Source organism: Tachysurus fulvidraco, chromosome 16 (genome assembly GCF_022655615.1).
Source record: "Tachysurus fulvidraco isolate hzauxx_2018 chromosome 16, HZAU_PFXX_2.0, whole genome shotgun sequence".
Lineage (NCBI taxonomy): Eukaryota > Metazoa > Chordata > Actinopteri > Siluriformes > Bagridae > Tachysurus > Tachysurus fulvidraco.
This window is the reverse complement of record NC_062533.1, coordinates 2628147-2772325: the sequence shown is the minus strand read 5'-3', so window position 1 is coordinate 2772325 and position 144179 is coordinate 2628147. Positions and strand designations below refer to the sequence as shown.

General features: G+C 37.9%; 10 protein-coding genes and 3 long non-coding RNA genes across 32 annotated transcripts in view; 5 read left to right on the top strand and 8 right to left on the bottom strand.

The window, feature by feature from the left end:
- Window positions 1–15531: 15531 nt before the first annotated feature.
- On the top strand, window positions 15532–17378 carry LOC113647135. Its single transcript, XM_027153733.2, has 2 exons — window positions 15532–15687; window positions 15885–17378. The coding sequence occupies exon 2, from the start codon at window positions 15894–15896 to the stop codon at window positions 16920–16922; it is 1029 nt and encodes a 342-aa protein (XP_027009534.2). The 5' UTR covers window positions 15532–15687; window positions 15885–15893; the 3' UTR covers window positions 16923–17378.
- Window positions 17379–23445: 6067 nt separating this feature from the next.
- Window positions 23446–25528, bottom strand: LOC125138940. 2 transcript variants are annotated; one of them, XM_047801370.1, is made up of 5 exons: window positions 25396–25528; window positions 24585–25028; window positions 24322–24413; window positions 23676–24170; window positions 23446–23550 (listed from the first exon to the last, which is right to left on the bottom strand). In XM_047801370.1, the coding sequence occupies exons 2-5, from the start codon at window positions 25021–25023 to the stop codon at window positions 23518–23520; spliced, it is 1059 nt and encodes a 352-aa protein (XP_047657326.1). In that variant the 5' UTR covers window positions 25024–25028; window positions 25396–25528; the 3' UTR covers window positions 23446–23517. The 2 variants fall into 2 exon arrangements, with proteins under 2 accessions (XP_047657326.1, XP_047657327.1); XM_047801371.1 differs by having other exon boundaries at window positions 24633–25028; window positions 25396–25527.
- Window positions 25529–26294: 766 nt separating this feature from the next.
- Window positions 26295–27601, bottom strand: LOC125138946. Its single transcript, XR_007138041.1, has 2 exons — window positions 27248–27601; window positions 26295–26785 (listed from the first exon to the last, which is right to left on the bottom strand). It is a non-coding gene; the product is annotated as an uncharacterized LOC125138946 (long non-coding RNA).
- A 6475-nt stretch (window positions 27602–34076) lies between these two features.
- LOC125138941 (heat shock factor protein 5-like) lies at window positions 34077–35942 on the bottom strand. 4 transcript variants are annotated; one of them, XM_047801372.1, is made up of 5 exons: window positions 35778–35942; window positions 34991–35434; window positions 34728–34819; window positions 34346–34576; window positions 34077–34186 (listed from the first exon to the last, which is right to left on the bottom strand). In XM_047801372.1, exons 1-5 carry the CDS (start codon window positions 35818–35820, stop codon window positions 34154–34156), a joined length of 843 nt encoding a protein of 280 aa, XP_047657328.1. In that variant the 5' UTR covers window positions 35821–35942; the 3' UTR covers window positions 34077–34153. The 4 variants fall into 4 exon arrangements, with proteins under 4 accessions (XP_047657328.1, XP_047657329.1, XP_047657330.1 ...); XM_047801373.1 differs by having other exon boundaries at window positions 34346–34543; XM_047801374.1 differs by having other exon boundaries at window positions 35039–35434.
- Window positions 35943–36022: 80 nt separating this feature from the next.
- On the top strand, window positions 36023–38846 carry LOC125138943. Its single transcript, XR_007138038.1, has 2 exons — window positions 36023–36609; window positions 38590–38846. It is a non-coding gene; the product is annotated as an uncharacterized LOC125138943 (long non-coding RNA).
- A 2552-nt stretch (window positions 38847–41398) lies between these two features.
- On the bottom strand, window positions 41399–45121 carry LOC113647095. The gene is made up of 4 exons (XM_027153665.2): window positions 45117–45121; window positions 44776–44845; window positions 43299–43913; window positions 41399–43131 (listed from the first exon to the last, which is right to left on the bottom strand). The coding sequence occupies exons 1-4, from the start codon at window positions 45119–45121 to the stop codon at window positions 43099–43101; spliced, it is 723 nt and encodes a 240-aa protein (XP_027009466.2). The 3' UTR covers window positions 41399–43098.
- An 8976-nt stretch (window positions 45122–54097) lies between these two features.
- LOC113647131 (heat stress transcription factor B-2b-like) lies at window positions 54098–65568 on the top strand. 8 transcript variants are annotated; one of them, XM_047801354.1, is made up of 6 exons: window positions 54098–54272; window positions 54640–55035; window positions 55255–55346; window positions 55498–55794; window positions 64811–65272; window positions 65468–65568. In XM_047801354.1, the coding sequence occupies exons 1-6, from the start codon at window positions 54230–54232 to the stop codon at window positions 65498–65500; spliced, it is 1323 nt and encodes a 440-aa protein (XP_047657310.1). In that variant the 5' UTR covers window positions 54098–54229; the 3' UTR covers window positions 65501–65568. The 8 variants fall into 8 exon arrangements, 7 of the variants coding, with proteins under 7 accessions (XP_047657310.1, XP_047657309.1, XP_047657315.1 ...); XR_007138036.1 differs by having other exon boundaries at window positions 54104–54272; window positions 54640–55083; window positions 55481–55794; XM_047801353.1 differs by having other exon boundaries at window positions 54104–54272; window positions 54640–55083.
- On the top strand, window positions 60816–62312 carry LOC125138945. Its single transcript, XR_007138040.1, has 2 exons — window positions 60816–61321; window positions 61789–62312. It is a non-coding gene; the product is annotated as an uncharacterized LOC125138945 (long non-coding RNA).
- Window positions 65569–71271: 5703 nt separating the features above from the next.
- sf3b6 (splicing factor 3b, subunit 6) lies at window positions 71272–73681 on the top strand. The gene is made up of 4 exons (XM_027153511.2): window positions 71272–71433; window positions 71811–71929; window positions 73073–73211; window positions 73343–73681. Exons 1-4 carry the CDS (start codon window positions 71404–71406, stop codon window positions 73430–73432), a joined length of 378 nt encoding a protein of 125 aa, XP_027009312.1. The 5' UTR covers window positions 71272–71403; the 3' UTR covers window positions 73433–73681.
- A 2643-nt stretch (window positions 73682–76324) lies between these two features.
- On the bottom strand, window positions 76325–93261 carry tdrd6 (tudor domain containing 6). Of its 7 annotated transcripts, XM_047801333.1 has the most exons (21): window positions 92819–93225; window positions 92417–92419; window positions 92250–92294; window positions 84132–89393; window positions 83908–84032; window positions 83692–83772; window positions 83078–83135; window positions 82881–82933; window positions 82754–82808; window positions 82601–82671; window positions 82492–82522; window positions 82061–82134; window positions 81901–81966; window positions 81672–81726; window positions 81513–81568; window positions 79996–80050; window positions 79843–79904; window positions 79708–79747; window positions 78201–78268; window positions 76945–76999; window positions 76325–76820 (listed from the first exon to the last, which is right to left on the bottom strand). In XM_047801333.1, exons 4-21 carry the CDS (start codon window positions 89323–89325, stop codon window positions 76675–76677), a joined length of 6345 nt encoding a protein of 2114 aa, XP_047657289.1. In that variant the 5' UTR covers window positions 89326–89393; window positions 92250–92294; window positions 92417–92419; window positions 92819–93225; the 3' UTR covers window positions 76325–76674. The 7 variants fall into 7 exon arrangements, 6 of the variants coding, with proteins under 6 accessions (XP_047657289.1, XP_047657291.1, XP_047657288.1 ...); XM_047801335.1 differs by lacking the exon at window positions 92417–92419 and having other exon boundaries at window positions 76325–76842; window positions 92819–93261; XM_047801332.1 differs by lacking the exon at window positions 92417–92419 and having other exon boundaries at window positions 92819–93261.
- A 2167-nt stretch (window positions 93262–95428) lies between these two features.
- Window positions 95429–108779, bottom strand: pla2g7 (phospholipase A2, group VII (platelet-activating factor acetylhydrolase, plasma)). Of its 2 annotated transcripts, none has more exons than XM_027153758.2 (11): window positions 108572–108779; window positions 107571–107722; window positions 106480–106630; window positions 105716–105809; window positions 103529–103597; window positions 101830–102001; window positions 100432–100545; window positions 100208–100299; window positions 96883–97053; window positions 96605–96753; window positions 95429–95538 (listed from the first exon to the last, which is right to left on the bottom strand). In XM_027153758.2, the coding sequence occupies exons 2-11, from the start codon at window positions 107667–107669 to the stop codon at window positions 95438–95440; spliced, it is 1212 nt and encodes a 403-aa protein (XP_027009559.1). In that variant the 5' UTR covers window positions 107670–107722; window positions 108572–108779; the 3' UTR covers window positions 95429–95437. The 2 variants fall into 2 exon arrangements, with proteins under 2 accessions (XP_027009559.1, XP_027009560.1); XM_027153759.2 differs by lacking the exon at window positions 108572–108779 and adding an exon at window positions 108256–108394.
- A 3482-nt stretch (window positions 108780–112261) lies between these two features.
- On the bottom strand, window positions 112262–121424 carry adgrf3b (adhesion G protein-coupled receptor F3b). The gene is made up of 18 exons (XM_027153502.2): window positions 121285–121424; window positions 119375–119435; window positions 119237–119249; window positions 118770–118901; window positions 117737–117892; window positions 117585–117637; window positions 117397–117458; window positions 117171–117289; window positions 116867–117082; window positions 116228–116446; window positions 115677–115820; window positions 115389–115576; window positions 115128–115301; window positions 113544–114857; window positions 113375–113416; window positions 113221–113256; window positions 113008–113048; window positions 112262–112910 (listed from the first exon to the last, which is right to left on the bottom strand). The coding sequence occupies exons 1-17, from the start codon at window positions 121296–121298 to the stop codon at window positions 113010–113012; spliced, it is 2982 nt and encodes a 993-aa protein (XP_027009303.2). The 5' UTR covers window positions 121299–121424; the 3' UTR covers window positions 112262–112910; window positions 113008–113009.
- Window positions 121425–130734: 9310 nt separating this feature from the next.
- LOC113647004 (adhesion G protein-coupled receptor F5-like) overlaps window positions 130735–144179 on the bottom strand; it is a 26178-nt gene continuing 12733 nt past the window's right edge. For both annotated transcript variants that reach the window (XM_047801339.1, XM_027153515.2), the window contains 13 exons: window positions 137581–137687; window positions 137311–137375; window positions 137062–137198; window positions 136641–136838; window positions 136189–136392; window positions 135866–136024; window positions 135307–135485; window positions 135028–135204; window positions 132975–134327; window positions 132545–132586; window positions 131950–132009; window positions 131182–131245; window positions 130735–131040 (listed from right to left, as the gene is read on the bottom strand). In XM_047801339.1, coding sequence (XP_047657295.1) covers window positions 130958–131040; window positions 131182–131245; window positions 131950–132009; window positions 132545–132586; window positions 132975–134327; window positions 135028–135204; window positions 135307–135485; window positions 135866–136024; window positions 136189–136392; window positions 136641–136838; window positions 137062–137198; window positions 137311–137375; window positions 137581–137687 — 2828 coding nt within the window. In that variant the 3' untranslated portion in view covers window positions 130735–130957. The remainder of the gene's footprint in view (window positions 131041–131181; window positions 131246–131949; window positions 132010–132544; window positions 132587–132974; window positions 134328–135027; window positions 135205–135306; window positions 135486–135865; window positions 136025–136188; window positions 136393–136640; window positions 136839–137061; window positions 137199–137310; window positions 137376–137580; window positions 137688–144179) is intronic.

Below are 144179 nucleotides of genomic sequence, written 5' to 3'. Positions count from 1 at the left end.
GTCACCTCCAGACCTCTGATTTTACACACACACTGGTTCAGCTGGAGTGTTCACATACGTCCAAACACATCCAAACTAAAGAGAAAGGTTGATTATTTTAACCTTATAAACTATTCTTGATTATGATTTACATTTTTTAGTAAATTTTCAGGTGGAAAAATCTCTCATCATAAAAAATGGAAATAAAGGATATTAGAAAGAACACTACTCTTTACTACAGATGTCACTGTTACTATTTCAACACAACTTAGTGAACCCATCTTTCTCCACAGAGTAAATGGGATCATGTCTTTCATGCCTTCACAACTGAGAAGTGAACGTGGGGTTTTCTTCTCAAATCTGAGCTCCTTCCCAGTTTACAGAGTAACGTCACCTCAGCACGACTGCACACAGGATCAGAAATAAATAAAGTCAAACTTCTTACCTTTAAATGAGTTACAATGTATATACACAAGTAGGGCTGGGCGATAAAAAGTTTAAAATAAAAATGTTTACATCTGATTTTTCTCTCCTGGTCCTTATTTTAAATGGGTCATAAAAAATATCAATAATTATCGATATCGACCGATAAGAAACACTGAAATCGTGAAACAGTTTTCAGCCATATCGCCCAGCCCTATACACAAGTATTAGCTTTTAGATGGATCAACATACAGACATATTTGTTTGTTAAATCTAAAACACTGATTTTACACATAGCAGGAAAATCTAACCCACCTTGTAGGTAAAAATCTAACGCAACACTACTGTGTGTTACACTAAAGGATTTGTTTAGGTGGGTTTCAGGTGGCTGCAAGTGACATGGTACTTCCTGAAGAGTGTAGAGTATATTGTATAATACACAGAGTGGAACTAGCTTTGAACAGCACAACCTCCGCAAACCTAGCAAGGTAAGTGAGACGCCCGACTCCAAGGTAACGGTCATTTTCTTCTCTTAAGGAACACAATTTAGCCCCAGTATTAAAATAAATAATGTCTCAGATACAATCACAATACACCTTCCAAGTCAGTGCTTTAACCCAGGACTAGACAAAAGAAGTTAGCACCTAATTCACCTCTGAAACTCAGTTATAAAACTCACCTTAAGCTGAATACAAGACCATATTCAATACAATAAAGAAAATCCACCTCCACTTTTTCCAGTATGGTACAATTCAGTATTTTGTTCCCAGACCAATAAGGGCTCAAGTGATATTAGACCGTAGTGTCTGTAAACCTTTAGCCCAATGTGTAAGATTCTTTCAGTAATTAATGATGAACAAAGAACAAAACCAGTCTGTTACAACACTGTACAACAAAAATATAAAGATTCACCACAGCTGCTTATAAATAAAAACAGTCCACGGCTTAAAATCTCCAAAATCCACAGAAAAGTTTAAAAGAACGAAACCTGTCATTTCTTCAACAGTAACGCTGATAAATCTGACCGACTGTCACATTGCAACCGTCTCTGTGTTCATCGTCTGTTTTTACCACATCCACCATCTTCTGATGCAGTGAACCAGACAGAATTACTGTGTCTATAATTCAATCACATAAAGTCATTCACAGGTTGGTGTCTTTGTCGAGCTCCAAGTAGAACAAAACAGGACTTTTTAATAACAGCGGTCACGACACTACACTCACCTGTGACAAATAATTCATCCTCTCTCTTTTTACCTGCTTGTATACTTGATAAGCAAAGAACAAAAAGACATCATCAAAATAAAGATCTAGAGATGAGCCGGATACTCGACTGAAATGAGTATCCGGTACGGATAAAGCACTTCTGCCGAGTACGAGTATTATACGAGTAATACGAGTCAATACCTGTGCTCGGATTGAATGAAAATCATCATTGGGTATCTGATTGTGTCAGCATTCTGTGATAGACTAGTCACAGCGCCCTTCCCCTACACACATGTATTGTGTTGTTGTGTCTCGCTCTGCTCACTCACAGTCAAACACAACAGCTCTCTGTCTCTCCCTCAGTCGCTCGGGTTCACGGGGCTTTTCCGTTAACGTTTAGGGTTTCTTCAGCTTTTTACTTCGGTTTGTAACGTTAAAGTGAAGTGACATACGGCTAAGTACGGTGACCCATACTCAGAATTCGTTCTCTGCATTTGACCCATCCAAAGTGCAGACACACACACAGCAGTGAACACACACACACACCGTGAACACACACACCTGGAGCAGTGGGCAGCCATTTATGCTGCGGCACCCGGGGAGCAGTTGGGGGGTTCGGTGCCTTGCTCAAGGGCACCTCAGTCGTGGACGGCCCGAGACTCGAACCCACAACCTTGGGATTACGAGTCAGACTCTCTAACCCCAATAATACGTACTTACTAACCAGTAGTTCTGGTAAACGTGGGTTCGTTCAGACGTGGTGCTTGCTTGGTAGAATGCGACTCGCATTGCGTCTTTACCTGTCGGGAGATTTTTTTCTTTTTTAAACCTTCAGCTGTCTCTAACCAGCAACCAGACACTGAGTGTATGACACGTTTTTGCTGTATTTCATAAAAACATAAAGGTAGTTCGTTTGCTATCGTGATCAAAACCATCGATCTGAAGCTCAATCCTGATGCTGTCCTGTAAATATTTTTCTAATCAGCAATAAATATAATAAACTGAGCGCCCTGTCTGACAGCAAGACGCCAGGCAGGGCGGTCGTCAGCACAGCTCTCCCAATTGTTTACGTTGATGTTGGCCATCTTCATGTCCTTTTTGCAGACATTTTTGTACCGCAGACGTGGCCGCCCGGTCAGTCGTGCACCTTCTGCTAGCTCGCCGTACAGCAGGTCCTTGGGTATGCGACCCGGGTCCATTCTCCTAACATGGCCGAGCCAGCGAAGGCGCCTCTCACTGAGAATGCTATTCATGCCGGTGCGTTCCAGAACCTCTGTGTTGGGTACTTTGTCCTGCCACTGGATACGCAGAATGCGCCGCAAGCATCACAGGTGGAAGCTGTTGAGTTTCACCTTGTGACTTGCGTAGGTGGTCCATGCCTCGCTGCTGTAAAGGAGTGTGCTGAGCACACAGGCCTGGTAGATGCGCAGTTTGGTCTTCTCGGTGAGGTTGTGGTTATTCCAGACCCTCTGGTTCAGTCTGGCCATAACTGCTGATGCTTTGGCAATCCGGCCGTTCACATCAGTATCAACGGAGAGCGAATTGGAGATGGTGGACCCAAGGTATGTATAGTTCTCAACAACTTGCAAGTTGTACCCCTCGATGTCCATGGTGGGAGGGGAGTCTGCGTCCTGCACCATTACGTTAGTCTTCTTCAGACTGATGGTCAGTCCGAACTCCTTGCATGTGTGGGAGAAGCGACATACCAGTTTCTGCAGTCCACCTTCCGTGTGTGATGTCAAGGCTGCATCGTCGGGCGAAGAGCAATTCACGGATGAGAACCTCTGTGACCTTGGTCTTAGCACGAAGACGGGCGATGTTAAACAGCTTGCCATCAGTTCTGGTGTGGATGTACACGCCCTCGCTGCAGTCCTTAAAGGTGTACTGGAGGAGTATGGAGAAGAAGATGGCAAAAAGCGTCGGCGCAAGGACACAGCCTTGCTTCACTCCGCTGCTGACTGGGAAGGCCTCCGATGTTGCGCCATTGAAGCACACTGTGCTGTACATGTTATGATATGATAGCCAGCAGTCGTGTGGGGCAGCCGACCTTCTGTAGGAGCCTGAATAGTCCACTCCGGCTGACCAGGTCAAACGCCTTGGTCAGGTCTATGAAGGCAATGTAGAGGGGCATCTGCTGCTCATGACACTTCTCCTGTAGCTGTCATAGTGAGACGATCATGTCTACAGTTGACTGGCCGGCTCGGAAACCTCACTGGGACTCTGGGTAGATACGGGCGGCTAGGGTCTGCAGGCGCGCCAGGACGACACGGGCGAAAGCCTTTCCAACGATGCTGAGGAGGGATATGCCTCGGTAGTTGTTGCAGTCACTGCCGTCTCCTTTGTTCTTGTACAGAGTGACAATGTTTGCATCTCGCATGTCCTGGGGGATGTATCCTTGTCCCCAGCAGAGGCAGAGCAGTTCGTGCAGGGGTTGGAGTAGTGCTGGTTTCCTGATCTTAAGGACTTCAGGCGGTATGCCGTCACTCCCTGGGGCCTTCCCACAAGCGAGGCAGTCGATAGCTTTTCTGAGCTCTTCCAGGGTGAGTGATGTGTCTAGTTCCTCCATGACTGGCAGGTCTGGGATGGCGTCTAAGGTGGTGTCAGTGACAATATTTTGGTTTGCGTACAGCTCGAGATAGTGCTCAACCCAGTGCTGCAGCTGTTTCCCCTGGTCTTTGATGACTTCGCCAGTCTTGGACTTAAGTGGGACGATCTTAGAGATGGGCCTAAAGAAGGCCTATTGCCTTCTTGATACCCTCATACATGCCCCTTGCATCCCCGGTTTCGGCAGCTGTCTGTATACTGGTGCAGAGGTTCAGCCAGTAGGTGTTAGCACAATGGCGGGCGGTCTGCTGTGCATTTTTCCTGGCAGACCCGAGGGCTTGTACTGTACCAGGGCTAGACACAGCCTTGTAAGCCAGGAGGGCTTGCCTCTTTGCCTCAGTCACGGGCTCCATCACCTCCCAGTTGGCCCCATACCAATCAATGTTTTTGCTCTCCTTCCCATAGGCAGTAATGGCTGAGTTGTACACAGCATTTCGGAGGTGGGACCACTTGGAGTCGATGGTGTCATCAGGTGTCTCTTTGGTGAGAGCCTCATGGAGCTTGCAGATGAACTGCTGTGTCTTGTCTGGGTTGTTTGTACAGCAGGTGTTGATGCATGGACAACCCTTCTTCTTGGCATGGTGCAGTGTCTTGGGTATTATTCGTACCTTGCTGGCCACAAGTGAGTGGTCCGTGTCGCAGTCGGCACTGTGGTAGCTGCGGGTGAGAAGGACGCTGGCTAGTTCCACACGCCTTGTGATGACAAGATCTAGCTGGTGCCAGTGGCGGGAACCAGGATGTGTCCATGACACCTGGTGGATCTCCTTGCATTTGAAGAAGGTGATTGTCACACATAGGCTGTGGGAGCAGCACATCTCCAGCAGTCCCTGGCCATTCTCGTTGACCTTACCCCTCCCGTGCGAGCCGGGACAAGTGGGCCATGCCTCGTTTTTAGCTCCCACTCTCGCATTGAAGTCTCCTAGTAGGTAGAGGCCTTCAGTACTGGGGATATTGGATATTGCTTCATCCAGAGCCTCGTAGAACTGGTCTTTTTCTTCTGGGTTTGAGCAGAGGGTTGGGGCATACACACTGAGGATGTTGGCTGGTCCTGATGATGTTGACAGCCGGAGAGCAAGGATCCTCTCAGTGCCCGATGACGGAAGAAAGTGTAATTGACTTCCCTAATGGTGCCGCTGCCAGCCAGTCGGGTCTCTTGAAGACAGGCAATATCGACATTCAGTCGAAGAGTTCCCTGTCAATGACGGCAGTCTTCCGTGCATCATTTACCTGCTGCAGGTCAGTGATGAATCCAGGACACAAGGTCCTGACGTTCCAGCTGGCAAAACGAAGAGCTGGAGTCTTCTTTTTTCTTCTTTGTAACTTGCCTGGTGCAGAGTTTGTAGCCTGCTTGTTGAGATAATTCTCTAAGCTCCACGCACCCAGTGAAGCAAGCAGGCTATGGCGGGACAGCACCTTATTGACTGGGGGCTGCCCAGCTTGAGGTGGGCGGTAGCTGTCCAATGAGACATGGTGATCTCTCCCACCATCGAAAGCAGCCCCTGGTGCCAAGCTCTACACCAAACGAGCTACGGCTTAGAACCGGTAGACTGCTGCTTCCCAGTGTTGTGCCGACGCCAGAGCCGACGCTGGAGTGTCCTCTCCAGTGGAGCTACAAAGCCTGGGCAAACCAGAATAGGGAATCAGCTGTTGCCCATGCAGCAGATCCCCCCTCTCCACGCAGCTTGTGAGCCCAAGGGAACGACTATGTCGATACAGCTTGGCACCAGCGGCGTCGCAGGAGTTGCCGGAGTGACTTTGAAATCAATGTCGGACTCCGTCTCTGGATTTTCTGTCGGGGTTAACTCCCTTAGCCTTCCCCATGAGTGGGTATAGCCGCAAGGCAGCGGAGGTTTGAGATCAGAGTTTTCCTTCTCCTAGATGAGCTACCACCCAAGGTTTACGAGCCCCATCTCTCGGGTTAGATACAGATAATGCTGTACTCGCTCATCCCTATAAAAATCTTCATATAAAATAAGAAGATAAAAGGTGAACATTTTCTCACTTCATCTGTTGAATGTGTCAAGCTCCAAAATGATGATTGATGTTTTATTTACCACGAGCTCAGTTCTTGGTAAAGTTTAGGAGTAGTGCAGTCTGAAGGAGACTTTTGTTTTTCCTTCATATTGGATTAAATTTTTAAAAAGCATTTCAGTCAGAACCACTTGAATCAAAATAAAGACAATACTTTGACATATTTAAATTTTTTATTTGCAAGCTTATAAAATTTACATTTGGCGGTATTTCTGTGTTCTGAATTCCCCATCCTTTTCATGCGCTCCATGAAAGCTAGTCAGGTAGCAGCAGCAGCTTCTGGGGACAATCTCCAATTTAACTGGGAAAGCAGCCAGACAAAATCCCCCCCAAACCATGGCAATCCTCTGTGGCTCTTCCTGCCAACTGAAGAGATAGCAGAGGATTAAAGTGAGCATTTCACTAGCCAATCTTATTAGTAAAATACCAAGAGCAGAGGACATGTTATTATCAGGCACGGAAAGCAGTTCTTTTGCCATTTACTAGCAACCACTGACCATTAAACCCCATTTTTTAAAGAACAGAAACACAATACAAGCAGAGCCAGTAGCCATCGATTATCAATCCACCAGGTCACTATCTTTCTTTCCCTGGACACTGCTGCAGAGCTTCTACAAGGAGCAGAGAAATTTAATCAAGCTTTTCATTTTGATTGCTGGCTAGCATTTAACCATTGTCAAGTTAAGAAGTTAGACCATGTCGTCAGTAAATATTTCCTGAATAACGTATCATAACAGCCTAGCGAGTCCTAGCATAACGTTACATAACGCCTATCAAGGCATGGCATAACGTATCATAACGCCTTGCAAGTCCTGGCATAACGTATCATAACCACCTAGCAGGGCATAGCATAGCATAGCCTAGCGAGGCATTGCATAACGTAACATAATGCCTAGCAAGGCATAGCATAACGCATCATAACAGCCTAGAGAGTCCTAGCACAACGCAACTTAACGCCCAGCAAGGCATGGAATAACACGGCTTAGCGAGGCATAACCCAGCGTAACTCAACCCAACACAGCCCCGCAAGGCATCGCATAACGTAACGCAAAACAGCCCAGCAGGGCACAGCACAACGCAACACAAACACAGCCCAGCGAGGCATAGCATAATGTAACATAACGCCTAGCAAGGCATGGCATAACGTACCATTACAGCCTAGGGAGGCATAGCATAACGCAACAAACGCCTATCGAGACACGGCATAATGCATCATATCAGCCTAGGGAGGCATAGCACAATGCAACATAACGCCCAGCAAGGCACGGCACAACGTATCATAACAGCCAAGTGAGGCACAGCATAACGTAACATAACGCCTAGCAGGCATGGCCTAACGTATCATAACAGCCTAGCGAGGCACAGCACGACGCATCACAACATCCTAGCGAGGTACAACATAGTGCAACATAACCTAACATGGCCTAGCAAGGCACAGCACAACATACCATAACACAGCCCAGCGAGGCATAGCATAATGTAACATAACGCCTAGCAAGGCATGGCATAACGTACCATTACAGCCTAGGGAGGCATAGCATAACGCAACAAACGCCTATCGAGACACGGCATAATGCATCATATCAGCCTAGGGAGGCATAGCACAATGCAACATAACGCCCAGCAAGGCACGGCACAACGTATCATAACAGCCAAGTGAGGCACAGCATAACGTAACATAACGCCTAGCAAGGCATGGCATAACGTATCATAACAGCCTAGCGAGGCACAGCACGACGCATCACAACATCCTAGCGAGGTACAACATAGTGCAACATAACCTAACATGGCCTAGCAAGGCACAGCACAACATACCATAACACAGCCCAGCGAGGCATTGCACAACGCATCACAACACAGCCTAGCGAGGCACAGCATAACGCATCACAACAGCCTAGCGAGGTATAACAGTGTAATGTAACCTAACATGGCCTAGCAAGGCATAGCATAACGCAACACAACAGCCTATCGAGGCACAGCCCGACGTATCACAACAGCCTAGCGAGGCACAACATAACGTAACCTCACACCGCCTAGCAAGGCGCAGCACAACGAAACACAACATAGGCCAGCAAAGCACAGCACAACGCATCATAACATAGCCTAATGAGGCATAGCATAACGCATCATAACAGCCTAGCGAGTCCTAGCATAACGCAACATAACGCCTAGCGAGGCATAGCATAACATAGCATAACCTAACTTAGCTTAGCAGGGCATAGTATAACGTAACCTAGCATAGCTTAGCGTGGCATAACATAACGTAACGTAACATAGCCTAGCAGGGCTTGGCATAACGTAACCTAACATAGCCTGGCGAGGCATAGCATAACGTAACATAGCTTAGCAAGGCATAGCATAAAGTAACCTAACATAGCCTAGCGAGGCATAGCATAACGTAACGTAACATAACCTAGCAGGGCTTGGCATAACGTAACCTAACATAGCCTAGCGAGGCATAGCATAACCTAACATAACGCCTAGCGAGGCATAACATAGCGCAACGTAACCTAACCTGGCCTAGCAAGGCATAGCATAACGTAACAACATAGCCTAGCAAGGCAAGTCTAACCTAGCATAATGCAACATAGCCTAGCAAGACGTAGCCTACCTAGCATAACATAACCTAGCATAACATAACGAGCTGGAATAGCAAGGCATATCAAGGCATAGCATTACCTAGCATGAGGTAATCTAGCCTAGTATAGCAAGCGTGGCATGACCCGTCGTGACGAGCAATGCAGAAGCATAGCATAACCTTATCTTATAACATAGAGTAACATACAATATAACATACATAGCATAGCATAGCATAACAGACTGTACAACAGCCAGCCCTTCAGGTCGCTTCCGGCTCAACAAACGCACCATTATACACGAACATGCGCGCCGTATCGATTTACCGTAAGTTCAAAGCGTCTTCAAACTTCCTCTTCGGCTCGAGTATACTAATAGTAATCACGACCTCTTATAGTTCCATATCGTGAACACAAAAGAAGATAGCTGCGGTTTAAACTCTAATTAGCCGCCGAGTTCAAATCGCAGAAGAAACAGCCAAGCAGACAGACTGAAAAAAGCATTTAAATAGGGCGCCCTGTTTGAAAGGGTCCAAGAGCGCGCTTAGGAATCAGATCAGCTGATGGGCGGGGTTAGAAAATTTGATATCAGCTGATAGCTGAGCTTGACTATGTGGCCTGCTTGAACTGACGCTGAACGCTATATTTATGTTTTAATTTTATTAGAAAGAACAATTGAGGAAAAAAGACATGACAGAGTGAATATCCACACAACACTGTGTCACAAAGAACAAAAGATAAGGAACTGGAACATAAGATACTTGAAAGACAGTGTTTTAATATTTACTTTTTTTTTCTATCCATATTGATCCCATTTTGTCAATCTTATGTTTTTCTGTGAGAGTTCTGTTAAATGTCACTTTCAAAATAAACAGAAACGAAAAAGTCTTTCACTGGTGTTTAGTTCAGAGATGTCTTTAGTGTATAGATTTATTTTCTTAAATTTTAGAAAAAAAAATTCATGATTCATATATAAAATATATAAAATGACTCATATGATGTTATAAGATTTTGTCCATGTGGCCCAGCCCTTAGTTCAGATATAACATGTTAGTCTAAAAAGTGAAACAAGCTTCTGTAAAAGTACCAGAGGTTTGTGTAAAGATGATTAGAGGAACTATTAACACACATTAATCCAAACAGTGCAGTTCAGAGCTAAACCATGCAGTAATACATTTATAAATAAAAATATTCACTCAGCTTCTCTGGAGGCTTTGACCACTGGCAGCAGCCTCAGAAAACATTCATCTGATGGATCATATTTACTCAAATTAAACACGTCCAGCTCCTGATCTGAGTTCAGTAACACAAACACCAGAGCTGACCACTGAGCAGGAGAGAGTCTGGTTCCTCTGAGACGTCTGTAACCTCCTCTGTTCAGGTAAGATTCTACATCCTGCACTAGAGAATGATCATTCAGTTCATTCAGACAGTGAAACAGATTGATGGATTTCTCTGTAGATTGATTCTCCCTGATCTTCTCCTTGATGTATGTCACTGTTTCCTGTTTGCTGTGAGATCTGCTTCCTGTCTGTGGCATTACGCATCGTAAGAGAGTCTGATTGGACTCCAGTGAGAGACCCAGAAGGAAGCGGAGGAACAGGTCCGGGTGTCCATTCTCACTCTGTAAGGCCTTGTCCACTGCACTCCTGAGGGGATCAGACATGTTTGACTTCCTGAAAAGATCAGACAGATCAGAGTGAAGACCAAACTCCTCTCTGAAGATCTGGGTACACACTCCTGAGGACACGGACACTTCTCTGACGTCAATGCCACACTCTCTAAGGTCTTCCTCATAGAAGATCAGTTTTCCTTTCTCCAGCTGGTGGAAAGCCAATTTACCCAGTGCCATGATACTCTCTCTGGTCTGCTGAGGATCAAGTTCACATTTCTGATTGTACTTTTGGTCCTTGTGTTTGATCAGAAAGGAAAATTTTTGCAGCACAAACGAACAAGACTATTTTGCTGACGTTTTGCATTGGGTGGGGGGCCAACTTCACGCTGGTGATCTCGTCTGACCTCGGAAGCTAAGCAGAGTCGGGCCTGGTTAGTACTTGGATAGGCGACTGCCTGGGAATACCTGTGTGCTTTAACTCTCTACATTTGATTATATTGTCTTCTGGTAAAGTAGGTTCCTGTCTTTTGTATACTATCTGCTTAACTCACTTTGTTCTAGAGTAGTGTGATTTGAATCGTGTTATATTCTATAGCATTGTTGATTTTTATAGTGTTGGTTTTTGTTGTTCTCTCAGCTGATTAATCAGGAGTAGTTTCAGTCTCCCTTAAGGTGTGAATTGGGGGCAGGGCTTACCTATTTAAATTGAAGGTGAACCAGCCTACTCTTCAGTGTGCTTTAACTCTCTACATTTGATTATATTGTCTTCTGGTAAAGTAGGTTCCTGTCTTTTGTATACTATCTGCTTAACTCACTTTGTTCTAGAGTAGTGTGATTTGAATCGTGTTATATTCTATAGCATTGTTGATTTTTATAGTGTTGGTTTTTGTTGTTCTCTCAGCTGATTAATCAGGAGTAGTTTCAGTCTCCCTTAAGGTGTGAATTGGGGGCAGGGCTTACCTATTTAAATTGAAGGTTCTCTCTCTCACATTAGTGTCTAGTACTAGACTACAAATATGTGCCTTAAACCCATCTCTGTACTCAAGGCCTACTCTCGCAGACGCTCTCATCCACAAAGCAGAGGTCACAATCCCAATAACCTCATCTACCCTCCTCTGTTATGTAAGTCTCAAACAGTAGTGGTAGGTGGGCTCTGGAATTGTCAGTCTGCGGTAAAGAAAGCTGATTTTATCTCTGCTTTAACTTCCCATTACTCCTTTGATTTTCTTGCTCTAACAGAAACCTGGATATCCCCACAGAACACGGCTACACCAGCTGCTTTATCCTCTGCCTATGCTTTCTCTCACTCACCACGAGAAACAGGCAGGGGTGGTGGTACAGGTTTATTGTTGTCAAAGAAATGGTGCTTTAAACCTCTACTCTTCTCTAATTTAACCATCTCTTCTTTTGAATTTCATGCCATTTCAGTTACCTCTCCTATCAGCCTTGTTATCATTGTTGTCTACTGCCCTCCTGGTCCCCTAGGAAACTTCCTGGAAGAAATGGACTCACTGCTTAGTGCTTTCCCTTCCGATAGCTCCCCCCTGACAGTGCTTGGTGACTTCAACCTCCCCTCTGACAAGCTACATTCTTCTTCCCTCCTGTCTCTTCTCGACTCTTTCTCCCTCACACTCAACAGCTACATCCCCACACACAAAGGAGGCAATGTCCTGGACCTGGTTTTCACCCGTCCTTCTCCAGCTACAGATATGACTGCTACCCCACTCCACGTCTCTGATCATCACCTGGTATCCTTCACCATCACTCTACCTATCTTACCTAAAACTACCTCTCACCCCCTTGCTCTTACTCGCCGCAACCTTCACTCTGTCTCACCTTCATCTGTAGCTTCCTGCACTCTTTCTTCCCTTCCTGATGCTAAGTCTTTTTCCTCACTACCCTTAGACTCAGCCACAGATACTTTCCTCTCATCTCTTTCCTCAACTATGGACTCCCTCTGCCCTATGTTCACTAAACCCAAGAAAACTTCTTCTTCTGCTCCTTGGCTTTCAGATGTGCTGCGCAACAATCGAAGAGAGCTAAGATCATCAGAGAGAAAGTGGAAGAAATCACAACTTGATGCAGATCTTGATTTTTACAGAACACTTCTTGTCAAGTTCTCCTCAGATGTGACTTCTGCCAAGACTTCCTTCTACAAGGAAAAGCTTGAAGCTTCCTCACATGACCCTCGGAAATTCCACAACATCATCTCTTCTCTGCTCAACCCCCCGGCTCCACCTTCCTCATCCTCCCTGACTGCAGAAGACTTTGCTTCTTTCTACCAGGAGAAGATTGAGGAAATCTGCCGGACCTTCACTTCAGCCCCGACTGCACTTACATCTCAGAGTATGGATTCCCCTACACCTTCGTTGTCACATTTTTCAACTGTGGCAGCAGAAGAGATTTTACAACTCATCCAGTCCTGCAATCCTACCACCTGCCCATTGGATCCACTCCCTACCACTATGCTCCAGACCATCTCACAAGACCTCTTGCCCTTCATTTCCACTATCGTCAATAGATCCATAGCATCTGGTCAGGTGCCAACTACTTTCAAGAGAGCAAGGGTTATTCCCATCCTAAAGAAACCTGCTCTGGATCCATCAGACATCAGTAACTACAGACCGGTATCACTTCTCTCATTTCTTTCAAAAATTCTTGAACGCATTGTCTATAATCAACTGTCTGTCTATCTCTCACAGAACAACCTCCAAGATCCCAAACAGTCTGGCTTTAAAGCAGCTCACTCTACAGAGACAGCCCTTTTGGATGTCTCTGAGAAGCTACATACTGCTAGATCAGCCAAACTATCATCCGTCCTTATCCTCCTTGACCTTTCAGCAGCGTTTGATACGGTCAACCACAAGACTCTCTTATCCTCCCTCAAGAGTCTTGGGATTTGCGGATCAGCTTGGGAATGGTTTGCCTCCTACCTGGAAGGACGCTCATATCAAGTAACATGGAGGGGAGTGACTTCTGCTCCACGCAGACTCTCCACTGGTGTCCCACAGGGCTCAGTACTTGGTCCTCTTCTTTTCTCCTTGTATACTCACTCTCTTGGTGAAGTTATTTCATCACATGGGTTCTCTTACCACTGCTATGCTGATGATACACAACTTATCTTCTCTTTCCCACCCTCAGATGCCACAGCTTCTGACCGGATCTCAGCATGTCTGGCAGAAATTTCATCATGGATGACTGCTCATCAGTTAAAGCTCAATCCTAGCAAAACTGAACTGCTGTTCATCCCAGGTGATTCATCCCCAGGTCACGATCTTGCTATATCCTTGCACAACGATCTGATCTCCCCTTCAGCCACAGCTCGCAACCTTGGGGTAACCATGGACAATCAACTGTCCTTTTCCTCTCATGTTGCAAATGTGACTCGCTCATGTCGGTTTCTTCTCTACAACATTAGAAGGATTCGGCCATTTTTGTCCACACAGACTGCCCAGGTACTTGTTCAGTCTCTTGTCATTTCTAGACTGGATTACTGCAATGCACTGCTGGCAGGTCTACCTATGAACGCAATCCGTCCTCTGCAAATGATCCAAAATGCAGCTGCCCGGCTTGTTTTCAACCTGCCAAAGTTCTCGCATACCACCCCGCTACTGCGATCCCTCCACTGGCTTCCGGTAGCTGCACGCATCCGGTTCAAAACACTGATGCTGGCCTACAAAGCCAAAAATGGACCAGCCCCCTCTTACCTCAAAGCCCTCATCATTCCTCGCACTGCACCCCGTAACCTCCGATCTACCAGCACTGCTCGACTGGTTCCACCATCTCTCAGGGTAAGAGGCAAGTATACTACAAGACTCTTCTCTGTACTGGCACCAAGGTGGTGGAATGAACTTCCCATAGAGGTCCGGACAGCCGAGTCACTGGCTATTTTCAAGCGGCGGTTGAAGACCTACTTATTCAGGAAGCACTTCAACTAGCACTTCTTTCCTTATCTTTTGCATTTAAAAAAAAAAAAAAAAAAAAAAAAAAACCTTTGACACTTTTTCATTCTAACTTTGAACAAATGTTTTAAACTCTTGGTATCTTAAGTATGTAACCTAGTGAACCAGCATTAATGTATTCAGTGTTAGAGATTTAAGCACTTATGTACGTCGCTCTGGATAAGGGCGTCTGCCAAATGCTGTAAATGTAAATGTAAATGTAATACCAGGTGCTGTAAGCTTTTGACATAGGCATTCATTTAAATTACTATTTGAATTCTCTAACAACAACATCTTAATATTCATACCCTGATTGATTGTGAACCTCAGTACTGTACATACTAAAAAGTGAATTGGAAAATCTATTTACTGTGGTTTGTTTTAATTACCACTTAATGTTTTGTTAACTACCAGGTGTTACAGTATATACCAATACAACCCGCATATGTGGACACAATGAGATTTGAGTGCATTTAAGGTGCAGTGGCTAATACAAGTTGTGCATTAAATTTGTGCATTAAATAATACACAATAAGGTTTCAAACAGTCCTCTTGTCCTTTTTACCACACATACTTATACTGTCAGGACTTTGGAATTTGGGCTACTGTCAGCCTGGAATTTGTCCATGTGCTTTTTGTTTATGTTCTGTGTTCACGTGTCTGCCCCGGCCTTGTCTCTTCCTCCTTCCTCTTCCTCCCCAGTATATGTGTGTATATATATGTATTACAGTATATACCAATACAACCCGCATGTTTAAGTTAAAGTCTGAAGCCTCACGCTCTCGTAAGACATTGTAGATTTTTGACGATTTATAACAAACATACTGAATCTTTTGTCGGTTGAAGAAAAATTCCATGGTAACTGTTACAGAAAGAATGATACCGATTCCGTGTTAAAATATCATCAAAAGGTTCGGTGACACAAAGGAATCTTCAAAAAAGAAGATTTTACCACTTAATTTTGGCTTTTTGAATATTCTGACAGTTTAATGGGATTAACCCCTGAAGGGCTTGTGAAATGTGAAATCTAGCTAACAGCGTGGGCAAACACAAACACACACACACACAATTTTAGGGTGTGTTTTTCTTCAGAAGTAGTTGCCGTTTGTTTACTTAGAAGACCTCTTTCTTCTTTAGGGGTTGGTCTTGAAGGGTTTTGTACATATTTCTTGGACTGACTTCTATCAGGAGGAGATAATGTTTCCAGTATAGTATATATAGAGAGACTCTGGATATCTCTCACTACTTATTATTGGAGAAGACAGACCCACTGTATTCCACAGCCACAGCCCATCCATAGCCCAGCTTACCTGTAAGTATCTTTGTGAACATTCTGCCTCCACTCCACTTACTGTTGCATTTCTCTTTATTTCACTTATACTTAACATTGTTTATTATTTGTATTGCTTATATTTGCTTATTGTATTACTTACTGCTTATTTTTTACATAAAATGTGTAACAATTTATTATACTTTTGATGACAGACATTCTGTTTGTTAATTTTTCAGAAAAAAAAGATGTCAGGGATCCTCTCAAAGAGCAAAGCCAAAGGTGTTGATTTCTGTGGTGTAGATGACAATTATTATATCGTTCGCGCTGATCTTGGCTGTTACATGTTCTCAACAAATTTCCATGGAGGCGAGGACCTCACGATTTACAGCCTGCACCCCTCCTGTCAGGGTGGAGATCACTATCTTGCCTTTGACGACAGAACATTTTACATCATTAAAGGTAATACGTGTCGCTGTGTGTCCGATATGACCCATGATTATAAGGCTGAAGTGTTTGACCTCCACCCAAACTGTCAAGGAGGTGACAACTATCTGTCTGCTTATGGAAACTTCTACATAATCTTTAAGAGCAGAGGTGTGTATCACAAAACTACCAATATGAAAACAGATAGTAATTCAATTGATTACGCACTGCATCCAAACTGCAAGGATGGCCTATATTACTGGGGCACAAAATCTTACTCCTACTTTCTCAAACCACAAGGTACATGGGGAGTCGAGTACCACAAAACTAATGACCTTAACAGAGACACCAAATCAGACACATACTCAGTTCACCCAGATGTACTGAGCTTCCTTCCTGGAGGCCTGGCTACAACACTAGGCCCAGCATTTGGAAAATGGGAGCTCATTAAGACGATTTCCAACAATTCACCAATTCCCTTATCCTGGCAAAATAAGATAACTCGGAAAGTGGGCTATAACAAATCCCAGATAAATAGTATAGAGCACAACTGGAAAATTTCAATGAGCAGCACATATCAGTCAGGGGCTCTGACTGAAGCCTTGGCCAAATTTCAGTTCTCTCTGGCAGCAGAATACGGAGGAAAAAGTGTCAACACCAACGAAGAGAGATGGGAAGAAGCAACTGAGACAGAAGAAAGTCTGTCCCTGTCTCTACAGCCCCACACTAACATGTACATTTGGCAGTACAAGCTTGGCTTTGGCAAGAATGATGTCCTCTTATGCCGTGATCTGACATTTCATGATGATCCTACTCCCCCCTCTACAATTCCTCTGCCACCAGCTAACTAATCTGGGTGATAAGAAGTGTGATGTGCTGGGGAAGAATTGCTTATAGTCTGTCTGTGAGTGCCTGAATGCTTAGGGTTATTGGGGTTGATACTTAAGTAACATGTTGCTGATTGAGGGGATTCGATCTTATTAATGGCTCAATACTAACACATTATTTTAGAACAAACTGTGTTTATTAGGTTGTCAAGTTAGATTAGCACAAAGAAAAAAAACAACTCACCTTCTAATATTAAATGTACTAATTTTTAATTTAGATCATATATCAGACTTTATATATTCATACTCTTAGAATCATATATGTATTAACATTATTCTATAATATCAATTTTTGTAAAATTTTCACTTCTCATAAAGAAGTTAATTATTTTCAAACAAATGTGCAATGTCATCTCATCTGCTGTTCTGAATTGGATGTGGTAGTTTGAGGACAGAGTTAAATTAAAAAGAATCCACGAAGATGCCTTTGGCTATTGTTTTCCTTAAATTAAGAAATTCTGATCACACACACACACACACACACACACACACACACACCATCAGAAAAGATTGTGGTAACTGTAGAAATTATGTCAATGGAAAAATCCCTGGAAGATTAATAGACAGACATTATAAAAACCAAAAACTAAGCATTATCAACACACACACACACACACACACACACACACACACACACACACCTGACAGACCTGGGAAGATATTATATGACGTCCTAAATGTAGGTTATGACATGGTCTTATTTGGGGATTTCAATACAAACACAAATGAGAGAGACAGATTTCCAATTACAAGCACTACAATATCCAGAGAGTATTGAAGAAAGTTCTGACCTTCTGTGTACATGAATAAAAGTTGTTTTTGTTACTGTAGCTGATGGAGGGACAGAATGTGCTGGAGACCAGATTGTGAGACTCGAGGCCTGAACCAGCTTAGTCAGGCCGTGGTAAGTTTGTCAGTCTTATAGATACACCTTACCCACTTAGGCGTTGTAGACCATGACTGACAAATGTTACCTTATAAGGAGTTTGGATTCTTTTGAATTTGTCTCCTTGTTAGAACCATGTTTATAAAAACTCAGTGTAACGAATGATTGAAGCTCTTCCTCTTTGAGATTTCTCTGAGGACGTTGGCTCGTGTTGTGCAGCACTACAATGAACTGTAACTTTTTATTCTTGTCTACACAGCAAAAAGTCCAGTGTTAAATTGAATGAACTTTGAATATCAAATGGCTTATAAAATTCAATCTGACATTTTTATAATACACCTTTCATCACTTCATAGTACTCTGAATGCATGAAGATGCTCAAAGTTTTCTGTGAATAGTTTGTTTGCCAACAGATAAATGTGATTGTCAACCAAAAGTACATCTCTTATTTGATAGAAGACTGGCATTTCATCTTCTATTGCACTGCACACCACAAGTCCAGCTCTGTATTCTACACTATCTACTTTAACCCAACTGGTTGAGAAAACATCTTTCGATAGAAAGATCTTTCATCTTAAGAACATTTCAAGAGGTTGAGCATTCTCATCTTCTATGGAAAATGATTTAATTGGCCCAAACTCATTATGTTTGAGGGTAAAGCTTTCCCAATTCTAAGCAATGGCCATCTGATGCTTTTCAGCTAAGGACTTTGTTATGTTTTTGAAATTTTTAAAGAAATCTTTGAACATTTTATGTTTCGATTAAAATCTCATTGACCACATATATAATAAGGGGCCAATTTTCCTTATAGAAGAAGGGAAATGAACCATGTAGTGATGTTTGGGAAGCAAATTTTTTTGTGGATACAAATTCTTAAATAGTTTGTGGTGGTCAGCAATCAAGTGCTTCAAATACACGGTCAGGCCTGAAGTGAGACAAGGTGAAAACACTGTGTTCATTATTTGAAGTAACATAAGCAACAAACTCCAGTTCTTGTGTCCTGGAGGAACAATGTCTCCTAACAAAAGTGGCAGATTTTTCACAAGACATAATGTCTGGATGGAATTGAAACCAATGCTATTACCAGCACTCTGCAAAAGAACCTTTTTTTACGTTCTAAAAATCCATAATCAAAAGAATAAATCCTAGAAATCCTCTTCAGATATAAAGTTTTGTGTGAGATGACCAAAAAGCAATTTCATTTCGTATTGAGCCACGCCTTCAAGGAGGTCATGCATTATATCGAAGGAGTAGATATTGGTAACATGAAAATACTTCAGTGTATTAATTGTGCAATTTTTTTTCAAACCATACAGTGACCTCAATTGTGGGTTTTCCTGGAGAGACTTGCAATGCATTTCAAAGATTTCTTTTCCATGAAGGACCACCTTAGGATCATCCTCACTGTATACTGTTTGAGAATTCAATTAAACTTAGGCCACAGAAATGACTCATTAAAACCATGAATCGAGTACATCCCTAGATTATCACCAGTGATTTGTGTGATGGTGCCATATATATCTGCTCATCTGAGAATGGAAGACATATTCCCTGGCTTTCAAGTACCTTAATATCATTTATCAATGGTTCCAGTATAACATCAAAACTGTACTTGCTTAAATCTTGTGCGTGACAAAGTGCTAACAAATGAATGTTCATAAGAACCGAATTAAATATTGGGGGCAAGTTTCTTACATTAAAATAAAGACAGCCAATTTTGTGGATACAACGTTTGGAGCCAAAAGGGGGTTTGCTGTTTCAAAATCATCATAGTATATCTGGATTTGTAATGCATGTCTCTTTGTTGTAAATAAAGGATGGGATTTAAAATAACTTCCATCTCTAAAATCTGTAAAAATTTCAGACTCTGATCTATAATCTTTCCTTAGGAGATCACAAATTTCTGGATTTCTGCACATGAATTTCAATGTTTCTAAAATTGGCACATATATAAAAGTATCATTCACTGGTACTTGGTCATACTTGGTTTGTGAGTGAAGCTCATCTGTTAGCTCCTCTAGATCTCACACAATTGTTTGGAATCCCACTTGCTTGTATTTTGGCCACTATGGATTCACACAATTCTTTAGTTGAATTTTTAGTAAGCCTTAAAATCATTTTTCTCTGATATAGCACTGTAACAAGGAGACTGACGCTGGGGATCCATTAGGTCCTCCAAAGCATCTACTTGAGATGAGCTTGCAACTGGCTCACTTGAAGAACATCCAACAATTGAACTTTGAGCAATCATCTGAACATTGCAATGAACACTATTAAGGTGCTTACGAAAACCTGCATACACTTGGAAATGATGCCTACAACCTTGATGAGAACAAATTAATTTGAACTTAGATCCAGGGTAGTAACTATGTTCACCTCTTAAATGTGAAATCAACTGTTGAATTTCCGGGCGCTGTTTTTGACAAATAAAACACATCAGCATCCTCTCAATATCATACTGCCCGACTAAGTTAAGGTTACTGTCTGGTTAAGCAGTCTGGCTCTCAAATGTCTAACCCTGGGAGACTCCTTAATTTTCCCTACATCAATGTTGTACACAGTCGTCTGCAGGAATGTGTAAAAGTTTACAAGTGCACAATCTTAGGACAAATTGAACACAAAATGTGCCTTAAAGTTCATCAAATGCTCCAAGGGAGCGGTTTGCCTGGCATGGGATGAGATGCTTATCCAGGGCGATTTAGAAGCTGTCGATCTTGCTTTTCTGGCATCCAACAGCAAGGAGGTATGGATGCTGATGCTGGTTGCTGTTGAGGTGCTCCTCCAAACTGCAGCATGACTAAAGTTAAAATGAACATTTAATATCAGACACAATGTCCAGTTACATAGAGAACAACATTATAAAAGTGATTGCTCAAACAACTCAGTGGCTAGTAAAATGTGAATGCATTTGAAGACTTGATTTTAATCTCCATGTTTGCGCAACCCACAACACAATATTAAAATGTTGATACCTTGTGAAAGATTACAAGTCTTTCAGCAGCATCACATGCACTGATTTTTGGAGACTTCTGTCCTCCTCGTGGTGGTGGGAGGAGGAGATGTATCGATAAAAGAAGAGAAGCCATTTCCTGGTCGTAGACTGTTCACATGAATTAATTAATGCAAAACTTAAAATGAAATACTTTAAAAATATAGAGCATTTTAAACGTTCACCTGATGTGTTTATGTAGTCTTTAAGACTTTATGTAGTTTACTTTTTTCATTTTTAAAAATATACGAGTAGTCCTGGGCAATAAGTGGTAAAATTCAATGTTAGAGCACACATTAAGGTTTAAAGTTTACATTCCTACCAAACCTTATTGTAGTTACACAGGCTAAAATAATTGCACTGACAATTCCTTTTAATTAATATGTAAAATAAAAAAGTTTCTCAGCTCTCACAGGATAATAGCCACAATGAGCATAAGGAGGCAACTTCTTGTTGGGAGCAGGGCATGTTGGGATCCAAAGCTCCTGGGATACAGCAATGATTCTCTGCAACAAAACGAACACAAAACTATGAAGGTTTACAAATGGCTCAGTGTTGTGTAACATGTTAACCACATCTCAAAATATGTCATCTTAATTCATATTTCCTAGAAATATATATTTGGCAAAAAAATATATATAATTGATAGCTAAAGTGATACTCACGGAGTTTGGACAAATACCTGTTACCTATTATCTGTCAACACTTTTATTGTGAATCACTGGACTTGGCTACATCCCAAACTGCATGCAAGCATACATCATACTAATGGCCAAAACTATTGTATTTCCTACGCAGCATGCAACCGGGCTGTATAGTAGGCTTAGAGTAATTAAACTATTATACTTTAACTTTGCAACTATTCTACTATGGATGGATGTAAAGGCAGAAATATCACCTATTGTCAAATTGGCAAAATGTTTTCAATTCAACACTCAAAAGTGTTAAAACACATTTCAAGAAGAAGACAATATATATATTGTAAATTGTTACCTGTAAGTGCTTCTCACATTGTCCAAAATTCTGCACAGCTTGTTTACTTTTTGCTGCTGCACTGAAAGATGGGCATTTATAAACATATAGCATAACATTTACATTATGTTACCTTTACATTTTGTGTCATATTATTTTCAGAGTTCATCTACGTCCTCCCCATATCATTTCAATGCAGAACGGAAATGTAACACAAAACACTAATAACAGAAACATAACAAAAAATCAGTTATATGTGTTCTATAATGCAGTAAACTTTCCCCTTTACTGGAATCTCAACTAAAAATTTATTTAAAAAAAGTTTACATTTGAGCTTTCAGTCATGATTTTACAGCTACAATGCTACAATTTTGGTGACAGAGGAAAAAGTTACAGACAGCAGCTTCAAATGAGCTCAGAATAAAGTTGTTCACAGAGAGATGATGGTTTCTAACGGCAAACTCGATGCTAGTAGCTTACAGGTAAAAATAACATGACACATGTACTAAAAACACTCACATATATATTTAAATATTTGTGCATTAGTGTAAACACAGACTTTACACAATCCTTATGCATATTTGAGGCGAGCAACACAACAACGTAGCATGACTCAGATCCGGGCCAAATCTGGCACAAGCGGACCGGATCTTGCTCGGATCTGGACCAAAGCTAGGCTGTTGGGGAAGCACACGCTTATATAAATAACCACAATGTACATTACTAAATGAACAGATATAATTTATTTAGACACTAAAGTAAAACTTATACTTTACATTTTAATACTTACATTTTTATTTCCCTACTTTTAAGAGTTTTTGTCCACGCACACATTTTAACTTGACTATATGCATAGTCTAAAGTTCACATTATGATGTATATTTTCAAGTTGTATGAGCAAGTGTTTGTGAAGAAAAGCTAAAAAATAATATTTAAGATTCACTACTGTCTCTCTTTTACTGCTCTGTGTGCAGGAAAATAAATTCAATATCATCCAAATGATGTCCGCTCAGAGCACATTGCAATGACTGACCAGTTTCTGTAAGTTAAACCTCTAGGGCACTGTTTAAAGCTTCATGCATTTTCTACACCACCATCAGCCTATATATAGTTCTTAGGCAAAACTGGGCATATTCAATATTCTACTGCATTGATTCTTGTTTCAGATCTTTTGTTAAATATTAGAACATTGTTCATAACTTATTTCCAAATCTTTACCAAACAAGTGTAATGAAGCTACAAAAAATAAATTACTTTGTTGAATAAATCATTTAGTACATTTCGTGCATCAGGCCGCACTTTTCTGTGCATTGTTTCATACATTCACCTTTAAGATGTGGTTAGAATTTATTGCTAAGTCAAATTTGCATTAAAATAATACTTGTCAAAGTGGCACTAAATTTATATTTAAATCTAAGAAGAATTATCAATACATGCAATTTTTTTAAAGTTATTCTTAAGTCAAGTCAAGTCACTTTTATTGTCACAATAGTTATGATTAGACTGATGTACAAATTTTAATTTCATACAAATATCACATTGCATTTGATATAATAAATTCCTCTGCAAGAGCTATTGGTATATTTATGATTTATGTCTTTTTATTAAAGAAATGATTCAGAATAATACAAGAGATGGCATAAAGATTAGAATTATTTAATAAATATAAATAAATAAACATAATATAAATAATTAATGATATTTAACTGGCTTCACAAGTCAAGCAGAGTGAAGAAATCAGCAGCCTGAATAGGGAGAAAACACACACACACACACACACACACACACACTATTAGCACATGGGGTGTTAATGTGGGAGGATCATCTAATCTGAATTAACTGTATTTTAACACTTTCTTTATAACCTGACCTCCATTGCATCTTCTGCATCGAATACAGTGTCCAGATTCATGTGACTCTTCCTGGGATCTGGATCCTGGCCAGTGTACAGAAGGTGGCTAAATGTGTCGTCCTGGACATCAGCTGATTCCCAGTTAGGATCCTGGCCAGTGTACAGAAGGTGGCTAAATGAGTCGTCCTGGACATCAGCTGATTCACAGTTTGGATCCTGGCCAGTGTACTGGAGGTGGCTAAATGAGTCGTCCTGGACATCAGCTGATTCACAGTTTGGATCCTGGCCAGTGTACAGAAGGTGGCTAAATGAGTCGTCCTGGACATCAGCTGATTCACAGTTTGGATCCTGGCCAGTGTACTGGAGGTGGCTAAATGAGTCGTCCTGGACATCAGCTGATTCACAGTTTGGATACTGGCCAGTGTACTGGAGGTGGCTAAATGTGTCGTCCTGGACATCAGCTGATTCACAGTTTGGATCCTGGCCAGTGTACTGGAGGTGGCTAAATGAGTCCTGGACAATAAGTGGTTCTGTGTTAGAGCACACAATAGGGTTTAAAGTTTACATTCCTACCAAACCTTATTGTAGCTACACAGGCTAAAATAATTGCACTGACAATTCCTTTTGATTAATATGTAAAATAAAAAAGTTTCTCAGCTCTCACAGGATAATAGCCACAATGAGCAGAGGAGGCAACTTCTTGTTGGGAGCAGGGCATGTTGGGATCCAAAGCTCCTGGGATACAGCTATGATTCTCTGCAACAAAACGAACACAAAACAATAAAGGCTGACAAATGGCTCAGTTTTGAGTAACATGTTAACCAGATGTCACTAATACATTATTCTGAAACAATATTACAATACAATGCAGCTCCTAAGTATATAAACGAAAGAATAAATTATAGTTTGTTCTGAACATCTACTGACCGACCACAGCAGAGATGTCGGGTGAATTCAGCACTGGATGAAAAGTACCTGGGTGGTTGGAGACATCTTGCCCAGTGGTAAGCTTGGCCCTGCTGGAAGGTGTGAGTCTCTGTAGCTTTGCCAGAAGCTCCGGGTTTGCCCGTTTGAAGTTCGGGTTGTAAAAGTGCTGTATGAAGCCGACTTGCTTCAACGAGATCTTATAATCTGGGCAAACTTTTCTGAAGCCATACAGGTTTAGCTGGCGAACAAAACTGATGAAATTAGTAGTTCTGAAGATCTTCTCCTTGTTGGCTTTAGACAGCACTTCAGCTTTGAAGGACTCTGGACAGATCAGGATTCCTTCCCCACTGTCATCCCAGCAGATTGAACAAATCTGAGGATCATTCACCAAATTCCACAAGTTGATGGGAAAGTTTCTTCGGTTGATCCGGACTTCCATCCCAGCTAAATGATTTGTAAACAACAGATAGGAGCTCAGTGTTATTGAACTATAGATGTTTATACAGCTAGACAATTGCTAACTAGATTGTGGCAGTTGATCTCTAGCGCTAACTAGTTAGCAGGGCGGCGATCTAACATATTCATCCATCTTCATTAACAAATGATTTGTAAAAGAAAGAAAGAAAGAAAGAAAGAAAGAAAGAAAGAAAGAAAGAAAGAAAGAAACAGTAAGAACTCAAAAATTATCATCATCAACAAGCTAGCAGCAGCTCTCCTGAGTTTTCTCGGCTGCTGAGTGGAAAATAAAATAAAAAACAAAAGAAAGACGATCGGATTATTTCTGATATCTGACTACATCATATACAAATACCTGATATCTCGGCTTCTAATGTTGAATCGACGTTCCGCTCATTTTCAGAAGCGTTTGTAAGATCCGTGTAAAGCGTTTATACAGAAACTCGCGGACTCCTGGAGTTTAAACTTAAATGTAAACAGGTGGACGAGCAGAATATTGATGACGTCATTCCGAAATACTGAATAAGTGCGCGCTTGGATCTGTCCAATCAGAGTGAAGCAAGAGACTGCTACAATCATAAAGTGATTTCATGCTGTGTAGTAAATTGTTAGTAAACATAGTGAAGAAGATTTTGTTTTCGAGAATATTTAGTTTTGACATTTCAGACAAACGATTTTGTGATTAGGCCATCCTTAACCGTGTGACGTCACTTTCCACCCCACATCGCCAAATCGCTCAAAATCGGCTTAGTTCCTTTTGTGCCCATTTGTGCCTTTAAAACAAACACTATCTGTTTTCCTTCCTGAGATATGACCAAAATATTTTCGGAATCTATGACGTCACTCTCCACCCCAGTTCGTCTAAATCACACAAAACTGGTCTCATTCGTTTGTGAAGTTGAAATGAACGTCAAGTATATTTCCCCTTAGAAATAACAAAAACAATTTAGAGCTGTGACGTCACTCTCCACCCCGTGCAGTCCAAATCTCTCCAAACCGGTGGCGTTCGTTTGTGCCGCTAAAATAAACATTGTATTGTGCTGCACACATGCTTTGTACATTTAATTTTAAATAAATAAATAAAAATCTAAGAGCACATGCTTACCTTGTTCCTCTGCCAGAAGTTTTTTTCCTGTTCTGTTTTCCCACTATGCAGTGCTTAAGGTAAATAAATGTTTTAAGGGGCCCAGAAACATGTTAAATGTATATTGACTGTTAAAAGCATTCAGAAAACGTAAGACAATACACAATTATATTTTTCCGCATTTTTATTGGACAAAATCCATCAGTCCTTACAATATTAGTACAGAGAAGTTACAGTATATTGCAGGTAAGATGTAAGATCACAGTGCATTGGAGATTATCTAAGAAAGAAAACATTACGAAATAAATTACCTGACAATTTCAAGCACAGATCTAAAATGCTAAACTCCACAGTTAAAATGGGGAAAAACACGCAAACAGTAAAAACAGCACCACACAAGCACAAGCGTGACCGTGTCACGACACACAGTCAAAAAAATAATGTTAAATATCTCAAACACCAAATCAACACAAACGTTCGTTTTTGCGGCACAAATCAGCACAAACGAATGGCACAGTTTTGGTGATTATTTCTTTTTATGGGGTGCGAACTTCACGGAGGTTTCTGTGAGCTGTGTCTCTGCTGTTTTATATCTGCGACACGCCGTATAGCAGGTCAGCCGCTGCCGCTAATTGCTATCAGCTGCGGATGGTTTGAAGCGCTGCTTAGCAGAGAGAAAAAAAGAGAGAGAGAAAACAAGGGAGAAGAAAACACTACAAAGACATCCCAAAACATACACAATTACGTAATGAAACGTAACAGACTTATTTTAAGCACAGAACTGTGCAGTAAAGCTGAAACTGTACATCTTCAAACTGCATCATGTAATTGAAAAAAAGGAAAACAAACCCCTTTACACTTTATAGAGAACTTTACAGAAGTTTCTGATTTACAAAATGCTAGTGATGTACATGCAGCCAGCTTTATACATCATTAGAATGCACAATTACTGTAAGAAATTTATAATCCAAGAAACTCCTGGAACTAACAAGCAAAAACAATTAACAGCTACTTTACAAGTCTTGTTTAGTAAAAGTCCACATTGTTAAAAACTTTTCACATGACATACAGAAGTGTAACAATTGTTTCAACAACAAAAACATCTGTAGAGTCTGTAACACACCTTTATCACACTGTCCACAACAAGAGGGGTAGTACTAGATCCAAAACCTGTTAAATCAGTAATTGTGTGCACATCCCACCTTCTGGCAGGTGCAGGACAAAAACTGTTAAAGTAAAAAATTTGTTTAAATGATTCACCTGAAGAAGACCCAACAGGGTCGAAACGTTGCTTTTTAATTAATTAATAAAGATGGGAGTTTAAAAAGTGTTGCGGACATTACAAATTTTTCACTATTTAGTACTAGATCCACTCATGGTCAGCAATGTCTGAGATGAGAGTGAGGACTCTGGGATTGACTGACAACACTTTTTTCTTCTTGGATTCAACCTTAGTGCCTCTCTCAGGATTTATGGAAAAGAAACACCTTTATGGAAAAAAAAAGAGTGAGAGAAAGATTGAGAAAATGAACAACCTGAGATGGGATATCAAACTGATGTGTTTGATAAATCTACAAAAGGTGTCCATAAAAACAGAAATGTTACCGTTGGAGAAACTCCAGTGTTGATCGTAGTTCCACTGGGTAGTGAATGTTAAAGCAGTAATAACTGGCAAACATCAGGCAGATGGTGGAGGTGAAGGTTGTGATGTGGTCGTTAACGATCTTCTTGTCGATGCCCAACATGAATGTCTCAGCAGTGAAGCAGGAGGAACCTGGGAATAATAATTTTTAAAAAAAATTCAACCGTTTAATAACAGGAGCTTCAATGTCAGTTTTATATATAATGCAGATACTTGAAACAAATAGGAGGATGGACCCTGCCAATATTGGTAGTAAACAAATAAAAAATGGCTTGATAAAGTAATTAATGTGCCAAATAGAAAATATTACATAAAAAGGAAAGTAATTATTAAACAATAAGATTGGAAATAAAAGGGAAAATTAAATAATAGTGCTAATTTTAAATTTAAACTGAAACTGATAAATATTGATCTGTCAATATATAATAAAATAAGTTGGTAAAGTTTCTTTTTTGGCTGCTATATTTGGCACAATAATTAATCAATTAATAATTATTTAGTTCTGTTTTTATTACCAATTACGGCAGGATCCATCTTGAATAGTTACGTAGATCATAGGATGAATCATCTTACTGGCTGAGCTTCTGAGGTTGTGTTAGCTAGTGTTTCAGTACGTAAGCTAGCGAATGTGTGCGAGAATGAATAGATGACTGAATGTATTGAAGTCCTCTGGACTACATAAAATGTTATACAAATTGTGAGAAATGATATAACAAAACTAAACAAGCCAAGAGTATAATAACATTGCAGTTACATCAGAAAAAAACATTTTAGTCTATTTACTTACTACAAACAATAATGAAGGGTGTTGGTGGCACTTTCTCCATCTGAACATCCTCTGCAAGGCTTGTCGTCTCAACACAGTGGAACAGAAGCTCTTCCTTCTCATCAAAATGAGCCAGTAAAAGAAGCAGCATCTCAATGACTTCTTGGGAGCAACCACTGGACTGACCTCTTTCAGTCTGAAGCTTGAGAAGAGCGTTCTGGACTCGTTTGCTTTTTTGTGCATCAACATACAGTATCTCAGGAACTTTAAGAGACGTCTACATTGGCAAGGAAGGTTTCCATCAGATTCACACCAGTCAACTCTTGGAAAAGTGCTGGCATACCAACTTCATTGAAGAGGAAGGGCCATTCCTGGCATAGTTTCTGGATGCTTGCCCCTTTGTTGATGTCTTTACGCTGGGTGTAATAGGTGCACTTGACTAGTTCTTTCACAACATCTGTACTGTAGTTCTTCTTAAACATCTTCATTTCTTCTTCTTTTTCAAGCTGACTCTCCACAATCTCTGAGAGTGGCAAATGCTTTGGCTCCCAGCTAATACATCCATAGGTGTCTTGAACACTTGCTTTTTGTTCGGTAGGTATTTCGTCCGTGTCGTCATCATCTGATGCTGCTTTGCGGTTTATAACCTTTGGTGTGTCAGGTCGCTTGACATTTTCAACTCTTGCCTGAAGTTGCTACACAGCATGAATGTTATCCTGGTCCAATAACGTCGCCATCAATCACATCTTGCAGAGACTTTGGATACCTGGCCACCATCCTTTTTGCTATCTCTATGTTGTGTTTGGTTGGATTCTTGCAAATCTTCCTCATTTCAGAGACCATGATCCTTACCATTTCTCTTCGTTGTCTTGCACTAGGTCTTTTCTGTCTTTCCAAGTTCTGTATTAACTCCTCAGGGAGCCTCTGCCATGGTATTTCAAATCGCTCTAAGCAGTTTGGTATTAATGGTGTACAGATTCCTGAAGATGATGTAGAGGTGGATGATGCTGGTGAAGAAGAAATTCAGGGTGCAGAGGGAAAGACAACCACTGGAGAGGAATGCACAGATTTTGGTGTTGAAGTCCCGGAGACTAAAAAGGAGATATGAAAGTATTAAACATTGAGTAATGCTTTTCCTGTTTTGCTAAATTACAGACTGTATAGATGCATTTGGAGACATTAAGGTTACACAAAATAGTAAAAAGTATTTAACATTTATTCAGGAAATAATGATGATCATCATTAGACTCATAAAAATTCATATTCTAACCTTAACACCACGTTAACAAGTGTGCCATTGGGTGGTGTGGTGACATTGTTCTATACTCACTAATTTGGGTCCAGGCAGCAACCAGTCCTCAGGCTTGTATGGGCTTTAACACTGGCAGCAAATCGTTTTCTGGGATGTACTTTAAATCATCTGTGGTTGCCGCACCAAGTGTTTTCAAAGTATCTTCAACGGGCTTAACAAGTTGATCAGGAAGGTCCAGAATCTCTCCTGCTATCACATCCCCTATGTTCTTTAGCAGCTGTGATTCAGCCATATCTGTTAAGACACACAAACAAAGAGTTTGGTCTCTGGTCCAATGAAATTAAGGCATTCAGTCTGACAAGATGCTGTGCTTCAGTGGAATAATCTGGTAACCATTTTTACATAAGATGACAACGGCCACAAGTCAATCAGTTCACTGCTGAGTCTGCACTCTAATCTGTCGGTGTCTTTTTTTTACTGAGTACACGGAGAAGTAAGAAATAAATTCAGCATCATAAACTCTCATGAGAAAATGAAAAGCTGAATCATCCTTAACAAAAATCAGCAGAAGTTCACCAAACTCCACTGACTCATCATACTTCATGACAAAAAAATGGCCCTTCCTGTAAGCAAGGCCATTGTACTGAACATCAACTGGAATCTTTGTATTCCTTTCAGTTAAACCAAAATGTAGGACTGCGTCTTTAACTTGCTCACTGTGAAGCTCCAAGTAAAATGGTGAGCCATCTTTTATTTGCAATGCTAGAGGACTGACTGCCCCAGCAGAAAGGAAGGCCTGGAACATTTGATGTCTCTCTGAAAAAGTCAAGCACAGGTTTTTGAACTTTTTCAGATGCCTTGTGCATGTTTTGAAGTAACTGTGTTTGCTCTCAAAGCACATCGTCCAAAGCCTGATGAGAGGGCCAAATTTCAGGATTAGCCCTGGTTAATGTCGTAAGTAATGGTGTTAAGGCTTTAAGTTTATTTAGGTATTAGGAAACAATGCCTTTCTGGTTTCCCAATATTCTTGCATGAGAGCATCCACATAAGTAACCTGGGCCTTGGAAATTTGCTGAACACAAATTAAGTCAACGACGTCCTTGAGCTGCAACGTTAACTGCCAGACATCATCTTGAGGGTTCTGCACTTGGTCTCCAATTATGAGAGGTAAAAGTCTCAAGAAGTTCCAATTTTGAACAGCTTGTCCACTAAGTTTCAATGTTTTTGGACTGACCTCACAAGGCGTGGATAAAGTATCTGTTCCTTTGTATTTAAATTTAAATTGTTCAGAACTGTGTAAGTGAACCATTTCTTTGTGCAGATGAAATATTTGAGGTAAAGAGCAAGATCGTATGAGAGGACACCCTCAAAAATGTCATGACCAAGACATGGGGGCTTCAAACCAGTCCATCAAAGTTTTGTAAAGAATTAAACACAGACCTGAACTTTATCCCCTGTACGTCTGGCACGTCTTCTCTTTCCAGCTGTTCTGTGGCAGATCTTTAGGTTTCTGGAGTCCTCTGAGGTCCACAGACTGCTGGATCAGCACCCTGAAATTTAGTTCGAGTTAACAGACAATATCTGCATAAATACACTGATGAACTGAAATTTTCTGTAAAACCCCCAATACAATGAGAGCCCAGGTTGTCTCCAGCAATGCAGTAGAGAGCTCCCATCACGACAGTTTTGTCTGCCATCGTTATGCCATTCTCCTCTAGTACTTTCAAATCGTTCAGGAGTTCTGAAAAAACTTTGTCATGGCCAAATTCCTTAAAATCCTTCTCTCTACACAGTAAAACTAGCTGCATATGATCAGCATTGGACCGGGCATGGGGAGGAATGTTGTGTAGAGAGAAGGACACAGCCAAAACCTTGTGCTTCTTTTTTGCAGAACCAAGTGGGTTCACTACTTCAAATGCATCCTGGTATAGAACCAGCTTGAGACAATTTGGATTTTCTTTTAAAAAATCTGCTTGACACAAACACGTCTCCATCACAACAGTCACTGAGAACATCTGGTCTGGAAACTGATATGAGACCTTGCCAAAAACTAGATTCCAGTTTATTCTTCAAAGTAATTAGCACAGGAACATAATAAGCAAATCTCTCAGTTCTGTTCTCGTCTCTGCCCAGGAATACTTTCTTTTGGTTCAACGTACTTAAACACATCTTTAAAGCACTGAACTCTTGAGTAAGCAGTTCTCATAGGTCCTGTGTGACAAGCAGAGAACAAGTCAGATTGTTTTACTGTGTCACAGATTTTTATAACATCCTCATCTGAAACTGACATATCTTTTAGAAGTGAGCTTAGTCTATTCAGTGTACACATCTGTCCCAGTTCATGTACATTTTGTATTTCTTCAACAATTGTTTGAATGGTAGATGCTGGCAGAAGATGCTGTCCCTGCAGTTTAATGTAAAACATGCATACATTTCTGAGATACAGGTCACTGAAATTAGGCCCATACATACAAGGATTTTCTGTGTCTGACACACTGGCAGCTTCCTGAATGGTGGCACTTGTAGTTGGACTCTCCACCTTTGCCAGACATGGTACCCCGAAAGAATTGGTGAGTGACAATGTTCCATTTGCCAGCTACGAGATGAAGTCATTTGCAGCATCATGGGACTTTAAGCTCACATTCTCCAGTCCTGGACACCCTCAGTCCAATGGACTTGCTGAATGAGCATTAAAGACTGTTAAACATGCGTTGAAGAAAGCGATGCAAACAGGCACAGACCCACATCTGGTATTACTGTCACAGTGCCATGCTCTAGTGCTGTGCTTCAACAGACAACCCCACAACATATACACAAAAGGCTGGTGGATTTGCAATCTCGTATGCGGCATCAGTACAACCCACATGCCAAGACATTACCTAAGCTTGTCCCAGGATCTACTGTACACATGCAGACCAGACATGGATGGAAGCCTGCTGTAGTGGTGCACCAGAGAGATGAACCCCGGTCTTACACAGTGCAAACACCAGCTGGAAAGACTTTCAGGAGGAATCGACGCCACTTAAGAAAGATACATCCAAGTCTCTGCGAAGGTGTTGATCCTGATGAACATTCGGACGACGTCCACTCAGACACCCAGACCACATGACCTTCCACCTGAAAATTCTCCAGTGAGAATGGCTGAACATCCAACTCACCACACAACAAGTGGCAGGGCAGTAATACGGCCAACAAGATATAATGATTATGTTATGGACATGTGATATGGAAGTGTCTCAAAAAAAAGAAGAAAAAAAGGTGGGTTTACTAAAGTAAAACTTATACTTTACATTTTAATACTTACATTTTTATTTCCCTACTTTTAAGAGTTTTTGTCCACGCACACATTTTAACTTGACTATATGCATAGTCTAAAGTTCACATTATGATGTATATTTTCAAGTTGTATGCACAAGTGTTTGTGAAGAAAAGCTAAAAAATAATTAAATATGCAATGTTTTAAGTAATAGTTACTCATCATATCACTTTATAGTTGTTGAGAGAACAAATGACTTTTTACAGTGTACTGTTAGACTGAGCAGCAGAGGAAGGAAGAACTGCTGTGTGTGGAGCTCAACTACAACTACAAGATTCACTACTGTCTCTCTTTTACTGCTCTGTGTGCAGGAAAATAAATTCAATATCATCCAAATGATGTCCGCTCAGAGCACATTGTAATGACTGACCAGTTTCTGTAAGTTAAACCTCTAGGGCACTGTTTAAAGCTTCATGCAGGTTCTACACCACCATCAGCCTATATATAGTTCTTAGGCAAAACTGGGCATATTCAATATTCTACTGCATTGATTCTTGTTTCATATCTTTTGTTAAATATTAGAACGTTGTTCATAACTTATTTCCAAATCTTTACCAAATAAGTGTATAGAAGCTACAAAAAATAAATTACTTTGTTGAATAAATCATTTAGTACATTTCGTGCATCAGGCCGCACTTTTCTGTGCATTGTTTCATACATTCACCTTTAAGATGTGGTTAGAATTTATTGCTAAGTCAAATTTGCATTAAAATAATACTTATCAAAGTTGCACTAAATTTATATTTAAATCTAAAAAGAATGATCAATACATGCAATTTTTTAAAGTTATTCTTAAGTCAAGTCAAGTCACCTTTATTGTCACAATAGTTATGATTAGACTGATGTACAAATTTTAATTTCATACAAATGTCACATTGCATTTGATATAATAAATGCCTCTGCAAGAGCTATTGGTATATTCATGTTTTATGTCTTTTTATTAAAGAAATGTTTCAGAATAATACAAGAGATGGCATAAAGATTAGAATTATTTAATAAATATAAAAAAATAAACAAACATTAATATAAATAATTAATGATATTTAACTGTCTTCACAAGTCAAGCAGAGTGAAAAAATCAGCAGCCTGAATAGGGAGAAAACACACACACACACACACACACACACACACACACACACACACACACACACACACACACACACACAATTAGCACATGGGGTGTTACTGTGGGAGGATCATCTAATCTGAATTAACTGTATTTTAACACTTTCTGTATAACCTGACCTCCATTGCATCTTCTGCATTGAATACAGTGTCCAGGTTCATGTGACTCTTCCTGGGATCTGGATCCTGGCCAGTGTACAGAAGGTGGCTAAATGTGTCGTCCTGGACATCAGCTAATTCACAGTTTGGATCCTGGCCAGTGTACTGGAGGTGGCTAAATGAGTCGTCCGGGACATCAGCTGATTCCCAGTTAGGATCCTGGCCAGTGTACAGAAGGTGGCTAAATGAGTCCTGGACAATAAGTGGTTCTGTGTTAGAGCACACATTAAGGTTTAAAGTTTACATTCCTACCAAACCTTATTGTAGTTACACAGGCTAAAATAATTGCACTGACAATTCCTTTTGATTAATATGTAAAATAAAAAAGTTTCTCAGCTCTCACAGGATAATAGCCACAATGAGCGGAGGAGGCAACTTCTTCTTGGGAGCAGGGCATGTTGGGATCCAAAGCTCCTGGGATACAGCTATGATTCTCTGCAACAAAACGAACACAAAACAATAAAGGCTGACAAATGGCTCAGTGTTGAGTAACATGTTAACCAGATGTCACTAATACATTATTCTGAAACAATATTACAATACAATGCAGCTCCTAAATATATAAACGAAAGAATAAATGATAGTTTGTTCTGAACATCTACTGACCGACCACAGCAGAGATGTCGGGTGAATTCAGCACTGGATGAAAAGTACCTGGGTGGTTGGAGACATCTTGCCCAGTGGTAAGCTTGGCCCTGTTGGAAGGTGTGAGTCTCTGTAGCTTTGCCAGAAGCTCCGGGTTGGCCCGTTTGAAGTTCGGGTTGTAAAAGTGCTGTATGAAGCCGACTTGCTTCAACGAGATCTTATAGTCTGGGCAAACTTTTCTGAAGCCATACAGGTTTAGCTGGCGAACAAAACTGATGAAATTAGTAGTTCTGAAGATCTTCTCCTTGTTGGCTTTAGACAGCACTTCAGCTTTGAAGGACTCTGGACAGATCAGGATTCCTTCCCCACTGTCATCCCAGCAGATTGAACAAATCTGAGGATCATTCACCAGATTCCACAAGTTGATGGGAAAGTTTCTTCGGTTGATCCGGACTTCCATCCCAGCTAAATGATTTGTAAACAACAGATAGGAGCTCAGTGTTATTGAACTATAGATGTTTATACAGATAGACAATTGCTAACTAGATTGTGACAGTTGATCTCTAGCGCTAACTAGTTAGCAGGGCGGCGATCTAACATATTCATCCATCTTCATTAACAAATGATTTGTAAAAGAAAGAAAGAAAGAAAGAAAGAAAGAAAGATTAAGAACTCAAAAATTATCATCATCAACAAGCTAGCAGCAGCTCTCCTGAGTTTTCTTGGCCGCTGAGTGGAAAATAAAATAAAAAACAAAAGAAAGACGATCGGATTATTTCTGATATCTGACTACATCATATACAAATACCTGATATCTCGGCTTCTAATGTTGAATCGACGTTTCCGCTCATTTTCAGAAGCGTTTGTAAGATCCGTGTAAAGCGTTTATACAGAAACTCGCGGACTCCTGGAGTTTAAACTTAAATGTAAACAGGTGGACGAGCAGAATATTGATGACGTCATTCCGAAATACTGAATAAGTGCGCGCTTGGATCTGTCCAATCAGAGTGAAGCAAGAGACTGCGACAATCATAAAGTGATTTCATGCTGTGTAGTAAATTGTTAGTAAACATAGTGAAGAAGATTTTGTTTTCGAGAATATTTAGTTTTGACATTTCAGACAGACGATTTTGTGATCAGTGAAGTATTTAGTTTTTACTTGTATATTTGGTTTATCGAGATCCAGTGTGTAATAGAAGTGTGCCCTTCATTTTTTCAGCAGTATATATAAGGTGATAAGTATTAAAGTTCGAGGGTTGTTTAAGTTAAATCCGGAGTTAAATGTGAGCGCGCTTCCTATTGGCTGCGCCGATGGCGCTCGTAGTAGCATTTGAAACGTTGAGAGTGCCCCTGTGACAACAAGCTTGGCCCCCGTAAATGTGGAGTGTAAAATAATTTTCATAAAACTGTTTTTTTTGCAATCGTTGTGTTTTACATCCGTTATTAGACAGTGGCAACGCGGAACAGAAATATAACCCACACATTTTCTAGAGGGACTGCTTAAAGCGGAACACAACAGTATCGTAGGACATTCATCCGCAGGTTTTTACTACTCAGAAGTTGGTGAAAGTTTTGCGCGAATATTATAATTGAAGACTTCAAGCAAAGAAGGAAATATAGAGGCAAGTAAAGTTGCATAGGTAAATGCATAACGTTAAACCAGCTAATCTCACTTAAGTAAAGTTGGCCGCATATTCACAGATTGGAGTTTCCCGAGTCAATAACTCCGGAGCTAAACGCTCTTATTACACAAATAACACCTCCTTTTTTTATAATAGTAATGTAGAGAGGCAGCTACAACCCACTTTTCCTCAATATCAGCTTTCCTCCGTGGAAAGCGGAAAATACACAAGTCTCTATATGCAGACGACTGAGAGACAGATTCCAAGGGACCGTCTGCAAAGTGCAACACCCGAAAAGCGAATACAAAAAACAGTCACTTCACTGTAATACACTGTACTATCACCAAATTCAGCTCACACATCACTGATGTCCTGATAGTTATACTACAACACTTACAGTGTATTACAGTGAAGTTATTGACGCTTTTCGGGTTTTGCACTTTGCAGACGGTCCCTTGGAATCTGTCTCTCAGTCGTCTGCACATAGAGACTTATGTATTTTGCCGCGGAGGAAAGCTTATATATAACTCATGGTTCTGAGTTAGTTACCTAGCAAGTCAGTTATTTTCAGTAAATTAATTCATAAGCTTCTTGGTCGCCATTGCTTTTGCTCTTCTCACCAAAATGAAGAGATAGAAGGAGATCATGTCGTTCTTCCATAGAAAAGATAAGGTACACAGTGAGACAGAGTAATAGTCCAGGTAATAGTAATACCAACAAAATATTTTTGTATATAATTGTAGTAATAACAACAAAAAAACATGACAAAGTAAAAATGAGGGTGGTAAAATAAGTATATAAATACATTCTCATCAGCAAATAATGGAAAACTGAAAAATGGTAAGATAGACAGATGAAGTAATAAGTGCACTTAAAACTTAATTCTCAATATTTATGTAAATGATAACTCTTTGCTGAAATGAAAAGAGTATACATACTTATATATATATATATATATATATATATTTCAGTGGTGTAGTCTAGTTTTTTGTAGTGAGTATACTGTGATTTTTTTCCCCCCTCCCAGCCTCATACGTACCCACCCTAGTGCGACACCCCATAGGCACCACCACACTCACTAACGCATAAAATATGCATCTACATGTAATTGAGAGACTGCTTATGTGTTATCAACATTCACATTTATTATAAGCAACAAAAGACAGACAGCTGATAAACCTGTGCTCCAGGTCCCATATTCATATAACTTTTAAGGCTAAATGTAGCTCTTAAAGGTATAAAGTTCACCCAAAAATGAAAATTGTGTAGTTTCTTTCTTCTATTTAACACAAAAGATGATATTTTTAAAAATGACGCAATTTTCATTTTTGGGTGAACTATATATCTTTTAATAAGAGCTACATTTAGCCTTAAATGTTATATGAATATGGGACCTGGAGCTCAGGTTTTATCAGCTGTCAATTTTCAATGTACATTTAAGAGTGAACAAAAAACATTTGTTCAGTTTTATCACCAACAATCTTTCATTGCAGAATATTATGAACTGAATGAACTGGTAGTTTACAAAGCTTTCAAAATACATGTGTACTCGTGGGTGAAATGTCACCCGAAGCTGCTGTAGCTTTAGGCGCAGGCTTCCGAAAACACTCAAAGAGTGTAGTTTGGGTCTGCTTTCGTTTCATATCTTCTTTTACATTAGTTATTTAATTTCAAATTTGCGCCAAAAAACCCACGGAAGCCCCAATGGTCCAAAAACGTTTGTGATTCGCAATCGCAACCACAGTCTGTGTTCGCAACACAGAGCGGGGTGAATTTATGAATGAAAGTTCTGTCACAAAACGATATCATTACGTATCCTCACGCTTTTTAAGTGGGTATCCGGAAATCCTTGGCCTTTCCTAGTGGGTATACGGAAATCCTTGGCCTTTCCTAGTGGGTATACGGAAATCCTTGGCCTTTCCTAGTGGGTATACGGCGTTTACCTGCGTATCACGTAGACTACACCAGTGATATATTTTATTTTTTTTCCTTTGGCAGATATCAGCAAATCCCAGGAAGATCCACCTAGGCAGCCAATGATGAATATATACCCAAGAACTGTGATGGGGGACCGGATGACAGATTGAGCAATTTAGGTGTTCTAAGTATTGAGTCAAGGAGGGCAAAGGCCTTAAATCTAGATGAATTTGCTGATCTTTTTGCAAAAAAACCCCACAAAAATCATAGAATACAGTTACTGTGACTGATACTGAATATGTAATGCAAATGTAAAAAATAAAATTGAAATGCACATACATTGTTGAATCTTTTTAAATATTGTATTTTGCCTGTTAATGCCTGCAGTTCAGTGATATAACAATAAGGTCTAAATGTAACTGGCCCCTCTAACAATACAACTGGCCCCAGCTTGGCCCCCCCTGTTGAAATGCTCTAGAACCGCCACTGCTGCTTATTAACACGACCAATGTGTGAAGGTGGAGTGAATCAAGAATGAATTCAGTGTAAAGTTATTTTGATTTCTTAATAGTGCTATTTAATTCATTATTATGTGAAAATATTTCAAAAATCACAATGTCATATTATAGCTTACATTCATTACCAACACAATCATACTTGCATTCAACAATTAAAACCTGTATTTTTTTTCAACAAATAAATCATAGTGTTTGTTATAAACCTTATGAAAATTTTCCATTAAAAACACTGCAATAGTGCATTACTGTATTGTTAAGTTTTTTTTTCTGAGAAACAATATACAAATTACTGGTTTTCACAGATTCATTTATTTACACGAAATTCACATTAAATCTACAGTTTTAAAATATTTTATAGTTTACGGTTTTTTACTGTCACAATTTTACTGTTTATCACTGTTAAATATACGGATATATTTTTTACAGTGCAGGTATACTTCTAATTTGCTGTTAACGTTCTTGACTGAAATAGCATTCTACCTTACATCACATCCCTATACTAGTACAAATTCAATCTTTGCACATTCTACTCACTAAGCTGGACAGATGAAAGCATCCATAACTCTGTAATGCATCATTTATTATTCACAGTGACATTAGATCCAATGTGAACTAGACCTTTTAACCATATTTACAGCAAGGCCTTTGGTCTGTTACACCTCGCATGTCCTACAGTATATTAAATTATGTCTGTTCGGAGCTGAACCTCTATGGCATTGTGTAAAGTTTCATACATGTTCTACACCACCATCAGCCTATAAATAATTCTTAGGCAAAACTGAACATTTTCAATATTCTACTGCATTTATTGTCATTTCAGATTTTTTGTTTCTGTTTCATTTATATTTAAATCTAAAAAGAATTATAAATACACTCAATGTTTTTCTTAAATAGTTATTCTTAAATATCAGTTGATCAAGCTGCAGCCTAAATTAGATGAAAACACACACACACACACACACACACACACACACACACACACACACACACACACACACACGACGGAGGGACATCTAATCGGATTTAAATGTATTTTAATACTTTCTGTATAACCTGACCTATTTCATCTTCTGCATCGAATACAGTGTCCAGGTTCATGTGACTTCCTGGGATCTGCAGCATCAGCTGATTGCCAGTTTGGATCTTGGTTTGGAGGCTACATGAGTAGTGTCCAGGTTCATGTGACTCTTCCTGGGATCTGGATCCTGGCCAGTGTACTGGAGGTGGCTAAATGTGTCGTCCTGGACATCAGCTGATTCCCAGTTAGGATCCTGGCCAGTGTACAGAAGGTGGCTAAATGAGTCCTGGACAATAAGTGGTTCTGTGTTAGAGCACACATTAAGGTTTAAAGTTTACATTCCTACCAAACCTTATTGTAGTTACACAGGCTAAAATAACTGCACTGACAATTCCTTTTGATTAATATGTAAAATAAAAAAGTTTCTCAGCTCTCACAGGATAATAGCCACAATGAGCGGAGGAGGCAACTTCTTGTTGGGAGCAGGGCATGTTGGAAGTCCATCTACTGCACTAAATGGCAAGGTGAAATATCAGGTTTTAAAATGACTGTGTTACCCCTGGGGATTAGTAATGTATTCTGATTATTAACACTCAATGGACACTGAATTAAGGGTCCATTAAATCAACAGAAATCATGTCAAATCAATATTCTATATAAAAAAAACTATATATGAAGGATTTCAACAAAAGCAATAATGTTGCTAAGTGCAGTAATCACTTGCATTTTGTTAATGAGCAGTTTATGCAAGGCATTGTGGGAGTTGCTGGATATAGTGCCTGCTTATGGAACTAAAGACATCAAGGAAAGTCATGTTCTGCAAAATGTTAATATTTATAATGTATTTCATTTTACTGTAATATTTTACTTTGTGCTTTATATTACACTCATTAATAGATGCTAAACATATCAGGCAAGCACAATTTGCGTACAAAATATAATAGAATTTTATTGACTGATATAAAATATGTCATCTTAATTTATATTTCCTAGAAATCTATATTTGGTAAAAAATAAATTTGATAGCTAAAGTGATACTCATGGAGTTTGCACAAATACCTGTTACCTATTATCTCTCAACACTTTTATTGTGAATCACTGGACTTGGCTACATCCCAAATAGCATGCAAACATACATCATACTAATGGCCAAAACTATTGTATTTCCTACGCAGCATGCAACCGGGCTGTATAGTAGGCTTAGAGTAATTAAACTATTATACTTTAACTTTGCAACTATTCTACTATGGATGGATGTAAAGGCAGAAATCCCATCTATTGTCAAATTGGCAAATGTTTTAATTCAACACTAACACTAAAGTGTTTTAACACTTTAACAAGTGTTAAAACACATTTCAAGAAGAAGACAATATATATATTGTAAATTGTTACCTGTAAGTGCTTCTCACATTGTCCAAAATTCTGCACAGCTTGTTTACTTTTTGCTGCTGCACTGAAAGATGGGCATTTATAAACATATAGCATAACATTTACATTATGTTACCTTTACATTTTGTGTCATATTATTTTCAGAGTTCATCTACGTCCTCCCCATATCATTTCAATGCAGAACGTTCTGATTGAGTCACAAGGAAATGTAACACAAAACACTAATAACAGAAACATAACAAAAAATCAGTTATATGTGTTCTATAATGCAGTAAACTTTCCCCTTTACTGGAATCTCAACTAAAAATTTATTTAAAAAAAGTTTACATTTGAGCTTTCAGTCATGATTTTACAGCTACAAAGCTACAATTTTGGTGACAGAGGAAAAAGTTATAGACAGCAGCTTCAAATGAGCTCAGAATAAAGTTGTTCACAGAGAGATGATGGTTTCTAACGGCAAACTCGATGCTAGTAGCTTACAGGTAAAAATAACATGACACATGTACTAAAAACCCTCACATATATATTTAAATATTTGTGCATTAGTGTAAACACAGACTTTACACAATCCTTATGCATATTTGAGGCGAGCAACACAACAACGTAGCGTGGCTCAGATCCGGGCCAAATCTGGCACAAGCGGACCGGATCTTGCTCGGATCTGGACCAAAGCTAGGCTGTTGGGGAAGCACACGCTTATATAAATAACCACAATGTACATTACTAAATGAACAGATATAATTTATTTAGACACTAAAGTAAAACTTATACTTTACATTTTAATACTTACATTTTTATTTCCCTACTTTTAAGAGTTTTTGTCCACACACACATTTTAACTTGACTATATGCATAGTCTAAAGTTCACATTATTATGTATATTTTCAAGTTGTATGAGCAAGTGTTTGTGAAGAAAAGCTAAAAAATAATATTCAAGATTCACTACTGTCTCTCTTTTACTGCTCTGTGTGCAGGAAAATAAATTCAATATCATCCAAATGATATCCGCTCAGAGCACATTGCAATGACTGACCAGTTTCTGTAAGTTAAACCTCTAGGGCACTGTTTAAAGCTTCATGCATTTTCTACACCACCATCAGCCTATATATAGTTCTTAGGCAAAACTGGGCATATTCAATATTCTACTGCATTGATTCTTGTTTCAGATCTTTTGTTAAATATTAGAACGTTGTTCATAATTAAAACTTTACCAAATAAGTGTATAGAAGCTACAAAAAATAAATTACTTTGTTGAATAAATCATTTGGTACATTTCGTGCATCAGGCCGCACTTTTCTGTGCATTGTTTCATACATTCACCTTTAAGATGTGGTTAGAATTTATTGCTAAGTCAAATTTGCATTAAAATAATACTTGTCAAAGTAGCACTAAATTTATATTTCAATCTAAAATTAATTATCAATACATGCAATTTTTTAAAAGTTATTCTTAAATAACAATAGTTATGATTAGACTGATGTACAAATTTTAAATTCATACAAATATCACATTGCATTTGATATAATAAATGCCTCTGCAAGAGCTATTGGTATATTCATGTTTTATGTATTTTTTATTAAAGAAATGATTCAGAATAATACAAGAGATGGCATAAAGATTAGAATTATTTAATAAATATAAATAATGAATGATATTTAACTGTCTTCACAAGTCAAGCAGAGTGAAGAAATCAGCAGCCTGAATAGAGAGAAAACACACACACACACACACACACACACACACACACACACACACACACACACACACACACACACAGAGAGAGACTATTAGCACATGGGGTGTTACTGTGGGAGGATCATCTAATCTGAATTAACTGTATTTTAACACTTTCTGTATAACCTGACCTGCGTTGCATCTTCTGCATTGAATACAGTGTCCAGGTTCATGTGACTCTTCCTGGGATCTGGATCCTGGCCAGTGTACAGAAGGTGGCTAAATGTGTCGTCCTGGACATAAGCTGATTCCCAGTTAGGATCCTGGCCAGTGTACAGAAGGTGGCTAAATGTGTCGTCCTGGACATCAGCTGATTCACAGTTAGGATCCTGGCCAGTGTAAAGAAGGTGGCTAAATGTGTCGTCCTGGACATCAGCTGATTCACAGTTAGGATCCTGGCCAGTGTAAAGAAGGTGGCTAAATGTGTCGTCCTGGACATCAGCTGATTCCCAGTTAGGATCCTGGCCAGTGTACAGAAGGTGGCTAAATGAGTCGTCCTGGACATCAGCTGATTCACAGTTAGGATCCTGGCCAGTGTACAGAAGGTGGCTAAATGTGTCGTCCTGGACATCAGCTGATTCACAGTTAGGATCCTGGCCAGTGTACAGAAGGTGGCTAAATGTGTCGTCCTGGACATCAGCTGATTCACAGTTAGGATCCTGGCCAGTGTAAAGAAGGTGGCTAAATGTGTCGTCCTGGACATCAGCTGATTCCCAGTTAGGATCCTGGCCAGTGTACAGAAAGTGCTAAATGTGTCGTCCTGGACATCAGCTGATTCACAGTTTGGCGCATATGTTGTAAGAATAAATGTTCAAAAATTCATCTGATGGTGAATGTAAGACACAGTCACATAAAAGTCTATTTAATCTAGTTGAACTAATATAATATATAATATTCATTTGTATTTATTGAAAGAAATGACCTAAATTGCACAGTGCATTTGATTTTCTACCAAATCAATATACACCATAAAAACAATTGTGCAAAAACATTGTTTATTTTGTTAGTTAATCTTTTAGTATATTATATTTGTTCTGTTTATTCTATTCTTAATTGTTCAAAAACAAAACCTGTATAATTTACCTGGAGAAAATATTGTATTTCTAATTCATATTTTATTTCTGTTTGCGGTTTTGTTATGTACTAAGTTATGTGAATGTCACGTTTACAGTGTAAAATTGTGTGTTGGATTTTAAACTACGTAGGCACCATTTTTGCATCACACTTTTTAAGTAAATTCAACTTGAATAGGTTTTAAATAAAACTAACAACAAAGTCTTCATAAAATATACACAATGTTGTATACATATAAATATGTAAATATTTAAATATGCAAATATTTTTTACATTATGTTGTCATAGTAAGTCAAAACAATGATATTTAAACTGTTTAGAACTAAATTAAATAATTCTCAATAATGCTTTTAATCAGGTCAATGATAAAGCTTGTTCTTCAGACACATTTATTTATTTATTTAACTCAGTAAATCTTCTAGAAAAATTCATATACGTGTATCTGAGTTCTTTGGGTTAACTCAGATTAACTGCATATATTAGACCTAGAAGCAAAACACAGGTCGTTGCAACAACCGTCAACTCTCTCAAGACCTTGATGCCTTCCAGCACTATCACAGTCTCTATGGGATCATCATCTCTGGAGCCTCCTTTTGTGACAATCCTAAGCACATGCTGTGGCAGTTAATGCTGGTATTTTTCCCCATAAGGATATTCAGTTTTGAACAGTGTTACATATGATGTGTATATAACATCATATAACTACCTTTCTTAATAAGATTTTAAACTTGTCTCTGTCACATACACACCACTGATTGTTGTGGTTAAGGTGATAATGGGTTTGGAATTCACTTTACAGATGGTTGATGGCCAATAAAATGCTATATTATATCAAACATCAAGTAAATTGCATGCTGTGCACTCCATATACTCACCTCATAATGCCTGATTTTATGTTTTTTTCCCCAGACAGGTACACTGGTCTAGCATTGCCAGGTGTAAAATAATGCATTCAAGTGACATCTTGTGGACAGATCGTTCATGGGCATTCATTGATGTGACATAAGGCTAAGTATGGTGACCGATACGATAGAATTCGTTCTCTGCATTTAACCCATCCAAAGTGCACACACACCCCCGGAGCAGTGAACACACCCCCGGAGCAGTGAACACACCCCCGGAGCAGTGAACACACCCCCGGAGCAGTGAACACACCCCCGGAGCAGTGAACACACCCCCGGAGCAGTGAACACACCCCCGGAGCAGTGAACACACCCCCGGAGCAGTGAACACACCCCCGGAGCAGTGGGCAGCCATTTATGCTGCAGCGCCCAGGGAGCAGTTGGGGGGTTTGGTGCCTTGCTCAAGGGCACCTCAATCGTCGCCGGCCTGACACTCGAACCCACAACCTTAGGATTACGAGTCAGACTCTCTAACCATTAGGCCATGACTTGCCCACAGTCAGACTCTAATCCAAAGACATTGTAGCGATTTTGGCTCGCGAAGCAAGGTAAACATTTATAAGTAACTATAATGTGTTATAGTGACTTCTAAATATTTTAACCTAAGTTGAAATTCACGGTAATGGAATTAACGTTACACTTATTTGGTCTGTTCGTCCGGTGAACAGGCCGTGTAACCTTTATTAATTCTATGAAGGCAGTATCTTCCCGGCCAAGAAAGATTCGCTTCTCTTTTACTTTATACCGTAACTTAAATTGAATTGACTTAATAGAGCATGTAGTTCAGACCAGATGTTGCAGGTACCTTAATTTGTGAGCGATACTCAGACACAATCACTTATTTGGCACAAAATTATGACATTTAATGAATGAGACAAACACAACATAAAACTAACTACACAAGCAAACAAAAGAAATAGGGAAAATGAAGATGAAAATAAAATAAAACAAAAGTAATTAATTGGGGAAAGGGAGGACGAGACTGGAAAGAAGAAATTAGAAAAAGGAAGGAAAGGAATGGCAAGCTTAAACTTCAAAATTAATCACACCCTAACTGGGAAATCGTCACAGAAACTTAAATTCACCTTATGATTCAATGAAAGATTCCTACTTAAAATTACGCATCTAAATTGGTTGGTAAAGGAAACGGTTACTTGCATTGGCTTACTGCACAAGAGTCCGGATGCAACAGAGAAATCTCTGGAAAGTCAGTTAGGGTGGGGTCAGACGTTCTTCCAAGTTCTCCTGAAGATCAGAGCAGTTGTCGTTCTTAGAAGTGAAGCTTGCTGGAACTTCTTTGAAGGAAGATGGAGTCGTCTCCATGCTGTTCCGAAAGTCTGACCACGGATTGGTGGTTTGTGTGAGAATTTGAAGGTCGCGAACTCCACCCATCTTTGGGGAGATGGCCAATACTACGCCAAGATTTTTGGAGGGAAAAACTCCCTTTGTTTTCAGGTGTCTGTGGGCGGGGTTTAGCTATCAAACTCTTAGATGACTTTAAAGTTTTATCCAAGGTGTATTAAGATGGTATGGCACCTTTCGTGCTCAAATAAAATACACCGTTGTTTGAAAAACGAGTAACCGATAATTTTGTGGTTGTGTTGAACATCATGCCATCCCAATTTCCCAAGGAGCAACCAGAACCTTTAACGTTCCACTCCTGGTTCAGCTACCTTAGGGACAGCAGCAGAGAAGGAGGAGGAGAGCTAGCAGCAGCAGAGGAGGAGGAGGAGAGCTAGCAGCAGCAGAGGAGGAGGAGGAGGGCTAGCAGCAGCAGAGGAGGAGGAGGAGGGCTAGCAGCAGCAGAGGAGGAGGAGGAGGAGAGCTAGCAGCAGCAGAGGAGGAGGAGGAGGAGAGCTAGCAGCAGCAGAGGAGGAGGAGGAGGAGAGCTAGCAGCAGCAGAGGAGGAGGAGGAGGAGAGCTAGCAGCAGCAGAGGAGGAGGAGGAGGAGAGCTAGCAGCAGCAGAGGAGGAGGAGAGCTAGCAGCAGCAGAGCTAGCTCAATCACAAACAGAACACGAGTACCAAGTGCCTCCTCCCTGAATATCCTGAGTAGCCATCCCTAGGATCCATCCAACAACCTTAGAAAGGAGACTTCACAAAAGACCCAACAAGAAATCCAGTCTTAACTTCCTTTTCCAAACAATTTCAGGTTCTTTAACGGCAGAAAGCAAATTATAGGCAAACTAATGAGTAGTCAACCAAACACTCCTGCAAAAACCTTGGATAAGTCCAGCTATTATAAATAATTGAAGAAACAGCGGTTAGGATGCTTCTCGGGGCCTTTCCCGCTTTGGAACATTGACTTTAATTAATTAATAATGAATTAATCGATCGATTAATTATTTAATCAATCAATCAATCAATTAATTATTTTATATGTAACGAGCAGAAACAATACAAGCAGAGCCAGGAGCCATTGATCATCAATCCAAAGGTCACTATCTTTCTTTCGCTGGACACTACAGAGAGGAGAGAAATTTAATCAAGCTTTTCATTTTCATTGCTGGCTAAAATTTAACCATTGTCAAGTTAAGAAGTTAGACCATTTGCCAGTAAACATTTCCTGCATAACACATCATAACAGCCTATCAGAGGTGGGAAGTAACGGAGTAAAAATACTTCGTTACTGTACTTAAGTAAATTTATTTTTCGGACAACTTTTTACTTTTACTCATTACATTTGTACACAAATATCTGTACTTTTTACTTCTTACATTTTCAAAACGGACTTGTTACTTTTAGTAGTATTTCTTCTCATTGGGCGCTGTTTCCAGCCTATCATCCTATCATTGTGCGGCTTTTTCCCCATGTGACTGGTGTACTGTATTATTTACTGGCTATCAGACATAGACTAAGGATAGCGGAGCTAACAATGAGCAGCGCCTACAAAAGGAATGGCTAATGTTCATTCAGAGGGAGTCACCGATGTTAAAATAACTAACAACGAGGACATTCCTGAACACACATGGCCATATATGAGGGAGATGTTTGAAATAATCCAAAAAGGATTCCTGGCGAATGCGTTGCGAATTGTGTCACCCAGGGGCGGTTCTAGCCCTCTTTTAGGGTGGCTTCAGCCCCCTGTCTGTAATCTCAGCCACCCTAAAACTATAAGGATCATTTTTACTTTCATAAATAAACAATAAAAATTACGTTAAAATGCAGGACATGTCGTCGATGGGGAAAAAATTATTTATCAGTTTGATCCAAGAGTGATTTTTTTTACTTTGCTTTTATTCCATACTTTTACACGCATATGTTATACTCTTTCAAAAGTGCGTCTTCAGCTTTATTAGAACAGAAAAGCACAGGTACGCGCAGCGTGCACGCGCAGTCAGAGCTGGAGGCGTTTATCTATAACGTTAATCGGCGGAAAGACGCAAAGACGGCAACCAAAAGCAGTGAAATGTCACTATTCTTATTACCAGAGTTGTCATATAATATATAATATAGAACTCTTGTTTTAAATTCTCACTGAGGGCTAAAACCCCCTAAAGATGAAACCCTAGAACTGCCCCTGGTGTCAACCCAAAAAACACAAAGTGCTTAATTTAATTAACATTAATTTTGTCATTTGTAAAACATCACAATAATTTTGAGTTGTTTTCAAGGACAGAGCTGGAATCTCCCTACAGTTTGGGATATGGCCTTGGTGATACACCTGGTATACATTATATCTCCAAAAGTATTGGGTCACCTGACCTCTCCTGCTATATGTGGTTGTTTTCTGATCTCATCCCTACTGAACACCTTTGGGATGAATGTGAACGCTGACTCCACCCTACATCACCTACATCAGTGCCTGCCTTTTGTAACACTCTTGTGGCTGATGAACACAAATATCCATCAGCACACTCCAAAATTATAAATACATATACACACACATACATACACACACATATATATATATATATATATAAAAACATGACGTCCAGTTACCATGACACTAAAAAGGTAGTAGTAAAGGCGACTTTTTACTTAAGTACATGTCAGAACCCATACTTTACTTTAACTTGAGTAAGAGTGTAGTCACTACTTCTACTTTTACTAGAGTCTTTTAAAAAAAAAAAAAAAAAGAGTATCTGTACTTCTACTTGAGTAAAGGATGTGTGTACTTGTGCCACCTCTGCAGCCTAGCGAGGCATGGCATATAGTATCACAACAGCCTAGCAAGGCACAGCGTGACGTAACAATGCCTAGCAAGTCATGGTAGATCATATCATAACTGCCTAGTAGGGCATAGCATAACATACCATAGCCTAGCGAGGTATCGTATAACGTAACAACGCCTAGCAAGGCATGGCATAACGCATCATAACGGCCTAGAGAGTCCTAGAACAACGCAACATAACGCCCAGCAATACATGGCATAACGCATTACAACAGCCCAGCGAAGCACAGCCCAGCAAGGCATAACCCAGCGTTACGCAACACCACACAGCCCAGCAAGGCATAACCCAGCGTTACGCAACACCACACAGCCCAGCAAGGCATAACCCAGCGTTACGCAACACCACACAGCCCAGCAAGGCATATCCCAGCGTTACGCAACACCACACAGCCCAGCAAGGCATAACCCAGCGTTACGCAACACCACACAGCCCAGCAAGGCATAACCCAGCGTTACGCAACACCACACAGCCCAGCAAGGCATAACCCTGCGTTACGCAACACCACACAGCCCAGCAAGGCATAACCCAGCGTTACGCAACACCACACAGCCCAGCAAGGCATAACCCAGCGTTACGCAACACCACACAGCCCAGCAAGGCATATCCCAGCGTTACGCAACACCACACAGCCCAGCAAGGCATATCCCAGCGTTACGCAACACCACACAGCCCAGCAAGGCATAACCCAGCGTTACGCAACACCACACAGCCCAGCAAGGCATATCCCAGCGTTATGCAACACCACACAGCCCAGCAAGGCATATCATAACGTAAAGCAACACAGCCCAGCAAGGCATCGCATAACGTAACGCAAAACTGCCCAGCTGGGTAAAGCACAACGCAAAATAGCGCCTAACAAGGCACCGCACAACGCATCACAACAGCACCACGCAACATAGCACAGCAAGGCCAAGCGAGGCACAGCATAACGTAACAAAACGCCTAGTAAACAAAGCACGGCCTAGCGAGGCACAACACAACGTAAAAGCCTAGCAGGCACGGCCTAACGAATCATAACAACCTAGTGAGGTACACAGTGCAACGTAACCTAACATAGCCTAGCAAGGCACAGCACAATATACCATAACACAGCCCAGCGAAGCATAGCATAACGCATCACAACAGTCTAGCAAGGCACAACATATGGTAACGTTCAACACGGCCCAATGCACAGCCAACCGCAATGCAACACAACATAGCCCAGCAAGGCACAGCACAACACACCATACAGCAGAGCGAGGCATAACATAGCGCAACGTAACCTAACATAGCCTAGCAAGGCATAGCACAACGCAACACAACATCGCCTAGCAAGGCACAGCACAACATATCACAACAGCCTATCGAGGCACAGCCCGATGTATCACAACAGCCTAGCGAGGCACAACATAGCGTAACGTAACCTAACACGGCCTAGCAAGGCGCAGCACAATGCAACAAAACAAGCCCAGCAAAGCACAGCACCAAGCACCATAACACAGCCTAGCGAGGCATAGCATAATGTATCATAACAGCCAACGAGGCCTAACTTAGCGTAACATAACATGGCCTAACAAGGCATAGCATAAAGTAACCTAACATAGCTTAGCAGGGCATAGCATAACATGACATAGCCTAGTGAGGCATAGCACATAACATAGCCTAGCAGGGCATAACGTAACCCAACATAGCCTAGCAGGGTATGGCATAAAGTAACCTAACATAACCTAGCAGGGCATAACATAGCCTAGCGAGGCATAGCATACCGTAACCTAACATAGCTTAATAGGGCATAGCATAACGTAACCTAACATAGCCTGGTGAGGCATAGCATAACGTAACGTAACATAGCCTAGCAGGGCATGGCATAAAGTAATCTAACATAGCCTAGCAAGGCATGGCATAAGTAACCTAACATAGCCTAGTGAGGCATAGCATAACGTATCATAACAGCCTAGCGAGGCATAACACGGCGCAACGCAACCTAGCATGAGGTAATCTAGCCTAGCAAAGCAAGCATGGCAGGACCTATCGTGACGTGCATAGCATAACCTCATCTTATAACATAGCGTAACATACAATAATATAAGTTAGCATAGCATAACATGCATAGCATATCGAAGCATAGCCTAAGATAGCGTAGCAGAACAGACTGTACAACACGCCAGCCCTTCCGGCTCAACAAACACACCATTATACTGGACACAAACATCCGCTGAGTTTAAAATCGCAGTTGCAGCAATGCAGAGGAAACAGCCAAGCTGAAAAAAAAGAGCATTTAAATAGGGCGCCCTGTTTGAAAGGGACCAATAGCGCGCTTAGGAATGGCGGGGTTAGGAAATTGACATCAGCTTGACTCTGTGTATATACATTCATTCATTCATTTTCTACCGCTATATCCGAACTTCTCGGGTCACGGGGAGCCTGTGCCTATCTCAGGCGTCATCGGGCATCGAGGCAGGATACACCCTGGACGGAGTGCCAACCCATCACAGGGCACACACACACTCTCATTCACTCACACACTCACACACTACGGACAATTTTCCAGAGATGCCAATCAACCTACCATGCATGTCTTTGGACCGGGGGAGGAAACCGGAGTACCCGGAGGAAACCCTCGAGGCACGGGGAGAACGTGCAAACTCCACACACACAAGGCGGAGGTGGGAATCGAACCCGACCCTGGCGGTGTGTATATACATACATATATATATATATATATATATATATATATATATATATATATATATATATATATATATATATATATATATATATATATATACGCTTAATCATCTGGCTGGTTACTTAAGTAAAGTTGGCCCCATATTCCCAGATTCGATTTTCCCGAGTCAACTACACGAATAACACCTCCTTTTTTATCTTAGTAATGTAGAGAGGCAGCTAGAATGCAGCTACGACCTAATCTTCCTCAATATCAGCTTTCCTTCGCGTTGGACAAAATACATAATTCTCTATGTGCGAACACCAAAGAGACAGATTCCAAGGGACCGTCTGCAAAGTGCAAACCCCGAAAAACGAATACAAAAAACAGTCAATAGCTTTACTGTAATACACTGTACTGTCACCAAACTCATAACACACATCACTGATGTCCTAATACATATACTAAAACACTTATTTTGGGGAAATCTCTTTTTGTTTAATTTTTATGATTTTTCATAATTTAAAAAAATCAATAGCTTTACTGTAATACACTGTACTGTCATCAAACTCAGATCACACATCACTGATGTCCTAATTGATGTACCAAAACAATTATTTGGGGGAAATCTCTTTTTCTTGATTTTTTATGATTTTTCAAAATTTTCTCTCTATATTACTAAGATAATAAAGAGGTGTTATTTGTTTAGTAACACCCTTTAGTTCAGGAGCTATTGACTCGGGAAACTCGAATCTGGGAATATGGGGCCAACTTTAGTTAAGTTGGCTGGTTGACCATCTGGCTCTATATTAACAGATTGGAGTTTCCCGAGTCGATAACTCCTGAGCTAAACACTCTTATTACACAAATAACACCTCTTTTTTTATAGGAGTAATGTAGAGAGGCAGCTACAACCCAATTTTCCTCAATATCAGCTTTCCTCCGCGGCAAAATACACAAGTCTCTATGTGCAGACCATAGATCTTTGTGTGCAGCCGACTGAGAAACAGATTCCAAGGGACCATCTGCAAAATGCAAATCCCGATAAAAAAAAATCCAATAAAAAAAATCAATAACTTCACTGTAATACACTGTAAGTGTTGTAGTATAACTATCAGGACATCAGTGATGTGTGAGCTGAATTTGGTGATAGTACAGTGTATTACAGTGAAGTGACTGTTTTTTGTATTCGCTTTTCGGGTGTTGCACTTTGCAGACGATCCCTTGGAATCTGTCTCTCAGTCGTCTGCATATAGAGGCTTGTGTATTTTCGGCTTTCCACGGAGGAAAGCTGATATTGAGGAAAAGTGGGTTGTAGCTGCCTCTCTACATTACTACTATAAAAAAAGGAGGTGTTATTTGTGTAATAAGAGCGTTTAGCTTCGGAGTTATTGACTCGGGAAACTCCAATCTGTGAATATGCGGCCAACTTTACTTAAGTGAGATTAGCTGGTTTAACGTTATGCATTTACCTATGCAACTTTACTTGCCTCTATATTTCCTTCTTTGCTTGAAGTCTTCAATGATAATATTCGCGCAAAACTTTCACCAACTTCTGAATAGTAAAATCCTGCGGATGAATGTCCTACGATACTGTTGTGTTCCGCTTTAAGCAGTCCCTCTAGAAAATGTGTGGGTTACATTTCTGTTCCGCGTTGCCACTGTCTAATAACGGATGTAAAACACAACGATTACAAAAAAAAAAAACAGTTTTATGATAATTATTTTACACTCCACATTTACGGGGGCCAAGCTTGTTGTCACAGGGGCACTCTCAACGTTTCAAATGCTACTACGAGCGCCATCGGCGCAGCCAATAGGAAGCGCGCTCACATTTAACTCCGGATTTAACTTAAACAACCCTCGAACTTTAATACTTATCACCTTATATATACTGCTGAAAAAATGAAGGGCACACTTCTATTACACACTGGATCTCGATAAACCAAATATACAAGTAAAAACTAAATACTTCACTGATCACAAAATCGTCTGTCTGAAATGTCAGAACTAAATATACTCGAAAACAAAATCTTCTTCACTATGTTTACTAACAATTTACTACACAGCATGAAATCACTTTATGATTGTCGCAGTCTCTTGCTTCACTCTGATTGGACAGATCCAAGCGCGCACTTATTCAGTATTTCGGAATGACGTCATCAATATTCTGCTCGTCCACCTGTTTACATTTAAGTTTAAACTCCAGGAGTCCGCGAGTTTCTGTATAAACGCTTTACACGGATCTTACAAACGCTTCTGAAAATGAGCGGAAACGTCGATTCAACATTAGAAGCCGAGATATCAGGTATTTGTATATGATGTAGTCAGATATCAGAAATAATCCGATCGTCTTTCTTTTGTTTTTTATTTTATTTTCCACTAAGCGGCCAAGAAAACTCAGGAGAGCTGCTGCTAGCTTGTTGATGATGATACTTTTTGAGTCCTTACTGTTTCTTTCTTTCTTTCTTTCTTTCTTTCTTTCTTTCTTTCTTTCTTTCTTTCTTTTACAAATCATTTGTTAATGAAGATGGATGAATATGTTAGATAGCCGCCTTGCTAACTAGTTAGCGCTAGAGATCAACTGTCACAATCTAGTTAGCAATTGTCTATCTGTATAAACATCTATAGTTCAATAACACTGAGCTCCTATCTGTTGTTTACAAATCATTTAGCTGGGATGGAAGTCCGGATCAACCGAAGAAACTTTCCCATCAACTTGTGGAATCTGGTGAATGATCCTCAGATTTGTTCAATCTGCTGGGATGACAGTGGGGAAGGAATCCTGATCTGCCCAGAGTCCTTCAAAGCTGAAGTGCTGTCTAAAGCCAACAAGGAGAAGATCTTCAGAACTACTAATTTCATCAGTTTTGTTCGTCAGCTAAACCTGTATGGCTTCAGAAAAGTTTGCCCAGATTATAAGATCTCGTTGAAGCAAGTCGGCTTCATACAGCACTTTTACAACCCGAACTTCAAACGGGCCAACCCGGAGCTTCTGGCAAAGCTACAGAGACTCACACCTTCCAGCAGGGCCAAGCTTACCACTGGGCAAGATGTCTCCAACCACCCAAGTACTTTTCATCCAGTGCTGAATTCACCCGACATCTCTGCTGTGGTCGGTCAGTAGATGTTCAGAACAAACTATCATTTATTCTTTCGTTTATATATTTAGGAGCTGCATTGTATTGTAATATTGTTTCAGAATAATGTATTAGTGACATCTGGTTAACATGTTACTCAACACTGAGCCATTTGTCAGCCTTTATTGTTTTGTGTTCGTTTTGTTGCAGAGAATCATAGCTGTATCCCAGGAGCTTTGGATCCCAACATGCCCTGCTCCCAAGAAGAAGTTGCCTCCTCCGCTCATTGTGGCTATTATCCTGTGAGAGCTGAGAAACTTTTTTATTTTACATATTAATCAAAAGGAATTGTCAGTGCAATTATTTTAGCCTGTGTAAGTACAATAAGGTTTGGTAGGAATGTAAACTTTAAACCTTAATGTGTGCTCTAACACAGAACCACTTATTGTCCAGGACTCATTTAGCCACCTCCAGTACACTGGCCAGGATCCAAACTGTGAATCAGCTGATGTCCAGGACGACACATTTAGCCACCTTCTGTACACTGGCCAGGATCCAAACTGTGAATCAGCTGATGTCCAGGACGACTCATTTAGCCACCTTCTGTACACTGGCCAGGATCCAAACTGTGAATCAGCTGATGTCCAGGACGACTCATTTAGCCACCTTCTGTACACTGGCCAGGATCCTAACTGGGAATCAGCTGATGTCCAGGACGACACATTTAGCCACCTTCTGTACACTGGCCAGGATCCAGATCCCAGGAAGAGTCACATGAACCTGGACACTGTATTCAATGCAGAAGATGCAATGCAGGTCAGGTTATACAGAAAGTGTTAAAATACAGTTAATTCAGATTAGATGATCCTCCCACAGTAACACCCCATGTGCTAATTGTGTGTGTGTGGTGTGTGTGTGTGTGTGTGTGTGTGTGTGTGTGTGTGTGTGTGTGTGTGTGTGTGTGTGTGTGTGTGTGTGTGTGTGTGTGTGTGTGTGTGTGTGTGTGTGTTTTCTCCCTATTCAGGCTGCTGATTTTTTCATTCTGCTTGACTTGTGAAGACAGTTAAATATCATTAATTATTTATATTAATGTTTGTTTATTTATTTATATTTATTAAATAATTCTAATCTTTATGCCATCTCTTGTATTATTCTGAAACATTTCTTTAATAAAAAGACATAAAACATGAATATACCAATAACTCTTGCAGAGGAATTTATTATATCAAATGCAATGTGACATTTGTATGAAATTAAAATTTGTACATCAGTCTAATCATAACTATTGTGACAATAAAGGTGACTTGACTTGACTTAAGAATAACTTTAAAAAATTGCATGTATTGATCATTCTTTTTAGATTTAAATATAAATTTAGTGCAACTTTGATAAGTATTATTTTAATGCAAATTTGACTTAGCAATAAATTCTAACCACATCTTAAAGGTGAATGTATGAAACAATGCACAGAATAGTGCGGCCTGATGCACGAAATGTACTAAATGATTTATTCAACAAAGTAATTTATTTTTTGTAGCTTCTATACACTTATTTGGTAAAGATTTGGAAATAAGTTATGAACAACGTTCTAATATTTAACAAAAGATCTGAAACAAGAATCAATGCAGTAGAATATTGAATATGCCCAGTTTTGTCTAAGAACTATATATAGGCTGATGGTGGTGTAGAACATGCATGAAGCTTTAAACAGTGCCCTAGAGGTTTAACTTACAGAAACTGGTCAGTCATTGCAATGTGCTCTGAGCGGACATCATTTGGATGATATTGAAATTATTTTCCTGCACACAGAGCAGTAAAAGAGAGACAGTAGTGAATCTTGTAGTTGTAGTTGAGCTCCACACACAGCAGTTCTTCCTTCCTCTGCTGCTCAGTCTAACAGTACACTGTAAAAAGTCATTTGTTCTCTCAAACAACTATAAAGTGATATGATGAGTAACTATTACTTAAAACATTGCATATTTAATTATTTTTTAGCCTTTCTTCACAAACACTTGTGCATACAACTTGAAAATATACATCATAATGTGAACTTTAGTCTATGCATATAGTCAAGTTAAAATGTGTGCGTGGACAAAAACTCTTAAAAGTAGGGAAATAAAAATGTAAGTATTACAATGTAAAGTATAAGTTTTACTTTAGTAAACCCACCTTTTTTTTCTTCTTTTTTTTGAGACACTTCCATATCACATGTCCATAACATAATCATTATATCTTGTTGGCCGTATTACTGCCCTGCCACTTGTTGTGTGGTGAGTTGGATGTTCAGCCATTCTCACTGGAGAATTTTCAGGTGGAAGGTCATGTGGTCTGGGTGTCTGAGTGGACGTCGTCCGAATGTTCATCAGGATCAACACCTTCGCAGAGACTTGGATGTATCTTTCTTAAGTGGCGTCGATTCCTCCCGAAAGTCTTTCCAGCTGGTGTTTGCACTGTGTAAGACCGGGGTTCATCTCTCTGGTGCACCACTACAGCAGGCTTCCATCCATGTCTGGTCTGCATGTGTACAGTAGATCCTGGGACAAGCTTAGGTAATGTCTTGGCATGTGGGTTGTACTGATGCCGCATACGAGATTGCAAATCCACCAGCCTTTTGTGTATATGTTGTGGGGTTGTCTGTTGAAGCACAGCACTAGAGCATGGCACTGTGACAGTAATACCAGATGTGGGTCTGTGCCTGTTTGCATCGCTTTCTTCAACGCATGTTTAACAGTCTTTATTGCTCATTCAGCAAGTCCATTGGACTGAGGGTGTCCAGGACTGGAGAATGTGAGCTTAAAGTCCCATGATGCTGCAAATGACTTCATCTCGTAGCTGGCAAATGGAACATTGTCACTCACCAATTCTTTCGGGGTACCATGTCTGGCAAAGGTGGAGAGTCCAACTACAAGTGCCACCATTCAGGAAGCTGCCAGTGTGTCAGACACAGAAAATCCTTGTATATATGGGCCTAATTTCAGTGACCTGTATCTCAGAAATGTATGCATGTTTTACATTAAACTGCAGGGACAGCATCTTCTGCCAGCATCTACCATTCAAACAATTGTTGAAGAAATACAAAATGTACATGAACTGGGACAGATGTGTACACTGAATAGACTAAGCTCACTTCTAAAAGATATGTTAGTTTCAGATGAGGATGTTATAAAAATCTGTGACACAGTAAAACAATCTGACTTGTTCTCTGCTTGTCACACAGGACCTATGAGAACTGCTTACTCAAGAGTTCAGTGCTTTAAAGATGTGTTTAAGTACGTTGAACCAAAAGAAGTATTCCTGGGCAGAGACGAGAACAGAACTGAGAGATTTGCTTATTATGTTCCTGTGCTAATTACTTTGAAGAATAAACTGGAATCTAGTTTTTGGCAAGGTCTCATATCAGTGGATCCTGATGTTTCCAGACCAGATGTTCTCAGTGACTGTTGTGATGGAGACGTGTTTGTGTCAAGCAGATTTTTTAAAGAAAATCCAAATTGTCTCAAGCTGGTTCTATACCAGGATGCATTTGAAGTAGTGAACCCACTTGGTTCTGCAAAAAAGAAGCACAAGGTTTTGGCTGTGTCCTTCTCTCTACACAACATTCCTCCCCATGCCCGGTCCAATGCTGATCATATGCAGCTAGTTTTACTGTGTAGAGAGAAGGATTTTAAGGAATTTGGCCATGACAAAGTTTTTTCAGAACTCCTGAACGATTTGAAAGTACTAGAGGAGAATGGCATAACGATGGCAGACAAAACTGTCGTGATGGGAGCTCTCTACTGCATTGCTGGAGACAACCTGGGCTCTCATTGTATTGGGGGGTTTACAGAAAATTTCAGTTCATCAGTGTATTTATGCAGATATTGTCTGTTAACTCGAACTAAATTTCAGGGTGCTGATCCAGCAGTCTGTGGACCTCAGAGGACTCCAGAAGCCTAAAGATCTGCCACAGAACAGCTGGAAAGAGAAGACGTGTCAGACGTACAGGGGATAAAGTTCAGGTCTGTGTTTAATTCTTTACAAAACTTTGATGGACTGGTTTGAAGCCCCCATGTCTTGGTCATGACATTTTTGAGGGTGTCCTCTCATACGATCTTGCTCTTTACCTCAAATATTTCATCTGCACAAAGAAATGGTTCACTTACACAGTTCTGAACAATTTAAATTTAAATACAAAGGAACAGATACTTTATCCTCGCCTTGTGAGGTCAGTCCAAAAACATTGAAACTTAGTGGACAAGCTGTTCAAAATTGGAACTTCTTGAGACTTTTACCTCAAGATGATGTCTGGCAGTTAACGTTGCAGCTCAAGGACGTCGTTGACTTAATTTGTGTTCAGCAAATTTCCAAGGCCCAGGTTACTTATGTGGATGCTCTCATGCAAGAATATTGGGAAACCAGAAAGGCATTGTTTCCTAATACCTAAATAAACTTAAAGCCTTAACACCATTACTTACGACATTAACCAGGGCTAATCCTGAAATTTGGCCCTCTCATCAGGCTTTGGACGATGTGCTTTGAGAGCAAACACAGTTACTTCAAAAGATGCACAAGGCATCTGAAAAAGTTCAAAAACCTGTGCTTGACTTTTTCAGAGAGACATCAAATGTTCCAGGCCTTCCTTTCTGCTGGGGCAGTCAGTCCTCCAGCATTGCAAATAAAAGATGGCTCACCATTTTACTTGGAGCTTCACAGTGAGCAAGTTAAAGACGCAGTCCTACATTTTGGTTTAACTGAAAGGAATACAAAGATTCCAGTTGATGTTCAGTACAATGGCCTTGCTTACAGGAAGGGCCAGTTTTTTGTCATGAAGTATGATGAGTCAGTGGAGTTTGGTGAAGTTCTGCTGATTTTTGTTAAGGACGATTCAGCTCTTCATTTTCTCATGAGAGTTTATGATGCTGAATTTATTTCTTACTTCCACGTGTACTCAGTAAAAAAAGACACCGACAGATTAGAGTGCAGACTCAGCAGTGAACTGATTGACTTGTGGCCATTGTCATCTTATGTAAAAATGGTTACCAGATTATTCCACTGAAGCACAGCATCTTGTCAGACTGAATGCCTTAATTTATTGGACCAGAGACCAAACTCTTTGTTTGTGTGTCTTAACAGATATGGCTGAATCACAGCTGCTAAAGAACATAGGGGATGCGATAGCAGGTGAGCTTCTGGACCTTCCTGATCAACTTTTTAAGCCCGTTGAAGATACTTTGAAAACACTTGGTGCGGCAACCACAGATAATTTAAAGTACATCCCAGAAAACGATTTGCTGCCATTGTTAAAGCCCATACAAGCCTGAGGACTGGTTGCTGCCTGGACCCAAAATGTCACCACACCACCCAATGGCACACTTGTTAATGTGGTGTTAAGGTTAGAATAGAGTTTTTATGAGTCTAATGATGTGATCATCATCATCATTATTTCCTGAATAAATAAATGTTGTTAAATAGTTTTTACAATTTTGTGTAACCTTAATGTCTCCAAATGCATCTATACAGTTTGTAATTTAGCAAAACATAAGAAGCATTACTCAATGTTTAATACTTTCATATCTTCTTTTTAATATAAACATTATTAAATGTTTGAATTTAAAAAAAAAAAAAAAATTATTATTATTCCCAGGTTCCTCATGCTTCGCTGCTGAGACATTCATGTTGAGCATCGACAAGAAGATCGTTAACGACCACATCACAACCTTCACCTCCACCATCTGCCTGATGTTTGACAGTTATTACTGCTTTAACATTCACTACCCAGTGGAACTACGATCAACACTGGAGTTTCTCCAACGGTAACATTTCTGTTTTTATGGACACCTTTTGTGGATTTATGAAACGTATCAATTTGATATCCCATCTCAGGTTGTTAATTTTCTCAATCTTTCTCTCACTCTTTTTTTTTCCATAAAGGTGTTTCTTTTCCATAAATCCTGAGAGAGGCACCAAGGTTGAAACCAAGAGGAAAAAAGTGTTGTCAGTCAATGCCAGAGTCCTCACTCTCATCTCAGACATTGCTGACCATGAGTGGATCTAGTACTAAATAGTGAAAAATTTGTAATGTCCACAACACTTTTTAAACTCCCATCTTTATTAATTAATTAAAAAGCAACGTTTCGACCCTGTTGGGTCTTCTTCAGGTGAATCATTTAAACAAATTTTTTACTTTAACAGTTTCTTTTGTCCTGCACCTGCCAGAAGGTGGGATGTGCACACAATTACTGATTTAACAGGTTTTGGATCTAGTACTACCCCTCTTGTTGTGGACAGTGTGATAAAGGTGTGTTACAGACTCTACAGATGTTTTTGTTGTTGAAACAATTGTTACACTTCTGTATGTCATGTGAAAAGTTTTTTTACCGATTTGGACTTTTACTAAACAAGACTTGTTAAAGTAGCTGTTAATTGTTTTTGCTTGTTAGTTCCAGGAGTTTCTTGGATTATAAATTTCTTACATTAATTGTGCATTCTAATGATGTATAAAGGTGGCTGCATGTACATCACTAGCATTTTGTAAATCAGAAACTTCTGTAAAGTTCTCTATAAAGTGTAAAGGGGTTTGTTTTCCTTTTTTTTTCAATTACATGATGCAGTTTGAAGATGTACAGTTTCAGCTTTACTGCACAGTTCTGTGCTTAAAATAAGTCTGTTACGTTTCATTACGTAATTGTGTATGTTTTGGGATGTCTTTGTAGTGTTTTTTTCTCCCTTGTTTTCTCTCTCTCTTTTTTTCTCTCTGCTAAGCAGCGCTTCAAACCATCCGCAGCTGATAGCAATTAGCGGCAGCGGCTGACCTGCTATACGGCGTGTCGCAGATATAAAACAGCAGAGACACAGCTCACAGAAACCTCCGTGAAGTTCGCACCCCATAAAAAGAAATAATCACCAAAACTGTGCCATTCGTTTGTGCTGATTTGTGCCGCAAAAACGAACGTTTGTGCTGATTTGTGCCGCAAAAACGAACGTTTGTGTTGATTTGGTGTTTGAGACATTAAACATTATTTTTTGACTGTGTGTCGTGACACGGTCACGCTTGTGCTTGTGTGGTGCTGCTTTTACTGTTTGCGTGTTTTTCCCCACTTTAACTGTGGAGTTTAGCATTTTAGATCTGTGCTTGAAATTGTCAGGTAATTTATTTCGTAATGTTTTCTTTCTTAGATAATCTCCAATGCACTGTGATCTTACATCTTACCTGCAATATACTGTAACTTCTCTGTACTAATATTGTAAGAGGACTGATGGATTTTGTCCAATAAAAATGCGGAAAAATATAATTGTGTATTGTCTTACGTTTTCTGAATGCTTTTAACAGTCAATAGACATTTAACATGTTTCTGGGCCCCTTAAAACATTTATTTACCTTAAGCACTGCATAGTGGGAAAACAAAACCGGAAAAAAACTTCTGGCAGAGGAACAAGGTAAGCATGTGCTCTTAGATTTTTTATTTATTTATTTAAAATTAAATGTACAAAGCATGTGTGCAGCACAATACAATGTTTATTTTAGCGGCACAAACGAACGCCACCGGTTTGGAGAGATTTGGACTGCACGGGGTGGAGAGTGACGTCACAGCTCTAAATTGTTTTTGTTATTTCTAAGAAGGGGAAATATACTTGACGTTCATTTCAAATCGAGCACAAACGAATGACACCAGTTTTGTGTGATTTAGACGAACTGGGGTGGAGAGTGACGTCAGAGTTCCGAAAATATTTTGGTTATATCTCGGGAAGGAAAACATATACAGTGTTTGTTTTAATGGCACAAATCGAGCATAAACGAACTAAGCCGATTTTGTGCGATGTGGGGTGGAAAGTGACGTCACACGGTTAAAAAAATATGTTTAATATCTCAAACACCAAACCAGCACAAACGTTCGACTTGCCGGTTGTAAATTTGCTTTAAGACCGACCTTTTTGTGTTTTAACTCTTCAAACAACTGATACAAAAGCAATAAAATAATATTAACGGGTTCGGGCACCATAATACATCTAAAATAAGCATCACAATGAGGTTTGCAATGTTGCGCCCGAAGGCACGGGATGAAGACCCAGTCAGTGACGTCACGAAATGCTAATTTGTTTAGTCATACCTACGTAACCACCGTTACCAAAATTGTGCTTTTTTTACATTCAAACTTGAAAAAAAAATCTACCTACTGTTACTGCAAACCAACATATTTTTAAGGATGGCCTTATCACAAAATCGTCTGTCTGAAATGTCAAAACTAAATATTCTCGAAAACAAAATCTTCTTCACTATGTTTACTAACAATTTACTACACAGCATGAAATCACTTTATGATTGTCGCAGTCTCTTGCTTCACTCTGATTGGACAGATCCAAGCGCGCACTTATTCAGTATTTCGGAATGACGTCATCAATATTCTGCTCGTCCACCTGTTTACATTTAAGTTTAAACTCCAGGAGTCCGCGAGTTTCTGTATAAACGCTTTACACGGATCTTACAAACGCTTCTGAAAATGAGCGGAAACGTCGATTCAACATTAGAAGCCGAGATATCAGGTATTTGTATATGATGTAGTCAGATATCAGAAATAATCCGATCGTCTTTCTTTTGTTTTTTATTTTATTTTCCACTCAGCAGCCGAGAAAACTCAGGAGAGCTGCTGCTAGCTTGTTGATGATGATAATTTTTGAGTTCTTACTGTTTCTATTTTTCTTTCTTTCTTTCTTTCTTTCTTTCTTTCTTTTACAAATCATTTGTTAATGAAGATGGATGAATATGTTAGATCGCCGCCCTGCTAACTAGTTAGCGCTAAAGATCAACTGCCACAATCTAGTTAGCAATTGTCTAGCTGTATAAACATCTATAGTTCAATAACACTGAGCTCCTATCTGTTGTTTACAAATCATTTAGCTGGGATGGAAGTCCGGATCAACCGAAGAAACTTTCCCTTCAACTTGTGGAATTTGGTGAATGATCCTCAGATTTGTTCAATCTGCTGGGATGACAGTGGGGAAGGAATCCTGATCTGTCCAGAGTCCTTCAAAGCTGAAGTGCTGTCTAAAGCCAACAAGGAGAAGATCTTCAGAACTACTAATTTCATCAGTTTTGTTCGTCAGCTAAACCTGTATGGCTTCAGAAAAGTTTGCCCAGATTATAAGATCTCGTTGAAGCAAGTCGGCTTCATACAGCACTTTTACAACCCGAACTTCAAACGGGCAAACCCGGAGCTTCTGGCAAAGCTACAGAGACTCACACCTTCCAGCAGGGCCAAGCTTACCACTGGGCAAGATGTCTCCAACCACCCAAGTACTTTTCATCCAGTGCTGAATTCACCCGACATCTCTGCTGTGGTCGGTCAGTAGATGTTCAGAACAAACTATCATTTATTCTTTCGTTTATATATTTAGGAGCTGCATTGTATTGTAATATTGTTTCAGAATAACATATTAGTGACATCTGGTTAACATGTTACTCAACACTGAGCCATTTGTCAGCCTTTATTGTTTTGTGTTCGTTTTGTTGCAGAGAATCATAGCTGTATCCCAGGAGCTTTGGATCCCAACATGCCCTGCTCCCAACAAGAAGTTGCCTCCTCCGCTCATTGTGGCTATTATCCTGTGAGAGCTGAGAAACTTTTTTATTTTACATATTAATCAAAAGGAATTGTCAGTGCAATTATTTTAGCCTCTGTAACTACAATGAGGTTTGTTAGGAATATAAACTTTAAACCTTAATGTGTGCTCTAACACAGAACCACTTATTGTCCAGGACTCATTTAGCCACCTCCAGTACACTGGCCAGGATCCTAACTGTGAATCAGCTGATGTCCAGGATGACTCATTTAGCTACCTTCTGTACACTGGCCAGGATCCAAACTGTGAATCAGCTGATGTCCAGGACGACTCATTTAGCTACCTTCTGTACACTGGCCAGGATCCAAACTGTGAATCAGCTGATGTCCAGGACGACACATTTAGCCACCTTCTGTACACTGGCCAGGATCCAAACTGGGAATCAGCTGATGTCCAGGACGACTCATTTAGCCACCTTCTGTACACTGGCCAGGATCCTAACTGGGAATCAGCTGATGTCCAGGACGACTCATTTAGCCACCTTCTGTACACTGGCCAGGATCCTAACTGTGAATTAGCTGATGTCCAGGACGACACATTTAGCCACCTTCTGTACACTGACCAGGATCCAGATCCCAGGAAGAGTCACATGAACCTGGACACTGTATTCGATGCAGAAGATGCAATGGAGGTCAGGTTATACAGAAAGTGTTAAAATACAGTTAATTCAGATTAGATGATCCTCCCTCATTAACACCCCATGTGCTAATAGTCTGTGTGTGTGTTTGTGTGTGTGTGTGTGTGTGTGTGTGTGTGTGTGTGTGTGTGTGTGTGTGTGTGTGTGTGTGTGTGTGTGTGTGTGTGTGTGTGTTTTCTCTCTATTCAGGCTGCTGATTTCTTCACTCTTCTTGACTTGTGAAGACAGTTAAATATCATTCATTATTTATATTATATTTATTTATATTTATTAAATAATTCTAATTATTACACCATCTCTTGTATTATTCTGAATCATTTCTTAAATAAAAAATACATAAAACATGAATATACCAATAACTCTTGCAGAGGCATTTATTATATCAAATGCAATGTGATATTTGTATGAATTTAAAATTTGTACATCAGTCTAATCATAACTATTAAGAATATATATGGAGAAGAAGTGTGTTAGTGCCAATCTTTAAGAATAAGGGTGATGTGCAGAGTTGCAGCAACTACAGGGGGATAAAGTTGATGAGCCATACATCAATGACAGAATAGCCAGAACTTTCTCCCAAAGTCGGCAGGAGATAAAGGACAGTCCACCCATAGAATTTCTTCAGCAAAGATGGCCTGCCCTGTTTGTCAACTTAAGTACTTATTTAATTACAACTTGTGTTAAAAGCTTTTTGTGTCTGGCTGGCCATTGCCTTGTTGGGCATTGCCTTGTTGGCCTAAATTTTTCCATTTATTAAATTTCGGGATGTTAAAAGTCTAATTGTAATGCTTTAGTGGTTTTGAAGGTCAATGAAGAATTCAGGAGGTTAAAAACTGTTGAGCTTGAATGGCAAACACGGACAAATACACAGACATACTCCTTTCTTTGTTTCAAACCAAAGGAGGAAATGCTGGATAGCAGATGCATGACATATTAAATATGTTTAATCAGGTACACATTATTTTGTTTGCACATGCTCGTGTTTTTAATGTAAATGTTGTTTTATTTATCCACCCTTGAAAGCATTTTTATTGTGATTTTCAGAGTAACGCTATGGAAAAACGCAGAGAAGTTGATTGTGATGTTGAGAGTGTAACTTTATCACATGAATTGTGTGAAACTGAAAATACAAATAGATACAATGATAAGGTGCACCGTTTTGGAAAGCACACACAAATCATTCTAAATAACACCAAACATGCATTTTTAACTACACAAAATGCACTAAACACAATCATGAGTAATGACAACGAGATGACTTACAGTTAATGCCTTATTAACAACTTTGAACAGAGGATGTCGTTGGATTAATAAATGCCCATAACATGAACGATCTGTCTTTGAAAAAGTTTCTTTGACATCACTAAGAGTCGTCTTTTACTGATGAGGTCACGTACTACTTTCTTGCGATACCTCATGTGACCACAAGATGTCACTTATCTGCATTATTTTACACCTGGCAATGCCAGAACAGTGTACCTGTCTGAAAAAAACATAAAATCTAAGGCATTATGAGGTGAGTATATTTTGTTTGATATAATATAGCATTTTATTGACCATCAACCATCTGTAAAGTGAATTCCAAACCCATTATCACCTTAACCACAACAATCAGTGGTGTGTATGTGACAGAGACATGTTTAAAATCTTATTAAGAAAGGTAGTTATATGATGTTATATACACATCATATGTAACACTGTTCAAAACTGAATATCCTTATGGGGGAAAATACCAGCAGGAACTGCCGCAGCATGTGCTTAGGATTGTCACAAAAGGAGGCTCCAGAGATGATGATCCCATAGAGACTGTGATAGTGCTGGAAGGCATCAAGGTCTTGAGTGTTGACAGTTGTTGCAACGACCTGTGTTTTGGTCTAATATATGCAGTTAATCTGAGTTAACCCAAAGAACTCAGATACACATATGAATTTTTCTACAAGCTTTATCGTTGACCTGATTAAAAACATTTGGCCATTTTGACCATTCTGTTCAACAAAATTGATGAAAGACACAGGTCTTGATACATTTTGTTTTTATTTTCTAAAGAGGGCGGCCAAAGAGAATAGAAATGACCTGTATTATTTTCATGTTTTTAATCACTTCTTCCTGTATTGCGTTATTGAGAATTATTTATGTTGACATTTTTCATTTTGTGTTCTAAACAGTTTCAATATCATTATTTTGACTTATTATGACACAACATAATGTAAAAAATACATTTACTTAACTTATTTATGCCTTACTCGTGGTTCCACACTGTAAGTCTGTTTTCAGTGTTGGAAATTTTCTTGCATAGTTGAAATGTAAAGGTTGAACAAATATTCATTTTTTTTCAAAGTAATTTTATTTTTCCTCAGTTAAAAAAAACTTTAGTGACAAATTTATTTTATACGATTAATAAGTGCACATTTTTTTGAAGTTTTCTGTCCAAAATAAACAATGTTTTTACACAATTGTCTGTGTGTTGATTTGGTAGAATGTTAATTGTGCAGGAGCAATTTAGGTAATAAATAATTTCTTTCAATAATTACAGATCAATATTATATTTTATTTTAGTTCAACTTGATTAATTAGACATTTTTTTAATGTACATGAGATACATGTATAATCTAGATTTGAATTTAAAACAAGAAAACAAATATTTATTAAATCATGTGGGTGTTACTTAGTTTTTAAGTAATTTAGTTGCTTAAACTCACAACATTGTGTATATTTTATAAATATTTTGTTGTTAGTTTTATTTAAAACCTATTCAAGTTGAATTTACTTAAAAAGTGTGATGCAAAAATGGTTCCTACATCCTACAAGATAATCCACACATCATTTTTTTTTACAATGTAGCAGCACAATAATCTTAAAACCGCTAAGGAGCTGAGTGGGAAGCAATAAAATCATGACACGTTAATCATCCTGCTGTTAATAGTTTGCTGTTTATTCTCCATCCATTTGAAGATTGTTTCAATATAGCAATATATAACAGTGATTTGTGAATAAATCAATAAATCAAACATGTATTTCCTAAAACAACGTTTAACTTTTCCATCAGAAAATTAGGACGATTTTTTTCTTTTACTCTGTGGTGTATATGCATGTGTTTCACGTTCAAAGGTCTAATCTCTCAGGAGCCTTAGACAGCCTCCCTGACCCAGTCATTATCACTTCGTCTGGTGCAGGAGGCACCGGAACTTTCCTGAGGTGTGAGCGGTTGCGTCGCAGCCGTCTTCCATCCGGGGTCTGTACCTCATAAGGACCTGATGTAGTTGCAGTATTAACAACTGTCCCTTTTGTGCTTGTAGGTTTCGTCCATATATGCTGTCCCGGCTGGAGAGGTGGTACAGTAGGGTTTGAGTACGTTGTCTGCGAATGTTTGTTCCTGTTGCAGTTTCAGCGCTGTATCCTGAGTTCTGATGTTTCTATCTGTGCTCTGATTCTCCTCCCCATCGGTAGTTGTGCTGGGGAGCTCCCATGCACCAATGAAGTGGCTCTGTAGGCCAGCAGAGCTTTGTGGAAATCTCCCTTTTTCGCTAAAAGGGACTTCACAGTTCTGACTGCCTCCTCGTTGCTCCGGGGATAACAGGGAACTGCTTGTCACATGGGTAAAGTCATAGTCCTGTGCAAATTGAGGAAATTCGTTACAGGAGAACTGAGGACCATTGTCCGTGACCAGCACTTCTGGACATCCGTATCTGGCAAACACAGCTTTAAATCTGGCAATGGTTAGTTTTGCTAATGTGCTGCCCTGCAAGGAGCAAACTTCAATATAGTGAGAAATAGTCTATCATGACTAAATAGTTCCCATTCTGCCATTGGAAAAGATCAGCCACGACTCTCTGCCATGGTCTGCTTGGGAGTTCAGTCGTGAGGAGAGGCTCAGCTGGTATTTGAGCTTCGCGTGCACAAAGCTTGCATCTCTCGACCATTTACTTTACTGCAGATGTGATACCTGGCCACCAGACTGATTCTCTGGCTCTAGCTAGACATTTGTTGATACCTTGATGCCCCTTGATGCATGAGGTCTCATGCATTCAGGGATTATAAAATAATCTCCTTTCATGAGCAGTCCTCTTCCTTCATGCAAGACTGACTGATTGGGCCAGTAGGATAGCATCTGCTCATGCACCTCTTGTCTGTGTCCCGTCCAGCCATTTGCAATGTATCAGCTGAGATGTTTGCAGATGTCATCCGAAGTTTGTGCACTCTTAAGCTATGCATTCTCTTTCCAAGTCTAGCTCTGCCTCTGTAGCTGTGGCTGGAAGAGGCGCTCTGGACACGGTGTCAGCTGTTATCAGGGTTTTACGTGGGACATGGATGATGTTGAAATTAAATCTGAGCAGCATGAGTCTGAATCTGAATCCTTGGAGGGAGATCATCCAATGCTCTGGACTTCAGAAGTGTTATGTGTGGCTTGGGGTCAGTTCTTATGGTAAAATCCAGTCCACTTAAGTATCCTGGCAAGTGCTCACATGCCCAGGTCACAGCTAAAGCCTCCTTTTCTATTTGAGCATATCTTGATTCAGTTTTAGTCAGACTTCTATGTGAAAAATGAAAACGACAGGTCTCCACTCACCATCTGTCTGTTTTTGTGTCAAGACACCTCCTAATCCATATGAAGAGGTATCGGCTGATACCATGGTTTCGTGATTTGGGCTGTACTGGGCTAACACCGTCTCTGACCCCAATTCACGTGCGTTGTGGTCTTTCAAAAGTGCGTCATCAGCTGTCTGTTTTATTAGAACGGAGAAGCACAGGTACGCGCAGCGTGCACGCGCAGTCAGAGCTGGGGGCGTTTATCTATAACGTTAATCGGCGGAAAGACGCAAAGACGGCAGCCAAAAGCAGTGAAATTTCACTATTTTTATTACCAGAGTTGATAGCACAAACAAAATATATTAATTAATTGCAAACAATCCATTCAATACTAAATAAAAATAACATTTATTGATTTGGTCTTTGTCTTGTGAATATTAATGACGTCATTCATCGGACACACTGTTTGTAGAGAATGCACACATACATGAACTGATCTGATTCAAGACTGGCATCATTACATCATGCATAAAATTTTGGTGTCCACTTTTGCCATTTAATAATACCATAACTTGACTTACTATGTAGTCAAATAATATATAATATAAAACTCTTCTTGTTTTAAATTCTCACTGAGGGCTAAAACCCCTAAAGACAAAATCCTAGAACTGCCCCTGGGTCAGATGCTGTTTCCCATATTTTAGCTGCACATTCAGCTGTCAGACTTTTGACAGCATTCTGGGCAGTAGATGGGTTGCAAAACCCAATAGTGTTAACATGGGGATCCAGGAGAGTGGCAGGGGTCATTTTCAATTCAATTCAATTCAATTCAATTTGTTTGTATAACACTTTTAACAATTCCCAGCTTTACAGAAGTATGGAAACAGAAGAAAGAAAAAAATGTTCCAAGCATAAAATAGTCATATCAAAAGTGATGAAATAAGCTTAAGGCCTAACCGTAGCCAACATAACTCTAGTTTCTATTAACTATGACTGTTTCAGGATATTAATGACACACAAGTCACCAACTACAAGTAAGCTACTCAACACATTTGGCTCATTTAATTATGCAGTGATATGCTGCAGGGATTGTACTTGTAGTCTAAAGTCAATTCATAAATAAAGTCAATTAATTCTATAATAATTCTATGGCGCTAAGAGTTCCAATCGTGAGGACTTCACTTCATGAGGATTTTATAATCTTCTTAAACATCTTGTATGTGTTGCCCCAAATGACCAAAGGATTCTATCAACAAATATCGTTCACCTAATTATTGTTAATCTGATTATTTGTGGTGAAATGGCAATATTCGCAAACAACTTTGTGTTCAAACCATAATAAAGTTATAAAAACTGTGGACGTATGTTATCTTTTTCGACGTCCTTCTTGTTTTGGAGTGTTGCGCATGCGCAGTTCGCCTTTGCGTGGAACCCTATGCCCTGTTTTACTGGGGTATGTTTAAGGAAATACGTCACTATTGTGCGCCATAATACGTAACAAATTCCGTAAGCCGACCGCTGTTGTAAACACGAGTCCTGCCTGTTAAAACCTTATTATTTTTTAACGTATACGGTTTTTCGGGGTCGGAGTTTCAGCCATGGCGATGCAAGCAGCTAAACGCGCGAATGTAAGTACAGTTTTAATCCGTAAATGTTTAAGTTTTGTGAGTTTGGGGATTTCCTGTAGCGAGGTTGTTAGCATATTAGCATGTTAGCATGTTAGCTAGTCACTACAGTGCTATATATTAGAATAATATACGTGGTGAAGCCTGAACTTCTAAGTAAAATCAACAGAGGAATAAATATTTTTTTTAAAGATGAATTAAAAAAAGTTCTGCAGTTGTATGTTCAGGTCTTTACAAAAGTCTTTACAATAAGGATGACAACAAAACACCCGAGCTGTGTGACAAATAGCATATTTTATAGGTTCAGACTGAACATTTAACGTCCCAGAGAAAGTGAACTGCGTTCATTTCCCACCGGATTGTTTGTTTTCTCTCCTCAGATCCGTTTACCTCCGGAGGTGAACAGGATCCTGTACATCCGGAACCTGCCGTACAAGATCACAGCAGAAGAAATGTACGATATCTTTGGGAAATACGGACCGATTCGGCAGATTAGAGTGTAAGTTCTCAGGTCATGTGTTGAAGTGGTTTAACTCGTGTAAACAAATCGGCTAGAGTTAAAACAACACGCATTTTCTCTCCAGAAACAACCGTGTTAGAAAAATCTGAGTGTGTTTAATTCAAGAGCAATTACAAATAGGAATTATCCCTGAATAATGAACCGTTTTAGTCTGTTTCTCAGCCTTTCTCAGCGTGTGAGATACTTGTTAATCATGTGGGACTGTTTTTTAAGTTTATTGTCTGTGTGTCTTTGCTGTAAAATCTGTAAGGGAATAGTTATAATAGAGAGAAGTCAAGAAGCTTTTACTGTCATTTCAACCATATATAGCTGTTACAGTACACAGTGAAATGAGACGACGGGATCAGGGTGTTACATAAAACAAAGACAGAGCTATAAGGACTTAGTAAGTTAGTCCTAGAAACATAGCGTTCATCTGTGCAACCTGGTGCAAACAGTGCAGGACAAGAAACACAAGAAATTACACAAAAACAGTGCCGATCGATAAATAAAATGTAAATACGAAATAGTGTTCTTCAGCATGAATCTTCAAGATTTCACTGTTTCCTAAAGAGTTATTGGTTGTACGCATATATGCAGAAAATGAAGAAAACTGTGTTGTTTGAGAATAAACACTATTTGTCGTTTATTAGGGTAACTCCACTATAACAGATTAATACATTAATTGAACAGAAGACATTACTGACTTTTGTTCAGCAGCAAGGACAAGTGAAGTTATGATGTATCAGAGAAGTGGTTTTGTTTATAATTAGGTTTAAACAGGAAACAGGAGAGAACGTGTTTTAAGATTTATTTTAAAAAAAAGTGTGTGGGAAAGCATGGTGTTTGCAGCTTTAAGTCATGTGACTTGATAGCTGGAATCTATCAATTGATCCTGATACTATCCTGATGACCATCATCACTAATCTGAAGCCTAGTGCTCATGTATTTGCTGTGCTTCTATAGACAGCTGCAGCAGATGTGCAGGTTTTGCTGTCATAAGTTCTGTCAATTTGCTGTTTCTCAGCAATTTTTATAAGGAAACTGTAGTTAAATGTTCAAATTAATACCTGCGCATTCGAGTGTGACAAACCTTTCTATATTGTATATTTGACTTAACAGTGATAAATTGTGTGCTTGCAGTGGGAACACACCAGAAACCAGGGGAACCGCTTATGTAGTCTATGAGGACATCTTTGATGCTAAAAATGCCTGTGACCATCTTTCTGGATTCAACGTTTGCAACAGATACCTGGTTGTTTTGTACTACAATGCCAACAGAGTACGTTTGAATTTACTCATGAAATATAAACTGGATTCTTTCTTCTGCTGTTTTTCTCCTGTTGAGCAGTAATATTTGTTGTAATAGTCGTGCAAGTTTTGTTTACTTTGTTTTTCTCTTTCTCTTTGCAGGCTTTCCAGAAAATGGACACAAAGAAAAAAGAAGAACAGCTGAAACTTCTCAAGGAGAAATATGGCATAAATACAGACCCCCCAAAGTAGCACAATCGTTATCCCTCAGCTCCCCAAGTGACCCTTTTTAACAAGAATGAAAATAAACTGCATCTTTTGTATAGATAATTTACTTTGATTTTATATATTAAACATCGAGTGTTAAGATTTTTTTTCCAGTTATAAAACTTGTTTGAACACATTTGTACCGCTAGGTGGTTACTTTGCATCTTTACTCAGATCTTTGTAATTGGGTTTTATTTTGAATTAATGAATAAATCATATCATCTTGTTCAAACATTTCAGACTTATAAACTGCATTATACTATATCCAACAGCACAATCCAAAATGTCACTTATACAAGTTTATATTACTCTTTGTACAGGCTAGAAACTCTCTCTCTCTTTCTCTCTCTCTCTCTCTCTCTCTCTCTCTCTCTCTCTCTCTCTCACATTTTTGTATATATATATATATATATATATATATATATATATATATATATATCTATCTATCATATTATATATATATATATATATATAAAGTGTCTATGTAGTGTTTATCCACTGAGAGAAACATTCACATTTAATGATGGTAGATCGTAACCAGGATGTAAGTAGCAGGAGCAAGAGACAAAAAAATTAAATTAGGCAATTTATTGAAAACTGCATTTTGAACTCCGATGATGAATAGCCTGTTTAAGACTATAGCCATAAAAAGTTAAAATCTGGCCTTTATTCAATTCAAGTTTATCTGTATAGCTCTTTTTACAATTGACATTTTCTCAAAGCAGCTTTACAGAACATAAACATAGAACAAAAGGTTAATATAAAGATAATAGAATAATTCAAGATTAATATTAGATATTTTTAAGTGTGTATGTATTTATCCCAAATGAGCAAGTCTGAGGTGACCCAGGCAGCAGTGGCAAGAAAAAACTTCCTTAGATGGTAAAGGAAGAGACCTTGAGAGGAACCAGACTCAAAGGGGAACCTCATCTTCATATGGGTGACAAATGTTGTATAGATGCAAAACATCATCCTGAGACATCGAATCAATGAATCCTGAGACATCTACAGAGTCCAACTGGGGCTGGTAAATCTGTAGATGTCCCAGGATTCATAGAGTTGGCCCCATCTCAGTGGAGGTCCAAAATCTTCATCGCATGGAAGACGTTTTGGATACCTCGGGATGGGTAGAAAGAGAGAGGCATTGAGGAGGGATTAACATATCTGCTGTTCATAATATTTGCAAGTCTGATAGTGCACAATATTCATTCATTTTCTACCGCTTATCCGAACTTCTCGGGTCACGGGGAGCCTGTGCCTATCTCAGGCGTCATCGGGCATCGAGGCAGGATACACCCTGGACGGAGTGCCAACCCATCACAGGGCACACACACTCTCATTCACTCACACACTACGGACAATTTCCCAGAGATGCCAATCAACCTACCATGCATGTCTTTGGACCGGGGGAGGAAACCGGAGTACCCGGAGGAAACCCCCGAGGCACGGGGAGAACATGCAAACTCCACACACTCAAGGCGGAGGCGGGAATCGAACCCCCAAACCTGGAGGTGTGAGTCGAACATGCTAACCACTGAGCCACCGTGTGCACAATATTATGCCATCTACTATGTGTATGCTTGACTAAAGACACGAGTTTTTAATCTACATTTAAACTTGGAAAGTGTGTCTGAGCCCCGAACACTATCAGGGACTATTCCAAAGTTAAATGTGAGAACACTCTACCACCTTTTATGTCATTGTCCTTCAGGCAGTCACACTGCCTACTCTCTATTTCTTGTTCCAGTTTCTTCTTTTGGAATTTTGAAGCAGTATTTACATCCTGGTTACCATCCACCAGCATGAAATGTGAATACTTCTGTTTCCCACAGTCTTTGAGATTTTGTTCAGGAGTGTGTGTCATTTCTGCACTGTGTCAGAGATGTTCTCTAATATGATTGGTCACAAAAATAATCCATACACAATCTAATCTGTAGCATCATATTAACACGCTCACTATAAAATATTGATATATATATAAAATAATGATAATTCTTAGTACCTTTATGAATACAAGCCTCAAAGGGGTCTATAGGAGAAGGTGTAGTCCTTCAAATTTTCCAAAGATGATGATAGCAGAGAAGTGTTTTTTTTTAAATTTCTAGAATTTTAAAGTAAAAATAAAATACATAAAAATAAATAAATAGATTACAGTAATCCATAAGGGATCTTTGAAGAATTAATATTCCCCAAAATAAAAAACTGATTCACCACACACTGGTTCTGTACCAGTAGTACTAGTGAGCTCACACAGTCACGTGCATAACAAAACTAGAAGAACGCGCCACTTAAATGTTTAAAGTCAGTTTTATCCAAAGCATTTGCCAAATTAACAAAAAATATCATGTGTTACTCCAAAGCTCTGAAATGAGACTTTAATCAGTGGGATTAATTAATTGATGGAAAATATGACCTCCGGATTCCAGACGCCAACATCACACTGCTGCAGTGCTCCATCTGATCACTTGTTTAAACACAGAGAGGGAAATTGCATACATGTAGAGACAAAGTTATAATCTGTGTGTGTGTTACATTACTGAATAAAAGTTCATTTAAATAGGTTTTTGAGTGCAGTGTATGAAAAGCTGAGTTTGGAGCAAGTGAATCGTAAATCATTTGAAATAAGAGAATTATTTAAAGTACACATTATTACAGTAAGCAGTTAAAGGATGTTCAACTTCCTGAAATTTACATTTTACTGTTACAGCTGGTCTTGTAGATTGTTTCTACAGGGATGTGAAACAGCACCAATCAATTATAATCATTTGTAATATAATTTACATTATATTTTAGATAAATGTCATTTTTTATGGTTTATATTTTTCTTAATTATACTCATGCCTTTAACAAAAGGAAGAACTGGGCAATAAAATATTATTTATCTTTTGTGGGCAAATGTTTAATCTCAAATTCATGGAACAAAAAAAAAAAGTGAGAATAACTACACCCCCCCCCCCATCACAACTTGTAGCACAAGTTTACACTTGCGCTTCACAATTAAACAACCCAAAACAAAACAATGATACAAAACCATAACGAATGTAACTTTGTATATTACGTAACAGATTGTTCTGGACATCTCAATATCAAGAAACAGAACAATGAAAGAAAAAATAAATCTGTTTCAGAGAAGAAAAGTAGAACACCACAAAAATTCTGTGCTTAAGTACTAAAGTGGAGACAGTCAGAACAAACAGTATTTTTTTCGATGAACTAAAAAGCTGCAGCTAATCTTGGCTACTGGACTCCTCCCCCGCGGTTGGTGAAACCTGCCACTGTTTCACAAAGATGATATCATCAGATGTGTCCTCAAAGTTAAGGTGTGTGACGGTTGAAGCTGTTGGCTCCTCCGCATCAGGTGGTGTCTGCAAGTCTTCAGAGAACATGACAGTCATCTGCATACGTTCAAAAACTAGTCACATTGAAAAGCCCTCTAAGCCTACAAGTCTGATGATAGTTTAGTGAATCATTAAAAAATATAAAAAATAACGGCTCACCAGAAGACACCGTATCATCGGCAAGAAGTTCCGTCTCCACCATCTTGGCTTTAATCTACAATTCAAGTAACAATACTGAAATACAAATCATAGCATGCAAAAAAAATATGTAGCATGCAAATATCTTCAAAAATAAACTTAAAATACATCGACACTAATGGAAGAAAGCTATCCTCAGTGTGTCTGGTGGAGTATCAGTCTCACAAAGTCAGTATCTCTAAAACCAAGAGCCATTAAAAAATAAGTTCCTGTCTTGCCAGCAGCTGGACTGTAGTACTGTATGTGGTATGCCATCTTTGTTTTACTAACAGTCAGTCAGTTCATTTATGGCAGCCAAATCATGATTAGCATCAAGTTCCACATCTAAAGTCTATAGAAATATTTTTTACATAGAAATATATACAAATTATAGCCTTAAAGCCTGTGTGCCTCGAGTGATCCGAGCACAAATTGTGTTGATTAGTCAGTAAATCTCACGTTGTCATCGGATTATTTAAATCGTACTCGGAGGTGGACTGGGACAAAAGACCACATGACATTTGTAGTGTGTCCTGAAGAGCATCAAAAGACTGCCTAACTGAAAGAAACATTGCTCTCCATAAAAAAAAATTATATATATACACACGTGTGTGTGTGTGTGTGTGTATATGTATATTTATATATATATATATATATATATATATATATATATATATATATATATATACATATATATATATATACATACATACACACACACACACACATATATATATATATACACACACACGTGTGTGTGTGTATGTGTATATATATATATATATATACACACATACACACACGTATATATATATATATATATATATATACACACGTGTGTGTGTGTGTATGTATGTATATATATATATATATACACACACATATATATATATATATATATATATATATATATATATATATATATACACACACACATACACACACACACACATATATATATATATATATAGCTTGGAAACATTGCAGCCGAAGACTGCCAGACATGCATGACCCTCTTCCTCCAGCAGAAATGATCGGTTACAGGTTCTCATTGGAGATGTGTTCAGAATGTCGGATGTAAACAGCTTTGTGTTTTTGCTGTCAACTATTTATTGTGGAAGATCGTGTGGAGACGAGTCCTATCTCAAGTGATCCGATTTGTACCCGAAGCAAACGTGACTTAAAATAAAAATACATAAATTTACTGTGTTACTATTTTTTTGTTGTCTTTTTTTTACCTGGACTTCCACAGCACTGCCTAAATCTTGTGCTGCTTCTAGTGCTGGACTCACATCCATGGCTGGTTCTGCAAGAAAAAAATAAATGACCCCACATTCTTTTCCTACACCATGTCAACATTTTACAAGTAGTATGAGCACATGAAGTAATTTAGTCATGTGACTTTCAACTCATAATCTACTATACTCTTATCAGCCATAAAATTATAACCTCCTGCAGAATATTGTGTAGGTTCCCACCAAAACAGCTCTCTCAACTTACCAGACATTAGGGATCTCCTGCAAACATCTTGTTGCCAGACGCCACAGCAAACCTTCAGAGGGCTTGTGGACTCAATGGGTCAGAATGTAACCGAGACAGTATTCTATATATCTACAGTTTATATCTCTCGAGAACAGAAAGACCCAGACTAGATCTGGCTATAAAACATACAGAATCCTGCCCAGATCTGAAACGTAATTCTTTTACTTTTACAGAACGATAGGACAAGAAGAGTATGGAGAAGGAAAGAAGGGCACATAATCCAAAGTGTCTTCTGTCATCACATCATGTGTCAGACAGGTAGTGCCATGGCATGGGCATACAGTATAATATGGCTACAATAAATCTGGCTACTGGTGTGTATTGATTTATATGATAGATGAATTATAGGATGAACTATAAAGTGAATAGCACTAAACATTCTGCAATATTATCCTTGTTAATGCCCCAAATCATAACACAAAAGTAGCTCAAGAGCTTTTTTAAGGCAAAGAAATGGAATGTTTTTTTTAATGGCAGTTAAAACTGTCAGTCACCTGACCTCATGTTTCTCTCAGTAGTTCCACAAACAATCAGCAACAGAAGTCTGCTGCAGTAAAGACCTGGTGAAACATCTCAAGGAGGAAATTAAAGTACTAAATTAGATTTCGTTCACTCGGGTCTACATGCTGCCAAAAAAATTCTGTCTGGATCCAAGTGATCACATCATACATTATACCATCACGTTGCATGCTTCAACACTACGCTAGGCCTGACCGTTTCGGTAAACACTGGAATTCTGCCATGCTATTTAATTTGCCCAGGATTTTTCAGGCAAAAATTTGTTAATTTTTTTTTTTAAACTGTGCTGACTGTCGTCCTGCCATCTTCATTTCCATCAACTCACAATACTCAGTCTCTGATGTTCACAGGTCAAAATGTACCACAAAGCCCTTCATGTCACTTGGTTTGTGTGGAGTCTGATCACTGGTTTAAGCAAACAATATATAATTATTTGATACATCAGTGCGTCTGTGTCTAAATCGTAGATAGTGGCAGGCCTGGCAGAATTAGAGATTTATATTAAACATGAGATATCATTTCACCCTGGATCTACTGTAGAAGTGCCCTAATAGAAGGTATCAAGGCAGCGCAGTCGGCCACTGCAACCCATTTCTAATAGGCTCCTTTATATTAATGTATATTAATTACGTGTCTTGTCTGGCATTAGAACAACCATTTTTATGTGCAGTGCTCTTATCTTACCATTCTGCTCGACTGAAACATCTGTAATGGACATCTTGCTCTGCAGAAATACAACAAACAATTCAATATCAGAAGCTGACAATTTTTTATTTTTAAAACCCACCCTAAATTATAAACGATCAAAATAAAGCCCACCATTTCCTGGGGATTCTCAATGTCTGAGTCTGGACCTGGCATCACATCTTGTTGCATCAGTTCTGGTAAATTAAACTAAATCGGTTAGACATCACAGAATAGAATGTCATCTTGGGAATGACCCAGGAAGGTAAATTAACCCATATTACTTACTTTCAAATTCTGCCACCAAGTCATCTAAACAGGAGTCACGCTCTTTGTCTTGAGGCTAGAGTATCAAAATTGAAAGATGTCCATAAAGGGACAACAACCGAAATATTCTATTAACCATAAAGACATATGGTGTAAACATGCCTCCTCTTTGGAGATTACCCGTTTTGAGTACTGGGGAACGAAACACTCTCCAGATTACAACTGATTTGAAACCAATAACATTTAATGGGTTCTTCAAACAACAAAAACTATTTAAGGGATAAGAATGTGTGAGTGACTGCTTACTATTAAATTGCATGAGTGAGGACAAACTTTTTGTTTTACCAACAAATTTACCATCAGATATTAACTAACTGTCCTTATTTTGGTTTGGAGCCTGAGGGTGCTTTCACACCTGCCTTGTTTAGTTCGGTTGAATCGTACCAGAGTTCGTTTGCTCTTTGGTGCGGTTCGTTTGGGCAGGTGAGAACGCAGCAATCGAACTCTGGTGCGCACCAAAAGCGGACCAAACAAGCGTACCGAGACCTCCTTGAAGAGGTGGTCTCGGTACGCTTTCAATCGAACTCTGGTACGGTTCGTTTGTGGTGAGAACACGGTCCGAGATCGAATAGACCTAACTGCAAAAAGTAATGTGCATTTTGGACTAAACCAGCTGCCGTAGTGGGTCGTTGGCAATTTTTTCAGAAGATGAGCATGTAACAGTTTCGCAAAAGTAATGCACACCGCCTCCTGAAGTGTCTCGCAATGCGTCTTCGCCGTTTGCAGTGCGTTAAAATTATATTTTCAAGCTGCATCCCCGCTTCATTCTAAAAATTAAGACTTTGCATAGAATGCTGTATACAAGCTATGTAGTAGATTACAACCACGAACATAATCGCAGCGTGCGGTCGTCTCTCCATGGTGTACTGTATGCTGTATTGTCCTGTATTTTACTTCCGGAGTTTCGTTGAAATTTCCCGCACGTTTATTCTGACCAATCGAGAAGCAGTTTAGGAAATACGCTCAAATACATGTGGCCAATGAGTGATGTGGATGTTATCACATGACTGCATTTTGGTTCGTTTCAACTGGTGTGGTATCATTTTTTGCTTTTGGTCCGGACCAAATGAACCGAACTATAGGTGTGAAAGCACCCTTAGTTCCGGTTGACCAGGTCATAAAGCATAAAAAATAACAAATCAGGTCTACTTCTGATTTGCATTAAATACAATACAAACAAAACTGCTACTTCTTGGGCAGAAGACCCAATAACTCAGCATTTATTTTCCTTTGGTCTGTAGGCACACTTTACACCACCAAAAAAAGGGTGGATATTTAAGACCACTTTAGTGGGAAACAGAAATATAAGCAATGCATTCTGACTGGCCTCCAAATGAACTGGAACCACAATTTTTCATTAAAAATGAACATTTATATAACAGATTTTTTTTTTAGGGAGAGAGACTCCTTGTAAATGTTGCCCTTGTAAAATATTTACACTTTCAATGGTGATTATCCCTTTCTCAAAACTCGTTTACCTGATCCTCAGTTCCCTGAGTGATGAGATCCACCGAAGCAGTAGGTTGTTCAAATTCTTTATATATATATATATATTAAAAAAAAAATAAAAAAAATTACTAGACAAACCATAAAAGAAGCCATAATACATTTTAATTTACAAATGTGAAATTACTTACCAGTAGGTTCTTGAGAGGAAAAACATTCTACAGCATTACGCACTGCTTCTTCAGCCTATTAGCAGACAGACGACAGAATTGGGAAATCTCACATTAGATATGAAACTGGTTGAAATTAATGCTATTAAATGATCAAAGCTCATGTATTCACCGTCTGAAAAAAAGTGAAAGCTCGGTTGTTTACAAGTATATAATATACGTAACATTATATGAAAATAAAAAAATGAACCTCTTCCTGTGGCTTTACACCCAAGTTATCCGGATCAGCTTTTGCCTCAGATTCTGCCTCTTGGTCCTGTTAACATGTTACAGCTTTATGTCTCTGGACCACATATACTTTCATTGTCCTTAAATAGTATACGTTATATGAAATAAATAAAACGCAGTACCCGCTCCAGTGGTACGACTGGTATGATGATATCCATCAGTTCATCCACCTGCTCATGCGTCTTAGTCGCTTGTTCTAATGTTAGCGTAAAACCTTAAATTACTGCGTTGGTTCGGTTTCAAATCCTAAATTCTAAAACAGGATTTATAACGGACATTAAAATCATACAAGAGAGCCTTTCCTCACATTTTTATGTCTATGGATATATAAAACCTTAACCAATTCTTAGGATGGTACAGTAAGTGTTTCACACCTTTCTCTTACAGAAACAAGACAGTTTATAGTCACAATACACTTCTGTGTCTAGTCTACAGGGGAATTCTGCAGAATAAAATTCAGGTTGCACATTTAAAAGCAAACATTCTGACCGATTATTCATGAAACGTACACAGAAAAATGAGCTATAATTACATGCAGCATGTATTTTCTTACCATATAAAACATCTGCAACAAACAAATGACTCTGCAGAAGAAGAAAAAAAGGTTGCAACATTAATCCCTTTGTCTAGTCAAGAGCCATGTGCTTCTAAATCAAACCTACCATTTCCTGAGGAGTATCAAGGTCTAAATCTGGACAGTGTTTTGGATCGTCTTGCAAATTTTCTGTTAAAACTAAAACAAAAACAAAACAGTATGTGATATTCAACAGGGAAGATTTTTTTTTCTGTAAATGGATGTAGGCCACATTACTTACTTTCAGCTTCAGAAACCGAGTCACCTACAAAGGGGTCAAGCTCTTTGCCTTGAGTCTGTAGTAACAAGTAAAGGTATTCATTGCCTCATGCCTACTAATACATTTTTAAAACTTGAACAAAATTTACCTGTTCCTCAGTGACGACTAGATTCATCCCAGCACCCAGTAGTTCTTCATCATCTAGATTGCAATGAAAAGATGGATAAAGACCATCCGTAAACACCAAACGATGCTCGATTTTAAAACAAAAACATCCATTTATTAAATGCTTTATAATTTAAATTAATACAGTACGTTGGAATGTATTTGTGTGATGAACCTTACCAGGTGCATCTTGAAAAGCAGCACAGATTTTAGATCCAAGCTCAGTTTTCTTTTCAGCCTGTTAAGAATTGTTTTCATCACCATGCGTACAAAGCCATCCCACTAAATTACACATTTACCTTTGAAAACGCATATGTAAAAATGTGCCATTTCTCCTCTCAAACAGCTCATATATACTTTTATATACAGTACAAATCCTCTTAAACATCGACACAAAATGCTTTAACCTTTCTAACCTTCCTCTGAAGCACAAAACTGTAGGCAACCATATTTTGATTTGCTGCTCATGCTACATTACTGTGCACTGTAATACACTTGGAGGAAATCCAGACTGTCTACATTTGCTCACAGGCATCTACAGTAGTGTAGCTGTGAGTGATGGGGAAAGAGAGAATTCACTCTCCAGCCAATTTGGTTCTCTTCTGACTCCCAGCCACAGATGGTGGGCCAAATGATACAGTGGACACAATTTCCACTGGGCCACTTGGGAGCCAGAACACTTGGTTGGTGAAAATCACTTTGAGTAAAACATTTTGAAGTTTTTATGTTTTTTATATTCTGAAATCTGAATAGGCAGATTTTAGATCTCCAGACATGTCTATAGATATTCATACCTGCAATAATTCTTGTGGTACAACTTCAAAAATGTTCACTGAATCCACCATCACCACAAAATCATGGTCCAAAAGGAGGACCTATATTTACATAGAATTTGAAGACAAAAATAATAAATCAATCAATCAATCAATCAATAAACAATTATTCAAATCCGATATAATTCATCGTCGTTTATTTTTGATCGTACAAAATTCCCAGACAAAGATTCTTACCAAAATGCAATCATCAGAAATCTTTAAAGTTCTCGCACGGCACCAACGCTCGTGTATGTGAGACCAGATCACACATTCAGTCCCAACTGCAATGTCCTCTGCAGCCCTCCTTATGTTTCCCAAGTCTTCATGGAAAAAAACAGAAACTTAAACATATATAAACTGTTGAATGTGGTTAAAAAATAAATAAATAATAAATCTAGATTTTCAAATCTGACTTTTACCTGATTTAATAATCTCGTTATCAGACTCAGTCTTATTCTCTTCAGGTTCTGAAACTGATCTATTTTCACAGACCTCCTCACAGGACGGACCTTCTGGAGATGCAGTTTCCAGTTGGGTCTCATTTTCCAGAGAACCTGTGAATGCTCCATTACTAGTGTCTGTGGAGTCCAAGTGGTGCTCTGAATGAACATCTGCAGGCAGACTGTGTTGTCTGTCCAAAGTATCTGTATTTACATTTGTACATTTCTTCACATTCTCAGGCTTTTCAATGCACGCCGAAGTCAAGTTGTGATCATCTTGAGAAATCATCTTGCCCACATCAACATTTCTTTCATCCAGTAACTCTGTGGATATGGCTTGGTCCACATGCTCAGCCAAAGTGCCATCACTTTCTGATTGCATTTGGAGTGGAGAATTGTGCAGATACTCCCTGTCTACACAAAGGGGGTCCTCGGTTCTGATTACAGGTCCAGTTACACGGACAGAGGATGTTTCAGTCACGGTCGTCAAATCCATGAATGTCGCAGATGGTGCATTTGCCAGTTCAAATGATGTCTTGCTGTTTTGAGTCCAGAATTTTTTCATTGCATCATTGATGGAAAGTTCCTCGCGCTCCAACTTAACAAAATGAGGAGTCACCATTTCAGATGAACTGGCTAGTTTCAAAATTGTGACTTTTAATAGCTGGTCATTGATAAGCTCAAAGAACTTATCTGCTGCCTTGTCATCCCAAGACCCCTCCAAAACATTAAAACCATCAAGCTGACAGGCAAATGCCTGAGGAGGTATATCACATACTTCAAATGGCAGAGATCTAATGTCACTCCTTTTAACTTCCGAATCATTTCCATAGTCGACAAACAGAACAGAGAGCGTGTCCTTCCCAACCGAGGTCACCTTTGCACGATACCATAGTTTGTCCTCATCAAAAAGAGCAATGCATCCACTTCCAATCGGTACGGTTTCTACATCTGTGCTTTCCAAATTACTACCGATCTTTTGGATTACATCAGAAATCTCCTGCAGCTTTTCTGCCTCTGCATACTGGCACCAGAATAGCTGTGGGCCAATAATGACCGAGGCATATACAGAAATGATCTGTTCGGTCGATACATGAGGATTTTTATAAGTACACGGATTGAAGTCAGTATCTTGGCTCTCGGGTACACCCGTTACAGTTAAGACGTTTGTATTTTCGGAGACAGCGGGCACCGGCACCTCACCATTGACTCGAAGTTCAACCTTCCATACAGAATCTGACTGCTGGATAAATGTACAGAAAAAGCTATCAGCCTTCTTTTCCATTTCAGTTTTGAAATTAGAAGCTGCATCACTGTCAACAGTTAACTCTCCAGTCAGTGAGCAATGAATGCTATACCTCGGCTTGAAGAATATTTTTTCCAGGATGCATATTTTTGAGACCGAAACTTCGGCAGTATTTCCGAAGTCGATGAATTCCACATCAGCTGTGTCGTCCACCAGTGCTTTTCTTACAACGGCACGGTACCATGCGTCATCATCAGGGTACACTGCACAGACTAAGTCACCTTCGCAGAGGTCAACAGGGTTAACAGGTACATGTTTTGACTGATCTTCATTCAATTTTTCTACCAGGGAACAAATGTCACTTTCATCAGCTACTAATTGGACAAAGAAGCTTAAACAGCTATTGCCATGCGAGATGAATACTTCAGCTTCCATACCAGGTTTGACTACTTTTTCAGGGAGCTCGTTCAGTTTAAGGATAGTTGGTTTGGCACGGTGCTTCAATATTGTTGGGGTGATGTTTCTTTTTATGTCCCCATCAAACAAGTTTCGTGCGCATTCTTCTGGGTCAACATTTTTATGAGATTTCCAGTGTTTTTCAGGAGTCGACTGTGATGCTTTTCTCTTTTCGGACGAACTGTAGGACTGATATTGCTCCTTGACATCACCCATAGTAATTTGCTTATTTCTCTCAAATTCGATTTGAAACTTCTCTCGGATTATAGCATGCACTGGAGTTTTCCCATCGTACAGCTCAACAATTAATTTTCCAGAAGGTTCTTTGGCCACTATCAAGGCTTTGAGTTCGCGATTTGCTACAAAAGTTTTAAACCAGTTATTCACATCACTTGGGACGTTTTCAGGCAAATCAGAAAGCCCACACTCAACTGCTTGCACGGGTATTGTCATAATTTCAGCAGCTTCAAATGGAACTGGAAAGAGGTCCGATTTCTGAACTTGCTGTGTGTCGCCATAATCCACAAAGTGGATGACAACCGAAGGATTTATAGTTTTAACTTGTCCTCTGTACCACAGCCCATCGGTATATTTTGCAAAGCAAACATTTCCAAAGATTTCTGGGCATTTAATGCTCTGTAGGTCCCTGCATAAGCTGTTGACTTTATCTGCAAGTATATCAATCTGCACAGAATTTCTTGACAGATGACAAAAAAAGTGGTTGACGTTTTTCACATAGGTGATGCATACATCTTCTTCAGATCCAGTTTTGATGCCATGAGAAGAGTAATAGTATGTATCCAACCTTAAAGGTGGTAGAGATTCTGTTTTACATGGGTGCTCAGACCGATCTCTCTGAACAAGAAGTTTGCAGATGCTTTGGAATGGACTCTCCAAATCCACTACATTGAACATAACTTTCCGAGTGTCACACATCACAGCATATACGGTACATTTCAACATTATACTCAATGAGTCTGCTTTGTCCACAAACTCTCGAAACTGCAACATAGCATCTGGACTCCATACTAAAGAAGAATGAGAGACCGGACAGTTCAAGTTGTACAAGCAGCATCGAAATGCTTGTCCTGTCAGCTGAAGGAATTCTGGATCAATGCGACGAAGGTCATAAATGGGAACAGTCTTTGTTTCTCCATAATCAACAAAGAGTACAGTTACGTTAGAAGTCTGGTGCTTTTGGAGGACCAAAGCTCGATACCACAATTTATTTTCAGGATGATAAGCAACACAGGCAGCTTCCAACGGAGGCTGAAATTCAGAGTTTGCATAGTACATCTGAAGGTCTTGCATTAGCAGTTTAAGGCATTTTGAATCACTAGCTTTCTGACACCAAAAGTCGTTTGGACTCTCAATGTAGGATACTGTAACATCAAATGAGCTTCCAATTGGAAACAAGTACTCCTTGAAAGCAGAACTGGATGACTGTGAAACAGCACTTGTCTTGAACACGTCAGAAGTCTTTACCAGTTTCGTGTATGGTGTGACCACAGGTTTATCCACATTTTCCATGTCTGCAAGACCTTCACTACAGAGCAGCTTTGAAACGTCTTTTCCCCCACATGACACAGAATCGGTAACCTGGACAAGATGTGTGTCTTGAGATTTTGCAACTACATGTACATCAAGGGCTTTGTCCACAACAGCTTTAGCAAAGAATAATGTAGCATTTAGATCCCATTCTTTACTTCGGGGTTGAATGCCATAAAGAGCACACTTAATTGCCAAGGCTGGTATGTTTTGATATCTGTGAGGCAACTCTCGAAGGCTGGTGATCTCAACCCATTCTTTGTTTCCATAGTCTAGGAAGAAAACCTCAGCCTTCATCTCAACAACTTCACAAATAGTTGCCCTATAGAACACACCATCTTCAGCTTTGGCCACACAAAGAAGACCAGGTACAGGCTCTCTGATCAATCCAGTGGCTCTGGTGTGATTACTATACAGCTCTGTAAGGCCATGCATTAACAGTTCAAACTCGGCAGCATATTTCTGCGTCTGGATCCAAAACTTTGTAGGGCTATCAACATGCTGCACAACAGCCACATAGTCAGTATTGGGTGAAAGACTTTCTGTTAAAATCTTTTTCAATCCCTCTGTTCCTTGAGTTTGAGTTTCAACTTCACATGAAATCTGGCACCTATGACATGTTCCAATCTTGGGTAAGGTATAACCTTTAAGGCACACTGAATCAACCGAGCAGTTCTCTCTTGAACTGAATAATTTGTTTATATTAATGTTTTCATCTCCATACAGTGTAACATAGTGGACACCCTCAGAGTGGCTTTGATACTCAAATTTGGCAATAACGGTTCTGTTGAGCAGTAAGGATTTCAGATAATTAACCTGTGAAACTGTCCAACCAACACCTTGATCAACAACCCCATGAAGAGAACAAACATAAGTCACAACAGGCATCCGGAAAAATTCTGGGGCCAATGGTCGAACATGATCTACTTGAACAAATTGTTTTTTACCATAATCCACATGCAGCACCTCCATTACATTGTTGGTGGATATGACTTGCTGCAAAACAGAGCGATACCACTTTCCATCAGCTCCTTTTGATGCACAAGGAGCCCCCAAGTTCTCAGGTCTTGCAAAAGGAGATGAAATGGTTCTTTCATAATGCAGAGTTATCTGATCGGTCAGTTTCTTGAGTTCCTGGGAGAAAACCTTTAGCTGACAGAAGACACGTAGAGGACTGTTTACCTCTGTGACTAGCACAGTCTCGGTGGTTTCGGCCTGTAGCTCTGGATACATGTAACACATGGTCTTGACTGGTTCAAGTGGTTCGAATCCCATGGATGTAATCCTCAGCGGCTCAACGGAGCCGGCATCCCAACGTAAAGTCCTTGAAACAAGATTTCTGAACTCTTCATTTGACAATTTCTTTGCAAATCCCATCTCGTACATTTGCCTAGACAGACACGGAATATCAAGTAGAAATGTACGCTGAGGTATGGCAAAAGCCAGAACACAGGCATTAACTGCTCTCCCACAGAATGATTTCATGAACTCCAAGGCCAATTTTGACCATCTATTTTCAGTAGACAGTGGCAGGACATTGGAAAGAATGCAAAATTCTACTTCAGGAGGTAGGTTGAAAAAGTCAGTCTGGCCCCAAGCCAAAACGTTGGTTTGAGCCTGAAGTGTTCTGCCTTCATCGATGAGAAACACATCGTAGTGAGCATCAGTTCTTGACACAATACGGGCTCTGTACCATGTTTTATAAACCCGTACAAGACATAGGTCACCAGGTTTGCCTTCCCCTTCATTAAATGCTACTCTGGGGTACTGAATATTTTCTCTCATCTGTTGATATGCAAGTTTCTGATCCGAGACAAAATTTCCCCAAAACTCTACCAGAACACAGAGAGGGCTGACATTTACTCTGGAGATGATCACATTCACATTTGAGCCAGGTGAAGGGAGTCCAGGAATTGAACACATTGTGCCGTTTTAGAGGTTTTAGCTTTTCAAATAATTCAAGAAATGTTTAATGACTGATGATGTGGTATCTACAAAAAAAAAAAAGAAAAAAAAAAAGTAAAGTAAACCTTGTGATATAGCCCTGCAGAGTTTATGTTTTAATCAGAGTATAAAAAACCCATTGCATTATCTGGGGTTAACCTTATCTTTTCCCTTATTTCATATATATAAAATATAGTTCTACTATAATATTCAAAATATGTTATTCTGTTAGTCAGGTTTACAAATTGTCCTAAAATGTTGCATTTTAAACAAAAATTGATGTTGAAAGCCAATGACTAGCTCGGATTGTAAAACATTGACACCATTGTGACGGTCATTTACAAAAATAGCTCAGCCACTGTTTTCAAACTCAAATCTTGAGAAAAGTTCTTTTTAAAAAAACGTAACAAATAAAATACCCCACGAACGAACAACAAAGACAGAAGACAAAGACAGTGGTCCCCAACCACCGGGCCGCGGACCGGTACGTGGACCAAATGGTACCGGGCCGCCCAAGGAACATTAAATGATTTCCATTTTATTTACTGTGGTGTATTTCTCTCGGGTTTGTGCGACTTTCCATGGACGAGAGTTTAACCGGGAGCTGAGAGACGTCACCTAAAGCCGCCCCAATACCGCGCATGCGCAAAATATCATGATATCGGGCCGGGTTTAGGTGACGTCTGGAGCTGAGCGGCTGCGAGCGGCAGTGGTGTTGTAGCTTTGGTGGAGAGAGAAGGTGTGTATCGCTCTTCTCTCTGTTCACCGGTACTTTGTCATGTTTAACAGTGCTTGGTGTACGTGTATATTGTGTTTGCTCAAATTTAACCCACAAATGAGCAAAAATGAGCACGAAACAGACGTCGTTAGAAAGTTAGAAACTCTGCCGGTGTTCTGGATTAAAGTCATGGTGGAATACCCTGAAATTGTTACCACAGCACTTATCGCCATTTCCGACATGCTATCTGTGTGAAGCGGGGATTTCTGCAGTGACGGCAACCGAAACAAAACATCGGAATAAACTGGACATAAGCGACACACTTCGGGTGTCATTGTCTCCTATTACCCCAGATGGAACCGTCTCGTTGTACAGAAACAAGCTCAGGATTCTCATTGATTTAGCGTTGTAGTGAGTTAAAAAGGCATGTTTAAATACAATTAAATTAAAATTATTCATTGTGGATTTGGGGTTTGGATAATTGTCAAAAAGAATCACAGATATAGGATTGGCAGACACATGAAACTAGTTTGTTTCAACAGAAAATCAATCAAAGTGTTGTCTGAAATCCAGATACACACAGAAGTAAATAAATGGGTTAAAGTCACTCTTTCGGAGAAGGAAGTGCTGGAGAGACGTCACTGACGCAGTGACCTGCTTGAAGATATAATACTCATCAAAAATGTCAGAAACAAGGATTTTAAATAGCTCTGTAAAATCAATTGATCCTCAGTACCACTTTCTAAGTCACAAATATTGTTCCTCAGCTGCACACAAAATGTAGGCAAGTGCAATTAAAAAAAAAAGTAAAACCAATTCAGCTAATTTATTCTGCATTTAAACATCTGCTTATTATCCACGTTAATAGGAACACCTGTACTCCTACACATTTATGACATTTTCCAATCAGCTTGCTAATCGTGTAGCTAATCGGAGCGTCTTGCTTTCTAAGAGCATGTTCTTTTGCTGTATTGAACATGCACTCGTATTGATACACAAAGGAATTGAAATTGTATTAAAATTGAATTTTGTATATTTTTATGTTGTTCATAACATTATCGTTTCTTAAAAATAAAGTACTAAAATATGTTATATCTGATGGGTTCTTACATGTCCATGCTCTGTGTGCTAGAAGACAGCCAGATGCTCAATGTCATCTAGTGTTAAATATTACTATTACAATAAATTATATGAGCACCATAAATATTGCTCATTAGCTTTTAGTCACTAAACTGAGAATGGGCACTGTGTGAATTTGTACTGTAGCTAATTACAAGAGCCTCGAGACATTTTGTCTTCACGTTTACAAACGTTAATATCATAGATACGGACACGTTATGTGCTGCCAAATAAGTCTCACTTTTTAAACCCTTGTAGCAACTTGAATTCAAGAAGATGCAGAGTGACTTTTTTGAATTTTGAGACTTCCTGAGTGCACATTAATGACAGTCCTAAAAAAATGGCTCTCCAACTCGTATCTCAGCTGCTGGAGGAGGTTGTTCATGGCGCTCATCAGTATGTAAAGCCACATTGTGTTGTGCTTGCGACCAATCACAGATCACCATTCTTTAGCATAACCACCACTCAATACCACCGTTAGTCAACAACTAATCACTACTGTTTGTCTCAACCTTGCACTGTGTACAATAAATGTAAGTAATCAATACATAAAGACTACTCACCTTTCACAACTACACAAAATCACTGCTTTGTTTTGTCTGCATCCTTTATAGAAAGGTACTATTTTGTAAATGCATAAAAATTTCGCTTGTGCATAGAACCAATCACCAAAGGCTTCAATAAGAGACATTTTCAAGAAATTAATTATAAGCAATCGGTTGTTTTCGAATACAACAAAACTTCAAAACAATCCTGTATATTTTATTACAAATAAAACATTTTCATGTGTCCTAATTTGATATGCAAATGTACTAATTTGCATATTCACAATTCATGACGTCATCCAGCAACTTCCAGATCCCTCTTTAGCTACTTTCCTCTGTGTGTTGGTTTAATATGTCAACTTAGATACAGGTATCCACACCAATCATTTACCACACGTAGTTAAACTAGTGTAGTAGTTATACGTAGTTAAACTAGTGTAGTAGTTATACGTAGTTAAACTAGTGTAGTAGTTATACGTAGTTAAACTAGTTATAACTGGCAAAAGTTTCTGCACACTTACTTATTCGTATCCATTACTCCAGAACTGGTTACTGCATACAGGATGCTAGCAATAAACAATAAAAAAAAAACATTAAAAATGACAAACAATTTCTAAATATGTCACAAGCGGTTCATTAAAAAAGAGACATAAGGAATAATCGCACTTTAATAAAACAAAATCCTTACTTGCTTTAATGAGTTCATCAACAATTTCGGCGTATGAAAATTAGATGTAGAAAAACAAGCTAAATGAACAAAATGGCCGACTTTGCACGTGGCCTGTTTAGTAGACAAGAAACTGTAAACCAAACTAGCAAACAAACATTTAACAAGCCGAAATTGATATGATAAAATAATAAAATAATAATTTAATCCGTATCATTTTCACTAGAGTACAATTTTAAATCCATCAAAAGTTAAACCAAACTCTATCCACTTAATTATGCCATCATCTACTTGGTGATTTCTCTGACAGCTTGATGTTTTTTCTTACTTTATTTCTAATAACCAGTTTCTAGCTAATCAGATTTTATTTTAAATAACACAACTCGTTAGCCATAAAACACGGTTATATTTGAAACCCCTTACCTCAGGTCTTCTTTACTGAACTTCTAGCGAACAACCGTTTACTAGTTTAAATTCACAGGTTAAAGACCTAATTTCTGTTTTCTCTCCTGGTCTTTAATAATATATATATTTTTATGTATGCATGTATATATGACTAGTTCGTGTTAATCATGAATTGTCGGCGTATTATTTATTTTACGTTAAACGAAAGCCTTCCTCTGCACCTCTCACTCGAAGCTCCTTCTTTCCGCCATTTTAAAAATCAGCCACTGATGACACGCGGACTCGTTTATTTGTTAGATTTTGTGTTGTTTAAGACGTGTAGCTCGTCCGAACAGTCTGACAAAATGCTTATCCGTCGCTGGTTAACGGACACCGATTATATACGCGTTGTTTTGCGGATTACTACGACTTTAGTGTGTAATCAGAACTCAGTAAAAAGCTCACACACTCTTCCTCAGTCGCTCTCCTTCACACCTTTACTGAGAAAAGACGTACTAATTTAAGCAGCTTGGACATTTACAGAGCAGAAAGCAGACACACAGCTCCTACATTTAATTCAATTCGATTCAAATTTATCTCTATAGCTCTTTTAATTATTGACTTTGTCTCAAAGCAGCTTTACAGAACATAAACATAGAACAAAAGGTTAATAAAACGATAAATATAATACAAAAAAAACATGATTAATATTAGATATATTTAAATGTGTTTGTATTTATCCCCAATGAACAAGTCTGAGGTGACTTTGGGGAGGAAAAACTCCCTTAGATGGAAGATGAAGAACCTTGAAAGGAACCAGACTCAAAGGGGTACCTCATCCTCATATGGGTGACACCAGAGGGTGTGATTATAAATATACAGTCTGATAAATGTTGTATTGATGAGGAGGTTCCTCAAAAACCTCAGAGGCTTCTCCTCTTAGTATAGCAGAATCGAACTGGAGCTGGTAGATATCTAGATGCCTCACGATCCTCATAGAGTCAGCCTCATCTCGGCGAAAGTCCACAGTCTTCATGACATGGAAGACAACTGGAGCTGGTAGAGCTCTAGATTTCTCAGGATCCTCACAGATTCGGCCTCATCTCATAACCAAACTACTTTCAACAAACTTCAATTTTAGATAAATCGGTAACAAAACGAACACACAACAATTTACCGTAATTATGAGTCTACATGTTAAATGCATTTATAACCATTTCCATAAAAAAATTAAGTTAATTCTATAAAAAACAAACCAAATAAACACATTTAGTAAACCATATTTGATATCAAACAACGTAAAGGCAGTTTGCAGCAAATGTTATGTGATCTTACCAGAAGGATCCTGAGAACAACTCAAACATCTGTTGCTTCACATGACCCTTCTGATAAGGGTCATTACTTTTGCATTTATTGCATGTTCTTTTTTGTGTGTTTTAAAGTTTAGAATATTGTTTGGTGTATTTGAATGATCTTTATCATTCAAAGTCATATACTGTATGGCGATGAGCTGGATGAAGAACTTGTAGCTGGGACGGGTCTATTCGTCAGCGAGGAAAAAAAATATTTAATATTTTAAAAAGGATTGTGATTGTGACTCATTCCCACTGGAGAAACGGTGTTAAGGACATGTATTAAATACACCATTACAATTGTGTTTCATTGTTCTGGGTTGTTTAAAACATGTGAATTGTAAATGTGCTCGTAATTGTAAATGTGTCTAATAATTTTCTATAGCACAAATTTGTACATGTTCACCTGGTTCTCATTCTATATACGTCAAAGTTTCAGGGAAAAGTTTTCATAGGTGGTTTTGAGATTAAACAATGCTCAAAATCTTTTATTCTGTGTTTTGTTATTGCCCAGTTATCTCCTTTTGTCAAAGACTAGTACAATGAAGAAAAAGTGAAACGCATATGAGAAATGTACATTAATATAAATTTTAATGTAAATTATACAAAAAAAAATCAAGCATGAAATATCTGTAATTATTAGTCAGCCTTTCATGTGTTAGTGTTACAATGTTTAATTTCCCCTAGTGAATTCGCAGTGAAAACATCTCAGGATCATTTATATCCAATACAAGTGACGATTAAAAACACATTAAAATACATGGCTTAAGTTATTAATTGAGCATTTTGTAGTGTGAAGGCTTTATACAGATAACATTATGGATAATTTAAGGCTGAATCTTCAGGCTGTCCGATTAGTTCAGTACCAACCGTCTACCTGTGAACTGTTAAATTTACAGGAACAGCAGAATCACAGATATTAATATTCAATAAAGAAAACATGATGATTGTACTAACAGATTAATGCAGTTTCCCATCGCTGTAAAAAGTACAAGACCAGCTGTAACAGTAAAATGTAAACTTCAGAAAGTTTTTGAAAAACTTCTTTTAACTGCTTACTGTTTAAGAATCTGTACTTCAATCAATTAAAAAAATCCCATATCAAATATTTACGATTCACCTGATCTAACCTCAGGTTTTCATACACCACAGTCCAAAAAAAATAATTCAAATGAACTTTACTTCAGCAATGTAATATGCTGGGATTATACCTTTATCTCTGTGTGTTTGCTGTATAACAACAGAAAAATATGATTCCGAAGAGTCATTATGCATTTTTCCCCCCTTTTTGTTTTTAAACAAATGATTAGATGGAGGAGTGAAGCAGAGTGATGTTGGTGCCTGGAATCAGGTGGTCATCTTGTCCATCAATTAAATGATCCCACTGATTGAAGTCTCTCTCCAGAGCTGTGGAACGACACGTGATTTTATTTTTTCTTGTCAGACACTTTAGATAAAACTGACTTACAACAAATGCAGAACACAAGTGCATCACTAATTTAAGTGATAGTGCTATGTGTCCTATCAGTCAAAATGCTCTTTATTGAGGTTAGAGTTTTAATTAATCCTTCGAAAGTCAGTTATAGATTTCTGTACTTTATATAGACTTGTAAGCGTCCATCATTTAGAAAACCCCCTTTTCTACTAATGATATTTGCAAATTTTGTAGGACTACACCTTCTCCTATAGACCCCTTTAGTGTTTATTTTAAAATAGACAAAAGAGACATATGTAAATGCAACCTGATTACAAAAAGACCCAAGCAGCTGTAACTCAGTTTTAATCTAACTCGAGACTCCATCAATGTTTTCCATGTATTATTATGTATATCTCTAAAAGACAGGGAGTGCTATTCAGCGAAGCTAGCTCTAGAAGATCCGTATGGCTTGGCATCCGGTCAGTGGCTAAATGCTGCTGAAAAACTGACTAGTCTTATATACAAATCTCCAAGAAACTCTGGGCTTGATCTGACCTTTATCAGCATGCTCAGGATATCAGCATTTTGCGCTAGTGAAACTTACAATAACCTCAATACACCTGAGGAGTTGAGTACCAATGGTCTTGCTTGTCAGTGGCGGCGGCGCAGTGTTAGGATTTGAACTCAAGACATTCCAACCAGTAATCCTACAATATTTCTGGGCATGTTCATGACAATTACAACTTTGAGGTGACTTGTTGAATTAACTAGATAAACCTGTCCATGATAGGAAACTCCTCAATAACATGACTTTGTATGCTTCACTAGCTACCTAGGATCTTGAAGTATACTGTAGGCGGTTTGCTAATAGATTAGATAGATAGGTTTGAAAATGAAACCAATACAAATCATGCATGTTAGCTAACTAGCAAAATGTCTTTCGTTTAGGAATGTGCCCGCCTTGATAGTTTGCAATAAAACAAACACATTCAACAACACAACAAAACAATCCCAAAAACTTCTAAAATTCTATTCTATGAAATCATTTTAACTTACATAAGTGTCGTTGAAGGAATGCTAACGAAGCTCTGTTGCACAAATCCATTGCTATGTTAGGATCAATTTCTCCTTTCAGCTTCAGAAGCTTCCCGATCCAGTTACCGGTGAGAAAGGTGAAATCTGGGAAGCTCTGATGCACAGTCCCCCTACAGAGAGGAAAAATAAACAAGCTTCTCTATAAATTTGAAAAAGTTTTAAATGAAGTTTCTTAGCATACCTAGCTACATATATATATATTCAAGAACAAAGATCACAGTCATGTTCATATTACTGACTTAATGGTGATCATTTTTCTTGGAATGACGGGAGAATCCAATTTCTTCATGAGCATAATATTCCCGGCCCACTGGAACTTCTCAGAGTTAATGAAAAAAATTGGCTGCTTCACACTTGGAAAGATTTCTTCATCAAGGGGAAACATCCATGTGTCCAACGCAACACCACATCTGTAGAAGAGACCAGTTCAGATGGTAAAAGCTCATTATAACCCTAAAGCATTAAATTTGTTCATCTTTTTGCCAATTGTTTATGCCAAGACTTCATCTAATCTTTCTGACCACTTCAAGTGTAATTGTACATCTGAAATTTAATGACCAACATACTCATATAGGCATGATGGTCAGGTGTCCACATATATATAATGTTTTCATATTTATACGATAAGGAAACCTAGTTTTATACAAAATGTTTAGCTTAATTTCCCACCCTCACTGTGCTTAGCTGTTTACCTGCAAAAAACAAAAAGGGTAATGATATTCAATTCAATTTATTTGTATAGCACTTTTAACATTTGAAATAGTCTCAAAGCAGCTTTACATAGATCAAAAATGGTAAAGTTTAATATTAAATTACTATTTATCTCTAACATCTATCCTTGAGGAGACAGTGGCAAGGAAGCACTCCCTGAGATGATGTGAGGAAGGAACCTTGAGAGGAACCAGGATCTCAGGTTAATAATGTCCTTTCTACAACAGTTTATAGTCCAGAGGAACCGTGTAGCTAAGAGCTTCTGCGGAATAAGTAGGAAGTAGGTGAGAGTTCTTTATAGACTTAACACTAATTCCATCCTGCTAAAGTCTTCAAATGTTGGTGGTTTTATCCACAGTAATCCCATGGGCTATGGGCTGTCTGTGCAGATCTATCTCAGTTAAGTATGTAATTGAATTTTGAACATAAATACTGAAATACCCACATGACTGCTATGGATAGAACCACTTGAAGACTATGGCACCAGCTTTGAACTGCTGTTGTGGTGGTTGGTTTTATGCTCAGGTTTCAGTCACTGAATGTTTGATGGCTTCAGCATGAAGGAATTAGTGTTAAATTAAAATTTTAATTAAATTAAAATTAGTGTTTATAATGAACTTATAAATTACACTTATGTATAAGTTGCTCAAAAGCTTCTGGTTACACAACCAGATGAAGAAAAGTCTTGATCCTCTCAAAGTTTCCGCCTTATAACATCTCAAGGAGTTTTTCCTTGCCACCGTTGTCTCAGGTGATCTCATTAGGGATAAAGCTGAATATAACTGTACAATTTGTCATTTTTATTCTAAATGTTGATATTTCTGTAAATCTATTTTGAGGCAGTCCATTGTTAAAAGTGCTAAAAAAATAAAACTGAAGTAACTAAATAAATATCAGAGTATGTACTTTGCAGTAGTAACAAAGGGGGGTCTCTAAACTATGCCTATTTTACAGGGGGGATTTTAAAAAGGCCGACATTAGCAGCTCTCAGCTCACGTGCTGAGGTATAGATAGAAAGAGTTCAGTGAGTTACATAAATGGTGGGGAAGGCTGACACTGGTAACAAACAAAAGTTAGAGTCTATCACAAAGTAGTGAAAAAGTAATGATTTTTTGATTTTTTTTAGTAATCCTGTAATAGAAAGCTGAGTCTTGGCAACATCAAAGTCCAAGCAAATCAAAATTATACTATGCTTATTTGCTATAAAACAAGATATTGGCTCCATGGAGTATTTTTTACACGAACTGGCAACCCTGTCACCACAGGGTCTTATCTTCTGCTCCTCAAAAAAAAAAATTCTCACCAACGTATTAACAATTAATTAATACTTGAAAAGAATAACGTATTATAATTTTATTATTTCCTTTCTTAATATTTGATTTCAACCATTTAGATAAAGTTTTTAAGATTTTTATGACAAGTGATATGTTCTCTTGTTTTGTTTTTGTAAGGATCCTTGCTGTACCATGTGGCATATTGTCATCATAGGATTCCACACACAAAAAAAAAGCATTACAATAACCAGTTCTGCTCATCACAAACACACAGATCTAAGAACGGGTCTAACTTTAGCCATGTTTCTTAAATGCTTAAAAGTTTTGTCATTTTTACAGGAGGAATAAGAAATATGCACATCTAAAAATCACACCCAAGATCCACACTCATGTAAAAATATCTGAAACAACTGATTAGTCTATCATGAGAATTATTATAGATATATAACTATATATATATCTCAGTTAGAACTGAGATACATTGTTGACTATCATCAGCATAACTTAAGCATATTTAAGCATACTAAAATGCATAAAAGATAGCCTGGACACAAAAAGGCCTGGAAGACCATGGGAAACATCTGTGGGGATGACAGAATTATTTCCCTGTTTAAAACCCATTACAATAGTAGTATTTAAATAAAAATAAATACTTTCCGGAAGGTAGGCAGGTCTGTCAACCCGGAATGATGGGAAGAGAAAAGTATGAGGACAGGAAGGCTTTGCCCATGTTAAGAAGCAGACCACCTCATATTGTACTGTGGGTGTTTAGAACTGACAGTGGAACTGGTTCGCTTCTATTTATTGTGGATGTGACTGGTGAAAAAATCAGCAAGTGTAAAGTGATATTATCTGTTCACATTTAGCCACTAGATGGTGTTATGCTGCAGATTTAAAATAACCCAAAGCTTACTTGAAAAGTAACCCAAGACTTATTGTTATTGTTCCACCTAAAAAGTGGAACGTCCTGCACTGAGCAAAACAAAATGCACAAACAGGAAGTGAAGACCACTACAGTAAAGACCTGTCAAAGCATCAGCAGGGAAAAAAACCTAGTCATCGACAGCTTTTTTCAACCTAGTCATCAAGCGTTTTTAACCAAGTATTTAAAATTAGTTTGTCTAATAACATTTGGTCCGTTAAAAAAGGGGGGATTGGTAAATAATTATTACAAAGCAATCCGGATGTAAATATCCTAAAAACTTGATTATATAAACAACTGCAATATACTGTAGCTGACAGAGTTGTAGTTATATTCAGCTGTCTAAGTCAGGACCAGACCTTGTGTATGTCAAAGGAATTGAAATCAATCTTTCCGTGTGACAACTGAATGATAAAACAATAAATGAGATCGAGACGTTTACGAAAAAGACATCCATTACAGTTTAGGAAATCTGATACAGATACAACATTTAACCGATTGATTTGCACTAAAATGATTGTTATTGTTTTATCTGTCGGATGTCCTAAAAATGTGATATTGATTTATCTTGCATTCAAAAAAAATCATCATATGATATTTATGACATGTGATGGTCTGATTAACACATTTTACTGATATTCCAATATGAATACTTACTTAAACCTGACTTCCTTACACAAACACTCGATCACCGTAGCCCCACCGAAGGAATGGCCCATGACCGCTATTTTACACAAATCCATACAGTTCTGTAAAATAAAATAAAAACATACAAAGCACTATATCGTACTGTAAATACACAGACCTTTCCTTCATAGTCAGGTTTTTTTCCCACCAAAGCTTTAATATTTGTAGGTAGTGGCTTTTTTTTTCTCCATCACCTTCAATTTTGACCAGTCAAAGTCAGAGCGTAGGATATTTTCCACAGACGTTCCTAAATTAATGTTGATAAGAAGATCCAAAGCTCTTATGCACTCATCTGCCCTTTGTTTCACCTGTAAAAAATGAATGAAACCGATATATTACTTTATAAAATCTGTTTTGTTTTGTTTTTTGTATTTTTTGTGTAATATGTTCATGATTACATGAGTTTTTTTCTGATATATATTCTCGTTTTAAATTCTTGCACCATCATGTTTTATGCTCAAAGCAGATACAACTATTTTTTCTCACATTCATATAGACCAGACATGGGCAAACTACGGACCGAATAAAAGAAAAGTAGACAGTGAGTGCCGAGTGTTCAATAAAGAGTGGACAACAAAATATTTTTCACTGAAGTCCGATCAACAGCTGTATGTCTGATATGCCAAGAAACTGTAGCAGTTTTTAAAGAATACATCAGCCGTCATTTTCCCACAAAACATGCTAACTACGCTAGTAAACAGTCTCCACAAGAACGGGCGGCTACGGCTCAGAGATTGACGGCTAATTTACAGGCTCAGCAAAATCTTTTTCACAGACAAACTGCGATTCAAGAGTCGAGTACTAAGGCAAGTTTTTTGGCTGGCATTCAAATTAGCAAAGGCCAGTAATCCTTTCTCCGAAGGTGAATTTTTAAAAGAATGCATGGTTGAGACAGCAGGTCTCTTGTGTCCGGAGAGCAAAGGCAAACTTTTATGCTTCAATTAACGCAGCCACGTTTCCAAACCTCCGGAGGATGGCACAGAAGATGCTGACGTTGTTTGGTTCAACCCATGTGTGTGAACAGACATTCAGAGTCATGAACATCGACAAAGCCCGTCACAGATCCAAGTTAACTGACCAACACCTCAGATCTATCTTGAGAATTGCCACAACAAATATAACGCCAGACATTGATGCACTTGCAAAAAAAAAGGAGCCCAACAACACTGTTCCCACTGAAACTGAATGGGAGTTTATTACTACGTTATTAAATTAATACATTTGTAAAACAATTTTTACAATAAACTAAGCACAATGGTGTTTTGCTGCCTGTTAAAAGCTAAATCTTTTCATGTAATGGTTTTTACATTTAATTTATATTAGTTCACACAAACACACCAATCACCTATTCTGGCCCAACCCCTCTGTCAAATTTTAATAACCATTGTGGCCTGCGAGTCAAAAAGTTTGCCCACCCCTGATATAGACGGTATTAAAATATGTTTCTGGCAAAAAAAAAAAAGAGATATAGCCTTACAATCCCATGGTCTTAATATTTAGACACAATTTATTAGTAGTTTTACCAACTTTTGCCAACTTCATTAGAGGATGTGTTGTATCCTACAGTAGCAATAATGTGGGGAGTCTCTCACTTGATTGTTTCTTAGAAGGAATTCACTCTCGCCTGTTTTTAGTCGTCTGTAGTACATCCACTCCTCCACCAAATTACCCGACACAGGCTGGAACGCTTCCCGCTGTGTCTGATGGCTTCGATTCACTTCACTTTTCTCTTTGTAGTAGAAGGTTGCTGAGGCAGATTCGTCTCTGAGAAAAATGGAAATAAAAAGACCAACATCTGCTTTAAAATAATATACTGTATACATATGAATACATTTATAGTAGGGCTTGAAAGTTCATTTTTCTGCATAAAAAATCTTTTCATAATCAGGTCATATTTTCAAGCACTAAAAGTAGACAGAGAGAACCTAATTAAACAGATGAGGCAAACAGATTATGCTTGGTCAGTGAAATAAGAGTCAGGTCACAGTCCACCATCAGCAGATCAATAAAAAAAGCAAATGGTAGGGTTATAAATAAAAAAGCCATTACTCTCCAAAAAGAACACTGCTGCCGATTAGTTTCCTAAAGATCATGTGGACAAGCCAGGAGGGTATTGGGAAAGAAAGGTTTGTGAATGGATGGAAAAACAAAACAAAACACTGCATTCTAGCCTAGAAACCTTCTTCCATTCATAATACATGGCGATGGTAGTATCATGGATTAGGCCTGTTTTATTGCATAAAGACCAACGAGACAATGATGAACAAAAAATTCTGAAATACCAGTGAAAGTGTCAGGATATCTTTAAGAGAAACTGGGTCATGTAGCAAGACAATAACTCTATGTACACACATCGTTCTAGCAAAAGAATGATTAAAGAGGGAAAAAGTTTGGAATGGCCGAGTCAAAGTCCCGTTGTTGAAGCCGATCCGTACTAAGGAATGCGTTAAAACCTTTCGAAGCGGATGTCGGACAGATCATCGGTTACCAGACGTTTTTGTTCTGTCATTATTGCAAAAGGCACAAGTTTAACATGCACTTACAGTAATGATATATTATATTGGATCATTTTCCTCAATAAAGTACAATAATTTGTAGAATTGACTGTTTGTCTACAATTAGAACTGAAAATCTGTTGATGTTCATACAGAAAATTGTAAATGGTTTACAAATTTTCAAGCACCACAAAGTCATTTTGCTTATGTTTAAAATTCAAATAAAAAAATTATCATACTGAAATTCTAATATTTCTCAAGTGCAAGTGCTCTCCCCACTGCCATGTGGACATCCTTCATGTTTCCTCCCAACTCCCAAAAACGTCAGTATGTGGACTGATTTTTAAAAATTCCCCTTCATGTGAGAACGTGTGTATTGTGTGTATTGTAACATCCAATAACTGGTGTATTGCTACCAGCTGCCCCTAGTGACCATAATAAAATGGAGAGTGAAGATAAATAAATGAAAATTAGACAATTACTAATCATTTAATGTTCAGTATTCAAATTCAGTAAATTCTCGATGTACTGAAATACTTGTAGATATTCTACATTGTCAAAAAGTGCATAAAGGTGAGCACAATCCAAAGTATTAATTTAATATACAGTCAAACATAATAAAATAAGTTTGAAGTTGAATCTCACACCCACAGAGACTTAACACTTCCGCCTGTTGTCGTGTGAAACGGTGACACAAACAAAAAAAAAAATCTTCATGATCCCTAACACATTGTGGCGTAAGCAGCGTGCCACTAAGAAGGACTTTGTGTTTAAATCCTAGCTTAAAAAAACGTACCTGTGTTCCACAGCGGCAACAATAAAGCCCCGTGAGGCCAACTCAATGCATACTGCTGAATACAGTGTCCTGTGAAACAGAAAATCATACGTGACTGCCGAGACAGTTCGGACACTCGTGGACACTTCAAAATTGGTCACGCATTTTTACATGAGGTTTCAGGCAAGAGAAAAGGGCTGAACCCGAGCTTTGTTTGACTGTGTGAATGACGACACTTTCTCCTTCGTGAATCGGAGCAACACTAGTCAGTCTTTCGGCTTACGTACGTATCTAAGCTGAGAGTGCATTACACTGCTCTGTGATGCAGCAGGAAGACGGTCTGGCTGTGTTCACTCTGTTAGCCTTCACTATCTCTGGTTGATAGTTTGGTGTGAAACCAAAGTGCACACATCCGGCCAGAAAGAAATCACCAAAGTAGTAATACAATCAGAATTACACTGCATGCCAAGGTATACAATGGTTTTTTTATATTCCAGGTAAAATGCTAATAGGTACACACACATACAGCGGTGTGAAAAAGTGTTGGTTTGATTTATGATTGTTTTTAATGACAGTTTTGTTTCAACTGTTTGTTCATTTGTCCTGTTTGTTTTAATTGTTCTTTAGTTTTGTCTAAATCCTGTTGTGTTACATTTAATTCTGTCTCTACTTTATAAATGTTCTATTAAATTGCGTGTCACTAAGCCTTATGATTTTTTCTCAAAATACATACAGTGGTGTGAAAAAGTGTTGGCCCCCTTCCTGATTTTTTTTTTTTTTTTCTTCAAATGTTTGTCACACTTTAATATTTCAGATTTTATTATTAAGGGAAAACAAAGTCCAAACCTACAGTACATGGCCCTGTGTGAAAAAGTATTTGCCCCTAAACCCATTAACTGGTTGGGCCACACACTTAGCAGCAAAAACTGCAATCAAGAGTTTGCGTTAACTTGCACTGAGACCGTTACAGCGCTGTGGAGGAATTTTGGTCCACTTATCTTTGCAGAATTGTTGTAATTCAGCCACATCGGAGGGTTTTCGAGCATGAACCACCTTTTTAAGGTCATGCCACAGTCTCAATAGGATTCAGGTCAGGACTTTGACTCGGCCACTCCAAAGTCTTCATTTTGTTTTTCTTCAGCCATTCAGAGGTGGACTTGCTGGTGTATTTTGGATCAATGTCATGCGGCCTGTACTTCGCTTCAGCTTGAGGACACTGATAGATGGCCACACTTTGTCCTTCAGGATTTTTTGGTAGACAGCAGAATCCATGGTTCAACAGCAAGTCTTCCAGGTCCCGAAGCAGCAAAACAGCCCCATTCCATCACACTACCACCACCATGTTTTACTGTTTCTATCATGATCTTTTTCTGAAATGCAGTGTTACCTTTACACCAGATGTAACAGGACACACACCTTCCAAAAAGTTCGACTTTTCTCTCATCAGTCCACAGAGTATTTTCCCAAAAGTCTTTTGGATCATCAAGATGTTTTCTGGCAAATCTGAGAAGAGCCTTTATGTTCTTTTTGCCCAGCAGTGGTTTTTCTGTTGGAACTCTGCCATGCAGGTCATTTTGGCCCAGTCTCTTTCTTATGGTGGTCATGAACTCTGACCTTAACTAGGACGAGTGAGGCCTGCAGTTCTTTGGATGTTGTTCACACAGGGCCATGTGGGTTTGGATTTTGTTTTCACTTAATAATAACAACCTTCTTTTAAAAACTGTATGTTGTGTTTAATTGTGTTATCTTTGACTAATATTTAAATTTGTTTGATGATCTGAAACATTAAAACGTGCAAATAAATAAGTAAATAAATAAATTAGGAAGGGGCCTAACACTTTTTTGGGACTAACACTGTCTAGTTCCCTCAGAAAGTATTGAAACAGCAACGTCAATCCTTACACACTGAAGCCATTTTGATTTGAGATAAATACAAGAGGTCAGAGCTGAATTACAGCTTTACTGCTCTGGGTGTGTGTTCACAGTATGTGTGTGTGTGTGTGTGTGTGTGTTCACTGCTGTGTGTGTGCACGTTGGATGGGTTAAACGCAGAGAACAAATTCTGAGTATGGGTCACCATAGTTAGCCGTATGTCACGTCACGTCACGTCACTTCTGTGATGTGTTAAACAAGCTTAAACGTTCCAATACATTTACAGGCTTTACATTATAATCTTTTATCAAAAGTACTTCTGAGAATGAAACATACCTGAATGCTCCCAGACCATGAGAGAAAATAATCACTGGGTATTTTCCATCTGTTTTAAAAGGGGCATTCCACGTTGTTGGGATTTTGTAAGACCCTTTTCTCAACAAAGAAGAAAAAAAATTTGTTACAATTTTTTTAAGTAACTTGATAGCACGTATAAGCCAGAGAGTATTAAGAGCGGTGATGGCAAAAATCTGTTATTTACAGTGGACGAATCATTCGTATGACAAGACTGCAAAGAGAAGTCTACTGAAAATGGTTGTTATAATTATATATCAGTAATAGCAGAAAGTTACAAAAATCATAAAAAATGTATGTATTTTTTTTCCCGTCTCCTGACTGCCAAAACCTCACTATTTGGGGTGTCCTCTTGCACAGTAATTGCATGTAAATAATGGTGTTCATAAAAGGTTTACTGAATATAAATCAGCAGCACTGATGTGTGTTATATTAACCATCCAGGAATTAGCATTTGGAATGCCGTGAGAAATGTGTGCTCTTTTCCATGGATTACATGCACCCTACTTTCGTTATTCCCATTGGGAGACGTTGCACCAATTCGCTGAATGTTGAATATGTAATCTATGAATAGTCTAATCTATGAATGTGTGTGAGCTATATTCTAAACGATCACTTAAGTACGGTAGAACTGCTGCTAACTATACTCTGCTTCCTGTAGTTGATCTACTTCAGTAAAAAGTCTTTTCAGTACATAAAGTTACTGTAGTAATGAATGTTGATTAGTATCTGAACAGAGAACTTACCAAAGAGGTAGTTAAAAATTCTATCACCCAGTGCTCGGCTCATTTTCATGAAGTCAGCAAGGCCAATGAAGTATTCTCTGCATGGGATCCAGTTTGGCTCCACTGAGCCGTCTAGAGCTTGGCATGGATAGTAAAGTCTGAAGAAGGTCCCCTGTGAACACATCGATTTCTGTTTTGAAAACTAATCCAGTAATGACCAAAAGGATGTGGAAACATGACCATAATACCCATATGTGCTTGTTAAACTCCAAACTTGCCCCCCCCCCCCGCCCTTAACATTACCCGCTCCACTGGACCACGGTTGACCCTGTGCTCTTACCCCAACCTCCAAAACGAGGATATGCAATGATAAGAATTTCACTGCGGTGTAATTTATCACATATAAATTACATGTGATAAAAATAATCAAATAAAACCTAGACATATTCATTATTATTATTTGTATATTCGCACATCAACAACCATGAGTGGATATAAACAGTGCACAGACACTTAAAATAATGAAAAAAAAGGCGAGTCGGCTGTAAACTAAAAATCTGTGATGTGCCCAGAAGCAGGCTGATGATATTATATGATGGATCTAAAATAATTTTCCAAGAAATAGAGGGAAAATATTGTCAAGTCAAGATGCGTCACACTGACAGACTCTTACGCAAAAACGCTAGTACTGAAATACAGCCAAAAGGGGCTTCGGGGTGTGGAGACTTGGCAACTTGGTTATTGTACATTTCCCTTATTTTTCCACTTTAACTTATAGGTTGCATTATTACAAAAAATGTAGAAAACAAACATTCAGATATGATTTAATTGTTTTACAACACAAAAATCTGCCATTTGTACAAGGGTGTGTAAATATTAATTTTCACTATCTGGGGAAGACGGACAGGTGTCCACAAACATTTGGACATACAGTGTACATACAATGTAATGGAATATTTTAATTTCTGTATTTTGGTTGTGCACACTGCCTCAAGTTCCTCAAACAAACGAACAAGAGTGAATGAATGGGTTGATTTATGAATAAACCTTTGTCAGTCCCTATTCGGAACTCATTTACATTTTAGAGGATGAAGTGATGCAAAGCTATTCACCTGTACTGTGTGTCCCACCATTAGGTCTGTGCATCCCACCTGGTGTGGTCCTTTTCCTCGAGGAATTCCCAAGCTGTTGTGCCCCACTGAATTTCCCATTTAAACAAATGTTGGGTAGCTCAGCTTCTGCAAATTGTCCCAACGTGATATTTCTATCGTCAGAAAAAAAAAAGGTTATTACACAACACTGAGATTGAGTCATATGTAAGCCACATTAAATCAGGTTATTACATTTTTCGTAACACATCCCTGATCAAATACTCGCCACGATTTGCGAGTTTTTATGGCTGATTGGTGTTAGTCTCCTAAACATGTGTTCAACAGCATGTGGTAGCTTAGTGAGTAAGGTGTTGGGCTACCAATCGAAAGGTTGTGAGATTGAATCCCAGGTCCACCAAGCTGCCACTGTTGGGCCCCTGAGCGAGGCCCTTAACCCTTCATTGCTCATTTGTATAATAATGACATAATGTAAGTCGCTCTGGATAATAAGGGCGTCTGCCAAATGCTGTAAATGTAAACCATGAGCGTCGCTGATTACATTTATAGAAAGCCTTAATACTTTACTATTTTCATCATGTTAAACATTTTATAACATAATATTTCGTACAACGACTATAGGTATGATTCATCGTTATTATTTACACGTTATTATTTAAACAAAAAAGAAGGATGGTTTCTTACAAACCTGGCAACCCGACCTCTTAATGTAAACAAAACAGTACAATCTGGGTGCAGTTTAAGTTGCCCAACAGCACAAATCTGAGATTATAAACGTCATTCAGTGACTCAGCGATCCTTCAAACACATTATTATTACTTACACCGTGTGTGTTTCGGTGTACGAGATTAAATCTAACACTCATCTGTGAAAGGAAACATAGTTTAAAGATGACACGTGTTTCCGTCTCACGTGTAAAGTTTAGTCGCCTTTATTCAGCAAACATCTCCAGTTAGTTTGTAAGATATATAATAATAATAATAATAAAAAAAAAAAAACATTACCTGATGATGAATAAGACCCTGATGTGTATGTGTGTAAATGTAGCACATGGACAGAGGACCACAGTCAGTGTGAAGCCCAGGTACTTCCGGGTTGTTGGTGTTCACTGGTGTAGATGTAATACAGAGTAAACACGTTGATCCACCTTCCATATTCTTACGTGTCCATATTCACAGTCACTCTGTTGTGTTCGACTTAACCTTCATAGTGGGACGTCGGAGATAGAAATGACGTCATGCTGCACCTCATGTCAGGGGACTGACTGTGTTATTGTCTTTTGTTAGACAACAACAAGCTAACTGGGTCGATTATAAACTGTTTATTTTACTTCTCATATAGTAACCCATGCAGTTACAAATGAATGTCTGTGTGTTCACTGAAACAAAGACTTTTTTTTTTTTTTTTACTTATTTTTATTTATTTTTTTCAACTTTTTTTCTTTCTCAATAACAAACGATAAACACAACGCCATAGCATTCAAATCTTAGAATAGTAACATAACATAAAGGAGAGAAAGAAAAAAATATAAATAAAAAACACGAATAAGGGAAATCGAGTGAAATCGAAAAGCAATTAATTTAGAAAAGAGGAATTAAATTACCAGCCTTGTAAAAGTCTGTAGTTTTGCCGGCTTTTCGCCTTGTGAGTTCTTTGAAAGTTTCAGAACAAGCTTTCATTTCCAGTTTTACATGGAAAACGTTTGGTTTCTTTTCAAACCACATTACATGGATTTATGGATGTGAAACTTTCCAACTATGATTTTAAGCAGATAATTTAAAATAAAAATATGACATTTCACCAATTTACATTCCTCATAAAAAAAAATGACATCTGTGGAAATTTCTAATCTAAAGATGTTTATAAGGCCTTGTCCTTCTATGTTTTCACCTTGTATCTGTAGTGACCAGAGACTGACATTGTCAGCAGTTGTCTCCTTAAGATTATGACAAGGGCAGTAGGGACTGGAGACGAGGTGTCGGGAATTAGACATAAACAATGTCCAGTAAATCTTTTAGTAGGCCTTCTAGCAGACCTTGGCCCGGTCCAGATTAGCTTGATCAGGAGATGAGCATGCGGTGATTTTGAGCCAAATGATTGATGATGTTTTGCTTTTACATATCTACTTTACTTGAGTTCTGTCTATAAAATCTTGGTGTAATCAATGATCGTGGTCCTTCATCTCTCATGCTATATGCGGAGTGTCGGGTCCTGCTGCGCAGCTGAACACAATAAATTTCGACACCTTTTTTACTCTTGCCCGTGTCTACCAGTGGTTTTTCTGTATATTAATATTTGTCCCACATAATGATTAAAAAACATGTTCGACATCAATCCAAAAAAATCTAGTGTACATACAATAAAAAAAGAATGTTATATCACAGAATGTACAAGAATCTAAAATATCATTTATAAATGTTTGTAGAAATTGGTTTGTTGGACAACCTAGGTGTATAATTTTAAAGTATACTTCACAAATTTTATTATTAATGCAATATTTATTATTATAAGTCCAAACCAATTTCCAAAAATGTATTTAATGATAAAAGTGTGACTGTGTTTATTGTTCACGCTTCAGGCTTTGATTTGACGTCACTTCCTATTATATAAACTGTAAAACATTAATGTGGTTTAATGTACACAAATGTGTTATTGAAAATAGTCACTTTTCAAAACTTCTCTCACTTTTATGGGAAAAATACTTATTGGTGTTAATGGTGATTATTGTAAAGCAAATTTAAAATGTTTTTATTATTCATTTCTTTACTATTTAAGACCAAATATTAAATACATTCATAAATAAGAAACCAGTTTTTATGGTTTTGGGGACTGAAGTAAGACATGGACACTTATAGAGACACTTTGAATTAAAAAAAAATACTATAACAACATCAAATATCTTTTTTTCAAATATCGTTTTTATACAATATTTCATCTGGCACCTTTTATTGAATTTGTATGTAGCTTTTGACTTTTTTCTTAGATTTCTTTTTTATTCCTGTCTTATGTCTGTGGTGTATACACACTTTAATCTGTGTAGTTTAATAATAGCATTTGAACAAAAGTGTAAAATGTTTATGTTTCTTGAAAATAAAATATAAAAAAAACTACAATAGCTTTTGCTAGTTAACAGCAGCAGGCAAACTTTGGGTTTGTTTGCTAAAGATTCTTGTTGGTTCAGAGCCTGGATGACCCGGGTTTCTTTTTTAATGCGGGCAGATTAAACTAAATGATTGCTTAAGAGAAACTGAGCATTGGTTATTTGAAGCATGCTGTATAATTTCTGTTATTTCTGTACAGATAAGCTGGAAAATATTTTAAACAAGATCAATTTTTCAAGCCAAGCAAGTCTCTGGAATGATGCAAACCTCCTCAAAATAATACTGTAACTCACTGTATGGACAGATTTCTGTCTTTTTTAACCAGCTATTCTTTGTTACAGGCATCATAAAGCATACATTTGAGCTATTTCAGATTGCGCAATAAATATGAATGGGAATATTAAACCCTGCTCTCCTTGAGCAAGTGCTTTAACTCTGTATACATTTTAATGTAGTATACCATAAATAAATAGTATTAACCTGAAGGCTACAAAACAGCAGAGAATGGAATGAAAAGACTTAATTTAACACACACACACACACACACACACACACACACACACACACACACACACACACACACACACACACACACACACACAGAGACACTCACACACACGAAAGAGATTATAATAAAGAGATGAAAGTGATTATAATTTAAAATCATTGTTGTTGTTTTTTTTGTTTTTTTGTTTTTTTGTGTGTTTTTTTTTTAGATTTTTTTATATATAGCATTAAGTAAAAAAGTCAATATTTTTCCTGACACTTAATGGGAAGTAATTGAAACACTTAATGATAAGCCTTGTTCTACATAGGTAATATTCCTTTGATATATAGGAGGACATTTGTTGTTTTTATTTTTAACCCCTCATAAATGAACCTAGTTTCTAAAGTACATTAACAGTACAGTCCCCTTAGTAATAGGCAGAAAAAGTTGAAAGATCTGATTTGGTGATTTGGTGTAGCGATACAGAAGGCGATATTTCTCCAATGGACTTTAAGGACTATCGTATTTCTTTGGTTATATCCATGTTGTGGGTTAAATGCCATACTTTGTCACCACCTGATGGTTTAACTGACTAAGCTATAAGTTGCAGGAAGGCAGTAACGGTACAGTGTATTCTGGTGTGTGTCATAATGTTAGAGCAGGAAAAGATCCTTTTAAAGAACAAGTCACATTTGTCTAACCTACAGTAATACACAGTGTTTAAGGATGACTTTTGTATATTTATGTTTATTTTCTATTTGTTTAATAACCATTAGCTACTTTAGATAATGTATAACTTTGCTTATTTACTGTAGACTTTGTTTTTAAGTGCTGATAGGTTGTACTCTTGGTGAATGTGTTCTATGTGTTAATAATGTACTTTCTGCATATGTGAGATTGAACTTCTTCTTCACAGAAGAATTTCGTATACACACTTTCATTATCGCAGGATCAGCATAAAGATATTCAGACAAAATCACCGGTAAACGTTTGTTCTGTTTGTTTGTTTGAAACGATATTAGATTTAAATACACAATACATTATACACAATGTTGAATCTTGCTTGTTTGGATTTTGAAATAAAAAAACAGTCTAGAGAACAAATACTGAGGCAAAATAATGGTTTTATTTATTAATTTGTGATATTCTATGTGCAATATACTATGTTCATAAATAAAAACATAATTTCCTATAAGTTTCCCATAAACAGGCTTTCACGGACACATTTTACCACACACCAACATAGAAAGTGCAACTGGGAAATATTTTGTATATTATGTATTATTGACAATTTTATAAACTGTATAACTGTCCACTGACTGTTTAGAAAAAAAAAACATACTTTGTACAATATATGAACAATAAGTATACAGTTTAGCAGTTAGACTGCTTTCAGAATCGCTAAAGAGCATGAAGCAAAACTACAGGGAAAAGGCATAAAAAGGTGAAATGTGTGTGTATATATATATATATATAAAGCACACAGTATCGGCTCTTTGAAAAAGAGATATAATCTAAATCAAATCTGCTGTCATTAAGTTGATTTCCATCAATTGACTTGACCTGCATATCAGCTGAATCAAAGTGCCACATACTGCAGCATGAACGCTAATGGTGTCAGAAATTTGCTAAATCAGTCTGTATTATCTTCTATGATGAACACAGCATCCTGCCGTCCATTGTGTCTGATGCTCTGTGTACAAGCGGCTGAATAACCGGAAAATCTCCAGCCCTCGATCTACTCTAGTTTGAGCTCTGCAATGGAAGAGTGAAAGGTAAGAACGTGTACATTAATCTGTAAACAAATAATAATAAAGTGCAAACGTCATTTATTTTCACATACAGTACCGACCTTCAATTTTTACTTGACTTGCTTTCACTTTTGAATCCCAACTAAAACACAAAAATAAACAAAAATTTACATTTGAATATTTTAACCATTAATTATTTTACTTTATGGCCATGTGTAGAATTGGTCATGATTTGAAGATCAGTGGGCTCTAACCAGAAGAAATAACATACATGTATATGTTGTTTTTAACAAAGCCAGAATGGATTAACTCACCGACGAATTGACAAGTTTCACAATTTCGTCTCGAACCTAATCGAAAATAGCAGACAGAAAGAAAAATAATAAAATTTAACTTTCTGCTCTGTACTCCAGCATCTTCAGCAGCTAGATAGAAGACAGTATTAATAGGAAGAGAGGAAGAGCATACCCTTTTTTCTCCAAAACATCCTGTCAGTAAAATGAACAGGCCCTAAAAAGAAATAAGGTTATATTTAAAATAAATAGTTAAAATAAATGATCTGCTTTTTTCATGCTTTGATTACTGTAATACAAAAAACACCCATAAAATGGTGTAATACAAATAAGACAATATTCACCTGTAGGGAGTTAAAAATGGTGAAGGCATAATTGATTATAACCTTGAGGGTCTTGTTGTCGTCCATCAGAAACACAAAAAGCCCTAAAATCCAGGTCCCACCGAAGACTGGTGTTAGAAATACAATCACTTTGATGACACTCTTGGCTGCCTCTTTGTCATCCTTTTTGGTGTTCTCGGTTGCAGCAGGTTTCAGGAGAGTTGAAATGACCACCACCATTGAGCAACAGTTAGCGAACACGATGAAACCAATCGGAAGGAGAAAAGAATAGAGGGACCCTTTCATTGATGATACATATGTCAGCCAGCAGGTAGTTCGGCTGTAGTAGGTTACATCTGTTCTCTTGTTGTAGTACACATAGGTCACTCCCACTACTACGGTTGGGAAAAAATACCCAACAATGATGGCAAGAGGCATGTACACACTTTTCCTCAGTGGATTGAAGACGAAAATGAGCTGATGGAGGAGCATCATGCTCAAGCAGAGCATCCAGAAGAACATGCCCAGGTAGAAGAAATGCTTTGCAAGTGTCAGTATAAGACATAATGTGTCATTTAGGATGTTTGGAAAGGAAGAGGCAACAAAGGCACAGTCAGCTATGAGCAGACATAGAGAAATGTTGACGAGTGACATGTGCCGGAAGTGAGAGAGGTTGGACTTGACCACTGCATTCCATACCAAAAATTCGATGATGAGGAAGACTATCAGAGAGCAGATGGAGATTCCCAATCCAATGTAAGTTATCTGGTCTAAGAAAGGCAGGTTTACAGGAGTCTTGGACAGTAGCATAGAGAAAGAGGTCAGGTGATTGCACTCGCAGTAACTCATGTTTTCTGAACTACGTACAAGGACACAGCCGTCCGTTGACCATATGTTTTTGGTCGTGTTCCAGAATATGCAGAATGGTGAGTTGCCAGCGGAGTCATTTTCAGGTATTGGATAAGACATTGAGATGTTTATAGGCTCATTGTTTCCGACTACGGCAGTGACAACTATGGATGGAAATACTGAATCCGAATAATAGCCCTTTGGGAGACGATCTGCCATGCCCTGCATTCCCATAGTTTTCACAATGGAACTAGATGAGTTCAATTCCACTTCTACGTTGAAAACGGTCTTGTTGCAGACAGTGTTGTTCCGGCAAATCTGAAGTTGGATGTTTGAAGAATTGTGTCCTTCGCTGCTATTAATTTGAATGTTTTGCACTAGTTTCTCAACAGATGATAGATATGTTGTAGCAATGTTATAGTCACGGTTTGTATTTCCTGATTTCCAGGTTGTGTTCAGCAAGACGCTTGCCGAATCAATAAAATTCTGGAAGACAGTATCTTGTAAGTTAAGAGTATCAATGTAATTAATTAATTAAATTGCAGAGTTGAAAATTGTTTAGAACACTCTTAAGCAGCTCATAGTCTCATAGTCATGCTTGTGATGGCTAACTCACTACATACCGTAGATCAGTGGAACTCAAATCAATTAATACATACGAGATAAATGAGCATTTAAAAACTAGTAAGCTTTTTTTTTAACCATAGCCTAAACCGCACCACAAGAAAATGACCCATAGCATTAGAAAATGCTTACTGGTAGTAGGGCATCAGTCATTGTGACTCTAGTGGATGCACCGCTCATTGTGGTTAAAACAGAAACAGTGGCCATTACATCACCATAGCTGTTTCCAGTTGAAGTGCTATTCTTCAGACTCTCAAAAATGGTAATTGCTCCCTCTGTTGTGGCCCCAATTCCTTTTTCAAAATCCTGAAATTAGACCCAGAAAATAACAGATTTGCTGAAATTTCTGTGTTACATTCTCATAAGAAAGTGATATGGATTTTTTCTTCTTACCGATGATATAGAACATAATAAATTCAGTGACTCTTTAGTGCAAAGATCTATAGGGTCAGCCCATACTGTGCCATTGCACAATCGCTCCATATTTCCAACTCTGCCTGTTGCAGTACAGAGTATAGTTGCCTTTTCTCCACCCTTGGTTTTTGGCCATCCGTTTTCTTCTAGGCAAAATGGTTCTCCAGCTAAATAAATATTTCAGTCAGGGTAACAAATAAAGTTAGTAAATGACATTAAATATTCCAAAGTTGTTTTTTTCTTTCCATTTTTAATTCGAGTACTTACGGTATATTATTGGTATGGTTGTATTGCTGACGATTATCTGTTTTACACTGTTTGTAATCTGGCAAAGAGCAGTGACTGATGGTATCTGTACTGTTGTGCAGTCGATGGGAAGAGATATAGTGTAGTTTATCGTTGGGCCGGTCACTGAAAAAGAAAGAGAGTCATATATATATATATATATATATATATATTATTACAAATATATATTATAAATATATATATATTACATTTACAGCATTTGGCAGATGCCCTTATCCAGAGCGACATACATAAGTGCTTAAATCTCTCTCATTGGATACGTTACTCCTGGTTCACTAGGTTGTATACTTACTGTAAGATACCATGAGTGTAAAAGATTGTTCAAACTTCTGTAATAATAAGTGTTTCCTGAATAAGTAGGTCTACAACTGCCTACATATATAACCGTCTATATATATATACAACTGTGAAGTCACACTTATGCCTGCTGATCAATATATATATAATATATAAATATTAAATAAATCTTATTTGTTAGATGTTAATAAACATGTAGAATAAGGCATGAATACCTGACTTCTGTGCTGGTACATCGTTTATTGTTACTGTGTAATTCTCTGGACTTTGAAAGATGGAACATGACACAGTCACTGTCGTCGATGTACCCACTGAACAATCTGCAGTCTGTGGCACGCTTGTGACATTAATTTTGTCTGGTAAGAGAGCGACCTCGAGAATTCCTGTGGCTGAATGTGATACTGACCCATTAGTAAGTAGGCAGGTGTAAGTTCCTGAAAAATGCCGAAAAGAAATGAAGTTAAAATAAACATTAAAAAAAACAGAAATTCCAGTATATATATATATATATATATATATATATATATATATATATATATATATATATATATATATATATATATATATATATGTGTGTGTGTGTGTGTGTGTGTGTGTGTGTGTGTGTGTGTGTGTGTGTGTGTGTGTGTGTATCCAAGACCAGTCTGCTAAGTTAGCTAATGGCAATAATAAACTCATTTTGAGTTTGGGTTTAATTATACAAGCTAGTGTTAAATAGAATAGGCAGAATAATAAAAATAATACTCATGTCTCTCCTAAAATGCCAGATATGTATCTTGCTCATAAAACATCTTGCTTTCACTGAAATTTAAAGTGAAGTTTTTAGGTAAAATTACAGGAATAGATAAATTCACCTGCCCAATTCCCATTGATGCTTAGAAGATTGATTGCTGTTTGGTTTGAACAAGGCAGGTGTATCACTTCTGTCCCAATTCCAACTGTCTGTGGGTACTGTCCTCCGCTACTGAGCAACCAAGTGCAAGTCTCCATTGTTTCATCTGTGCTGCAGTTTAGTTGGTACTGTGAATAGGAACACACCTTTCCTATAGGAATTTCCATAGTGACCAATCCTGCAGTTGTGCAAAAATACATTTTGTTCAGTTAACAACAGTGTACAAAAAATACTTTACAAATGTATACCTGAGATGCTTAATTTACCTGTTGATGTAATGTTCATATCTGTGATAGACGGATATTTCGTCCTCAAACTTGCAATGATGGCTTGAACCTTTGAACTCCTAAACGTGGTCTTTAGACTCACTACAAAAGTTTGAATGCTGTTGTTTGACAGAACACAAGCAATGGATTTTAGTGCAGAAAACATAAAAAAAAGAATATTAATTTGTTGATTAATATGATGGGAATAAAGGGATATTTTCAATACGTAGAAACTGGTGTCACGGTGAATGAGTTGAAACCATTCATTGCCTTGAACTCGTTTTCCAGCTGAAAAGTTTGGGGGAAAATGCATAATTATTATTATTAGGTTTTCAACTAAATAATGGTATATTTTTTGACAGAATTAAGATGCAATTAATAGTTTAAGCAACTAAAAACAAGTTTCATAATTACAGGAGTTATGATGTCGGTTGATGATGACAGGAGGATGATTCCAGACAGGGTAACTGTAGGGAAAAGAAATTGACAAATTGAAAGTTTGTGAAGTGAAGAAAATGACCGCATTACTTTGTTTTTGGTAGTTTTTACCAGAGCTATTTACTTACCGTTCTGTTGGGGCACACACATTGGTGTGAGATCAGATATATTCCCCACACACTGTATAACGTTGCAACATGAAGGTACAGTGTCGATAACAAGATCACTCCAAATGTAATTAGTTGCACACCAGCAAGTTGTCTCATCACCGACCAGCTCACATTCTGCATCAACACACATGAATCTAATCAGCAATTCACTTCTACAAATCACATGACTATTAATGACTATTTATCAGATCTTACTTCAGTTCTAGCAATCTGTTTTAGATTTGTGTCTATGTCCAAATAAAAAAATAAATAAAAATAAAACTGATTCATAACAGTGTTTATTAAACAACTTATAAACAAAATTTAATTACAATTTTCACATTTTATTTATTGGAAACACTACTACTACTACTACTACTACTACTACTACTACTACTACTACTAATAATAATAATAATAATAATAATAATAATAATAATAATAATAATAATAATAATAATGATGATGAAAAAAGAGAATTAAATGGGATGCACAAGGTTATAATAAAGTAAAACATAGCACGTCAAAGCTCTCTGTTTGTTTAGAGACGTTCCTTGGTAATGGTGACAGAAATCTGCTTGTGGTGACACCTAGAGGTTGTGTCATTTTACCCTGATCCTTTAATGCATATTGAACTGTGTGTGCAGCTGAGCCTCTATTCAAATGTACTATGACATCCATGGGGACAACTTGTCATATAGCTGACAACATGATTTTCCGTCATGACATAAGACCTAAATTAAAATGAAACGATATTAGAAATTTCTGCAGTGCTGCATATACTATAGGAAGATTATTTTAAACATACAGTATGTTAATATCTTTACAAAACCTTTGTTATCTAATTTTCTATTGCAAACCATTGTCAAAATTGGTTTAATAGTTCACTCTGATATTTCCTATCAAATTAATTTAAATTGGAATCATATTAAAACCTTTCCATAGGCTACAATAAATATGTATCCTCAGAGGTAGAGATTTAGTTACCAGAGGTATAAAATGTCATGCTTACCAGCTATTAGTTCAGCATCCACGATGCTCACGGTGGCTGTGATAGGCATTATCATTTGAGTCACGAAACTAGACACATCCATGGTTGCATTACCTTCGATCATCACTTCTGCCACATATATGTCATCAGCCCCTGTTTAAAAAAATAAAGTGTTTCCATCCTGGGCTCTAATCATCATGTAACCATAGAGCTTCATCCACATTATACTGATGTGTATTAATTAAATAAAAGACTTCAACAACAATATTAAAAGAAATACTTGAAACTACTCCATGCAAACTATGGAAACTTCATTTAGTCAGGTTTTTTAATAAGCAGACAATAACGGATAATAGTAATATTCATCAATATTTATCAAATGTGTTCACTAATATAATGAGAAAATCGTTATTCCTCAGTCATTTTTAGAGAATTCTTAACCTATTAAAGAAATGCTACTTAAACACAGACTGATGCACTATACTCACCCACACATGTCATCTGTTAATAAAAAGAAAGGAGAGGAAAGGAAAAGAAAAAGAAAAAGTCAGGAATAATTTAAGAAAGTGTAATAAAGTACAGATACACTGTTGTGGATGTTGAACATTATAAGTGATCAATTTTACCTGGGAATAGATTAGCAGTAATCCACAGAGAAGCATGCTTGTGCATGTTATTGGTTTGCCCCTGAAAATGATAAGGTAGGTTTAGTGAAAAAAAATATTATTATTATTATTATTATTATTATTATTATTATTATTATTATTATTATTATTATTATTACAATAGCTTAGTATGATTATAAGTTTTGTAGCATGATTTTAGAAAAAATGTATAATCAGCATAAACAAATGAATTATTATCTTCACAAGTCTTTTCTAAGATATTAGTCAGGACACTTGTATTTCTGTATGTCCAGTGTCATGAGGTCCCCTGCTGGACAAACAGTTCACATCTGTCCAGAATTACTTTGGTGCTTCATAATGCTTCATAAAAACTTTGGTTGTGTTATCTGTATATAGTTTTTATGAAAGCAGATGCGTACAACATTTTACTAAAATAAATAACATTATAACATTCAGTCCTTGTGATGAAAAAGAAATATTTCTACAAATCCGACACTTGGTAAAGTCTGCTTTTATATGAGCCATTAAAGACTAGTGAGGAGTTTGACATCACAAATAAATTCAATGCTGAATTGTACATGGGCACACACACACAAAACAGGTGGAAAGTCCATTCTTTGACAACCAGTAAGAAGAAGTAACTCAAATCTGAATAAAAAAATATATTTACTTTACTTTTTTAGAAGAATCACACACGACACCATGTAAAACTTACTTCCTACATGCTACAATTACAGTTTCACAGTTTAAAGTTACTAAAAAAAATTTTCAGTGCTGTTTTCTTTTAATGCAGATAACGTATCTGCCGATAAAAAAAGCGAACGTATCTGCCTATAAAAAAGAGAAACCTTTAAACTTGAGTTGAATAATAATAACAAAACAAAAAAAAAGTATAATCATGTTTAATTATTTTTTGTAACGTACAATATGAAGTGCCAGTTTAATTTGACAATGATTAAGATATTTGCACTTGTTACATTTATTGCAGTGTAAAGTAAACGTGTTTAGGACATGATGCGTTTAGAATGAAGGATATTTTGGATTTTTAAAAAATATGAGATTAACGGTTACGTCTATTTTAGTTTAAATCCTCTGAAACTAAATGAAAAATAAATTTTACACCAAATTTACTGGCTTTAATGTATCTAAGCTACAGGTGTTTCTAAGAAACATCCAAGATGCTTAAAAAGTAAAAAGTCAGAGCAGGTTCGTTTGTGGTCATTTACAGTACACTGGTCTGTTCTTGACCTTATTATAAAAGAGATTTTATAACTTAAAAGGGCCTAATCTTGCTAAATGCATGATCCTTTTGTTTATTTGTTAAAACCATAATAGATTTGCAGTTTAGAAAAGTACTTATAGAAAAAAAAATTCTACAAATTTATTTACAAATAGCTGAAACCCAGACACAGAATATTGTTAAGAATCATCTCTACACTTTATATATTGTGTTTCTTTGTTTTATACAGTTTTTTTTTGATGATGATGATGATGTCACAACACAGTTTAATGAAAAGCCATTATAAAACTACAGACACATTTTTACAGCTGAAATTTACAACAAAACCAGTTTTCAGAATTTGCAGATTTTTTAAAGAGAAATTCACCGCTCATTGCTCAAAGCTTTACTTAAGCTTAATTCTGTCACTGAATTCCAGATTACATTGTAAACCAGATGATAATTAACACATAAAGGTATACAGAAAAAAATCATTTCCCGACACAGAAAACGTCAATCAGCAGCACATGAATATTAATATATAGTATATAATATGAAAAAAGAGCTTTTTTCATGGACTAATAAATACTTGTGGGACATTTTTCTTTGACCTTCCGAACAGGATCATTAAATAAAATAAATAAAAAAAAATGATGTCCAGTTTGAAAATATTCAAAGAAACAATACTGACCTTATAACCTTCATTTTGAAGTTATTCGAAGTAATTCTGAAGCGATCTGAAATGTGTAGCTAAGTCATAACCGCACTGTTTCCTGAGTGAAAGAGAATGGTACTGTAATGTAGAAAATTGGCCAGCTTGAGAAGGTATGGGGAGAGACTGAACAAAATTTACAAATACCTCACCTGCATTTGCATTTTCGCGTGCTGGGCCTTCCTATACCATCTGGTCAAGATTTATTGGTTCAAGCTTTCCATTGTCGTTTGGTTAACAAATACAGTTGCGTTCTTGCTGGAAGTTGAAGGGTTTTACAGCCAGGTTAAAACGTTTGCTGTGGGTTTAAATGAATGTAATGGATCAGGAAATAACTTTTAAATGCCCACACCCCCTATTTTAAAATGCATAATTACTATTTTGATCTATGGATGTATTATTCTTATAATATACTATTGTTGGTCATTGTTGGTCATAGTTAGATATCAGACAGCCATTTGCTTGCACACAGCTATAAACCTACAGTTATAAATAAGAGGAACTGAAACAGGTGGACATAAATGATGTTCTTTGTAACCAAGTAGCTTCTCCTGAGGTAAATAATGCTTATAACTGGTATGAAAACCATATCGAGGATGAAACACTTTAATTAAGCAGAAGGACAATACTCCACCCTGCTGTATATGTGTATAGTGATAATAGGAGAATACAAGAGTTTTGTTTTGTAGAAGCTTTCATAAAAGTTACCTGGCAGATAATCCAGTAAATAATACATGTTGTGGTGTAATGTAAAGTGAACTGAGATAAAATATACATTTTATTTATAAATGTGTCTCCTGCTGTGTTAAAGTGTTAAAAAACATCCCGATTATGAGCACAAAACAATAAAAAAAAAACACCCACGATACATTTATAATAGAAAAACTGTTTATTTGTTCTACGATTAAAATGATTCCCCTCAAAAAATAAGCTTTCATTGCATAATCTATGAACGATCTGCATAATGTTGGAGTGACTCGATCATTTAGAAAGTAGAATGTTGGTCATGTCAAGATCACTTGAAAGATAAAAAGAATCCTGTATTTTTGAAAAAGGTCTTTTTGTTTCAAGCCATTCAAAAAAAATGTAGAGATGATTTGATTTAATTGGCTGTTTAGGTTGTAAACACCTTCGAATCAGAAAGGAGTCAAATTAAAAATTTTCAGCATTTATCCAGAGTGACTTACATTTTATACGACTGAAGGTCAGGGGCCTTGCTCAAGGAACCAGTGGTCCAATACTTTAACCACTAAGCTACCACGTTCCTCTTGTGAATTTAGTAAATTAAACTGTATAGACACATTGGACTTAATAACATAAATAATTTTCAGGGTCTATCAGGTTCAATTATATTCAACATTATATAAAGTACAAGTAAAAAGTACAAAGTGTCAGAATATTAATCAATTAACTACACTGCTCTTTGGTTTTAAATTCATATAATAATGTAATAATTCTGTTCTTAATATTAGGTTAAAATCTCTGGTTTCTTTTTCTTTTTCTTCATATTATGATCTCTTATTTAAAACTATAATCAAAGTGAGCGTCTACTGTATTTTTGATCTGATTTATAAGCCATTTTACACTAACAGGAATATTGTCTTTGATTTCTCTTTATAATGGTACTGTAAAAAAAAATTGTTTTTATTTTTGTGGTCCGGTCCCGTTATTCATGCCCTCAAAACACCTGCTGCCATGTGGTAGTGTACTCAAAATAAAGGTTACCCCTCGCACCACTCACAACATTTGCTTAAATATACAGATTCTATGGTTATGAAAATTCAGTAGCATTGTTGTATGCCACATACTATGATCGAGCTCGTTGTGGCCATGGCAGTTTCGGAGGCTGTGCAAATACAGGAAGGAAAAACAAACATCTCCTGTGTACTGTAATAAGTCCTCTGGTAGCCAGGAAGTCCATTTCACTGAAAGGTAACTAATAACGAATAAAATAAGAGTAAAAGACTATTATATATTAAAAAGCAGGACGGGTAAAACAAGAACGCAATATCAGAACATCCAAATACATTTTAGATTAATTTTCGTACAAAAATATTTCACTATATGATGCAGTAGTTCTGAAAGTAAAAACTCAAAAACAAAATTTTGCCTTTGGAAAGGAGCTTTGCCTTTGACCAAGGAATCATGCTGAGCGTCATTTGTAAATGAGTGACCCTTGTGTTCCTCAAATTCATTTCTTAGTCAAATTGTATCCATGGCAACCTCCCGGTTCTGTGTGCTTATTCAAAATGAGACTGTATGACTTAAATGGCAACAAACCTATTTCTAAAACTAAAGATTTTTATTCAACGTGAACAGTATATAATAATTTTACAAAGCTTACTATTAATGTGTACTAATGTTTTTACCCATTAATGTCTTTTCTTCTATTCACACTTTCTTGCACATTTTAAGCGGATGTGTTCAGCTAAAGAAAGACCAGACGGGAATTTAAAATGAATTGCATGTATACAATAAAGCCTGTAGGAGCTGACACAAACCTAAACGTTCATAAATCCTTTCCTGGTGTCTTGTGTTGAAGTCATGTGTTGTTGCGTCTGGGTGACTCTGGCTACTGCCTGAGATCTGGCCACTGCTTTGAATAAAGCAATGCTTTAAGGCATCCCACTGAATCTTGCTCACAAAATTGTTGTGAGCAAGATTGTGAAAACCTGGTGAAGTGTTATTTTTGTGTGGCCTCAAAAGACCATAATCATAATTTCTATTATTCATTCCAACGAATGCATCTGTTATGGAATGGTGCATTGTGGGACAGTACAATAATTATGGTTTTGTGCATAAATTGCAGAATTCTGTAATAGTCACCACAGGGCTAAGGAATAGAATGGATTTTAGGCTGGCAGGCTAATATATATGATGTACCTATATGTGTGGAATTGTATGTGCTTTGTGTGCTGTATTTGCAAATAACTTTGCTACCAGATCAAGAAATAATCTTATCACAATTAAACCATTCATAATTCATTCATTCATTCATTCATTCATTCATTCATTCACTACCGCTTATCCGAACTTCTCGGGTCACGGCATCTCAGGCATCACCGGGCATCAAGGCAGGATACACCCTGGACGGAGTGCCAACCCATCACAGGGCACACACACACACTCTCTCTCATTCACTCACACACTCACACACTATGGACAATTTTCCAGAGATACCATGCACGGGGAGAACATGCAAACTCCACACACACAAGGCGGAGACGGGAATAGAAACCCCAACCCTGGAGGTGTGAGGCGAACGTGCTGACCACTAAGCCACCGTGCCCACATATAATTAAACCAGAAAAATGTAAATAAAAACAATAGCCTTCATGAACTCTGCCTTACCAAAACCTGGCTTAAACCAAATAACTACGTCGGCCTAAATGAGTCTACCCTGTCAGGATATGTTTATAAGCATGAGTACTGAAAGACTGGTAATGAAGGTGGTGTTACAACTATTTATATGGATTTCCTTACAGAGAAATGGATCCCCAGGGCCCTATGAGTTTGCTCATTTTCTTTTAAAGCTATTGGTTAATTTTGATAAAGTGTTCATTGTAGGAGATTTTATAACATTCACATACTGTAGATGATGCAAATGAAGTTTTAGGGCTCGCATTTATGGACCTTTTAAACTCATTTTAGCTTAAAGAAAACATCATTAGAAAAACTAATCATATTAATCATCTGAAAGATTTAATCATATCACACAGAGTAAATGTCACTGATATGGATATCGTACCTCAGTGTGATATCACAGACCATTACATCATACAGTAGAACAGATTAGCCATATCTCATATCTCGATTGGTTATCGACTTGGTAGAACTATTATACCAACCACTAAAACAGACTCACACTAAAAAAGTACCTCAACTTCTTACTATACCTGTAAATGCAAATGATCTACATCAGGCATGTCCAAAGTCCGGCCCGGGGCCAATTGCGGCCCATGTTAAAATTTCCATCAGCCTGCAGAATCTGGCATAAAACTATAATGTGTGGCCCATCAGCACTGTTTTATATACTTTACCAGAAGAAAATGCTGAGCTTGTTTGGCTCGACATACTTGTGTGAGAAAACATTCTCGGTTATGAACTTTAACAAGAGCCGTGCGAGGACAAGACTAAGTGACTCTCACCTGCGTGACATCTTTCTTTGAGCCAGACCTGGCCTATGTACTACAGTCGAGATCTCAGTATCACCCATCACATTAGTGCAGGCAAGTTATTTGTTTAGCCATCTGAGGTGAATAAATTCTAAAATCTCTGTGAATTTATTTTCAAAACCAGTTTTTAATATGCACCTTTTCATCTTTATAATCTGTGTATAATTCATTTTGTTTTTGAAAAGTGAAAGCCTTTTTCAATAAAAAAAATAAATCATTAAATAGTTCATTTTCTGGGGGTACGGTGGCTTAGTGGTTAGCACGTTCGCCTCACACCTCCAGGGTCGGGGTTCGATTCCCACCTCCGCCTTGTGTGTGTGGAGTTTGCATGTTCTCCCCGTGCCTCGGGGGTTTCCTCCGGGTACTCCGGTTTCCTCCCCCGGTCCAAAGACATGCATGGTAGGTTGATTGGCATCTCTGGAAAATTGTCCGTAGTGTGTGAGTGAATGAGAGTGTGTGTGTGCCCTGTGATGGGTTGGCACTCCGTCCAGGGTGTATCCTGCCTCGATGCCCGATGACGCCTGAGATAGGCACAGGCTCCCCGTGACCCGAGAAGTTCGGATAAGCGGTAGAAAATGAATGAATGAATGAATGAATAGTTCATTTGCGTTTAATATTAATGTTTCAAAGAATTTCAGACTGAATAGTCGGCCCCCACACATTTTCACCTCACCAAATCTGGCCCTCTTTGCAAAAAGTTTGGACACCCCTGATCTAGATGAAGCAACTAAAAGCATTTTGCCCCATCCAATTAAAAAAGGTTAGAGAAAAGACACCTGCACCAGTGCATCTTGAGCACTCATTCCCTCAAGAGAAACTATATAAACATATATAAAACATACAAAATTGGCTCTAAAAGCTGCCAGGGCCAAGCACCTCATAGCCAAAACAATCCCAGGTTCTTAATTAATACAGTGGCTAATGACTAACAAAAAAACTGACATTAACAAAGACTATTCTATCACAGTTTATTAGTGAGGACTTTATGAATTTCTTCACTGAAATAACTGATAGCATCAGGAACAAAACTGCGGATGTTCAACCTTTGATAACATCTCATGATCCAGTCTTACCCAAAACCACACAATTAATCACATAATTAAGTACTTTAATTACAGAGCTTTACAAGTATAGGACAGGAAGAGCTATATATACTCACCACTACAGTTAAATCAACATGTTTGTTAGATCCCACTCCAACTAAGTTACAGAAAGAAGTGTTACATGCAGTACAGCTGCAGAGCTTCTTCCCAATATTATTAACTCCTCGTTATCTTTAAGTCACATACTGTACCTAAACTCCTCAAGTTGGTGGTTATTTAGCTTCTTATTAGGAAACCTAATCTATGTTCTAGTTTATGTCTAAATATTTAAAAAGGTTCTTCTTCTCAGTTCTTCTCCTTCTTCCAGGAGACCAATATCTTTGCAGAGCTTCAGGCCCCATCATAGTTGCATCACTTGTTAAAGTAAATGCACTTCTTAAAGTTACAAATGACCTGATTTAGCTTGATACGATTGTGACAGGTGTTTCGATCTTACCTGTCAGTGTGATAGTGTTTTGTAGATTTAAATGGGGATCTATCCAGTTTAATATCAGTTAACAAGGATAGATTTAAGAGGATCCCTGTTTTTCTCAGTATACATGCTTCCCTTAGGAAACATCGTTTAGTTACCGAGGTGTGCTATGACTTTTATAAGCGATCCGACCAAAGATGTTCGCGCAGCGGACGAAAAAGCGGCCAAAAAAGTCCCATAGAAATGAATGGGAAATTCCTAAAATTCAAGCAAATCAAAAACTTAGCACAACATGGACATGTCATATATAAAAACACTCAGCACGATGAGGGGAACTGACATCACGTGTAGCCCCGCCCCCAAAATTAGCGAAATAAAAAATTTAGCACAACATGGACATGTGACATATCAAAACACTCAGCACGATGAGGGGAATTTGGTACGTGTAAGCACATTCACATTTTCTTTAGGAAATGTACCGTTCTAGTTACCAATGTTATGCCGATGTTGTGTTCTAAGTATATATCCAGTTATATATCTCATTAAAACCAGAAGAAATATGTAAATTGTGTAGGTTAACTGAGTGTGTTAAAGAAATAAAAGAGCCTTCTCCCACTTTAGAAATATTGCCAAGCTTAGAAATATTTGTCTGTATTTGACACAGAAAAGCTCATTCATGTGTTCATGACCTACAGACTGCACTATTGTAATGCATTACTACTGTAGGTGGTTGTCCTGCATCTTCAATAAGCAAACTACAGTTAGTCCAGTATGCAGCTGCCAGAGTTCTTACCTGGTCAAGAAAATATGATCGTGTAACCCTAATTTTATACACTGGCTACCTGTTAAGTTTAAAATTGATTACAAACTGCTGCTACTTACTGTACATACAAGGCTCTAAATGGTTTAGCCTAACCAGTCTTCTCAACATGCTTACATTCCTTCACGCTCTTTGAGATCACAAAACTCCACACTTCTGGTAGTTCCTAGAATTGCATACTAAAGTCTACTAGAAACAATACAACATTTTTGTTTTTAAACTTCGGGATAGTCTTCGTGACATCTTCCATGGCACAGACATTCAGTACTCTCCCAGTTTAAATGAAGATAAAAGACATACGTTTTTGCCAGGCATACAAATAATAGATCCTTTAACCGTGTGCTCCAGTACATCTGGTCACAAATGCATTTTATCATCTAGTCCTTGCTAATATTATGAATATTATGATCATTTCTTTACACTTGTATCTCTAATCCCCCGATCCTGAGGCATTTAGAGATCGTACCAGCTCCAGTTCAGAGAGAAGAGGCCAAGCCTGTGAGGATCCCAAAGCATCTAGAGATGTACCAGCTCAGGTGGATTTTACTTCATGAAGATTTCGGACAGAAGAAAAGCCCCATGAGGACTTTGTGGAAAACAACCTATGAATCAATACACAAAATAATATTCTACATATGCTGTATCTCTATCACTGAGAATTTGATGGTTTCAGCATAGAGGACATAGAGACATTATGCTATAATGAATTCATATGATAAGATCATTTATAAGTTGCTCTTTTCTTTCTTTCTTTTTTTTTTGCATAATTCCAAATTGGACATAGGACATAAGGACATAATTTATAATCACGCTCTCCAGTTTTTATAATAATCATTAAAAATGCTATACGATTAAAATAGTTTTCCTTCCCTTCCTCTGAAAGCTGTATGTTTGTGTGTCCCATCAGATGATCACTGAACAACATGTTGACACCAATACAATGTTAACTGGGGCATTAAGATAGCTACACCGTAATAAGAGTATGCCATGAACAAGTCACACACCCACAAACAGACTTGCACTCACTGTGTGCATCATAAGAAGATTGGTGAAAACTATAGGCTATAGACTGCATACTTCACAAACCTTACAAAACCATTCAATAATTTAGGTTGGTGTCGAAGTAAATAAGACACATGGCTTACCTTTATAAGAGTTGCTGGTGGCGAGTGCTGGAACAGAACATCCTAAGAGCGGTGTTCATCCACTCAGTTGTGCAATTCTGCATTAATTTCCCAAGCTGAACCAACTGGTCTTTTCTTTTGTAGAGAGAGAATGAATTCTTGCACATTGCTTGTCTGAAAGCAGTCAGCACACTGGGCACTGCAATAAGATGTGTGCAGTGCTTTGAGAGGATGTGATGTATAGCCCAGTTCCCCTCTGTTGGAGGCGATTGTTTTCGCTACCTAAAGAATTTTTTTGCAAGTTCAAGACAGGTCCATAACATATCCATAAATGTAATTTCTCACGCTCCGAGTTTAGTTTAACAAGTCCACTAGCTAGCCATGAGTCACAACCGACAGCACAAACAAAATGCAGAATCGATCCTGAGTTCAAGCCAGTCTGAGTTGTGATACAAAATGGACACAAATGAATGCTTCCTACGACTCAAATACTGAAAGGGTACGGTTGTGAAGCAATTTGGTTGCACTGGTCAGTGCCAAGGTCATCTACAGTATGGGTTGTCTTTTACAGCTAGCGCCATCTTCTTTACCGCTGCCGCTTACACTAGCAGTCAAGTATCATAGCTCCTCAATGTCTCTTTAGAGGTGACACTGGTGGGCATGTTATTTGCTTCTTTTTCAGTTGCTGGAGCTGGTGGTATTTGAGAAGATGGTGGTATCTGTTAATAAGTGCAGTCTGATAATCCCTTGCTCTCAAAGGCATTGAGGATCTCTGACACTTCATTTGTGACCTCACGTCTGTTTTTTATGTTTATTTAATTTCCTGATTTCCTGACATTTTACCAACACGGTTATCGTGGCTTGTCACAGGGATTGTTTGACACAATAACTCATGGCCTGTGAATGTCCCCATGACACAGATACTGCACCTGCAAAGGGTTTGGTAGATATTTCACTGCGTTGAGTAAAAATTTGCTTATGTGATAAAAAATAGCTTAGAAAAATTAGCTCATTTTCTTAACATACAAGTTGTGTTTAAAAGGGCTTTTAGTTTTAAGGGTGACATGTAGTGATCTCTGTACGGTGTTTCAAAAGACTTTATTCCTCTTTTTTGCACTATTCATCAATGTGCAATATACCTGGATAAAACACACTTGCCGAATCCTTTTCTTATGGTAAGTGATTATTCATTCATTCATTCATTCATTCATTCATTCATTCATTCATTCATTCATTCATCTTTAGTAACTACTTTATCCTGAAGGTCATATTGAATCTGAAGTTGTACCAACAAGGCGGAAGAATTCTGCACACATGACTGCTGCCCCCGCGACCCGGCCCCGGATAAGCGGTAGAAGATGGATGGATGGATGGATGGATGGACATGGCAGTCCATCGCAGGGCATTGTTCATGTCATCAGGAAGAGATTGTAGTCATTATAGTGTTTTGAGTCATTATAGTGTTTTTCATGACTGACTGACCTACTGATTGTTATATAGCTAAAAAAAATTAATGTAAAGTAAATGGCAGTCAACATTTGCCCTAAATGGAATGTTTTTCTTTTTAATCTAAAATCTCTGCTCTCCATGATGAGCATCAAGACACCTCTGAAACCTGCATGGAAAAGTGCGCTATTCAATTGTAGCTTATATCCTATTGAAACACATGCAGTATTTCTCACTGATTTAAAGTCTTACCATTAAACAACGTTGAAAACACCACATATCATTAAAATGGCCAGCTCAGTTTGGTGTATGTTTAGTGACACGATTACAAAAAAAAAAAACATTTGCTGTACGGTAGATGTTTATTGATGAAAATAGATTGAGATAGTTGAGATAATTCAAATGTATGTACTGTATGTAAGTATTAAAGAAATAATCAGGAAAGTTTTCATTTAATATAATTAGTCTTTTCTGGCTTGTAAATTAGATCATACATTTAAGACACAATAAACAATAAAATAAATGGAATCGACTCAAATCAGGTCATAGAGGTCACATAGAAGGTATTTGCATTATTTATCAGTGAACTTAAAAGTTTCCGTATTGCTTGAAGGTACATTTGAGGAGTAGGCAGCTGTCGATATATTGTAGCCATCTGTAAAACAGAATGATTTTATTAAAATATATATATATATATCTTTGTGAAAGTAAAATGTAGTTAATATGTCGAGAACGTGTGTAATAATCAGCGACACAAAGCGGATTAGAGCTTCATTTGTGAATGAAAGTTACTTACATCTCCTCGGGAACACGTGATAGTAACCCCTTCTATTAGACGACGGCTTTCCCCCAACAATGTTCTGAAATGTAAAGGGAGAATACAAAATTGTAACTCAAATCCTATGGGATCAAAACCGATTGCGTTTTCTTATTGCGGTCGTATAAATTGTGATATAATGCAAATGAAAATGCAAATCACGCATTACTATTCGCATTGAAGTTTTCACAAGTGTACAATATCTGCTCGATTTCAAATGGAAAAGAAATATCCCTTTGCAATTGCATTTTCCGCGTCTTAAGAGTTGTCAAGAAAATTCTTCATTTAGACAACAAGGAAACTGTTAAGATACTAATAAGGTATATACTGTACTTATCAACACAATCAACTGTTCAGCACATTTTCTTTACTGACCATTGACCTCAAGACACTTTAGAATGAGACCTGACATCATTTCCAAATATACTGTAAACACACCCCATAGCAGACTAATACGGGCTCCTGGGCAAGGCTTCGGAAATGCAAACGCGAAGGAATTTGCGAATCCATTTGAATTTTGGCAGGACACTTACACAACAGAGGAAGTGAAATTGCGAACGAGGTAATTACTAGTGCAAGGTCACTAGTAATTAAGACATGGGAAATGCAATTGCACATTGACTTTGTGTATTCACTTAATATTTGGAAAATACTCCCATACAAGAAAAGTATTATATTAATTTTTTTTCAATGCAGCTTTACAATGAAAAAGGGCAGAGCACAGAAGTGGATTAAAAGTATATTTACCCCAGATTGGGTAGAACTCATGTTCCTCTGCCTCCACCTTCCTAAAAGCACCCCAATGATCTACAAAAAATAAAAATAAAAAGGACAAATTATTTTAAAGTATAATGTAACTTAGCAGGATTTTGATAACCTGCCAATTTCATTTCTACAAATTTCACAAAATGACCTTGAACTGACTTAAATGTTGACTCCTCTAGATTGCATTATTTTAGTTGAACAATGATTTTGTTTTTTATTACTATCATGAATTTTTTTTCTCCATTATGCTACTTTAAGGCATTATTAAGGGTTTTCCCCAAGACATATGGGGGAGCCCTTAAAGAGTGTTATTATTATTATTATTATTATTATTATTATTATTATTATTATTATTATTATTATTATTATTATTATTTTGCAGTGTAGAGAGTGTAGAGAATTTATTCTCAGAAACAGTTCTAGTGTTTAATGTATTTTTGGTTCCTCTGGGTAAATGAACACTGTACACAAACTACTCATGATGTAAGCTTTCTCTGAATCTGTTCATCTCCGTAAATCGGCTGGTCTTAGTAAAAGATTTGTCAACAAACAGCCTGAATATATGGAAAATACGCACCTTCTTGTCCAGTAGAGTTCCAAGAACTAAAATAAAGAAGCCCTTTGAAGATATAAATAAGACAAATTACAGATTGTATTTCTGCTTCATTTAAGAAACATACTGTATTGTGTCCTACACACAAATAGATTTTTACATAAATCTTAAAACTGTACAGTAGGTGATTATTTCTATCTATTCTGGATCGACACATTGATCAGGTTAAAATATTCATTTACTCTTAAAAAAATCTATGTTGAAACGGCATCAAATTTACAAAACCAAAGGGATACAATGATGTCAGTGCTGTATATCTTTCAAAATATTATTTTTATTTCATAGGTAAGCTGCTGCATACAGTATGTGCTTCTGCAAAAAAAAAAACCTGCATTGCTCCAAATAAATTAAAAAATAAAAATAAATTAAATATGTATGAAGGTGATATTGGTACCTGCAGTGAATTGAGGATTGCAAACACCACATGGATCCCAAAGTCTGGTGACACGATGGTCCCGATCCCAAATCCCCAAGTCAGACCAAAGAAAGGGGTTAAAATCACCACACACCTGGTAATCACTACTAAGGCATCTTTCTCATCTCGCTGAATAGTGGCACTAATTCCGCTCTTCAGTATCTTATATACAAGTATAATAAGCACCAGGAGATTTATAAACACAATGGTTAGGGCTGGAATCACAAATGCCAGTATTGCCTTAGTTTTATACCAGTTGAGCCAACATGTATTCTCTTCTTGAATGTATCCTCTGTTTCCAGATGTTGCTGCGACAGTAATGACAGCAATTATTAACGGAGCTCCATAGCCAACACTAAAGGCTATGGTCATCATCACGGTCCGGGACAATCTGGAAAAGACTACGACAATGCGGTAGAGAAGCAAGAGAGCTGACAGTAGCATCCAGAAGAAAAGAGCAAGGTAAAAGAAGTGGATAAAGAATGTCACTGTACTGCAGGGACCCTCTGGTGTCTTCTGTCCTTTTGTTCCGATTGCTGCTCCAATAATAAAACATATGTCTGCAACCAGGAGGGACAGAGCGATGTTGATAGTAGAGATATGGCGCATGTAAGAGGTATCGTTCTTTGACATTGATTTCCAGATAAGGCCTTCAATGATGAGGCACAAAACCAAGCTGCCAATTGAAATGCCTACACCAATGTATGTTATATAGGCTAAGGCTTGGTTATCCGGAGAAAATGGTGACATCAGGATCGAAAACGATGTTGTATGGCTGCACTCACATGTTAGCTTTCCATCTTGATTAATCACTTGCTTTATTTCACATCCAGTCGAGTCCCAGGCACCAATACCATTTAAAAGGCTAAAGTTCCAAAAGACACACTGTGGGTTTCCTAATGACCTATTTTTAACTTCAAAAAACAGGGATACGTTGTTTATTGTCGAGTCTCCTTCAATTACAACTAGGTCTCCGTTGATGCTGGATTGAGTTTTACTGCTGTTATTGTAGGCTGCATCCCGACCAGGTAACACACTGTTAAGTGCCGAGAAGACAATGACGGTGACTAGAAATCTTCCGCTCGTCTCTGCAATGCTCGCTTGAGTGGTGGAATTTGTGTTAAACAATTTAGTTGAGTTGCTAAAATTCCTCTCAAGTTGGATATTTGATGTTGTTATGGAAAAGCTATCACTGGAGAGACTGCTTCCGATACTTTCGATCGACTGAAGAAGCATAGAGATAGCGTTCATGTTCGTATTTTCACTGTTAAAACTATTCCATGTTTCTTGTGCCGTTTCTGATGTTATGACGTCCACAGTTTTGAGGAAATCCTGAATGTTCAGATAAGAAAAGAATACTTGGATTTTCTATTATTAACAACAAACGTTTAAATATATAAATATATTATATGTAATATGTAATACACGCTGTCATACTGTACAATATTTGTTGTATGGCAGCGTGTATTACATAGAGTACACTGTCATACACTTTACTTATGGCAACGTATACTCTCCTGCACAATAAGAAAGTGACGTGACGTGACGTACGGCTAAGTACGGTGACCCATACTCAGAATTTGTTCTCTGCATTTAACCCATCCAAAGCACACACACACAGACAGTGAACACACACACACACACACACACACACACACATATACACACACACACACACACACACACACACACCATGAACACACACCCGGAGCAGTGGGCAGCCATTTATGCTGCGGCACCCGGGGAGCAGTTGGGGGGTTCGGTGTCTTGCTCAAGGGCACCTCAGTCGTGGCCGCCCGAGACTCGAACCCATGACCTTATGGTTAGGAGTCAGACTCTCTAACCATTAGGCCATATAATACCCTCTTATCCCTTTTCTCTCTGCTTACACATACTAGCCCACTGTATTATAGTTAATGAATGTTTGAATTATGTTTGAATTATGGCTTAAACAGCAGCAGCTCAAGCTCAGCTTAGCTACAGTACCTATGTCATGTTTAATAATAAAAGTGTAAATAATAAATGTACGTACCTTCATTGTGTTTTGGTCAACCGCAAAAGAGTTTGCTTTTGAAAACTTAGCAATTGTGCTTAGTAAATCAACCACTTTCAAGAGATTCACAGGAACCGTGGAAATATTCATGGTGTTGTTTTCTACAGCATTAAGGAGATCAGTAGCAAACATCGGGACGGCTTCTATGTCTAAATTCTGGTGTAAAAAAAAAAAAGATTTGAGCAGATTATGTTATCAATCAGTCATCTAATAAATCATATAAATATGTTTATCTTTAACATGAATTCAAAGTATTACTTCAGCCATATCTGCCAGGTTCTGGAGGACACGCAGGGTGCAATTGTTAGATATTATGCTCCACTGCCCTGTTTTATTACACACTGCCCACTGAATGCCAATATTAGCTCCATCACATTGTCTGTACGCTGTCTGATTTACAGTCCCGGCACCAAAGTTGACATCATTGCAGTTGAACGCTAATGAGGAAAAATATGTAAATTTTTTATATTGAGGACCAAAAATCAAAAAGACCAAAATGCAAATATCTTCAAATTATAGCAATTTATGAATGTTTTGTGATCCCAAGCCTTGATCAGTCTTCATTTATTCAACTTCCATTTATAATCTAGAATAATTAAATTCATATTTCTATTATTATTATTATTATTATTATTATTATTATCGTTCAAAATCCACAAGTATCATTTGAGGTATAATCCAATATATATTTGTGGGCCAATGTTTTAATAATAGCACTTTACCAAACATTTGATTAGGACAAAAACAACAACCAATAAATAAAAACCATCTGAAAGACATACAGTAAGAAGAAAAGAAACGTGATACTGTAGCTCACCTCTTGGGATTATGTTTAGTTTTATGTTTGAAGAGCTATAACTAAACCCACTCAGGCTGGTGTCTGACAGTCGACATGTTAATGTGACTATTTTGTCCGTAGCCGCACAATCCTTTTGCCAGACAGTGTAGGTGTATACGATGCAGTTTGTCCCCGGACCTGCGATATAGAATATTCTTCTAATACTTCTATTCAAATTTACTGACAAAACTTACTGCGTAAATTTAATGTGTATGTTCAGCCTCTTAACAGTTTTAAAATAGTTTATTCACTTATATGATCTGTAACAAATAACAATAAGATATATTTATTTAGTGTATGACCTGGAGGTGTCAGTGGAGACAGGGAGTCCTCGGTCCACTCGATCGTATAGCTGCTTTGAGCACAGCATTTTAGTGGTATGGACAAATTCTCACATTTATACACTTTATCAGGATCTACTTGGATATTGGGAAATGGCTGGATCGCAATTCTTTGCCACTGGATATTTGTCAGTGAATTGACTTCGGTTATGCATTGGTAGATACCTGTGATATACGTGTACATATAACGAGTCGGGAATAAAAGATTAAAACACAAGATTAGAATCTATTATAATGTTTGCTTATAAATCTCAGTCACAAACATCGTTTCTATTAACAGTTTTAGGAAACTTTAATCATATGAGAGATACCCACATTAGAGACACAGAACATCACAAATCTTAAAACTATAGACAGAGTTTTATATAAATAAAGATAAGAGAGATAAGATCTGTGAACTTTCGAGTACTTACCACTGTCAGTTGCACTCACATTTTTTACTATAAGTGTGCGGTTGTTATTGAGGATGTTATATTTATTGGGCTTTAGAGACTGAGCTCCATTCACTTGCCATTGTATGCCTCCCAATCCATCGGTTGGAAGAGCACAATTTAACTGTATATCTTGCAGAGGATAGATTATTCCTGTGTTTTGGGTGAGGTTATACTCCTCTGAAATATAAGAATAATATAATAAGCCGCTGTGTTTCAAGTACCTTTTAACTCCATTATTGTATTATTATCATTACTTCAATGACACCACCGTCATTCACTATTATCTATGATATAATGTGTTCATTAATTTAAAAAAACACAAGAAAACAAAACAACACAACTCCTAAGGGCAGGAAACATCTGAAATATCAATGAAAGATAAAATAAATAAGAAGCTTACCGCTAAAAGCAATAGGATTGTTATTGACTTTGAATCCATCTGCAGTAAGTGTTTGAGAGAGCGCTGAGTTTCCGAATTTAAAATCAAGTGTATTCGTGCTTGCGTTAATCGTAAAGTCTACAATTACGCTGCCAGGCCTAAAGAACAAACACATAAAATAAATATATAGCAAATTTAGCGATGCAACCTAAACCAGGAAAAAGCCTAATTTTCACATATCTATATTGTTTAGAAAACAAAGCTGATTACCTAAACCCAAGGACTACCACAGAGCCAGGGATGTAGCCAGTTATGTGTCGATAACTTTTATCAATCTGAAATAGAAAAAAAAAAGTTTCTACAGACTGAAATTCTGAATTGGGCTTTTAAAATTTTTTTGCATAAAGTAAAATGTATTTAAATTTATTCACCGGTTAAATAAAGGTCACTTCTAATTTACTAAAAGCTAGGTCTCTTTTAAAAGGATGTAATATTATATAATCATTTATTTGTATTGTATTTAAATTTCGACAAACTTACCGCGCCTTCTATTGTGGCTTTATATTTGTTGTACTTCACACTGTTTTTGTCGGAGAGTGCGATGTCAAACTTTTCATCTAATGACAATGACATGTACTTTGTGGTCTCTAACAGGAAAGAGAAATAAAGGAGGTTTATTTATCTATCTATATCCATCTATATCTATCTATGTCTGTCTATGTCTGTCTATGTCTGTCTATATCTATCTATATCTGTCTATGTCTGTCTATATCCATCAATATCCGTCTATGTCTGTCTATATCCATCAATATCTATCTATGTCTGTCTATGACTGTCTATATTATTATATGTGTTGTTACATTGCCTCAGTGCCCCATAATGACAAAGTGAAAGCAGAATTCTACAAATGTTTTAAAAAGGAAAAACTGAAACATCACATGTACATCACTCTGATTAAGCTCCAAAGGTCCTGTGTGGAGATGTCTGTCTATATCTATCTATATCTGTCTATGTCTGTCTATGTCTGTCTATATCTATCTATGTCTGTCTATGTCTGTCTATGTCTGTCTATGTCTGTCTATATCTGTCTATGTCTGTCTATGTCTGACTATGTCTGTCTATGTCTGTCTATATCTATCTATATCTATCTATGTCTGTCTATGTCTGTCTATATCTATCTATATCTATATCTGTCTATGTCTGTCCATGTCTGTCTATATCTATCTATATCTATCTATGTCTATCTATGTCTGTCTATATCTGTCTCTGTCTGTCTATGTCTGTCTATATCTGTCTATGTCTGTCTATGTCTGTCTATATCTATCTATATCTGTCTATGTCTGTCTATGTCTGTCTATATCTGTCTATGTCTGTCTATATCTATCTATATCTGTCTATGTCTGTCTATATCCATCTATATCTATCTATATCTGTCTATGTCTGTCTATGTCTGTCTATGTCTGTCTATATCTGTCTATATCTGTCTATGTCTGTCTCTGTCTGTCTCTGTCTATGTCTGTCTATATCTGTCTATGTCTGTCTATATATGACTATGTCAGTCTATGTCTGTCTATGTCTATCTATATCTATCTATATCTGTCTATGTCTGTCTATGTCTGTCTATATCTGTCTATATCTGTCTATGTCTGTCTATATCTATCTATGTCTGTCTATGTCTGTCTATGTCTGTCTATATCTGTCTATATCTGACTATGTCTGTCTATGTCTGAGTATGTCTGTCTATGTCTGTCTATGTCTGTCTATGTCTGTCTATATCTATCTATATCTGTCTATGTCTGTCTATGTCTATCTATGTCTGTCTATGTCTGTCTATGTCTGTCTATATCTGTCTATGTCTGTCTATGTCTGACTATGTCTGTCTATGTCTGTCTATATCTGTCTATATCTATCTATGTCTGTCTATATCTGTCTATGTCTGTCTATGTCTGACTATGTCTGTCTATGTCTGTTTATGTCTATCTATGTCTGTCTATGTCTGTCTATATCTGTCTCTGTCTGTCTGTGTCTGTCTATATCTATCTATATCTGTCTATGTCTATCTATGTCTGTCTATGTCTGTCTATATCTGTCTATGTCTGTCTATGTCTGTCTATATCTGTCTATGTCTGTCTATGTCTGACTATGTCTGTCTATGTCTGTCTATGTCTATCTATGTCTGTCTATGTCTGTCTATATCTGTCTCTGTCTGTCTGTGTCTGTCTATATCTATCTATATCTGTCTATGTCTATCTATGTCTGTCTATGTCTGTCTATATCTATCTATGTCTGTCTATGTCTGTCTATATCTGTCTATGTCTGTCTATGTCTGACTATGTCTGTCTATGTCTGTCTATGTCTATCTATGTCTGTCTATGTCTGTCTATATCTGTCTCTGTCTGTCTGTGTCTGTCTATATCTATCTATATCTGTCTATGTCTGTCTATGTCTGTCTATGTCTGTCTATATCTGTCTCTGTCTGTCTATGTCTGTCTATATCTGTCTATGTCTGTCTATGTCTGTCTATATCTATCTATATCTGTCTATGTCTGTCTATGTCTGTCTCTGTCTGTCTATGTCTGTCTATATCTATCTATATCTATCTATATCTGTCTATGTCTGTCTATGTCTCTCTATATCTATCTATATCTGTCTATGTCTGTCTATATCCGTCTATATCTATCTATATCTGTCTATGTCTGTCTATGTCTGTCTATATCTGTCTATGTCTGTCTATGTCTGTCTATATCTATCTATATCTGTCTATGTCTGACTATGTCTGTCTATATCTGTCTATGTCTGTCTATATCTGACTATGTCTGTCTATGTCTGTCTATATCTATCTATATCTGTCTATGTCTGTCTATGTCCGTCTATGTCTGTCTCTGTCTGTCTATGTCTGTCTATATCTATCTATATCTATCTATATCTGTCTATGTCTGTCTATGTCTCTCTATATCTATCTATGTCTGTCTATGTCTGTCTATGTCTGTCTATATCTGTCTATGTCTGTCTATGTCTGTCTATATCTATCTATATCTATCTATATCTGTCTATGTCTGTCTATGTCTGTCTATATCTATCTATGTCTGTCTATGTCTGTCTATATCTGTCTATGTCTGTCTATGTCTGACTATGTCTGTTTATGTCTGTCTATGTCTATCCATGTCTGTCTATGTCTGTCTATATCTGTCTGTGTCTGTCTATATCTATCTATATCTGTCTATGTCTATCTATGTCTGTCTATGTCTGTCTATATCTGTCTCTGTCTGTCTATATCTGTCTATGTCTGTCTATGTCTGTCTATATCTATCTATATCTATCTATATCTGTCTATGTCTGTCTATGTCTGACTATGTCTGTCTATGTCTGTCTATATCTGTCTATGTCTGTCTATATCTGACTATGTCTGTCTATGTCTGTCTATGTCTGTCTATGTCTGTCTATATCTGTCTATATCTATCTATATCTGTCTATGTCTGTCTATGTCTGACTATGTCTGTCTATGTCTGTCTATATCTGTCTATGTCTGTCTATATCTGACTATGTCTGTCTATGTCTGTCTATATCTATCTATATCTGTCTATGTCTGTCTCTGTCTGTCTATGTCTGTCTATATGTATCTATATCTATCTATATCTGTCTATGTCTGTCTATGTCTCTCTATATCTATCTATATCTGTCTATGTCTGTCTATATCCGTCTATATCTATCTATATCTATCTATGTCTGTCTATGTCTGTCTATATCTGTCTATGTCTGTCTATGTCTGACTATCTATCTATCTATCTATCTATCTATCTATCTATCTATCTATCTATCTATCTATCTATCTATCTATCTATCTATCTATCTATCTATCTATGTGACCTTCACTATTCACCTTCACTATATTATTATATGTGTTGTTACATTGCCTCAGTACCCTATAATGACAAAGTGAAAGCAGAATTCTACAAATGTTTTAAAAAGGAAAAACTGAAACATCACATGTACATCACTCTGATTAAGCTCCAAAGATCCGGTGTGGAGATGTCTGTCTATATCTATCTATATCTGTCTATGTCTGTCTATGTCTGTCTATATCTATCTATATCTGTCTATGTCTGTCTATGTCTGTCTATATCTATCTATATCTGTCTATGTCTGTCTATGTCTGTCTATATCTATCTATATCTGGCTCTGTCTGTCTATGTCTGTCTATGTCTGTCTATCTATCTATCTATCTATCTATCTATCTATCTATCTATCTATCTATCTATCTATCTATCTATCTATCTATCTATCTATCTATCTATCTATCTATCTGACCTTCACTATTCACCTTCACTAAATGATTATATGTGTTGTTACATTGCCTCAGTGCCCCATAATGACAAAGTGAAAGCAGAATTCTACAAATGTTTTAAAAAGCAAAAACTGAAACATCACATGTACATCACAGTGATTAAGCTCCAAAGGTCCTGTGTGGAGATGGGACAAAGTTCCAGAAGGACAACCATCACTGCAGCCATCCACTGATCTGAGCTTTATGGCCGAGTGGCTAGATGGAAGGTTTTCCTCAGTGCACAACACATGAAAGCTTGGAGTTTGTGATAAAGCAGCTGAAGGAATCTCAGACTGTGAGGAACAAGATTCTCTGGTCGGCCTTAATACTAAACATTAATTCTGGATGTAAGCAGGCACCAGTCATCACCAGTCCAATAAATCCCAACAGTGAGGCATGGTGGTGGCAGCATAATGCTGTAGGGGTGTTTTTCATTAACAAAGACTGACAGACTGGTCAGGGTTAAGGGAAAGCTGAATGGAGCAAAGTACAGAGATATTCGTTGAAAAACGGGCAATAACAGAAATTTTGAAAAACATTATCTATGTGTAATATGCATCTTTTTATACATTTTGTTTTGTACAAACTGTACATTATATTATGTCTACATTCTTTTTTTATATATTTGCATTTTATTACTCTTGGTTGCTGTAACAGTGAAATTGCCCCATTGTGGGACCAATAAAGGTATATATCTTATCTTATCTTATCTTGTCTTTTCTTGTCTTGTCTTATCTTGTCTTATCTTATCTTATCTTGTCTTGTCTTGTCTTATCTTATCCTATCTTATCTTATCTTATCTTATCTTATCTTATCCTATCTTATCCTATCCTATCTTATCTTATCTTATCTTATCTTATCTTATCTTATCTTATCTTGTCTTATCTTATCTTATCTTATCTTATCTTATCTTGTCTTGTCTTATCTTGTCTTATCTTATCCTATCTTATCCTATCCTATCTTGTCTTATCTTATCTTATCTTATCTTATCTTATCTTATCTTATCTTATCTTGTCTTGTCTTGTCTTATCCTATCCTATCTTATCTTATCTTGTCTTGTCTTGTCTTATCTTATCTTATCTTATCCTATCTTATCTTATCCTATCTTATCCTATCCTATCCTATTCTATCTTATCTTATCTTATTTTATCTTATCTTATCTTGTCTTATCTTATCCTATCTTATCTTATCCTATCTTGTCTTATCTTATCTTATCTTATCTTGTCTTGTCTTATCCTATCCTATCTTATCTTATCTTATCTTGTCTTGTCTTGTCTTCTTATCTTATCCTATCCTATCTTATCTTATCTTATCTTATCTTGTCTTGTCTTGTCTTATCTTGTCTTGTTTTATCTTATCTTATCTTATCTTATCTTATCTTATCTTATCTTAATAAAAACCTGTTCCACAGTGCTCAGGACCACAGACTGGGCAAAAGGTTCACCTACTAATATGACAACATCCCTAAGCAGACAGTACAATACAATACAAACACAGGAGTGTTTTAAGTTCAAAGAAGCAAAACACAAACGCAAAGGAACGTAAACGCAAAACGCAAACACAAAGAAGAATGAAAGGAAATCCCCCAATCCACCTGTGCAGAACCTGTTGCGTCATACCCAAAAAGACTTGAGGCAGCAATTGCTGCCAAACTAAGTGCTTCAACTAAGTACTGAATAAAGGGTCTGAAGGTACAAGTGATATTTCAGTTCTTTCTTTGTAATACAGACATTTCTAGAATTTCTGCTTTGTCATTATGGGGTACTGAGTGTGGTCTAATGAGAGAAAAAATTATCTGAACAATTGTAGTATCAAACTGCGACATTACAAAACCGAAAAAAGTGAAGGGGGTCTGAATATACACTGTATATACTGTATATACTGTATATATATATACATATAGTACATATAGAACAAACAATAGCACATTGTTATTACTAAAGTACATTTATACACACAAGTAAAATCCATTTGCTGTTTATTATCAATAAAAAAAAACCCAAAGACCTTCCAAAACAAAAGAGACACATTGTTGTTGATCTGCACAAATCAGATAATAGATATAAAATGACACCAAGCACGTCACACAAGGAAACTATTCAACTCAAGCTTTATTGCCATTCTTCCACGCACACAGTATATCTTTGTTTCCGTGATATAAATATCTCACTAACTATTAGCCAGGTTTTTTCAGACACTTACACACTAGTGTGGGTCTAATGTATTTTTCATTTCAATTTAAATTGATTTGTATTGCGTTTTCATAATCCACGTTGTCTCAAGGAAGCTGTTCAAATATAATTCAAAACAATTCAAATATATCACCCTATTCTGCAGACACTAAAATGAAAACATTAGTTTTAATGAATTAACTTGCCAGAATTTCTATTCATTGAAAGATGATAAGAATTGTGCCATTATCTCACACACTTCTGTGACATCAGACCAAGTTTCTGTGTATACCTGTGTATACTGTGTATGTTGTTAGACTGCCAACTACAGGACATTAATGGTAATTATATGAACGTAGATTTCTATGATATACATTTTTGTGCACAACCACAACACATGTATGGGATTGTGGTATTATATATTCTCAGTCTAACTTAATTAAAGGGCTTGGATTTCAGTGAATAAATTTACAACTATAGGATATTGGTGCTACTGTACACAAACATACACCCACACACACTTTCAGACCCATTCACACACTACGGACAGTTTTACCAGAGATACCAATCAGCCCATTTGACATGTCTTTCGGACTGGGGATGGACCTAGAGGAAACCCCTGAAACATGGGAAGAACATGCAAA

Excerpts from the sequence above, each read along its gene's own strand:
- sf3b6 (XM_027153511.2), top strand. The coding sequence starts at position 71,404 with ATGGCGATGCAAGCAGCTAAACGCGCGAAT. Across the intron at positions 71,434-71,810 it reads AAGCAGCTAAACGCGCGAAT|ATCCGTTTACCTCCGGAGGT; the intron begins GTAAGTACAGTT and ends TTCTCTCCTCAG. Across the intron at positions 73,212-73,342 it reads TGTACTACAATGCCAACAGA|GCTTTCCAGAAAATGGACAC; the intron begins GTACGTTTGAAT and ends TTCTCTTTGCAG.
- adgrf3b (XM_027153502.2), bottom strand. Across the intron at positions 117,638-117,736 it reads GTGTGTGCCCCAACAGAACG|TTACCCTGTCTGGAATCATC; the intron begins GTAAGTAAATAG and ends TTTTCCCTACAG. Across the intron at positions 115,302-115,388 it reads TATTATGTTCTATATCATCG|GATTTTGAAAAAGGAATTGG; the intron begins GTAAGAAGAAAA and ends GTCTAATTTCAG.
- LOC125138941 (XM_047801372.1), bottom strand. The coding sequence starts at position 35,820 with ATGAGCGGAAACGTCGATTCAACATTAGAAGCCGAGATATCAG. Across the intron at positions 34,820-34,990 it reads CGACATCTCTGCTGTGGTCG|AGAATCATAGCTGTATCCCA; the intron begins GTCAGTAGATGT and ends GTTTTGTTGCAG. Across the intron at positions 34,577-34,727 it reads CTCATTGTGGCTATTATCCT|GACTCATTTAGCCACCTTCT; the intron begins GTGAGAGCTGAG and ends CTTATTGTCCAG.
- LOC113647131 (XM_047801353.1), top strand. The coding sequence starts at position 54,230 with ATGAGCGGAAACGTCGATTCAACATTAGAAGCCGAGATATCAG. Across the intron at positions 55,084-55,254 it reads CGACATCTCTGCTGTGGTCG|AGAATCATAGCTGTATCCCA; the intron begins GTCAGTAGATGT and ends GTTTTGTTGCAG. Across the intron at positions 55,347-55,497 it reads CTCATTGTGGCTATTATCCT|GACTCATTTAGCCACCTCCA; the intron begins GTGAGAGCTGAG and ends CTTATTGTCCAG.
- pla2g7 (XM_027153758.2), bottom strand. The coding sequence starts at position 107,669 with ATGGGAAATTCAGTGGGGCACAACAGCTTGGGAATTCCTCGAGGAAAA. Across the intron at positions 100,300-100,431 it reads TTGACTGGTCAAAATTGAAG|AACTGTATGGATTTGTGTAA; the intron begins GTGATGGAGAAA and ends TTTATTTTACAG. Across the intron at positions 96,754-96,882 it reads AGAAAAATGATCACCATTAA|GGGGACTGTGCATCAGAGCT; the intron begins GTCAGTAATATG and ends TCCTCTCTGTAG.
- LOC113647095 (XM_027153665.2), bottom strand. Across the intron at positions 43,914-44,775 it reads TAGTGCTGGAAGGCATCAAG|CACTTTCTGTACACTGGCCA; the intron begins GTCTTGAGAGAG and ends CGACACATTTAG. Across the intron at positions 43,132-43,298 it reads ATGCAGAAGATGCAACGCAG|GCTGCTGATTTCTTCACTCT; the intron begins GTCAGGTTATAC and ends CTCTCTATTCAG.
- LOC113647135 (XM_027153733.2), top strand. The coding sequence starts at position 15,894 with ATGTCAGGGATCCTCTCAAAGAGCAAAGCCAAAGGTGTTGATTTCTGT.
- LOC125138940 (XM_047801370.1), bottom strand. The coding sequence starts at position 25,023 with ATGGAAGTCCGGATCAACCGAAGAAACTTTCCCATCAACTTGTGGAAT. Across the intron at positions 24,414-24,584 it reads CGACATCTCTGCTGTGGTCG|AGAATCATAGCTGTATCCCA; the intron begins GTCAGTAGATGT and ends GTTTTGTTGCAG. Across the intron at positions 23,551-23,675 it reads ATGCAGAAGATGCAATGGAG|GCTGCTGATTTCTTCACTCT; the intron begins GTCAGGTTATAA and ends CTCCCTATTCAG.
- tdrd6 (XM_047801332.1), bottom strand. The coding sequence starts at position 89,325 with ATGTGTTCAATTCCTGGACTCCCTTCACCTGGCTCAAATGTGAATGTG. Across the intron at positions 84,033-84,131 it reads TAACGAGATTATTAAATCAG|ACTTGGGAAACATAAGGAGG; the intron begins GTAAAAGTCAGA and ends TTTTCCATGAAG. Across the intron at positions 82,672-82,753 it reads CTCGGTTTCTGAAGCTGAAA|TTTTAACAGAAAATTTGCAA; the intron begins GTAAGTAATGTG and ends TTTTTGTTTTAG.